At 37.4% G+C, this 134,247-nt stretch overlaps 7 protein-coding genes across 14 annotated transcripts in view; 3 read left to right on the top strand and 4 right to left on the bottom strand.

The window, feature by feature from the left end:
- The first annotated feature begins 16,091 nt into the window (after positions 1 to 16,091).
- Positions 16,092 to 20,797, top strand: LOC306988838 (SLAM family member 5-like). Its single transcript, XM_079593997.1, has 6 exons — positions 16,092 to 16,161; positions 16,513 to 16,830; positions 17,009 to 17,308; positions 17,405 to 17,518; positions 17,957 to 18,030; positions 19,105 to 20,797. Exons 1-6 carry the CDS (start codon positions 16,113 to 16,115, stop codon positions 19,150 to 19,152), a joined length of 903 nt encoding a protein of 300 aa, XP_079450123.1. The 5' UTR covers positions 16,092 to 16,112; the 3' UTR covers positions 19,153 to 20,797.
- Positions 20,798 to 24,716: 3,919 nt separating this feature from the next.
- Positions 24,717 to 39,513, bottom strand: LOC306987871 (uncharacterized protein). The gene is made up of 7 exons (XM_079592475.1): positions 39,341 to 39,513; positions 30,677 to 31,009; positions 28,286 to 28,618; positions 27,326 to 27,664; positions 26,532 to 26,669; positions 26,388 to 26,419; positions 24,717 to 25,755 (listed from the first exon to the last, which is right to left on the bottom strand). Exons 1-7 carry the CDS (start codon positions 39,390 to 39,392, stop codon positions 25,675 to 25,677), a joined length of 1,308 nt encoding a protein of 435 aa, XP_079448601.1. The 5' UTR covers positions 39,393 to 39,513; the 3' UTR covers positions 24,717 to 25,674.
- Positions 39,514 to 48,330: 8,817 nt separating this feature from the next.
- On the bottom strand, positions 48,331 to 59,699 carry LOC306987870 (uncharacterized protein). Of its 2 annotated transcripts, none has more exons than XM_079592474.1 (7): positions 59,315 to 59,699; positions 55,895 to 56,215; positions 52,729 to 53,049; positions 51,753 to 52,097; positions 51,085 to 51,217; positions 50,925 to 50,956; positions 48,331 to 49,484 (listed from the first exon to the last, which is right to left on the bottom strand). In XM_079592474.1, exons 1-6 carry the CDS (start codon positions 59,364 to 59,366, stop codon positions 50,935 to 50,937), a joined length of 1,194 nt encoding a protein of 397 aa, XP_079448600.1. In that variant the 5' UTR covers positions 59,367 to 59,699; the 3' UTR covers positions 48,331 to 49,484; positions 50,925 to 50,934. The 2 variants fall into 2 exon arrangements, with proteins under 2 accessions (XP_079448600.1, XP_079448599.1); XM_079592473.1 differs by having other exon boundaries at positions 51,089 to 51,217.
- An 8,115-nt stretch (positions 59,700 to 67,814) lies between these two features.
- Positions 67,815 to 76,993, bottom strand: LOC306987869 (protein sidekick homolog). 2 transcript variants are annotated; one of them, XM_079592472.1, is made up of 7 exons: positions 76,797 to 76,993; positions 75,233 to 75,553; positions 72,986 to 73,306; positions 71,989 to 72,333; positions 71,324 to 71,456; positions 71,169 to 71,200; positions 67,815 to 69,828 (listed from the first exon to the last, which is right to left on the bottom strand). In XM_079592472.1, exons 1-6 carry the CDS (start codon positions 76,846 to 76,848, stop codon positions 71,179 to 71,181), a joined length of 1,194 nt encoding a protein of 397 aa, XP_079448598.1. In that variant the 5' UTR covers positions 76,849 to 76,993; the 3' UTR covers positions 67,815 to 69,828; positions 71,169 to 71,178. The 2 variants fall into 2 exon arrangements, with proteins under 2 accessions (XP_079448598.1, XP_079448597.1); XM_079592471.1 differs by having other exon boundaries at positions 71,328 to 71,456.
- A 5,954-nt stretch (positions 76,994 to 82,947) lies between these two features.
- On the top strand, positions 82,948 to 93,389 carry LOC306987916 (CD48 antigen-like). The gene is made up of 6 exons (XM_079592557.1): positions 82,948 to 83,012; positions 86,130 to 86,450; positions 86,777 to 87,067; positions 87,194 to 87,301; positions 87,413 to 87,474; positions 92,576 to 93,389. Exons 1-6 carry the CDS (start codon positions 82,964 to 82,966, stop codon positions 92,612 to 92,614), a joined length of 870 nt encoding a protein of 289 aa, XP_079448683.1. The 5' UTR covers positions 82,948 to 82,963; the 3' UTR covers positions 92,615 to 93,389.
- A 3,423-nt stretch (positions 93,390 to 96,812) lies between these two features.
- LOC306987872 (cell adhesion molecule CEACAM3-like) lies at positions 96,813 to 123,057 on the bottom strand. Of its 5 annotated transcripts, none has more exons than XM_079592479.1 (10): positions 122,914 to 123,057; positions 108,866 to 109,201; positions 105,738 to 106,073; positions 104,220 to 104,522; positions 103,827 to 103,946; positions 103,659 to 103,690; positions 98,323 to 101,144; positions 98,089 to 98,162; positions 97,226 to 97,305; positions 96,813 to 97,137 (listed from the first exon to the last, which is right to left on the bottom strand). In XM_079592479.1, exons 1-7 carry the CDS (start codon positions 122,978 to 122,980, stop codon positions 101,034 to 101,036), a joined length of 1,305 nt encoding a protein of 434 aa, XP_079448605.1. In that variant the 5' UTR covers positions 122,981 to 123,057; the 3' UTR covers positions 96,813 to 97,137; positions 97,226 to 97,305; positions 98,089 to 98,162; positions 98,323 to 101,033. The 5 variants fall into 5 exon arrangements, with proteins under 5 accessions (XP_079448605.1, XP_079448606.1, XP_079448604.1 ...); XM_079592480.1 differs by having other exon boundaries at positions 98,115 to 98,162; XM_079592478.1 differs by having other exon boundaries at positions 98,089 to 101,144.
- A 3,642-nt stretch (positions 123,058 to 126,699) lies between these two features.
- Positions 126,700 to 134,247, top strand: part of LOC306987915 (uncharacterized protein) — an 8,032-nt gene continuing 484 nt past the window's right edge. Inside the window, exons 1-6 of one of the 2 annotated variants that reach the window (XM_079592556.1) lie at positions 126,700 to 126,788; positions 126,897 to 127,226; positions 128,021 to 128,308; positions 131,792 to 131,899; positions 132,010 to 132,071; positions 133,209 to 134,247. The exon at positions 133,209 to 134,247 is cut by the window's right edge and continues 484 nt beyond it. In XM_079592556.1, coding sequence (XP_079448682.1) covers positions 126,740 to 126,788; positions 126,897 to 127,226; positions 128,021 to 128,308; positions 131,792 to 131,899; positions 132,010 to 132,071; positions 133,209 to 133,256 — 885 coding nt within the window. In that variant the 5' untranslated portion in view covers positions 126,700 to 126,739 and the 3' untranslated portion in view covers positions 133,257 to 134,247. Of the gene's footprint in view, positions 126,789 to 126,896; positions 127,227 to 128,020; positions 128,309 to 131,791; positions 131,900 to 132,006; positions 132,072 to 133,208 lie in introns of both variants that reach the window. The other variant, XM_079592555.1, reaches the window with a different exon arrangement.

Here is a 134,247-nt window from a genome sequence, read left to right as displayed (position 1 = left end):
CCAAACATGCAGAAAAACACCTTTTGCATTTTTCTTTAAAGTAAAATCTTTCAAATGCAATGATCTAATCATCTAATACGATTATCAAGTGTCTATAAATAATTGTATCAAAGGGTTAGTTTTGTTTGTTTTATGAATGGCTCAGTTAAAAAGGCCAAAGAAACTATTAACTACCATTATTCATTTTAATTATACTAATGTCTAATTAAAGCATCTACAAATGTATAAAACTGATCAGAGATCAGGTAAAACCCCCAGTTCATTGGTTCTTAGTGACTCCTCGTGATTCATGGGTTGACAGAGATCATCGCGTAATGAAGCCTCGTTTACTGAAATCACGTGACTCTGGCAGTTTGATACACGCTCCGAACCATTGATTCGGAACAAAAGAAAGTACAAAGAAAAACATTCACTTTTGCATGTCAGCAATAAGGACATTCAGTAGCCTGTACAGACTCTGTTGCTGCGAGATTTTAGAAAAATAAATAAATAAATACTTTTAATATTGTGACGTCGTGCACTTTCCCAGAGAATCAGACAGCAGACGAGGATCCGGTTTATAAGCACCAAACGGCTGAGGTTTATTTCCTGAACGTGTACAACCTAAAACACGGGTATCAGGAGGTGTCCTAACTGTTCCCAAAAACAGAGATGTCTCTCCTCTCCCTTTTCTCTCCCCCCTGTCAGATTCATCTCAAAAACCGCCCGCCTCTCCCTAAGCCCCTCCCCCTTAACCATTTCCCTCCCGGACACCTTCCCCCAACAATAAGTGAATCAAGTAAGCATATTTATAACAGAGAATAAACAGCGTCAGCGCCACAATATGAACTGCACTTTACTATAATATGAATATTGATCAAAGTTAGCAGAAATATGAAGTAAATGGAAATAAACCACTAACAAATCTATAAAAAATAATCAAGAATTAAACAACAAATCAACACAAAAGTGCAATAAACTAGTCTCTTTATCATCCCTATTTTTGACCAACCCTGGAAAATGACATGTAAACGTAAATTATTGCAATTCATGACTACAGTCCTAGTCATGTTTTTTTTATTTTTTTGGTCAAGCATAAAAAAACTGAATTCTATATATATTTGAAATAAAATACACTGCACTTAACTTGCAGTTTAAAACAAGCAGAATGGCCCACAGTGTTAGCATCAACAGTAAAGAGATTTTAAAACAGATGTTTCAGAATACACACAAACATCTGCCATGAACAGTAGGTAACTTGTGATTTCACTAATTTATTTTCCAAAGGATTGTTCAAGTGGCAAAAACTTATAATACTAATACATATGGTAACTGTAAAATCATGCATAACTAACAGGTAATGATAATGTGTCATATATTTTATAATGTAAAAATGCATTATAATTGTGTCATGATGGAGGAAGTGTTGAAATTAGTCCAACATATTGTTCCAATCCAAATCACCCATCTGTGAAGTCACTGAGAGTCTTTTTAGTGTCACCCGTCGGTGAAGACTTATTCTGACCACTGGGATCCGTTTCAGTGTCACCCGTCGGTGAAGGCTTTTTCTGACCACTGGGATCCGTTTCAGTGTCACCCGTCGGTGAAGGCTTTTTCTGACCACTGGGATCCGTTTCAGTGTCACCCGTCGGTGAAGGCTTTTTCTGGCCACTGGGATCCGTTTCAGTGTCACCCGTCGGTGAAGGCTTTTTCTGACCACTGGGATCCGTTTCAGTGTCACCCGTCGGTAAAGGCTTTTTCTGGCCACTGGGATCCGTTTCAGTGTCACCCGTCGGTGAAGGCTTTTTCTGACCACTGGGATAAGTTTCAGTGTCACCCGTTGGTGAAGACTTTTTCTGACCACTGGGATCCGTTTCAGTGTCACCCGTCGGTGAAGGCTTTTTCTGACCACTGGGATCCGTTTCAGTGTCACCCGTCGGTGAAGGCTTTTTCTGACCACTGGGATCCGTTTCAGTGTCACCCGTCGGTGAAGGCTTTTTCTGACCACTGGGATAAGTTTCAGTGTCACCCGTCGGTGAAGGCTTTTTCTGACCACTGGGATCCGTTTCAGTGTCACCCGTCGGTGAAGGCTTTTTCTGACCACTGGGATCCGTTTCAGTGTCAAGCGCCGGTGAAGACTTATTCTGACCACTGGGATCCGTTTCAGTGTCACCCGTCGGTGAAGGCTTTTTCTGACCACTGGGATCCATTTCAGTGTCACGCGTCGGTGAAGACTTATTCTGACCACTGGGATCCGTTTCAGTGTCACCCGTCGGTGAAGGCTTTTTCTGACCACTGCGATCCGTTTCAGTGTCACCCGTCGGTAAAGACTTATTCTGACCACTGGGATCCGTTTCAGTGTCACCCGTCGGTGAAGGCTTTTTCTGACCACTGGGATCCGTTTCAGTGTCACCCGTCGGTGAAGGCTTTTTCTGACCACTGGGATCCGTTTCAGTGTCACCCGTCGGTGAAGGCTTTTTCTGACCACTGGGATCCGTTTCAGTGTCACCCGTCGGTGAAGGTTTTTTCTGACCACTGGGATCCGTTTCAGTGTCACCCGTCGGTGAAGGCTTTGTCTGACCACTGGGATCCGTTTCAGTGTCACGCGTCGGTGAAGACTTATTCTGACCACTGGGATCCGTTTCAGTGTCACCCGTCGGTGAAGGCTTTTTCTGACCACTGGGATCCGTTTCAGTGTCACCCGTCGGTGAAGACTTATTCTGACCACTGGGATCCGTTTCAGTGTCACCCGTCGGTGAAAGCTTTTTCTGACCACTGGGATCCGTTTCAGTGTCAACCGTCGGTGAAGGTTTTTTCTGACCACTGGGATCCGTTTCAGTGTCACCCGTCGGTGAAGGCTTTTTCTGACCACTGGGATCCGTTTCAGTGTCACGCGTCGGTGAAGGCTTTTTCTGACCACTGGGATCCGTTTCAGTGTCACCCGTCGGTGAAGGCTTTGTCTGACCACTGGGATAAGTTTCAGTGTCACCCGTCGGTGAAGGCTTTTTCTGACCACTGGGATCCGTTTCAGTGTCACCCGTCGGTGAAGGCTTTTTCTGACCACTAGGATCCGTTTCAGTGTCACCCGTCGGTGAAGACTTTTTCTGACCACTGGGATAAGTTTCAGTGTCACCCGTCGGTGAAGGCTTTTTCTGACCACTGGGATAAGTTTCAGTGTCACCCGTCGGTGAAGGCTTTTTCTGACCACTGGGATCCGTTTCAGTGTCACCCGTAGGTGAAGGCTTTTTCTGACCACTGGGATCCGTTTCAGTGTCACCCGTCGGTGAAGGCTTTGTCTGACCACTGGGATCCGTTTCAGTGTCACCCGTCGGTGAAGGCTTTGTCTGACCACTGGGATCCGTTTCAGGGTCACCCGTCGGTGAAGGCTTTTTCTGAGCACTGGGATCCGTTTCAGTGTCACCAGTCGGTGAAGGCTTTGTCTGACCACTGGGATCCGTTTCAGGGTCACCCGTCGGTGAAGGCTTTTTCTGAGCACTGGGATCCGTTTCAGTGTCACCCGTCGGTGAAGGCTTTGTCTGACCACTGGGATCCGTTTCAGGGTCACCCGTCGGTGAAGGCTTTTTCTGACCACTGGGATCCGTTTCAGTGTCACCCGTCGGTGAAGGCTTTTTCTGACCACTGGGATCCGTTTCAGTGTCACCCGTCGGTGAAGGCTTTGTCTGACCACTGGGATCCGTTTCAGTGTCACGCGTCGGTGAAGACTTTGTCTGACCACTGGGATCCGTTTCAGTGTCACCCGTCGGTGAAGGCTTTGTCTGACCACTGGGATAAGTTTCAGTGTCACACGTCGGTGAAGGCTTTTTCTGACCACTGGGATAAGTTTCAGTGTCACCCGTCGGTGAAGACTTATTCTGACCACTGGGATAAGTTTCAGTGTCACCCGTCGGTGAAGGCTTTTTCTGACCACTGGGATAAGTTTCAGTGTCACCCGTTGGTGAAGACTTTTTCTGACCACTGGGATCCCTTTCAGTGTCACCCGTCGGTGAAGACTTATTCTGAGCACTGGGATAAGTTTCAGTGTCACCCGTTGGTGAAGGCTTTTTCTGACCACTGGGATCCGTTTCAGTGTCACCCGTCGGTGAAGACTTTTTCTGAGCACTGGGATCCGTTTCAGTGTCACCCGTCGGTGAAGACTTTTTCTGACCACTGGGATCCGTTTCAGTGTCACCCGTCGGTGAAGGCTTTTTCTGACCACTGAGAGTCCTGTCAGCATCACGTGTCTGCGAAGGCTTGATCAGACAATTTGGCGTCCCGTCAGTGTCACCCATGTCATTAGTGACGACCTTCCTTGAATTGACTGTAAGGGACGTTTGTTCTGAGTCACAAATCTTCTGAAAGAAAGAAAACAAATGTACAGTTGTTAAAACAAATGTACAGGTTTCAGTTGATTCAGTTGCATAAGCACAAAATGTGTTGGTTACACTTTACAATAAGGTTCAGTTAACATTAGCTAATGTATTAACTAACATAAACTAACAATGAGCAATACATTTGTTACTACCGGTATATGAGTTAATCTTGGTAAATGTTAGTTAATAAAAATCCAGCAGTTCATTGTTTGTTCATGTTCACAGTGCATGACCTAATGCTAACAAATATAATCTTTGATTTTAATATTAGTAAATGTTGAAATTAATATGAACTAATATTAATAAATGCTGTGAAAAGTATTGTTCATTCTTAGTTCATGTTAACTAAGATAGTTAACTAATGTTAACCTTATTGTAAAGTGTTACCAATGTGTTTTTCCCTCTAATGTTTGCTGAATGTAAAGAATCCTGTTTTTCATTTGATCAGCACTTTCCTGAATACATCAGATTAGAAATGGTGTATCTCTGATGATATTGTCATGAAGTTCATTTTCCTTCTTCACTTCAGGAGTATAAAGAAGTTTGAAATACAGTATGTGACGAGTTATATACTGTATGCAAACATTCAGACGCCTCCTGCACTGCTGAGAGTGGAGTTTAGAGGAATATGTAAATATCTGCTGCACACTTTCCTCTCAATAACAAAAGAAACAGCAGTGAGAAACACTCACACCTGTAACATAATCACCACAAACCAGTGGGATTTCAAAGCAAGCCGTTTCAAACTCCCGAAACAATCTCCAAACAAACTTTGTTTTGGCCTGATTTTGTTTGAAATTATGATTTTCAATTTTGCCGACTTTAACAGTTGTCACAGTTGTCAGTCTGTCTGTTTTAAATTCAGTGTTTTGCAGATAGATTCAGTGTTTACAGTATCTCACCTGATAAGAATTGCGTGGTGGCTTGATTTCTGTTTGAAAAACACAAACTGTTTAATTAGAAAATAAATACATACTTTAACATATTTCTAAAGATAATTTTTGCACAATAAATCTCATTTTTACATGTTGTATAATCAGCTGTACGTTAAACTTGCCATCTTTTCTTGCTTGTGTAGATTTCCTGAGACGATAGTAAATCACAGCAGCGACTGCTACAGTCACAAACAGCAGAACAACAGCAGCACTTATTCCTGCTACAGCAGCTGAAGACAAACTTGAATCTGGAACAGATGAAGACACACAGTCATTATTTATAATGATTTTACCAATACGGTTGACTGATAATTACATCTTTCTATTTACAGTAGAAAGTTGCATGATATTGATTTAACTTGTAAATCTGGTGTGTTTTTGAGCAACAGCAGTTAAAACAGCATCAGCATTGTGAGTTAAACAGGTAACATCATACACAGGAAAACTGACTGATATTATTCACTTTTCTTGTTATTAACAATATACTTCAAAACTGTAAGTCTGTTTTGAAGATGATATTCACAATCTCAATTATAAAGTTGAGTCAAAGCTCACTTTTTCAAACAGGCCACCCTGAAAACATTTATTGGGTCAATTTAAATATAGTGAAGTGTTTTCTAAAACTGCTCAAAGGAAAATGTACTCAATGACTAAATGATACTCACCAGTGACAGAAACACTGAATCTTTTAATGATGCTGCGGCGATGACGACGGCTGCTGCTGTTGATCAGTAGTTTATATTCTCCAGAGTCTGTGTTTCTGGTGTGTGTGATGGTCAGAGATCCAGTCTGATGATCCAGCTTCAGTCTGTCTCTGAATCTCTCTTCACACTGAATATCTGTACAGAACTGACTCTGATCTCCAGTGATTTCAGCGATGAGAGTGTTATTAAAATACCACGTCATCACATCATTTGTGTTTTTTATTACACCAGGATCTAAAGTGACAGATTCTCCCTCCTTTCTCTTCACTTCTTCTCGTTCAGCAGCAGAAACTCCTGAAACACAAACTAACAGATGCTGAAAGGATCTTGTTTTGAGGGACAGACACACAACATGATGAGAACCGATTATATGAAAGAGATAAAACACGCTCTCTTGACTTTCAGTCTGAAAAGCAACATTTATTCACGTTTTGTACTTGTAAACATATTTTACATCTAATACTCAACACTTTTGATTCCTGGTGAACTAATAACACTGAGTATGAAGTAATAGATGCAGATGATTTGAATAGATAAACAGAGATGATATGATGAGAAACTGTCAATCATGTGTACCAGAACAAAACCAACTGTCAAAAGTAACAACCAATGGAAAAACTAAACGTTGTAAAGCATTATGATTAAAATGTATATTTAAATCTACAAATTTCACTTTATCAGTAAATGTGTTTTAATTCAACTATCTTTAGACTGCATGTGAATTCATATACTGGTAAAGAGTGGAAAAAACACTTCTGAATCTCACTGTAAACATATCACTGAACACATTAATGATGTGATTTAAATGCACAAGATTTGCTGTGAAACATAATGACTCACCATGAACAGAAACACTGAAGATCTTTTCTCTGTCGCTGCTGCTGGTGATCCATAGTTTATAAAGTCCAGCATGTGTGTCTGTGATGTTCATGATGGTCAGAGATCCAGTCTGATGATCCAGCTTCAGTCGGTCTCTGAATCTCTCAGTACCTTCATTACACTGAAAATCTGTACAGATCTTACTGAGATCTCTATTGATCTGAGCGATGCGAATGTCATTATAATACCATCTAATTCTGTCTTGTTGTTTTGTTTGAACACCAGTGTATAGAGTGACTGAGTCTCCCTCCATCACGGACATTCTGACTGTCTCAACACCAGAAGCTCCTGTAGAAGAAATTTCCGTTCATTATGAGCTAAACAACATTATACTACAGGAAAGTACTGTGACAATGTTTTTATATCTAGATTCATAATGTAACATGCAAACAAACAGCAGAAAAACAGATGTACAGCCCCTGTTCCTGGAGATCGACCTTCTGCAGAGTTCAGATCAAAAACTTCTGTCTGTAATTATCAAGAGCTCCTAAAGATCTGAATTTTCTGCTTCAGCTGTTTTTAATCATGGTTGGAGATGAACTTTACAACAAGATCTCCAGGAACAGAATTGACAATCTGAAGGATTTCAAAAACACATTGGCCCTCATTTATGAAAAGTGCGTACACCAAATTTCCAGCGTACACCAAAAACCACGGTGACTTTGCGATTTATCAATATGGACGTTGGCGTACGGCACGCTTAAATCCTACGCCAGCTCAGGAGGTGTACATGTACGCACGTTTTGAGTTAGTGCTGAAATGCGCAGAAAAACAATTCCTAACACCACAAAACGCACGGACAAACTAAAGATATGATATATTATGACCCACTGTAAAAAAACAACAACATAGAAATTATAAACTTCAGTGTTTATTTTTGTGAGTTAAGCCCGGCAGGTGCGCACGGACTGGGTTCAATAACCTAATGAAAGGCTTTCCATTGTCAAAAAATTTTTCAGACTGACAAAATAATTAAAATGACATTCTTCTTCTTTTAAATAATAATAAAATAATAATAATAACAAAGACATTCTTCTTCTAAATAACAATAAGCGTCATTAATAATCAAAATCATAATACTATTAAGAAGAATATTACAAATTGTCATGCAATTATTCACATCATCAGCACTATTGTACACCCCATTACATGTGACGTCATGCGAAATTCAACGCTAATAGTTTCAAAACACGTGCTGTAAAATAATGCATTGTGATGATAGGTAATTTGCTCAACCAACCAGCGATTTAAACTGGATTTCCACCAGAGAAGTTTCTCCTCTTTGCCGTCTTCCGTGTGTCCATGGCGTAAAATGAGGGCGTGGGGGAGGCGGAGACGTGGATATATAGGGCCGTGTTAATCTAATGACGATCGTTTTCAGCCGCGGCATTTATCAAGAGGCAGGTATTGCGTACACCTGAATTTCAAAGGTACGCACAGCTTCATAAATCAGGCGGTGAGAGGAGTGTAAGCATAATCTTACGCCAACATATACGCCCGTTTCGACGCAAGATTGATAAATGAGGGCAATTGTGCACAGAAAGTTCACTTCACAAGAATATAATTTAGACACACACAAACATCACAAATCAGCGTATGAATCTCAACAATGGTGATAATCCACAAAATATTCAGATAAACAGATCAACTCTGAACATCACAAAACAAGCAACTAATGTTACAACATTACAACAGCTAAATAAAACCAATCAGTAAAAATGGGTGCTTATCAATACTCTAATTGATGCTTCCTCGTTTCCTCGCTCCTCCGTCCTCCAGCCTGAAACCGATCAAAGAAAGCTCTTTAAGGACATCTCAACTCTCTAACTTGACTGTGAGGATCGAGGAGTGAGGAAGCTTCAGGTGAGTGAAGGATACACGGGTGTTTCCTATGTGGAAGTCTTCCTTGTTCAGAAACCTGATGCACACAAATTCTCCTACCCTGCACAGCTGTCACAACAATTTTAACTTATGATTTACCTTTGCCGTTTTAATAAACCACACATCTCACATACTTCAACATGGCATCTTGCTTTATTTTTTAATTATAATAAATTACTTTAATGTGACCCTGGACAACAAAACCAGTCACATGGGTCATTTTTTTTAATTTTGAGATTTATACATCATCTGAAAGCTGAATAGTCAAGTTTTCCATTTATGGTTTGTTAGGATAGGACGATATTTGGCTGAGATCCAAATTTGAAAATCTGGAATCTGAGGGTGCAAAAAAATCGAAACATTGAGAAAATCTTCTTTAAAGTTGTCCATTTATGTTCGCGATTGTGCTGCATTCACTCACAAAAATAAATTTCTTATATATTTACTGTAGGAAATTTACAAAATATCTTCATGGAGCATGATCTTTACTTAATATCCTAATGATTTTTGGCAGGCATAAAAGAAAAATCGATTATTTTGACCCATACAATGTAGCTATAGTTTGGCTATTGCCACAAATATACCTGTGCGACATGTGACTGGTTTTGTGATCCATGCTCACAAATAACCAAAATTCAACAACAAAGTAAGGGCCTCATTTATAACCGTTGCATACGCACAAAACAGGCCCTGAAAGAGTACGTCACTTCCGACGCATGAGTTGTGACTTATAAAAACAAACTTGACCGGAAAATGTGCGCACCACGCAAACTCTGACCCATGCGTACGAATGTTTTGGAGATGGAGCAGTTTGTTGACACCGATGGTGAGCTGGAGTTATATGTCTTTTTTTGTTCACTTTTGGACAGAAAATCTAAAGAAAATTATACATATACAGAAAGATAATACAAATATATTTTCACTCACCAAGCCTATCACTTGAAGCAAATATCCACCCCTTCTTGTGGGTGTCCGCGCCAGCGAGCGCGTTTGGCCGTTTAGTGAAACTGACGCATGGCCTATCTAACGGCAGAGGAAGTAAAACTGTAAATCTTCATTATGAGTCCTAATCATAAATACAGTGCATGTTCACAATAACAGTTTAAATAAATAAAATAATGATTTAAACTGTTTTACTTATATAAACATTTAGATTAAATATGCCATTCTCATTAATGGAGTTAAAAACTTAAATTGCTGAAATCATTACTGAGAAGTTACCAAAAAAAATTATATTCAGTAAATATAAATATTTGTTGCGGATGCAATGCTTTTGAACACTTTTCCTCTGGCATGCTGTGTTTTAATGTTTTAAAGATAATTGCTTATCATGATAAGCAGATTGTCTGAGAAAATAGTTTAGTGAAAATAATGCACAATAAGGTATCTGTTTCCATTAAAAATATAAATCAATTAAAAATACTATTTGGCCAGTGAAAAAGATTGAGAAAAACTTTCTCTGAAATGTTTCTCTCAAAAACAAGGCAAGGATAGACCAAATTATTTGTATTAATGTAATGTGACGGCACATCCGTATTTCATATATTTTCATAATGACTTGTACCGTTAAACATGTTATCACGTGGATGAATAATCATATGCAAATTATATGCAGATGAGGATATGCATAGTAAAAATAGGCGTTGTAAGCTCCATATATGGTTTATTTCGGGGAGGAGATCGCATGTGCGCACAATATTCCGCTGACTGGGATTTATAAAGTGAATCCTGCGCAGGTTCTGGCGTACGAACCGGTTTATAAGTCTTTTTAAAAAAAAAAAAAAAAGTTTTATCCTTATATTGTTTTGCGTAGGCTACGCCATTTTTTACTTTCGGGCGCACGTACACTTTTAGGAACGTCCGCACAGTTTTATAAATGAGACCCCAGATCCTTTGAGCGCTTGCGCAGCTGATGAAGCTTGAGTGATCAATAATATTCCAACGTACAAATAAGATGTTCCTCTGTCTTTATTTTCTCTCCTTGCATCCTTCCCTCACATCCTAAACAGGGTGAGCTGAGACGTGAGGAAAGGAAACGAGGACACACAAATAAGAAATGAGAAGCACCAATGAGTTCTGCTGTGCTGGTACCCAGCTTGCACTGCAGCATGAAGCTTTTCATTTCATGTCATCATTGTTGACATTCATAGGCTGATACTTGATCTGTGTGTCTGAATGCCACTCCCTGAAATGAGTTGGTGTGGGATGTCTGCAAACCTAAATGTCTTACGATGGTCAAGTAAAAACACACACAGTATTTTGTGTAGCTACACATCGTACACATACACAGTACACAAAATACAGATGATACATTTCTGTCGAATATAAATAGATTAGATAAAAGTGTCAATAACATAAGCGTAATGTCTTACCATGATTGATTAAACACACGAGAAATAAAGGCAACATAAACAGGAGCTTAATTTCCCCCACTTTTCTTAAAACAATCATTGCATCTTTTGATAGCCTACACAATAGCGCTCATCTGGTCCTCCTCTGCATCACGTCGACGCCAAAGAGAAAGTAATATTGTGTGATGCTTACTACGCACTGTAGCGCGATGACGTAGTGACGATGTTCTTAACCATTTGACGCGTACGATCACATAATTGATGAAATATGATTTTGTTGGGTTTACGGTGTTTTATATTAGGCTGTTTGTGGGGGAAAACGCCCTCAAACGTGTCTAAAACCATAAAAAGAAGTCCACATTGTTCTATAACAAACACATTTCACTTCCATTTAGCAATAATAAGGATTAGATGACCGGAAGAGAGATAAACAATGTAGGTCGTGTTAAAGATCATTGCGAGTAAATTAAAGAGAAGCTTTATTTTCACCACCTTTTTTCCTCAGACAAATAGGCTAATATAAGTGTCGTTCTTCTGCCCTTCATAGGATACGCAGTTCTTTGTGAAAGTAAACTGGGAACCTCCATATAGCGTGATGTTCACAACAAACGTGATCTGTTTGTAAAATATATTATGTAGGCTAGGCAAATTTATATGGCCATGTCCTATTTTACTGTACATGTAGGCTAACACAAGAAAGATTTTAAGAACTTTTGTTCAGATTTTAAGTAAACTGTTGAAATTAAATTGTCAGTGTATAAGCTTTAAAACACAATTTTCTTGAAAAAAGAGGTGAACTTTGTATCCTCATCTGACAAATGCTATTAAAATATCAGATTTTCTCATAACGAATCAAATGTGAGTTTGCTTGCCACTAAATTATTTGTTAGTTTTTAATATAACTGACACTAAACTTTCACTTTTATTCTCGGAATGGTGAATTCCTAGTTATGACTCTAGATGGCGCTCTACAAAACAGCTCGTTGTGCAGCATGATACTGCAAACTGGCGTTTCAGACGATTTATCATATACACAAACTATGCATTGTTTTGAAAATGTGAACAGATGTAGTTTATGCTTAACATTGAAATGTAGGTCTATACCTTTTCAAAATAATCCAGAGAGATGTGGGCCGGATCTGAGACGATATGTTGCTGTCTGGTTAAAGCTAAAAACCTCTCCAACTCTAAACCTACCCTAACCCTACCCTTACCATAAAATTACAATTTACTGTAGAATTTAAAATAATTAAAATACTGATGAAAACAAACAGGCTGAATTACGGCGTCTGGTGATCTATGACAGTCTCACAACACAATAAGCTCTGCTGATCATCGATCACAGTGTCTGAAGCAGAAAACACATCTCTCTAAGAATAGCGTGACTTTTTCCGATAGAGTGCGCTAAATAGATAAATGGACTGCATTTATATAGCGCTTTCACAGACCCAATGGCCACCAAAGCGCTTTACATGTTGCCTCACATTCACCCATTCATACACCGACGGCGGTGTCAGCCATAGATATTATATAGAGACTAGATGCCCTATTGGCTGCTGGGCACTGAGAAATACGGCCGCCATCTTAAACCGGTCGTACTCCTAGTTTCGTTGCTTAGCAGCAGTTAGATTCCAGAGCACTGTGGAGTATTTTCCTGTTCTAATCGGAGGACCATCGCAAATAGGGCCCAGGATTACTTTTCACAAGTACATTTTAACATTACCGTACTTTTGGTTGTATTTGGTGAATAGAATATTACCAGATAATTGAGAAGGAGCAAGATCTTTGATATTACTGGACTGAAATCGTAGCCAGCTAACGTTAGGGCTATGTTTACTGCATCACTCGGCATGGAGAGGTTGGGTAAAGTAATAATGGACTAGTATATAGTAATAATTACAAGAGCTTCACGGTTATCAGATACTGTAAGCATTCAACGGCCCTGTAGTATAAACATATAAATATAGGTTATTTGGGTTTGCGCACGTGATATCAGGAAGCAATGTAATAACGTTACCTGTGTAATACACACATGACGGCGATGCGCAAATCGAGAGTGTGTGTGTGTGAGTGAGTGTGACTGTGTGTGTGTGTGTGTGTCACAAATCATTATTGTTTCTTACTGCAACTATCTGTATCTGTTTCTTTATCATATTTATAGTGTGTGATTTATAAAATACCTTATATCCTACATCACATATTTTGATTTTGGACGTCTGGTCACTTTATATCTTATATCAGAATATTATATTACTGTTAAGCCTACTATGAATATTAAAATATGCCGAACCATGTGTCCTGTATCATAGCTAGCCTACATGAATGACATTTGCAGAAAAAAAAACCCGCGTGAAAATCAGTTCGGTATTCAGTGAGATATGATTAATTAAATGCGCTGACAGCTCATTGCTCCTGACATACAGATTACACTGAGTGGAGCGGGTGACCGGTTTAAGATGGCGGCCCCACGGCTCGACCGCGCTAGTAGGCAGTAGCGGTCGATAGGGCGTCTATCTATATGATGTCTATGGTGTCAGCCATACAAGGCGCCATCCAGCTCGTCAGGAGCAGCTGGGGTTAAGTGTCTTGCTCATGGACACCTCGACACTTGGTCAGGTGGAACCGGGGATTGAACCACCAACCTTCCGGTTTGTAGACAATCTACATGAACCACTGAGCCACTGCCGCCCCATAATAGATACTGCATGCTGTTCTAAAGAACCGATATTAAAAGCAAAGCCTCCAATTGCCTGTTTGAGCAATACTAAACTCAGTTAGACGGCTTACTTTGGTTAATTCGAATAAATGTACATATTTTAAACATATTTATATATTTAAATATAAGACTACAGCTTTTTCGCAAACTAAATCTTATTAAATTAGCAGTATTTTATTTATTTTTGTCATGTTGTCATGTTGTTGGAGTTTATTAATAATTGCTGATGGTGATGATCTTGAGCTGTTAGAAGTATTTGGTTAATTTATGATTCCACATCTGTAAGAGCAATGAAAATACCTGAAAAATGAATGAACATTTAATTATAAATCCCTTTTTGGAAGAAATAAAGGCAACATGCAGGGAAGTACTGTGGATTTTTTCTTCTTCTTCTTATAGATAATAAAGATAACAGAGAAATATGTCTAGATTCATAATGTAGCAGAACATCACTGATTTATATATTCACTCATCAGAAAAACATGAATGACCTAAGTCAATGAACAACACACCACATCCTGATTCATTGCCCCCTCCTTTTACATAGCCTATATTATCAATAATGATCATCACTATATTTTCATACAGTAGGCTAGATCCCTGATCAAATGGGTGAGAAATGATTTGATGATTTATGCGTTTGCGTTTATTTTTAACTTTGCAGTTTTATTCTCCCAGGATAAAGTGAAAAATATCAGTGTCTTCCCTACCCAACAAACACAGAACGTATATATTTGGTTCCTGTTTGGTAATTTTTTTGGGAACCAACTAACGAACGTTTGCAAGAAACCAAACCGTTTGTAAATCCGTCAAGATTTCAGCGAGATAAGAGTATTTGTGTTCATGCAGATCACTCACCTTACATCAGGAACCACAGAGCCCGGCTTAAAGCTTGCCTGTGACAAGATGGCCACCGGGTGATGACGTTCGAGACTCCGCCGTAAGACATCTAACCTTTATTATGTATATCTATGCTCACGACGGCCCAGACACTAATATTTTAACGATTTAATAAAAATGTATCGCTGTAGTATTGCATCACATTGTGGGTGTATATCAGACACCGTTTGTTGTTTTCTTGGGGCAAAGCGATTGGACCTGGACTTAACAAGCGGATAGGCCCATAGTGTTTCTTTACACAGTGAAAAGTCAGCAAAAGTCTTTACAAAGTCTTTACTGGCAGCAGAATACAGCGTTTTGGCCTTTTTTTGTGGATTCGTGTGAATGAGGATCGTTTTGAGGCAAAAAAAACCACAAAGAAAAACCTTTTCTGTTTTTAGTACGTCGTTGACATGTAAACGTACCCTAAAGGTCCTTGAAAATAAAACAGAAAACAACACAAAATATAACTACACCCTTGCTTCATCTCAGAGTCAGACAGCTGTCTTCTAAATATCGGCATCCTTAGAAACGCTTTAAACATATAAGTCAATGGAGAAAGGCATATAGTTAAACATCATAATATACATATACATCATTCACCCACTATATTTTTCCTTTTCCTTCTTAAAGGTATATGTGCTCACTGTGTTGAAAAGCCCACAGAGCATGATAGGAAAATCCCTGACCACCCACGTTGACAGGACTGGTCACATGTCTGTGACGTAGAAAAATGTAATGGTGCTGACCTATGAATTTGCACATGGTTTGTCTTAAAGCATGTTAAAAACACCATGTAAACGACATTAAAAATTTGATATTCACCACAGGGGGCCTTTCAAAAGCTGTTCATAGTAGAAGGAAGGAAGGACCCTGACCTACAAACTAAACACACATGCACTGAATGCCCACACACAAGACGTTTGTAGACCCACCAGATCAAACCACATCTCTGAAGAACACCGGCCGCAGCAGTTTCACTTTCACTCAGAAGATGAACGTCAGTAAAACTAGTAATGTGAGGCCATACATGGTTTTAACTTTTTACTTTGGTTTTTCCGTTCACTAAAATTGAGAACTGAATAAATATACACAACCATCAACCATTTTAAAATCACTAGAGAAACACTATTTTAACATAACATGCGGTTTATACACAATTCACACATTCTTATTTAGCCATTTAACAAAGTCAGGCAACAATCTTACAAAAAGTTTGTTAATCGATAAAAATAAAGAATATTTTCACTCATTAAGAACAGATAAAGTCTTAATAAAGGCCAGGTAAACTATAACATTTTATATGCAAATACGATGTGTGAAACTAGGAGGGTCAAACTGTGTCGTGGGAGGATTCACACATATAGACTGAGTGTTTTTAGTGGATAGTTTCATCACACACTGAACTACTGGAGAAAATGTTTCACATGTGTGTTTTGCTCTGTTTGAGCTGTTGGAGTCTGACTGGTGAGTTATAAACACATTTTAATTTCTTTCTGGAGTAACAAAGCTGCGTATTCGACTATTTTGATCTTTGCTGTATCAAACGAATCTTGAATATTGTGAGATCTACTAACTTTGAATTCAGGATTTTGCACTGAAATTTCCAGGTCTGAAATAGTCTTGAAAAATAATGGATATGTGACTTTACACACTGATTTTAGATCAAATGTTCACTTATATCTCACCTTTCATTTTGTGTTTCTGCTTCTGTTGTGAATGTCCTTCAGTTCACATAAATTATAAAAACTGCAGCTGATTTCAGGATTCAGGAAACCAACAGAAACATGAATCTGTGTAAAACTGTGTGTTCTCCAGGTGTGTTTGGTGAATCAGTGTCAGTGATGGAGGGAGATTCTGTCACTCTAAACACTGATCTCACTGAAATACATGAAGAAGACGATATAATGTGGAAATATGGAGCTGAAAACTCTCTGATAGCTCACATCAGCATTGATAGACAAATCTCCTCCACATATAACGGCACTGATGGGAGATTCAGAGACAGACTGAAGCTGGACGATCAAACTGGATCTCTGACCATCACACACACCACAACTGAACACACTGGAGATTATAAACTAGAGATAAAGGGAGTGAAACGATCATCAAAATCATTCAGTGTTTCTGTCTATGGTGAGTAGAGATCATTCATCCTGTCCTACAAATATTTGTTTATTTTTACATATTGAATTGGATAATTTTATAGTTTGAAATGACGGACCGTATAAACACCCATTTAACACACTTACCTGAAAATAATATTGTTGAGTAGATTTATCCATATCTCTCTTTATTCTCTCATGTTTTCCAGCTCGTCTGCCTGTTCCTGTCATCATCAGTAATTCTTCACAGTGTTCTTCGTCTTCATCTTCATCATCAAATTGTTCACTGGTGTGTTCATCAGTGTTGAATGTGTGTGATGCGACTCTCTCCTGGTACGCAGGAATCAGTGTGTTGTCCAGCATCAGTGTGTGTGATCTCAGCATCAGTCTCTCTCTACCTCTGGAGGTGGAATATCAGGATAAAAACACCTACAGCTGTGTGCTGAACAATCCCATCAGCAACCAGACCACACATCTGGACATCCACACACTCTGCCACACATGTGCAGGTACCACAGCACTGATCATATATGTGTGTGTTTACTGACCTGATCTCTGATTTTGTTATCGAGCAGACACATTCACGTCCATTTTGCCCTTTGCAGATCAAGGCCTGCCCTTATTTTACATCATCTTGATCTCCGCTGGATCTCTGATGATAGTCGCTGCAGTCGGGATCTTCTGGATCTGCAAGAAATGTAGAACAACTGATCAAGAAGGCAAGTGTTACTAGTGAGAAATGACATGCAGGGCTTTCAGTTGAAAAATATATTATCGAAAAGTAAATTGCGAGGCAACGGTGGAAAGTTTGTATGCGTGTGTGTGTGTATGTTTCAGTACAGTGTGTGTCAGAGAGAGATTTACATAAAAGGTAATTTAGTTGGGGAAAACATGGAAATACTTTTGACATTTTTATCCTATTGTTTATTATATGTATCGGCTTGGTCAATGCGTTGGTGGGTTTTGGTTCTTTTGTTGTTGTAGGCTTTTAGGACCTTATATAATAATATTATTGGCGATCAAGTGATATGGAACTGTAATGCAGTCAAAACCTGCCTGGAAGTACTTTAGCCGACAGTAATAATATTGTTTCAGAGAATCAGATATAGCTAAGTCTGTGTTTTGTGGTTTTAACGCATCTATTATTGTTGTTGTAGAAACAGTTCAGACTCTTAACAGAAAGATCACTTACACTCATCCGACATTCCACAAAAGAAACGCACGTACATTGGTAAGATTATGTGTTTCATTTATGTCATCAGTCTATCATTTAAGTATCTGTATCATTTTTGTAATGCACCCAAATATTACTGAAAGCTATTTTTGTGAGATATCAACTGCAAATTTGGAACATAACTTCCAAATTGTTTAGATGTATGGCTTTGATTTTCTCACACTTTTACAGTAAAATGTGTTTTGGAAAATATATATTTAATTTTATATTTAAAATTAAAAAATCTTTATTTTTCCTTAACACTTAAACTTCTAAAACTTTTTTTAGATTCACTTTTTTAAGTTGTTTCACTTTAGAAATATTCTCCCAAGTGACCAAACTTATGTCTGTGGTCTAAAGCATTCAAGATTTACAACAGTTTAAATTGGAAATATCATTTTCACGTATGCTCAAAAAGTGATTAACAGGTAATAAATTATCATAACTATTCCGTAAATATAATTTCGTACCTTAAAAATTTTAATACTAAAAACAATTATCAAACTAATTTCTGCCTCCTCGTTGCAGAAAAGACTTGTGCGGTCACGCAGAATTAGAACTTCAATGCAATTAAATAAAAATGGAAATCTTGCAAAAAGAGCACTTGTTTAGTCAGAAGCCAAAGTGGCATAGGGGTCTTGTGCATGTGCCAGGATTTAACATTCTTTGAAGTGAGCAGTGAACAGTGTTTGTTTGTTTTACCAGAAACTCACAATGTTAAACCGTCTGACAGGAAACTGAAGCATTCAGGAAATGAGAGTCATAAGAATGCATCTTTTTTTGATGGTTTGCACAACAGTCAACAAGAAAATGTGCTTTTTACATCATACGATGGTTGTCAAATCTGCTTTATAACACAACGGCTGCATTTTTTTTTTTGCAGACATCTGTATTAAATCTTGTAAACAGCAAAATCAGGTTTTAGTGTCCAATTTGGCATTACTTAAAAGCATTGTATATTCATATGAAGTCAGAAAATCACACGCTAACAGCAAGGAATCTGTCTGACTATGAGGTCTTTCTAAGAGGGACACACTTCTTTGATTTTCATTATTATCATCTCATGTGTGTTTTTTTTTTTTTTTTTGACAGAATGTTGAAGAGGAGGATCATGTGGAGTATGCAGCTGTTGCCGTATAATCATCAATCTTAGATCAGCTGCCGTGTCATCGCTTTCACTGTGAATCTCCTGCAACGACTTTAGACTCCGAGTCAATGCTTGAGTTTTGGGAATGTGAGAATCATCACATGTTTCGTCAGGAAATAACAGCAGACATGCAGCAGGATCATCCTGAGGGGTTTGAAGTGCGATATGTTAAGACTAAAGATTGATTATGCTCTCCTATAAAAGAATATGCCTTGTAATGCAAATGAAAATCATATTGACCATTGAAGCCTTTTCATGTTTAACTCTTAAATGCTTAAGAGACCATGTGTGTACGTGCAAAGTGTAGATGCACATATGCAAAAGTTGTAAAAGGAGTGAACCTTGCCGTTATAGGTAAATGTGGTTGTGTAGCCGAACAGCTTGTGCATGAGCACGTACTGCCGGACGCTGGTGTCTGATGTCTGCGAGTCTCTGAGGTTTGAACAGTGTGTCTGAAGGAACAGAATGTGGTTGAAGGGCTTTTTTTCCATTGCTGCTCACATGAAAACAATTGGCGTCTGCTTAGACAAAAGTTTACAACTAAATACTGAATCTGGCAGATAAAAGATCCCCTCAAATCAAACAGTGATATTACTGTGCAGTCTTATTATGTATCTGTGAAATTTTAAGATTGATAATAAAGGTCAGGGTATATATCTCCATGACCTCATACACTCATGCTGTGATCCTGCAGATAAGCTGTGCTAGTTTCCGTGCTTATTTCTGGTAGTAAGAGGATGTTTTTGTTTAGAAGAGCTATCCTTGATCTCACACACCCTTTTTTAATAAATATAAACATGGCTGTAGATTAACATTTGGGACCAGTGGCACCAGCACCTGATTTGGCACCAAAAATAATTAATAGTTTTGTTTATTGGAAATACACATTGAACATTTATATGTTTGTTTCTTCGAAATGCACATTAGCAGTATAGCTTGAGCTTGAAATGCAGATGTAATTTTTGTCATGTACAATAACAGTAAGCCCACATTTGTCCTGAATGGGATGTCCTCAAATAGAGAAAGATTTGGTGAAACTGAACAAATATTTAATTAATGCAATCGAAATTTATCACTAGAAATTACATCAGAAGTGGAAAACATTGGTCTAAATCGTACATTTACACACAAACTGACCACTAACTGCAACTTTGAGACACAATCTTTATTTTTTTGCTCAATGGAAAGCACAGGATTGGCAGCGAAGGATATATATGCTGCCTTTAAAAATCATTCAGATGAAGGAATCTCAGTCAGGAGACATGAAGTTAACATTGGTTTCGGATGTGTCTTGATACCTTCCTAGCTTGAAATGAGTCCTTCGAAGGCAGCATTTTTAAGCTTTTGGACGCAGCCACAGTATAAGTAAGATTATAGTAGATAAAGCTGAAAATAGGCTTTCCATATTCACTAAAAGTTATCATTTTTTACATAATTTAAATGACTTAAAACATGCAGGCTGGTTGTAAAGCTAAGTGACGTGAAAATATCCTGCACATCCATTTCAATGATATACGCCTTCCCCCGTCGTAGTGAATTTTGTGAATTTGGGACATCCCATTTTGGTACTGATTTGATCGATAATGTCTGTTAACTGCTACATTTTTTTAAATAAAATAATATTTGCTGTTTTAAGTCACTTCTGTGTTGACAAAAAATCTTATTGACTTTTTGTACAGAGTCTATTTTAATAATAATATGGCCACGTTTTGAATAAAATGTAAACTTGAATTGATGATGAAGTTAATATTATTGTTAGTATTTTTTATTTTTTTTAAGGATCATGATAAGTTCCAGGGCATAAATATAGTTACTTAATTTTGCTATCAACTAAACCAATAAAAAAAAGTTTAGGTAATTTTAACAAAGCCCCGTTTCAGGCACGTGTTCTAGTTATTTCTGTGAATTGCAGCTATCCAGTTTGCTCATATTTTCTGTAGTTTTTGGCACTCTGTAAAAAGATAGCTCTGATTACTTGTTTTTCATGTTTGCACAGTCACTCACACCACCAGAACCCCAACTCTTGTGCAGTCAGCTTGAGACTCATGCAATTGAGACTTCTCACGCCACAAGTCCATTTTCTCACACATTAAAAAAACCTCGCGGAGCAGAGAGGAAACTGGCGACGTGCAGACAGATAACACACCAGGCAGCAGACACATGCACATATAGACCCCAAGACCCTTCTCCGACCTACTTTATCACAGTCACCACAACACTCTGCAGAGCAGCATCCACGTCTCGCGGACCTGCCTTCATTGCAGACAGACATTGAACTAAAAACCAATTGACTTCAGGACGATAGAACCAGAAGTGCGAAAATGCTAACTCGCTTCTGGGTTTTGGCCTACAAAAATGTGTCATCCCTGTACCACTCTATCCACACTGAGGCGTTGCAAATGGCCGCCGAGTACACAGATTTTCCTTGAAAGGGAACTTGGTTTAGGTTAGTAACTAATATGCTGTGTAGCCTGTGTAGTTAGTTAAGTTAGTTAACATTAGCAAATTTATTTGTTTTGCTCCATTGGTTGCAGCAGTTATTTCAAATAATATTATGATAAAAACCAGGGCTGCCAACTTATGAGTTCAGAACGGAGTGAGAATTCACACAGTCGATATGGCATTTGCATCTATCTGCCGCAAATGTACTGCAAATGTCCTAAAGATCGTGGGAGTCCATTTTCACGGAACCCAAGCAGAAATGAGACACATTCTCTCTGCCAGATGATTTTGTAAGATTGAGGTCATATCAGCAGCGAGCTGTACTGGATCATGAACTGATCACTTCACAGGAACTGTACCTTTTTTTATGCTGACTCGGGTTCGGTTCGCGGGTGTGCAGCCAAGTTCAGAAAAACAGTTTTCACATCATCTAAACGAACCAAACTGGACATCAAATCTGCAAGCGTGAAAGAACCTCAATCTGCACCTAAATTTACTTTCATATATTCTACCCAGTAGGGCCACTCCCGCCCCGACCCCAGTTTTCGTGGCTGTTTATTCAACGCCATTTTCAACTAAAAACGGCGTTTTGGGTGCCTGGAAAACTCAACTTTTTGAAAAATTTCAGAGTGCACGTTTTTGGAAACGGTCTCCGTGTAAACAACAATAACGCGAATCTGAAGACAACGACGTCATGCACATGCATATTACGTGTTCAGTCTATAGTGTTTCATCGCCATCTAATGGCCTGACAGCAGAATACAGCGTTTTTACTCTTTTTCGCAGATGCGTGTGAATGGGGATCGTTTTGACAATGGTGTCGTCTGTACGCGGAAAACTCAAAGGAAAAACATCTCCGTTTTAAGCATATCGTTGTCATGTAAACTCACCCTTAGAGTGACTTTAATTAGTCTACATATGAAAGACTCTAAAGTACACAACAACAACAAAAATCATAAAAAGTAATTAAACGTATCGAACATGATTGCAATAGATGACGACTTTCAAGAGAACAAGAACTGCAGAAACAAAGTGGCTCTTTTTTTTATTCTTCACCTCTGGAAAGTCAAGATGACATTGTAGACATTAGCGACCATGCTAATGACAGTGAAGTTATGAACATTACTAGTAAAGTACTGGAGGGAGACAGTCGTAAAGTCTGACGAGGGACATGAACAGCAGGGAGTAATTTTACCAGTGAGGACATTTTTCATGATTCCAGAAAATGGCCACCAATAAAACCTGGACTTAACCCTTTAAGGGCGTTTTCACACCTGAAAGTCCACACCAAGGTCCGAACCAAAATTCATGTTTTGATACATTTTATAAATTCGGTAAGTTTTGGTTTGGTTTCACACTGCAATTATGCGAGCGCACTAAAGAACTTTACATGACATACTTGCGTGCTGTCGTCATCATCTATGTGCGCTGCATCTCGACATTGATTGGTTTGTAAACGGACGTGCGTCTGACGTCAGCGTGTTGTCAAATCGGCGGGTAACTTTGACAACAATGAATGAACAGACGCATATTGTTGAAACTATATTGTTATTATTATGGTATTACTACCTGCAGCACCAACTGTACGCGAGGCTAGTTCAAATTCGCCAAATGAACGTCCTCGCTGTGCGAACATTTGATCGTCGCCGGCAGGAAAGGAGGAGAAGACTGCAAGTGTTTTTCCAGTTGACTTCTTATGTCGTCAGACCATATTTCAAATAAAAAACCTTTCCTCCTCTCCCCATGTGCTACCACGGTTCATTTTTCCTGCTATCTTTGTCTTCTACGCGGGAACCACCGGAACTTCCTGTAAATGGTCCGAAAGTCCGAACCTTACAGAAAATGCTTTCACACTATAACGAACCAAACCTTTGTTCAGTTTGATCCGGACCGAGACCTCTTTTCATCGGACCAAATTTCGTCTGTTTGGTCCGGACCGTGTTGCGGGGGAGGTTTCACACCTGCAATTTTGATTCGGACCAAACTGAAAAGTCCGAAAGTCCGGACCAAACAAGGTAGGTGAGAAAGGGCCCTTAGTGTCACTCCAGCAATAAAACCTGGACTTAAAGACACTTTGCGGGGCAGATCAAACCAAAGGCATCCTTTTTCCACAACACAGAGTGAACGGGAGATTTTCAGAGGGTCATTACAGTCGCACATTAGCTAACGGGGACAAACTGGACAGACCATGGCTCGTTTATTTGATTAGCAAGGAAGTTAGTTACATCTCTCCAGCATACTGAACTCATTCGAGAAGTCAAGTAACATGGGTAGAACGAAACAGACAATAATTGTGTGCTTTGTGACAGCACTGGAAAGTAGTGCGTTAAGGAGCATTTCTTAGAATTTGAGGCATTTAACAGATTGTATGGGTGATGGGATGAAACTGGGCGAGCTGGGATATCAAGGATATGACAACGGGTTCAATAAGCGGGAGAAACACGCAGAGAAATATGCAGAGTGCAGGAGGGCCTTGGGGTGTTCAATATCCCATGCAGTGCTCACTCGCTTCACTTAGTACTATCTATATCTATCTATATAGATCCAGTCTGATTATCCAGCTTCAGTCTGTCCTTAGTGAATTATACAGCATTGTACGTAATTCTTTACAGTCCAAGAGGTCTACAACGTTTCCTCTGCTTCTACTCCTCGCTGGCAGGTGTAGACATTTTTGTACAGCCTTTTGTATTTTGAGTCTACTTTATTTTTGGTTACACTTAATCTCAGTGGTCCACTTTAGACATTTTACTATGTCAAAATGTCAACTAACTAACTCTTAGTATAGTAGACGACTTTCTAATATCTGCTATGACTAAGTAACTTTGCAAGTATGTCAACTTATTCTACGAATACCATAATGAAAGTTGACATCTGGATCTTCTTCAAAGAGTAGACGGTATATTTTAGAAGAGCGCCATCTAGTGTCCATTTCTGTAACAGCCTTTACCATCTAATAGGAGTACAAAATATTTGTAGTTTAGTATGTTCATATTGCTAAGGACTGAGTTAAACAGTTAGTAAGGTTAAAACCTAAAATGTTAAAGGTGAAAGTTTTCACAATTCACGATCTACAAATGATTCCTTGTTAGCTTAATTACTTCTGATCAACTCAAATCATTTCACAAAAACCACGTTTTAATAGCATTCATCACATCAAAAATAACTTGCGCGTGTATTTACATTGTAAGAACATAGTGTTTATATAGGGTCAGCTTTGAGAGAGAAAAAAAACGTACAATGACCTCTTTGAACAGAAATCTAAAACACAAAAATTCATATCACACATTTATGAAATGAGCTTAAAACACCATTAAGATGGTTAATTCCATTAAAAGGCTACACAGCAGCAAAAGAGTTATGAAATGTATACAAATTTAGTTTCATAAAAATATTTGTCCTTTTGGAACTGCTTCAATCAATTGAATCTTAGGATTTTACTTGTAAAAGAAAAACTGCACTGACAGATACTGAGTTTGATCAAGCACACAATGCTTATATTTCATGGATCAACACTTGCAGGATTTGAACCTTAACCTTTCTTTAACCACAAATAAATAAACCAAAAACTCAAAGCATTAGTTTTGACAGTGAACGTTTCTAAAAAAAACGTTTAGAGGTTACCAAGCAGCTTAATACGGTCACAGAGTAAAGGCACCAGCATCTGAAAAGTCATCATTCATGTTTTCATCATGGATGTTCCTCTGTGTTGTCAAGATGCAAATGCTACAAACATTAACAGTCATTCTTACAGTGTAAAGATATTCCTGCACTGCCTGGATCCTTTAGCAGCGGTAATAATCCCTCCAGTTGCACACTGGAAATCCTCAAGCTTTCTGCTGGTGATGGGCTGCTTTGTTTCGACTAGAAATTTCAAGTCACCATTATTGGTACCGACTACTGATATTTTAGTATCATGACACTATTTCTCCATGATCGTAAAATAATGCAACGGTGAAATCCAATTAGTCTCAAGTCTCACTAGAAAACAACTCATCTGTGGAATCTCAGTCTCATTATCAACATCCATCAATCTCAGTCTCATTATGGGATGTCCCATTATCAGTAGCAATCAGTTAAGTCTCAGTCTCAACATCATCATCCATCTGTGGAGTCTCAGTCTGATTAAGGGACGCTAGTTCTGCGACATCGTCCTCCTGAAAGACAGAAGCAGATTCACAGAAGGTAAAAAAAATGTTCATGATTGATGATTCAGTCACACAAACACAGAAAAGTGTTTTTCTCTCTGATGTTTGCTGAATGTAAAGACCCCTGTTCTTCATTCTGACGTAAAACACCACAAGAGAAGCGCTCTCTTAAATAAGTCAGTTATTATTAGTGTTTATATGTGATAAATTCTGAATAAAACCACACACACAGACATACACCACCTAAGGCCCGGATATACTCTCAGAGGGGCAAAAACAACTTTGAAATACATGACCAGCGATATACTGTTAGTGGACATCCTGGAGACTTTCACACTGCTGAGCATGACGTTAAGATGAATATGAAAATACGTTCCTCAAAAATAACAAATAAAACAAAAATGATAGCAGTTACATTGAAAAACGGCAGTTAAGAAAGATCCGATCATAGTGAAGTGGAAATGTTTGCACCAGATCTGCACTCCAGTAAACTCACGTCACGTTTATTATATAGCACTTTGTACAAATGTATTGCTTTTTAAAAATCATGTCATTAAGGCCTTAATAGTCCTCACAGATCTGAACCTGAAGTAAATTCAGTTTTTTGGAGACAGAAATATTCAGTGCTCATAGTATCTCACCTGATGATGATCATCTCGCGGTCTCCTGTCTCCTGTTTGAACAACAACAAACTCTTACTTTGGTCAAGTAGAATAAAAATACATACTTTAATTTTTTTTTAAAGATTCCTTTTGTACAATACAACTTTTAAATGTAATACTTGCCTTTTTGTCCTGCTTTCCTTTTCCTAGATTTCCAGTGGTGCCAGTAAATCCCAGCAGCAATCCCTGCAGAAACCAGCAGAACAACAGCAGCACATATTCCTCCTACAGCAGCTGAAGACAAACCTGAATCTGGAACAGCTAAAGACAGACACACGTGATTACTTGAGATCAACTCATAATTTCAGTAGAAAGACGTATGATATTGATTTATTTGAAAAATAGCTGGTCGATTTAATAAATCTAATGGCGTTTTATAACAACATCAACTAAAACTGCATCAGCTCTGTGAGCTCATCAGGAAACAATGTTCATAGGAAAACTGACTGATATTATGCATTGTTCTTATTCTTATATAATAGACTTCAGAAATGTAAAATTAATAATGCAACATTAAACTCAATGTGGCATTTGTCAGTCTCCTTTAGAGGTCTAAGGATTGATAAGTTTTGCAGAATAATCGGCACTGATAACCGATTGGTGAAAAACTTGGTTATCAACAAAACTCCATACCGATAGTTATTCTGGGTTGCATCCATTGCTGGAGCGGCTGAGAAGGACCCGCTGTCATACATTACTAGAGCGGCCTCTAGAGGCGAAATAAAAATGATCACTGATGCCTTGTAGTGGTTGTTTTGACACGCGAGGCTGAGAGCTGCACAGGATTTAAATCGGATTTAAAACGTAGACAACCATATGGTATGTAAATATTACACTACAGTGCATGTTTTCATATAACTATAAAGTAATTAATATTTTCACTAGATGCTGCATTAGAAGAGAAAAATGAGACTCACCAGTGACAGAAACACTGAAGCTCTTAATGATGCTGAATCTGCTGTTGTTGATCTGTAGTGTATAAACTCCAGAGTGTGTGTTTCTGGTGTGTGTGATGGTCAGAGATCCAGTCTGATTATCCAGCTTCAGTCTGTCTCTGAATCTCTCATTACCTTCATTACACTGAACATCTGTACAGGTTCTTCTGGGTTCATCACAGATTTCAGCGATGAGAATCTCATTCATATACCATGTTACTGAATCATTCAGTTTTCTTACTACACCAGTGTATAAAATAACAGGTTCTCCTTCCTTCACTGACTTTCTCTTAATTTTATCTCGTTCAGTAACAGAAACTCCTGAAACACAAACCAAAAGATGATTAGAGGATACAGGGGGGGTACAGTATACTACAGTACAGTATATATTTACTTATATATTACTATTTAGTACAATTACTATCACTTTACAATGAATTACTATATTAAGAGTAAAAAAGTATCCAAAGAAAAAGCTACAAATAGCGATACCAATTACTCCAGATCTAATTCAGAACAAGCAAGATGATGATGATAATTAAATCAGTGAAGCTTGTATTACAATAGGGATTTCTTCCGATTATGTCCACACATGACAGATGGCGTGTCATCTGCAGTACCTTTTTAAAATAACAAATTTCATCATGACATTATTATTTTGATAGAAATAATAAAACTATATAATATTAATGTAGTACTATTTTAATAAAATTATTATACTACATGGGATATCGTTGCAACCTGCACATAGTAATCAATATTTAAATCGAAAAACTCCACTTTAACATTAAACGTGTTTTTGAAGAAATCTATATTATCTGTACTACATATGAATTAATATAAAAGGTAGAGGACAACACCACTGAATGTCAGCAAAAATATCCCTAAAAACGATGATGTAATTTAAATGTATATGATTTGCTTTTAAACATAATGACTCACCATATAAAATAACATTGAAGGTGTTTTCACTGTCGCTGCTGCCGCTGCTGATCTGTAGTTGATAAACTCCAGCATCTGTGTCTGTGATGTTCATGATGGTCAGAGATCCAGTCTGATGATCCAGCTTCAGTCTGTCTCTGAATCTCTCATCACTATCTTTACACTGAACATCTGTACAGATCTTACTCAGATCTCTATTGATCTGAGCGATGCGAATGTCATTATAATACCATCTAATTCTGTCTTGTTGGTTTGTTAAAACACCAGTGTTTAGAGTGACTGAATCTCCCTCCATCACTGATACTGCGACTCCAACTGTAACACCAGGCACACCTGAAGAAGAAATAAACAATACTTCATTATAAGCCAAACAAAATAATACAACAGTAAAGTGCTGTGAATTTTATTTAATTTTTTATGTTTGTGGGTACAGAAATGCAGTGCATCTGCAAAATCCACATTTTGTTATGTTACAGCCTTATTCCAAAATGGATTAAATTCATTATTTCCAATACCCCATAATGACAACATGAATGAAGTTTGTTTTAAATATTTGCACATTTATTAAAAATAAAGAAGAAATCACATGTACATGAGTATTCACAGCCTTTGCCATGACAAGCTCAGGTGCATCCTGTTTCCACTGATCATCCTTGAGATGTTTCTACCATAGATATTATATAGAGACTAGATGCCCTATTGGCCGCTGGGCACCGAGAAATACGGCCGCCATCTTAAACCGGTCGAACTCCTAGTTTCGTTGCTTAGCAGCAGTGAGATTCCAGAGCACTGTGGAGCATTTTCCTGTTCTAATCGGCGGACCAGCGCAAATAGGGCCCGGGATTACTTTTAACAAGTCAATTTTAACATTACCGTACTTTTGGTTGTATTTTGTGAAATCTTTGATATTACTGTACTGAAATCGTAGCCAGCTAACGTTAGCTAGGCTATGTTTACTGCATCACTCGGCATGGAGAGGTTGGGTAAAGTAATAATTACAAGAGCTTCTGGGTTATCAGATACAAATTCAACGGCCCTGCAGTATAAATTATTATTTGTGTTTGCGCACGTGAAATCAGGAAGCAATGTAATAACGTTAACGTTAGTTACCTGTGTAATACACACATGACGGCGTCGGCGATGCGCAAATCGAGTGTGTGTGTGAGAGAGAGAGAGAGAGAGAGAGAGAGAGAGAGAGAGAGAGAGAGAGAGAGAGAGAGAGAGAGAGAGAGAGAGAGAGAGAGAGAGAGAGAGAGAGAGAGAGAGAGAGAGAGAGAGAGAGAGAGAGAGAGAGAGAGAGAGAGAGAGAGAGAGAGAGAGAGAGAGAGAGAGTGTGTGTGTGTCACAAATCAGTATTGTTTCTTCAACTTATTAAAATATCTTACTTTACTGCAACTCTGTTTCTGCTTCTTTATCATATTTATAGTGTGTGATTTATAAAATACCTTATATCCTACATCACATATTTTGATTTTGGACGTCTGGTCACTTTATATCTTATATCAGAATATTATATTACTGTTAAGCCTACTATGAATATTAAAATATGCCGAACCATGTGTCCTGTATCATAGCTACATGAATGACATTTGCAGAAAAAAACCCCGCATGAAAATCAGTTCGGTCTTCAGTGAGTTATGATTAATTAAATGCGCTGACAGCTCATTGCTCCTGCCATACAGATTACACTGAGTGGAGCGGGTGACCGGTTTAAGATGGCGGCTCCACGGCTCGACCGCGCTAGTAGGCAGTAGCGGTCGATAGGGCGTCTATCTATATGATGTCTATGGTTTCTACAACTTGATTTGGAGTCCACCTGTGGTAAATTCAGTTGATTGGCAGTCCACTCTGCTTAGTTTTTCAAGAATGTTGCACTTCTGTTCGTCATCATGCACGAAAACTTCACGCCAATAAATCATCAGAAATATTGCTGACTTAATTGTCCTAATGCGTTAGTTGTCCGTGGATTTGCCTATAGCCTATCCTTGCCTATTTAGACATGGAAAATAGATTTAACAATCGATTCAATGAACACTTGTGTCTCAAAAATCTAACAGGATTTTTTTTACAAAAGTGACAGCCCTACTCTGTATAGCTTTACAGAACGAGCTGATGACATGTGATGTCTGCGCGAGCAGCTGTGCGGAGGTATGGAAATACATATGTTGACAGAAAGGTCGGACCGAATGCAATGACTGGAAGAACATTTTTTGTTCCCGAGACTTCCACAGAACATATGTAAATATTTTAATATTAGACTACTGATATTATTGATTGCTATCAGGATGTGAAGAGAGATTCCAACCAGAAAAACAAAAACTGTTGATGAAAACAATTGCCTACCCTATTTTTTTAAATGTACAAAACTTGCTTTTAAACATATTGACTCACCATGAATAGTAACAATGAAGATCTTTTTAATGATGCTGCTTCTGCTGATGATCTCTAGTTGATAAACTCCAGAGTCTTCAGTTGTGGTGTGTGTGATGGTCAGAGATCCAGTCTGATGATCCAGCTTCAGTCTGTCTCTGAATCTCTCATCAGCATCTTCACACTGAACATCTGTACGGATATTACTCTGATCTCTGCTGTTCTGAGCAATGCAAATATCATTAAAATACCATTTTAATTCTTCTTGTTTTATTTCAACACCAGTGTGTAGAGTGACTGCATCTCCCTCCATCGCTGATACCGACACTCCATTTGAAACAACACAGAGAAATTCTGAAAAAGAAATGAACAGTTCATTATACGGCAAACAAAAACATTTACATGTAGTCCACAAGTATAAATAACTTAAATAACAGAACCAGTTCAAAAAGGTTTGAATACCCCTGACGTGCCGTTATCCGGATGATAAATACATTTTCCAGCATCTCTTGCATATTTAAAACCTTTCCAGCAGTGACTCTATAATTTTGAGATCCAGATTTTCACACTGAGGACGACTGAAGGACTCGCAGCTATTACAAAATCTGGAACCATTCTTTGATGCTCAAGAAAGAAACGATGCATTAAAGGTAAAAAAAATATCCAAAATTCACTTGCACAGTGTGATATATTTCCTGCAGTTGTGTACTTACAATATCCCAAAAGTTCCCAAAGATTTTTAATTTCAGGGAAATTCCAATTTTAAATAATTGGCCATCCTGGAAAAACTGTTCACTTGTCGCCTGTCACTGACGTAATATCCGCGTTATCTCTGGTTTCCGCTCAAGTTCTGCCATAGTAACCATGGCGACAGACGTGGACAACTGCGTGTAATGAGTGTAGTGCGTAACGTCTAGCTGCAAGCTGTTGTCGTTTCGTTCAAACATTATGGACCATGGCAAGCAGATTTTGGGAAAAAATATCAGCGTGGCGTTTTCAAGATGCCGAGAGCTTCGCGTCCGTGACAAACTTGGATTTGACAGAGCTTCACGAGTCACGACTTCACAGAGACGCAGCTCTTGCATGTACTTTATTAGACAGGTGAGCAAATGTACATAAAGCTAATCAATGTTATATAGTTCAACATGATGACTAGTTAGAATATGATCTGCATGTTATTCTAATGTTGATATAGTTTACTGCTAGTCTCATATAGCCAACAAACTAACACATAGAATAATATTACTTTCAACACACTCAAATGCTGTTTAGTGTGATAGTGTAGAGCGAGTGAAACAGCGCTGCGTTCCCACACAAGTTTCATTTGTCTAATACACTGACCTGTGTGAGCACTAATACAGGACCTGCGTTCGGTAGAATGACATCTCTAGGGCTGGGTATTTTTCAAAATCTTTCGATCCGGTGCCAATTTCGATACCTCAGTTTCGATACCGGTTCCTAACGATACTTTTTTCGATACCAATTTTATGAAATCCATTTTAACAAGATTACATAACACATTACCTCAGATTGACTCATGCTCCTTAGCCAGTGCACAAAGGAACAAAAAATGTTTTATAAAGAGCTGTATTTAAATAAAAAATACAGTAAAACTTAAGTAATATTGAGAAATAGTATTACAATACAAAACCTTATTTGAATAAATTTCAAAATGTAATTTATTCCTGTGATGTCAAAGCTGAATTTTCAAAATCATTACTTTAGAGTCACATGACCCTTCAGAAATATGAAAAGTTTGCTGCTTAATATTTTGGAAACTATGATACATTTTTTCATGATTCTTTGATGAATAAAAAATTAAAAAGAAAAGCATTTATTTAAAAACGAAATATTTTGTAACATTACACGTTTTAATGTCACCTTTGATAACTTTAATGCATCCTTACTGAAAAGAAAGTCTGACTAACCAACACATTTTTGAACGGCAGTGTGCATTCAGTAGGTTATTTGTTTATTGCAATATAAACACTGTCAGAGTGATCAACAAGGTATCTCTTCATTTACCAGTCGAAGACGGAGCAACTTTCTGCTCTTATGTTTACTCCGTGCACTGTCAAGGTCTTCATCATATTCGTCGTGGTAAGTTACCGGTCTTTGCAGCAATTCTGCATTGCGCGCTGTTGGCATCGAGCCTGGAGAAATGTACCCACACTTTTGATCGACTTTTCCACATATGTAAGGTATTATGTGTGTGTGCTCGCGTCTCATATGAATATGTGCGCGGAGAGTTTGTGTGCGTGCGCGCGCGTCTCTAGTCATACGAGTATGTGCGCGGAGAGTTTGTGTGCGTGCGCGCGCGTCTCTAGTCATATGAGTATGTGCGCGGAGAGTTTGTGTGCGGAGAGTTTGTGTGCGGAGAGTTTGTGTGCGTGTTCGCGTCTCATATAAGTATGTGCGCGGAGAGTTTGTGTGCGTGTTCGCGTCTCATATAAGTATGTGCGCGGAGAGTTTGTGTGCGTGTTCGCGTCTCATATAAGTATGCGCGTGGAGAGTTTGTGCACGCGCGCGTCTCATATGAGTATGTTCCGCGCGTCTCGTGTGTGTAGAGTTTGCGTGTATGTGCGTGAGCGACTTTATGTGTGTCGTTGTGCATTTCATATGTATGTGTTTGAGCACTGACGTTGACGAGTTAACTCCTTAGGTTTCGAAATCTGGAACCGAACAACATGTCATTTTTCGATACTCGATAGTATCGAGGAAATTCGGTCGGTACCTAAAAAGTATCGAGACTCGGTACCCAGCCCTAGACATCTCCTCATTCCTTTATATCCACAGGACTCACGTGTGGCGCTGATATCTGTCTCTTATTAGCAATCGCTCTGCTTCAAACCACAGTCATGATAAAAAAAATCAATGTATTCATTCATCCATAAACATTATTAGATCCATCGGCTTGACAACAAGATCCATAATTCCGCAGGAAATTTTGCGTCATCAACGTACGCCTTTGTTATTGTAAGAGGTTCGCAACCCCTAGCGGCCAAAAAAACGACATATTGTAGCTTTAAGATCCCTTTTGAATTGGGTGATCGGGGAAAATTGACCATTTTTGTTCTATCGCCCAATAAACATACGTGGCGTGAGAGTCACATACCACGCGAAATCCGAACGTTCAGCCTGAAGCTGATGTCCTGATATGTGATTTGAATAGGATGTAGCTTGAAACGGATTTCATGTGCTTTTTTGGACTGACAATCTGAACGTAGCCTATGTCGGGATAATAAATAGAAGGAAGGATTGCAGTAAGGGCTGGAGAAGCTAACGTTAGCTCGTTCGGATCTTTACCACATATTAACTTTAGTTTGTTAAAATTGTGCGTGCGCTCGCTCCTGCTTACTAAGTCCTTCTTTATATGATTTCGCACCTACCACGTGTTTTTTCCGTGGTTTATTAGTGTAAAAATGTGTTCAGTAGTACATAATAAACAGTGCAATCCATGCTGTTGTTTACATCCGAGTGCCTCCATAATGGCCGCGCATCCGGGTTACCGCCCAGAATGTGACGTTGGTGAAAACCCTCTATTGTGTTTCCTTCTTGAGCATTAATGCATTTTTTTCACCTTTTTTAATAGTTTGAGTCCCTCAGTTGTCCTCAATGTGTACCATGCTGGTTCATGTGTATAAAGAAAACAAAAGCATATTCAGTACAATAAACAACAGCAGCACAATAAACCTGCTGGACTAACAGGGACTTTACTGGTCACAGCACTTACGTAGTGTTGCTTTAACTGCTTCTATTGTTCTCCTGGTTTTGAACATGCGTCATATACGTAAGTCCTAAGAGGCCATGGGTGGATTATAATAATTTTCCATGTTTCCACGTGATGGATTAATTTGCTGCGTGACCTCGAGAAGATAACACATGCGGTTTTCTCGTGATCACGACTAATGTGATCTCAAAATACCAAAACCGATTTCTCACAACGTAATCTAATTGTATAGGGAGAAACTGCAAATGTAAAAAAAAAATATATATATAGAAGAACATTAGCCATTAAATATTTATAATTTGAACTTTACCTAAAATTGTGCTTTGTTTTCATTTATTTAGCGTTTAGCATTTAAAAGCGACTCGCACTACATTAAGGCATAGGCTATTTGATTCATTTAGCCTAGGCAACATTTACACACTACAAGATGTCATGGGTTACTTGTAGCCTACCAAATCACGTCTTAACCCGTTTAATCCCAAATGTTTTCTTGCAATTTGAATACATGCATTTTACTCCTTAGACCTCCCTAACACACAAACTGTATGCCCTTTTTGATTTTATGTTGGTTAAGTTAGTGAAATATTAGGTTTTATACTCGGTCACAATAGTGACCGGTGGGAAACACCATAGTCAGAATTCATACAAATTCTTCAATTAGGCCTATTTACGCAACACATTCCAAGACATCCATAACCTCGCTTTGTCATTTCATGAAGGAGGTTTAGTGAGATGAAAAGGTTGTCATGGACAAAGTTACACCCTGGATGAACTTCCGCTTGTTCGGCTAGACCTCTATGGGCTAGAGTAGACCAAAGACTACACTTGGGCCCTGCCTATAGGCCAGTTTCAGGGAGATGTGTGTGCACTCTCCCGTCACGTACGTCTAGAAGGTCCAACACCAGGGGCGGATCTACTGGGGTGGCACGGGGTGGCAGCTGCCACCCATAGTAAAGGTCTTGCCACCCCAGCTGCCACCCCATTGATGTCAGCCAGGCCGGCTACTACTCAGTTAAATTCACGCATGAATTTTCCTGGATTTAACTTGTTTTAGCGCCCGCCAAAGTGTAATTTTGTCCCGCCAAAGTCTTCTTTGATCGGTGAGTAATGTAGACGAACTGCCGCGCTTGTGGCGCATGTTTAACTGAAAGAACGAGTAGAGAGAGAGAGGCGGTCGCGCGCGCGCACTCTCTCTCTTCGGAGCCAGGCGAAAGTGTAGGCTAAACAAGACTTCACCGTCTCCTAAGTGCTGTCTTGCTTTCTCTCCCTCACACATATTAATCAAAATAAATCGACACGGTGGTAAAAGGTCGGAAGACCAAAGTTTCATGTGGAGCATTCGGAGATTTTTTTTTTCCTGAAAAGCGTTCTGGACATTCAGCTGACATAAAACAACACTTTAATTAAACGGGAAAAAAAAATATCCAGTGATGAAATGTTTTCTGTGTTGACAGAAATATTGGATGTCCAAGTCCTTCTGCTGGGATAATCACACAACGCGCATGACACGTCCAATTCGCGAACTAATGACTCTTTTGAACTGATTCATTTTAATGAATGGTTAAAACAACTGATCTTTCCAACAGTGAACTCAGGAGACGTCTGAATCGGTGTAACTAATCAGTAACACTTTACAATAATGTTCTATTTATTACATAAATTAGCCTACATAAAAAGTAGCCTACAGTTTGCTTACTCAAACTTTAAAATATACGGAAGAGGATTAGGGCCAGGCAATAATAAAATAATAAAACCATCTCGAGATTAAAGTCATTATAATGCGAGATTAAACTCGTTAAATTTCGAGAAAAAAAGTCAAAATACAATCTTGAGAATAAACTCATTAAATATCGAGAATAAAGTCGTTGTGTTGTGAGAAAAAACTTGTTAAATTTTGAGAAAAAAGTCGAAATACAATCTTGACAATAAACTCATTAAATATCGAGAATAAAGTCGTTGTGTTTCAAGAAAAAAACTCGTAAAATTTCGAGAAAAAAGTCGAAATACAATCTCGAGAATAAACTCATTAAATATTGAGAATAAAGTCGTTGTGTTTCTAGAAAAAAACTCGTTAAATTTCGAGAAAAAAAGTCGAAGTAATTGTGAGAATAAACTCCCTACTGATAGAGGACATGGCAGAGTTAGATCACTTAGTTAATCTATATTTTTGACTTTCTTGCAGTAAAGAATAGAACATGGTCTAGGTCGGCTAGGTGTTTTTAGAAGAAAAAATCAGTCCAATTTGCGCGATGTACTCGCTTTTGTCCAACATGAAATTCATCGAGGTTTCCCAGGATACCATAAGACGCATTATTTGTTGATGCTCAAGGTGTGGAATTACGACGAAGGAGACGCTTGAGAAGACGCCACTTGCGCTGGCCCAAATGCACTCTGGCATATGGACAGCTATGATAAATTAAAACCGTACAGCATTGCTATTAGCTGTATATGGTTACAGTCGTTACATTCTGTGGATGGAGGCGTACACAACCAACAACGATTAATAATGCGTCTTATGGTATCCTGAAACCGAAACCTCGATGAGGTTGATATCAGTATGCAATGAACACTGATTGAATGCGTTATTCTCTACATTTCATTTCGACTTCTCGAAATTTAATGAGTTTATTCTCAAGATTGTATTTCGACTTTTTTTCTCGTAATTTAACGAGTTTAATCTCGCATTATAATGACTTTAATCTCGAGATGGTTTTATTTTTTTATTATTGCCTGGCCCTAATCCTCTTCCGTAAAAATAAATAAAACCACAAGGTTTTTTTTTGAAAAGCATAGGACTAATTTTTTTTTAGTCCCAGATTAGACCTAGTGGTGCATTCCATGTTTAGTCCTGGTTTGGAAAAGTCTTCCAGGTTTTGTCCTTGTCTGGAACTGTATAAATTCTAGTGTAGTCATCAACCTGGCACTTTATAAATGCATTGTTTCAAGGACTAGGCTAGTTGCAATCCAGATCTTCAAAGCCTGATTAATTTAATTGTTCTTTTGGTCTGTATAACAAATGTGATGTCTCATATCTGCTCTAGAAGACTTGGGTGCTTACAGAGGCTCACTCTAGTACTTTTTTACAGGACAAAGAATTATAATAACTTTATAGCTAAATAAGGAGCCAGGTGCCAACTCCTGTGGCTCCCAAGATGATGATTTTTTTTATTTATTTTTTTTTACAAAAGTTACAATTGTATCTGAAAAACTACTTATAATATGGACAATTCTACTATTTCTATATAAGTTTGGGAGGCTCAGCCTTCACCTAAACGGAAAAATTGCCTTGCGATCAAGCAAAACTTGCGTACCCCCACTATAAATATTTGCCACCCCAGAAATTATCCCTGACTCTGCTTGCCACCCCGTGATTTTTTTTCTAGATCCGCCCCTGTCCAACACATCTGATAGTTTTAAACTGTGTAATAATAAACAATTGATAACTAGGATTAACAGCCAAAACCTGTGTTTTCAACTGAAACATTTACATTTACATTTACATTTACATTTAGTCATTTAGCAGACGCTTTTATCCAAAGCGACTTACAACTGAGGACTACAGCAAGCGAGTCATCGTGAAGAGGCAAAAATAACGCAAGAAGTGCTCAAAATACAAAGTTCAGGCATTGCTCAGAGTAGCATAAGCCAAACAAGGGAGGATAAAAGTTTTTTTTTATTTTTTATTTTTTTTTTTTTTTATGTCAAGTGCTCACGGAAGAGATGAGTTTTCAGTTGTCTTTTGAATGTAGTCAGGGATTCTGCATTCCGGACGAGGGTAGGGAGACCATTCCACCAGCATGGAACCGTGAATGAGAATGTTCTGGAGAGTGATTTTGTGGCTCTCTGTGATGGTACCACGAGCCGTCGCTCATTGACCGATCGCAGGCTTCTGGTAGGGATGTAGACTCGTAGGAGCGAGTGAAAGTACGAGGGAGCTGAGCCTGTGGTCGTTCTGTAAGCAAGTGTCAATGCCTTGAACTTGATGCGAGCAGCGAGTGGTAGCCAGTGCAGAGAGATGAACAGAGGAGTGACGTGGGCCCTTTTGGGCTCGTTGAAGACAAGACGGGCTGCAGCATTCTGGATCATTTGTAGAGGTTTAGTTGCACATGATGGAAGACCGGCCAGAAGAGCATTGCAGTAATCAAGTCTAGAGATCACCAAGGCCTGGGCGAGAAGTTGTGTTGCCTGCTCAGTTAGGAAGGGCCTGAAACACTGTGTTATACTACCGGTCACAATTGTGACCGTTAACAAATTTACATGTCTTACGAGCAAAATATATATGCAGGAGTATAATTCTCAAAATATATCAGTAGTAGACCCTTTAAAGAATATATGTACCAAATTTCATAGTTCTATCTGTTAATTAAGGTGTTTTATATACTACTTTTTGTAGTAGTGTGAGGAAGACATCTTCTAGATGTGCAAGCAGGAAATAAACTGATCTAGTCATGTGACCTTTCACACCAGTCACATGACATTTATAAATTTTAATCAAAACAATCTATTTTTTCTTTTAAAAGTTGAATTTCTTGCCCAAAGCCGATAACAACACTTTTAGAGCTTCCAGAAATAAGAAAAAATATGCGGTCACAATTGTGACCGGTGGGATTAAACGGGTTAAACACGGACTTTAATATTTTTCGACAAGACTTATCCTTTCTTTCTGTCTTTTGTTCAGTCACGCAGCGCTTCACCAAACTATCTGGGCCTTTGCCTTCAACCAGCAAACGTCACTATACTCGTACTTCGTTATTTATCGCTGCTGACATTAAGTGAGATTTTAACAAAAAAATGTCTTGCCATGGTCGAGCAAAAAGACGGACAGCGAAATACAAACAATAAACAGGCTTTTCTGTATAATATAAGTTATTATATAACGCGATTAGAGTTCAAATAATAGTCACTTTCGGTTTCTTCGTTTGTCGGAAGAGAAATAATAAGCCTAAATGTCTTACCGTGGTCGAGTAAACACCAGAGCAATAAGAACCAACTAAAGAGAAGCTTCATTTTCACCGCGTGTCCGAAAACAAAACAAAGTATGGGCAGTTTTGCACTAGCCTATAGCGTGATGACGTTGTAGTGTAGACTTGGCGGCTGTTTCAACATTCAATGGTGCATTACCGCCATCTACTGGAGTGTGGACCAGAGCTTATATCTATACAAGTAAAATAAAATAATAATAATAATAAATAAATAAATAATCCCAGATCTATAATTATATCCTATCTGCATAACTGCCCTTGAGGTGTGAGACCTACCATGCACTTGTAAGTTTGCCCATGTTGGCTGTCAGCTGTTCCGATCTTAACTGCAGAGGCATCCCAGCATCTCTACCTGCAACGCCACAGCAGGTGACATTCGAAAAGCCCCACTGCATATTCGATGTGCCTGGGTTTGTAACTTCCAACTTGGCCAGTGTTGTGACTGTAATTCTATATGCAAAACAACCATAATGCAGATTCTATCAGTGCAACATGTATCAGATTTCCTGCTCGACCCGTCAATTCCCGCCAAACACCTCATCACATTTAATACCTTTTTACACGTTACACATTTTACACAACAATTCCACAAACCTAAAGGACTCTACTTTCTCCAGTATCTTTTAAGATTAATCTCTTCCCCCACCCTTTTCCGTGTAAAGAAAACCACAAGTGTGCTAAGGTCACCCATTCATTGGACAGAATCTCGAACCATACCACACAACAAACAGCGTGTTGTTGTTTGGAACCGGAAAGAGATCATCAATTCAGCTGAAATCGTAAAAAAAAAAAAAAAAAACTATTAAAAAAAAAAAACTAAAAGCTTTACATCTGAAAATACATAATTTATCATGATTATGAAGAGCAAATAACTAATAACACTATTTTCTACAAAAAAGATACCAGATATTTCTTCCCCAATTCTCACCCATAGAGTGCCCATATAAAATCCCTCAAACAGTTAAAAGGCCATACCTCCTAAAAGATCTAGTTTAATCAACAAAATATTCTCCAAATCATAGCATACGCCTGCTTAAAATCTAAGAAGACTGCCACCACTGTTTCCCTATTATCCTGGGATTTAGGAATTCCCTTTTTTCCAAAAAATAGACCAGTCTGTCCGTTATCGATGACATAGTGACGTTTTCCATCAGTTCTTTAATCTATTTTAAAATGACCGGTTTCAGTTTGTGCAGTGCTGTGAAATGTTGTTTCATATCACTTCAAATCGCAGTGTGGTTCTGAGCAGAACAGTTAAAGGTTGTAGTTTACTTTTAATCTAAATGTAGCAATAGTATAACTTAGCATTGTATTATTTTTTGTTCATTAACTATCTGGATGAATTTAAACATCAAGCTGTCACAGACACAAATGAGTAAGAGATCACTGCATAACTCCATTAGTTATTAATATTGACTCCAAAGTTAGATATTCACCATAACATGCGTAATTCATTAAACCATGTTGTCCAGGAAAAAGCAGAGAAAGAGGAGCATCCCAAAGTGCAACAGTCTCTTCTGCTAGCACCTGCTGGAAGATGTTGTAACTACATGCTGCAATCTTTTATCATTGAAATCGGGGCTTTAGAAATATTATTCTGGGGGGGGGGGGGAGAAATACATGCATTTTTGTGTTGATAAAAAAAAAAAAAAGTAAAAAAAAAAAAAGTGTAACCTTCCCAGCAATATACTAGCCAGGAAAATGTTTAGTGTCTGGTATACACTAGTTATCGACAGCTAAACCCAAGCACAAAAACTCTTCTAAATCGCCAACATAAAATGAAACACTAAAAAGTATTTACCTTTACTAAAAAGTGCGTAAAATAACAATTGCTTTTAAGCTTTACTCTCCTAATGATTCTGAAAAGTTCAGGCTTTGCTTAATACTGCTTGTCAAGCCATGCTGGGAACTATATTCACTGTCCTGTTGTGCCAACAAAAACGATTCATGTGGTCACATTTCACAAATTTAATGAACATAACAAAATTATTTTGTGACAAAATGTTCGCGTTTTAATGTGATGCTCATTGATCAAGTAGCAAAAGTTCTTATTTTCAGTGTATTATTCAGCTGTTAATCTTAAGTTTATAAATGCATGATGGGTAAAAATTCAGATTGGCCAGATGAATGCCGAACTGTTTCTCTTCTTTCACTGCTTTTAGTTTTGATGGATTGATTCAGTACTTTATTTCTCTGTAAAGCAGGTGTATCTATAGAGAGGAAATCTGTGAGGTTCAGCAGGACAGGAAGAAGCTCTTCACCTACAAACTGAACACAGATCAAACAAATGGCCACTGTCGTGCAAAAGATTCAAAACCCTGTTTCTGAAGAAAACTGACCGCAGCAGTTTCAGTTTGACTCAATAGATGAGCTGCAAGAGTCAGACCTCAATGAGACTGGCAATGAAAGAAGTAGGGATGGCCCGATACCGATACCAGTATCGGGTATCGGCCCGATACTGAGCTCATGTACTCGTACTCGTACTCGTAAAAGCGCCCCGATACCAACAACCGATACCAGGCAGCGTGTGTACAGTGTTTGTGTCCAGACAAAGAAGCACTGACAACAGAAAGTATAATGGGGATAAAAAAGAAGGCTGTCTATGAAGTAAATGTATCATATTAGTGAAATATTAAACAAAATATAGTAACGCCTATATAGCTGTGGTGCGCGAGCTGATAAGAGAAAAACGCGCAGTGGATTGAGCGCGCCGCGGCACCGAAGCGCGAGCTGGTCGAGCGCATCAGACGTCAGTGGAAAGTTTGTAGTTCAGTCGGATGTCAATGGCAAAGAAAGTAAAACGAGGCATGTAGCTTATTATTAACATTAACTGACCAGAGAGAGAGAGAGAGAGAGAGAGAGAGAGAGAGAGAGAGAGAGAGAGAGAGAGATTCTGTTGAATGCTCTGGATTGCTGATCGTTCACTCGGCACGTATATTTGGATTAAAACTAAATTGTATATGTAAGTAAAACATGAACTGTTACCTTATTTATGTTTAACGACATTATTACAGGACATTTGCAGGTCAATAAGTTAAATGAACTTAAAACATCCAAAGCGCGCGCCCCGAAAACCATCGCCTCAGACAGCGCGCGAACACTGAGTGGAATTCTTTCACTATTGCGCTGGTACGGATGAATTCACACAAAACTATGTAAAAACGCCCGTCTTGGCGAGTATCCTAGTAAACAAAGTATATTATATGTCAAGTGAACGTAGACAGTATAATTCAAATGGGGTCCGTGCGTTCGGTCTTAAAGGGGCAGCAGTTGAATTAATCTGCTGCTGTTTTAATGTTAACCAGACAAAGGATTAACTCTTGACTAAATAGGCTACCTTTTTTTGTAACTTCACAAAAAGATCCATCTATATTTAATTTATACAGTAATGAATATGCAGTGCATTAAATATATTTGATGAACAAATTAAGTTTACATTTAATAAACAAATATGATTTGACATTCTTTTGGTTTCTCTACCAATACATTTAAAAATGACAAATGCATGAATTAAATTAATTGAAAATAAAAATACAGGTATCGGTTACGGTATCGTATCGGCGAGTACCAAAAATGAAAGTATCGGTATCGGACTCGGCCTGGAAAAAGTGGTATCGGGCCATCCCTAGAAAGAAGGCCACAAGGTTATAACTGTTTTTTTCTTCTTCTTCATATACACAATAATTGATTATTCAATTTAACTATAAAACCATTTGGAATTCTTAATCCAAGGAGATTCGCACAACGTTCTCCTTTTATGTAGTCTATTTAAAATATCCAACTATTATCAGTATTAAATGAGAAAAAAATACTAAAAACCAAAGAATTAAAATAAAACAGTTAGACCTGGTTTTACAGACAGGGTTTAGATTAACCCAGGATTAGACATTAGTTCAATTCATAGGACATTTAGCTTTTATAAACGTGCCTAGTAAAAAACATTAGTGTGTGTCTTGAGACAAAACAATATTTTAAGATATGCCAGTGCAAGTTGCTTTCAGTTAAAACCGCTCGAACATATATTTTAGTCTGGAACTAGACTTAAGCCTTGTCTGTGAAACCAGATTTTAAAGCCATAATAAGAGCGAGAAATAAACTTTTTCTTAATGTAACTAAGGCTGTATGACAAGCGTTCAGGTTTTGTGTGAACTAGGAGGGTCAGACTCTGTCGTGGGTTGATTCAGCGGAAAGTTATATTAGATCAGACAGACACTGAACGGGTGAAGAAAATGTTCCACATGTGTGTTTTGTTCAGTTTGTGCTGGTGCCGTCTGACTGGTAAGTTATAAAGCATTTTTATAGCTTAATATTTCAGAACAGCGCATACCGAACATTCATCGTTGCCTCTGTTTGCCCAATAATTTTAAAATTGTGATTTACAGGCCAATGTATTAAACTGTTAAACGTCAGGGAGAGTTAATGCAGTATAGAAATTTCTATACTGCGTTAACTCAGAAAGCGCTTTTCTAAACTCAGGGCTGTTTTGTACTTTTCAAAGATTGTTACTGAACATACATAGCCATCTCTATTAAATATATAAATAAAAATTAGTAGGGCCTAGTAATAATGAACAACAACAGAAGTAAAATGTATTATTGGTCAAAAAGCAGTTCAATTAATAATTTCAAAATTCATGAGCCGTACCAGTTGGACGTAGAGTAAAATGACTGTTTGTAAGATCTTTCAATAAAAATGTATACCTGTTGCGCCAACTAAAACTACGACCATGTGCAAATACACCCAGCGCAGATGATTCACGATGTTTAAAAACTTTGCTATTAATAAATAACTGAAATGCTCATGTCATGAAGCCACAGCACCATCTGATTTCAATAAACGTTACAGAACAAGGTTTTTTATTTCCAAACTCTTTGTATATTCTTACAAGGCAAACGTCTAAAGAATGGAAATGGTTGTTTATTTAAATTTGGGAATTGTCCCCGTTTATTGAAAGTAAACGAGCTACATATAAGCCTTCTGCAAAGGTCAAAGTGCTCTTTATAAAAGGTATGTGCATACAGCTTAATTCACTTTGAAGCCTAGGGTTATGTAATAACTGTGTCAGATAATATTGCTTTTTTTACAGTTAATTTCAATCATTCCCAGGCTAAATATCGCTTGCTGTGAATGGACTCAAAGACGTGAAAAATGATTTCCAATCATACTATCCCTTTAGAGGATGCATACAGTTTCTGCTAATAATCCCAGAAAAAATAATATGTCATTATACAGAAATGTTGTTTTACATCTGTCGGCAGTGTACATCCGGCACACATCTCACTTATCCTGCGCAAATTATCCTGCACAGATTATAAACCATAATCTGCAGTATCAATTAATTCACTGACATGAAAGTAATCTTGTCATGCCTTTTAACTTTACACCTTTGAATGTGAGATTTACTCTCAGATGTGCGATACTCCTAGATGGTGCAACGGGTATTAATCCTACACAAGTTTTAAGGTGTATTTTACATCCAGTCTAGTCTTACAACTGAGTGTCCAGCTGGTGCAACCGATGCCTGGTTTATAAACCATCAGAAGAAGCCTTAATCTGATTCTGTTCATGTTCTCCAGGTGTGTTTGGTGAATCAGTGTCAGTGATGGAGGGAGATTCTGTTACTCTAAACTCTGGTCTCACTGAAATGATGGATGATGATCTGATTCTGTGGAGGTTTGGAGATGAAAACACTTTAATAGCAGAAATCAATGTAATGGCCGACAGCATGACTGTATATGATGATGTTCCTGATGGGAGATTCAGAGACAGACTGAAGCTGGACGATCAAACTGGATCTCTGACCATCACAAACATCACTACTGAACATACTGGAGATTATAGACTATCTGGAGCGAAACTGTCAATAAAATCATTCAGTGTTTCTGTCTATGGTGAGTAGAGATTATTTGTCTCGTCCTCCACAACTGAAACACTGAGTTTTTAATGTTTACAGATCGGCCCATTCAGCGCTTCACTGTAACAGATTTTTTGCTTTTCTGGTAGACAAGTGGAAATAATTTTTTGGGGCAATCAATATTATGCCAAAAATGCATTGGATTGAGCTTAACTTGTAGTGAACTCTGGATATTTCTTAGAAAAATTTGTAATAATTTTATAGTTACAGCGAGTCACAGAAAGAATTGCTTATTGTAAACACACTACACCGAAAATAAGATTGTTTGGATTTACATATTTCTCTTTATCCTCTCATATTTTCCAGTTCGTCTGCTTGTTCCTGTCATCATCAGTAACTCTTCACAATGCTCTTCATCATCATGTTCACTGGTGTGTTCATCAGTGTTGAGTGTGTGTGATGCGACTCTCTCCTGGTACGCAGGAATCAGTGTATTGTCCAGCATCAGTGTGTGTGATCTCAGCATCAGTCTCTCTCTACCTCTGGAGGTGGAATATCAGGATAAAAACACCTACAGCTGTGTGCTGAACAATCCCATCAGCAACCAGACCACACATCTGGACATCCACACACTCTGCCACACATGTGCAGGTACCACAGCACTGATCATATATGTGTGTGTTTACTGACCTGATCTCTGTCTTCCGTTGTAGATCTCACTGATGCGTTCACTTCTTTCTATTACAGAGCTGGATGAACAGTCTTCTTCCCTCTCTCCAGTGTCTCTGATAGTGTTGATCTCTGTTGCTGCTGCTGGATCTCTGATGATTGTTGCTATAATCGTGATCTTCTGCGTCTGCAAGAAATGTAGAAAAACAGGTCAGGAGAGCAAGCAATTCATCTGTACACACCTTTATCTTTTTAAAACATAAATTTCTATATAATAATAATGTCTGCTGTACATGTCTGTCATAACTGTACATGCAGTTCAGACACAGGAGGAAGACAGAACTGGTTCAGCATTGTGTAAACCAACAACACGACAAAAGGTAAGAAGCTGCAGGAAGTAGTTGCAGTCAGTTAGTGTGATTGAAGTTTGCAGCATCAGACGGTCAGCGAACAGATGTTTGTGGTTTAACTCATACCTTAACATTTGTTTTTTATTAGTATTCTATTCTATTTTTTATCATTATGTGATATGTGGCCTAAATTATCTTTTGTTTAAAATCATATGTACTGTGGTTTGTTATTTTTAAATAGCCTAACCCATACAAAATCAGCTTTTACCATTAGATTGTCTTTGGACAGAAAGTAGGACACATAGTTATTAACTGTCCTCGAGCTGCAGCTCCTCTGCGGTTTATTATTATCTGAGGTGAGATGCAGCTTTAGCAGACGTAGGTTTCTTTGTAGATATTCTGCAACAAGTGTCTTTGCTGTTGTGTGAAAGACAGTCATTCTCAGCACAGAGAAGCAATCCTGCAGAACTGAATCTGTTTGAGGATTTGACTGTTTGAAAAGTCATGAATGATGTCATTTCCTCTCGCTGCTCCACGTTAGCATCTGATCTGAAGTAGTTTTTGAAAACAAAACAAAAGATTAAGCTTTGCACAGTGAACCCTCAGTTGGTCTGCTATTAATTTTCTATTGTATCAGCAATGTTCCTGATTGAGTATATATTTTTTTCTTGCAGAAATCAAAGACTGATGCTGTGTATGAAAATATTCCCAAAAAACGATGATCAAATACACACAGCACATGTTGTTATATTGTTTGAAATGTTGTTTCTCTGTATTCATTTAATATAGTGGTGCTCTAATAGCATCCAGAAAAAAAAAAGATATATAAAAAATAAAAAATAAAAAAAAATTTGTCTTGGAAATGAACCTTCTTATTTTAACATTGATCCCCCACGCTTCACTGTTTGCTTTGTAAATCAAATTATTATTTTTTAATTACAATATTACACATATGGTATATGTTGGATATTTTTACAAATGTTGTTGCACAAGCACATCACTGCTTTCTAGTATCCAAAGCAAAAATCACATCTCTTTAATAATAGTTAAGACACCTGATCATTGCGTGCGCTGCCCCCTTTTTAACAATAACGCAAGACTGCAGCAACTCAACTATATGTCGATCTTTTTGATTTACAAACATGTGGTTTGATCTGATGGGTGAACAAAAAGATTCTGCATGCACATGTGGTATTACTGTGTGTTAAGAACTGAAACTGACAAAATGGAGAAAAATAAAAGTATAATGTCAGTAGTCTTTACGCCCCACATCTCAATCATCCTCACATCAAATACAAGATCTTCACTGTAAAAAACTAATCCGCAATGCTTACAAAAGGCAGAATGATACACTTTACAATTTTTTTTATTCACTTTTACACATTTCAACATGTATGAATAAATTAAATCCAAAATAACAATATTGTTTTACCGTGAACATCATTCAAAAGCTTAACACCATTAAAATGTAATAGTTATGGAATATATAACAATACAATACACAATACATAAACACATATTGGTCATTTTTGTTGCTGCAATAATTCAAGTATTTCAGTGTAGTTTTTACAGGTTCAGTTCCTGAGACTCTGGTCTGGACTTTGGTCAATGGACACAATGCTAATATTTCACGGAAAGTGTACAAAGTTTTTAGTATTTTATTTTAAATGTTTTAATTATTATCAATGTACATTAAAGGTCAATGTAGTCAATCTTATATACCCACACCCATATTAACATTCAACATTCATACATTCAATGAATATATTAAATATAATATTTGACTGCTACACTGAATTATATGCTACACTATAATAATATGATAGAAAAAAAGGTCTATACAATATGAAAGATATTCTAATATGATAGAATATAAGGTATATAGAATAAAAAAAATATTCTATGTATAAAAGATCCATGTCATCTCTGTTTCTGCTAGATATGCTGTAAAGAGATGCTTTCTGCCCCCTAGTTGCGCGCATCTCTGTGATGACGTTGCATAGAAATCCGTCTATAGGAACTGCCAGTCACGTTAGTTTACGCTGATTGGCCGAACGCAAGCGAAACACCAGCACCCACCATTTAAAAAAAAAAAGCCAGTGTAAACTCACAGATTATAGCCTATATACAGTATTTACTCCAGAAACTAACTCTACGAACATGGAAAACAGTGATAGATGGGACTCTTAACAACCACACAGCATACGCCAATAACTTTTCATTATTGTCTACTGTAACAGTTCTATATAATAACCTATTAGACTGGGCTTTTAAACAGATTGTAAACTAAAAACGGAGAATGCGAGTGGAGACGCACCGTAATAAGGGAACCATTAGTTTTGAAATTTCGGATTCAGACGAGGACAAGGACGGTAGTGTTGTAAATCGTCGTAGTTTCGCACAGTATATGTAGACAGCGGCGCGGGCGCGAGCATATGGCGGTGTTCTGGATTAGTGGGAGTGGCTTGCGGAGCTGTGCAATGTGGTGCATTGTGGGAGTGGTTGTCTTTCATAAAAATGCACACTAAAGTTACTTTCTGTGTTTCCTCGGTCCAGAAGGCACCAAATTCGACTTTGTTACATTTCGACTATATATGACCCACTTTCAATAAAGATTAATGTTCCCACAGGTGAAATGCTCCTTTAATAAACGTAAACAAAGAAAACGTTTGTACAGTAGGGCAGGCTATATACTGGATCCATGCATTCGGTCTTAAAGGGACAGCAGCCTAATAAACCTACTGTTTTTTTTTTTTTTTTTACTGTTTATCAAAATACAAAAGACTAAGTAATCGCTCACTGCTATCGAATTAATTACTTATGTAACTTTATAAAGATTCATTTAAATTGAATTTGTACTGCACAGAATCCGGTCCCAAATCAGGACAAATTAAGACTTTGGAGGCTTCACTATGGATGAAACTCAATATTTAGTAAATTTCTATTTTAAATTTGTTATCAAGCAAGTAATTATATATTACACTTGAGGTAGCTTAGGTGATTCTTATGGCGACTTTTTCCTGTTCGAAGTGCACGTGCAAAAGTTTTGTTTTCCGTTTCCTTTTTCTTAACTTTCACATCTCTCCCAATGTTCCTTTTCAGTGACATAAAAATATTAATGTTACTGTGGAATCTCATTATCAGCAACAATCAGTGGCTCATCAGTCTGACCAGAGGACGTCCCGTTAGCAGCACCCTCCTGTAGATTGGCAGTCGGTTCAAGGGACACTCTGACATCATTCTCCTGAAAGAAAGAAAACGATTTACAGAAGGTAAAGCAGATGTTCAGTATTGATGATTCAGGTAAAAACAATGATTCAAACGAAACAGCATCTCGGCAGTAAGATTCCAAATTGTCCTTAAAGATGGTTTATTCATCCTTGCAAGAAGTTCCCAGTCCAACCCTACAGGCCAGCTGCAGGCTGGACAGAAAGTAGGGATTGAGACCCCCCAAAGGTGTTCTGCTGGTAGTTTTATAATGCTATTTTATCAACAAAAGGAACTAAGGACCCCCATTAGTTGCCTTAACCCCTCCCCGGCCCGGGAATCTTCTCACCCCTGTCTCACACACACCCTCCAGCTGTATCAATATCATAATACAGCTCAAAATACAGACATTCATTTGTTAAATCATTAGGAACAGAGTAAGAAATAAAAGATAAAAATCTGCCACCACAACAAAAAGAGTTTTTTTTTTCTTTCTGATGTTTGCTGAATGTAAAGAGCCCTGTTCTTCATTCTGAAGTCAAACAGCACAAGATAAATGCTCTCTTAAAGTGACACTTCTCCAATTTCCAACCTGCTTTGTATGGTATAATGACGGTAGTATGTGTAAATGATCAAAGTTTACCCATTCTCCAAGTCGACTAGCCTAGAAATCTAGACGCACCCTAGCGGCAGCAAATTTTATTTTGCAGCCAGTGACGTCTATCAAACTCTCCGTTGGCTTTTAAGCTGAAAAAAAAAAAAAAATTTCAGCCAATCACATCGTGTATAAAGGCGGTGGGCAAGCTTAACATAATGACACCAGAATTGCGACGGTTCCGCTTGAATTTCCTGCTACTTGAAAACAAGGAATGGCTGCAGCTGGCGAACAACAGTCTTTCGAATTGGCTTTGGCCATGACTCTGTAAGACTTTGAGCTAAGCTTTTCTTAAAAAAAAAAAAAAAAGAGCGGCACTGAAGTAATTCTTACAAAAGGAAGATGTCTTCGGACTACGTCACCTTCGTTGCTCCGGTTGGTTGTAGCGCTATCCTATTCCGTGCAGAGGGAATTTGAAAGACCTGCCAATGGTGTGTTCCCACTTGATGTGGGTTTTTGGGGGTTGCCATAAAGTGTCTTTGTTCCTTCTTGTGTAAACAGTGGCGGTAAAAGATTCCCTTGCATTATAAAGCAGCGGGCCAACCTCTCTTCTGGGTCTCTCTCACTCTGGCCTTTGCGGTCAGGGAACCATTTCTTGCAAGAATAAATCACTTTTCTTTTTAAATACAATTTGAATCTTGACGTCTCTTTTACCGTGATGCTATTTTTGTTTAAGTATTGACATTTGCCACAACAAGACGGTAAGGTTTTATTGAAAGCCCATTTCGCCAGCAGTCAGAAAACTTCTCTGAACACACAGATTTATTTCTGTTATAAATTCAGTTTTTGCAGACAGAAGGTTCAGTGCTCAGAGTATCTCACCTGATGATGATCATCTCGTGGGATCCCGTTTTCTGTTTAAACAACAACAAACTCTTACTTTGGTCAATTAAAATACATACTTTTACATATTTAAAAAAAAAAACCTTTATGCACAATAAATCTTATATTTGTACAGCTTTATATCAGCTGTGTGTAATACTTGCTTTTTTGCTTTGATCTGTGGCAATGGTAAATACCAGCAGCAGCAGCCACCAGCAGAACAACAGCAGCACTCATTCCTATTATAGCAGCAGCACTTACTCCTCCTCTAACAGCTGAAGATACACCTGAATCTGGAGCAGATAAAGACAAACACACAATATTCCATATCATTATTACTAGAGATCAACTGATAATCAACTCTACCAATCCACCTTATTTTTCAACGCAGAAGTAATGCGTTTTCTCTGAATGTGTGAGGCTTCTGATTTATCATCTGCTATAGGGAATCAACAAGAAGAATATCAAAGTTCAGTAAACTGTAAAACGGTTTGCGCTACAAACCAGTGTGTTTATAATTAAGACGGTATATTAATATAATATGGTAAGAAACATCAAGCGGCAGAATGAACTGTTTTATACAGCTAAAAATAACTGGAAGAGAATGACACTGGAAGCCAGACACATTAAAATGACAAATGGCCGTGCTCATTCCCTGACAAATAAGGTGGATACTTTTGTCTGACATTTACACCTGTACATATGGAGTCCAAACTCACTTTTTAAACAGGCCACAATGAAAACATTTACTGTTTGGATTTAAATACAGTCAACTTTATTTTGAAATTGCTCAAGGTAAAATACACTGAATGAATAAACGAAACTCACCGGTGGTGGTGACAGAAACACTGAAGCTGTTAGTGATGTTGAATCTGCTGCTGATGATCTGTAGTGTATATTCTCCAGCGTCTGTGTCTGTGATGTGTGTGATGATCAGAGATCCAGTCTTATGATCCAGCTTCAGTCTGTCTCTGAATCTCTCAGTATCTTCATTACACTGAACATCTGTACAGGTTTTTCTGGGTTCATCACAGATTTCAGCGATGAGAATCTCATTAATATACCATGTTATTGAATCATTCAGTTTTCTTACTACACCAGTGTATAAAATAACAGATTCTCCCTCTTTCACTGTCTTTCTCTTCATTTTATCTCGTTCAAAAACAGAAACACCTGAAACAAAAACCAAAAGATGATTAGAGGATCTTTTTCGGGGGGAAAAAAACAGGCTCTCTTGACCGAAAAGTCTGAAAAGCAACATTTATCCACATTTTGTGCCAAAATCTATACTCAAGTAAAGTACAAGTTCTAATAGAAGTAATTACTCAAGTAGAAGAAATGATTATAAACAATAATAAAAAGTATCCAATGAAAAGACTACGTGTAGTGAGATACTAATTACTCCAGATCTAATTCATAACAAGCAAGATGGTGATGAAGTCATGAAGCATGTATTTTGCATTAGGGATTTCTTCCGATTATGTCCACACATGACAGATTGCATTTCATCTTGCAGTACCTTTTTAAAATAAATTAAAATGTCATGACATTATTATTTTGATATAAATAATACTAATATTGATCTATTTTATTACTATTTTAATTAAATAAATTACATACACATAGTAATTTATATATAATTAAATAAATTCCACTTTAACATTAAATGTGTTTTTGAAGAAATGATCTTTATACTGTATCAAAATTAATATACAGGTAAAGAGAAAAAACACCTCTACCTCTGCAAAACATATCACTAAACACATTAATGATGTACAAGATTTGCATTTAAACAATGACTTACCATATAACATAACATTGAAGATCTTTTCAGTCTCGCTGCTGCCGCTGCTGATCTGTAGTTTATATTCTCCAGAGTGTGTGTCTGTGATGGGTGTGATGGTCAGAGATCCAGTCTGATGATCCAGCTTCAGTCTGTCTCTGAATCTCTCAGTGTCATTATTACACTGAACATCTGTACAGATCTTACTCTGATCTCTATTGATTTGAGCGATGCGAATGTAATAATAAGACCATGTAATTCTGTCTTGTTGGTTTGTTTGAACACCAGTGTGTAGAGTGACTGAATCTCCCTCCATCACTGACACTCGGTCTTCATCAGCACCTGAAGAAGAAATCAACAGTTAATTATAAGCCAAACAAAATAATACAATTAATATATATATATATATATATATATATATATATTTTTTTTTTTACAGTTTGTGGGTACTATAAAATAGTATCAAATATTGTTTTTATTTTTCCAGGTAAAGAGAAAAGACATCTGAATCTCATTGGAAAAATATCAGTAGAACAACAATGATGTGATTTAAAGGTAGGCTAGGCAATTTCAGAGAGTTTAGCAATAGTGAATAGCTAGTTTTCACTAGCTTTGAAAAATTAATCTTGATTTTTCACAAATTGTGTTTTTTTTTTCGGCGAGTCGGAGTGAACTGTGGTGCTGTCTCATGAACGGGCAGTCGAGCAGAGACCATTAGGCAAGGTCAGGATTTTCAATAAATAAATAATACATAAAATCTCATATCGTATACCAGAACACTTAGAATATAGCCTACCGTTTAGCATATAGCTACCGTCTAGCGGTGAAATTGTATTTTGCATTCAAACGAATAGTGCTCTCTAGCATTTTTCAAATGCGTGTTACAACTACGGTAGCCGTTATGTTCCAAGAAGCGATGACAACATGTCTTCCAATAGCACTTCATCGAGTTCTCTTTTGGGTAATGAGGTTTATTTCAAACAAACTGCAACTTGACACACAACAAACAAACGAATGTTACAGTATGAGTCACAAACTGTAAAAAGCATGAACTATGCTAATTAGTAGTGATACCTTCTTTATTAGTTTATTTTTTGATGTACGTGCATCATTAGATATCCTGGCACTGAACGAAAACGCGTTGTGGAAAAGCGTTCAGGTAGGCTAGTGCTTTTTGCCCGTCTGCTATTATAGTTTTTCAAGATGGCGGAACGACATGGAAGCCTCCATGGACTTACCCGTCCCGTGTAAATAAAGAAAAGAAATTCTTCACTTTGTGTAAAAAAAACTCTCGCGAGCTCAAGGCGGACGTGTCGGAATCTGCAGAAGATATATTAAAACCATATAACTATATAAAACTAACAAACCCAGGTGTCGAGAGTGTGTGCATCTTTCCATTAAGTACATTTCTCGTGTGTCAGCCCAAGGATTGAGATTGGTAAGTGATGTCACCTTCCGGAGCATAAGGTGCTGGTAATGCACCAAAAAGCTGGTTTAGCTGGTATGAAATCAGTTAAATTTTTTCCCAAATTCAGTTTTTAAATTTTTTTTTTTAGTATTTTGTGTTTTTCCGTTTTTATTTTTTTAGACTCCCATTTTAATGGTAAGATTAAATTTACATAATCAAAGAGCATGTCTAATTAATTGAAATAATGAAACGTATACATTAACAATCATTTATCATTTTTCTTTAATTATATTATTAGTGCACTATGATTTTTATTTTTACTGTTTTCTTTATTCCATTTTAATGGTTTAAATTAATTGTAATAAATAATTACATTTTAAATAATTGGTTAAGCAAAACCTTTCTTCAAAGGTTAAACCAAACTTTTTTGACGGGTTGCCGTGTAGACCTTGAGTCTGTGTTTTTATGATATGACGATAGTTTTTCCTCAAATCAAGCTAAAATGCAGCTGAAGTGACTATGTGTAGATTAAATTCATGCATTCGTGTTCTCATATTAGGCTTGTTTGAGAAGCCAAATCTGCGCAGAACCGATCACCGGTGATCAGCGCGAGATGCATGTCGGTTAGAAAAGTGTCCGAGTGCGGTCCGCCTGGCTCTGATGCCATGCTGTCGTATGTAAAAAGAACTTGCGAGCGCAAACCGAACGTGTCGGATTCTGCAGTTGCGCGCGGTTGCTCTCCATCGACTCCACTGATCAAAAGCACGATGGGAAACGACTTGCTGACGACACAGCTTAATGCTCATTGGTTTAAACAACCATGATGTATTGTTCTCTTTTAAAATGTTTGAATTTAAAACTCTTGATTTCGTGTTTTTATGTGTATAAATTATGTGTGAGTATTCCCAAACTCTCTGACAGTGCGATCTCAATGGATTATGTGATTATGTAATTTATTATAAAAAATATATTAAAAAAACATGTCTGTAGCCTATTAAAGAAAAGAATTATTGATAAACACATATTTGGAATGGGATTAAATAACAAGTGCTTTGGGTGTCTTGTTCATTATATTTATTTTCATATAAAAGCAACAGAACTTAAATTACATCCAGTTTATTAGCAACACTGCACGAGCGTGTATCCCGTGAATCCCGCGATATCCATCTTTGATCTCACAGGTGTCAGATCCGTGCCTCCACGCCATTCATTCACAGAGACACTCAGAACATGCATGATTCCTATTTAAATAGTCTTTATGTGGTTTAACATTCACAGATACTAGTCTATATCGCGATTTTATTTAAGTTTAGTGACCTACTTTTAATCCATGATCTGACAAATTCCGTGAAATTCCGCGTTATAGCCTAAATTCAGTTTTTATGCCTGGATTCGTTCTGTGTTTTCCACAGCTCAGGAATGAAATCATATGGCCCTACGGTTGCCAACCGCCATAAAACACAAAGAGAAGAAGTTGTATTTTCCAATTTGAATTTGAGCTTTAGTTGCTTGGGAAAATGTAGCTTGTGTGGACGCTATACCGATCACTACTTGATCAAAAAAGGAGCTTCGCTACTGAAAAGCTATTTGATTTAGAAAACAGCGATGCTACCACCACGCTACTGAGAAAGGTAGTTAAACTAGTACTGCCCAACACTGTTTATTGCTATGATTATGTGAAGTGTTTTAATTAGTATAACAAAGTGTTGATGAAAAAAAAAATTTTGCCTACCCTACTTTTAAATGTTCAAGACTTTGCTTTTAAACATAATGACTCACCATGAACAGTTACAATGAAGATCTTTTCATGGATGCTGATGATCTCTAGTTGATAAACTCCAGAGTCTGTGTTTGTGGTGTTCGTGATGGTCAGAGATCCAGTCTGATGATCCAGCTTCAGTCTGCCTCTGAATCTCATATCACCATCTTCACACTGAACATCTGTACAGATCTTACTCTGATCTCCGCTTTTTTTAGCAATGCAAATGTAATTAAAATACCATTTAATATCTTGTTGCTGTTTTACTTCAAAATCAGTGTTTAAAGTGACTGAATCTCCCTCCATCACTGACACTTCATCTGAAACAGTCCAGGGAAAACCTGAAAAATAAATGAACAGTACTATTAACATTAGACATTAACATACAAAAAAAAAAAAAAAAAAAAAAAAAAAAAAAAAAAAAACACAGTCCACAATCTTGCATATTCTGCAAGCTTATGTATTGACAGTTTGCAAACACCCTTTCCCTGTGCCTTTCACGCAACTAAGAATTTTCATATTCCCATAACTTATTTCATAATTAATGTTAGCCTACCCATTATGAATATGAAATACTCATAACTGAACTAGAGCAGGGGCCTGTTTCAATAAGGAGGTTCAACCAACTCTGAGTTAAAACTTGAACTCTGAGTTGACTTACCCTGAGATAGGAAACTCTGAGTTTTCAGTTTCAGATCAGCTGAAATTAGTTAGTTCAATCAACTCTAAGTTGACTGACTCTGAGTTAAGCGCGTGCACCACAACTATAAAAAGCCATTATCAATGGAGCGCAGATATTATGAGTCACCATGGCAACAGCGCCAGACAAAAAGAGGAATTACTGTTATACAGTGTTGGGTGTAATTAATTACCAAGTAATCTAAATATTGTAATTTAATTAAAGGGATTACTCTTAATTCTTCTGTAATTTAAAATAAAATCTGATGTATTATAATTACATTAAATAGGCTACTGCATAGACTATAGAACAATTCTGTATAAAACAATAGTGGATTTAACATACATTTTTAAAAGGTATATTTTGAATGTAACCTTCTCCCTCTACACACTTTGGTCAATTCAAGAATAATTCATGCAATTGTATATATTGTTCATTTTGAAAGCATTAAAAGTGCAGTTTCTTGTCTCTCCTCATTGTATTGTTCAAGTGGTTGAGGTTGATATGGGACTTAGTAATTAATAATAAGTAGACCAATACTTTCTAAAGATAGTAATTATTACATTAATCTAATTACACTGTTGAAGATGTCATTTGTAGCTAGTAATTAATAACTATTTTAGAGTAACTGTTATAATATCAGGTGAAACTGGAAGAACAGTTATTCAACCTAATTTTAATTTGTATGTAGGCTATGTGCAATCCTGCAGGCATTAAAAGAATGTGGCAGCAGCTGAAAATAAAAAAATATAAAACCATAATACAATCAGGTAAGGCTTGAGCATATCATGGGTGTAGGCTATCTGACTTTACAAACATTTGACATGTTATTTTTTAGGGTATTTTTGATATTTTACTTTGGGTTGGGTTTTTCGTTGGTCCCAAAAGATTCTGATGGTAATATTTGTCTTTTGGAGCCTCCTGTCCCAACAGAACCCCAGGCAGTTGTAAGTAGCCGACTCAATACACCAGACAAATAAATATTAGGCCTATTATAAAGTGTTCTCAACCAAATGCTCATCTTCACAGGATGATGGGGATGAAGAAACAGTTTCTGCTGCCACAGAGAGGCCAGAGGTAATGTTAAATATGAATATAATATTATTAATATAATGTTTATTAATATAACATTATTAATAATAACATTATTAATATAATATATTTATAATATATAATATATACCCCCCAGGGTCCATCAACTTCTGGTGCACAGATGAACACACTGCAGTGATTTTCAGTAAATTCCACAGTTTAATTCTGTAGAATTTGTTTAGAACTACATGATGTAACTCTAATGTACTGTATTTTCAGTTGCCAGTTAAGGAGTTATATTCATCTTATAAAAAATGTGTGCAAAAACAACAGTAAAAACAGCAATGAATAAATGTACAGAAAGAATGAATGAAGTGTTTAAACACCGCTTCCTCTTTAAAAAAGGGGAGGAGACCGCAAGAAACTCTGGGTTTACTGAAGAAAACCTGCTCCCGACCAGGTTAGGTTCACAGAGTAAGTTGCCATGGTAACTGACTCTGAGTATAAGATACCTCTCTTTCAGAAACGGGCTTGACTTACTCTGCTTTCTCGGGTTTGATATACCTCCCATTCTGAAACGGAAAACCCAGAGTTTCCCTCATTTCAGGGTTAACATACTCAGAGTTTTCACTTTACCTCCTTTCTGAAACAGGCCCCAGCTGTGTCTGAGCCATTTTCAAGAAACGGCCTAAAAATGCATCTTTTTCGTCAACACTTGACAATTAATACTAAGGTCACTGTGATTTTGCCAAGTAAGTCATAAAATTGTTGATCCTGAAACATTTCTGTCTGAAAATGTTGTCCTAACCCTATCCCTACCCCTAAACCTAAACATAAACATAACTTATCACTAAAATCAGAGGGAAATGATGGTGCATAACTGATGTTGAAGCAACTAATCAAGCCTAAACTTGACATAAACCTAAATGTCCCTTTAATCTGATTGGTTGAGTCTTGAAATGTTGATTCAGGAATGGCGTGTTAACACAGAGTTACCCTCAACACTAACTCTAATTTGTTTCTTTCAATAAAAAAGAAAAGAAAAAAAAATTACTACGTGGACTAACTTTTTTTAACAATATCAATTTACAAACTCAAGTATAACATGAATAAATAACATGTACTTAAATCTCCAGTCATTTCTATAATTTTGGGCATATGCTTAAACTGGTTCATGTGTATGCTAATATATATATAAGCATATTCAGTTAAAACTCAACATATTCAGGTCTAACTGTTTCTATTGTTCTCGCTTTGGACAAAGTCGTATGTTAGCAGTGATTAGTTAAAGAAAAGAAAAAAAGGTAGGCTAATGCCCTCTCAAGTGAAAGGGTTAGGTAGCCTAATATGGACTTCAGGAGAGGGAAGTAAGAACTCCACGTGAAGGCAGCATTACGCTATGATGCCAGGTTATATGTAGACATACCAAATCACATGATTTGATCATTTACACGTTTTTTTTTTTTTACATTTTTTTGGATTTGATTAGTCACGTCTAACACTTGGATCTAGTTCCAAACATCATTCGTTTTTTATTCGCTGGCAGTAAGTGAGATTTTAACAATTAAATGTATTGCCATGGTTGAGCAAAAACACCGAACGCGAAATTCCTACAATGAAAGCCTGTCGAATATAACGCGATTGGAATAACAAAACAGAACAACTTTCGGTTTCATCGTTGGCTGGAAGAGCTCTAACGTTAGACAATATATAAGCCTAAATATCTTACCATGGTCGAATAAACACCAGAGCAATAGAAGCAAACTATAGAGAAGCCTCATTTTCACCACTTTTCCTGTAACATAGCTGCACTGTCGGGTCAAGGGTGTGATTGTGGCATCCAGCTGCAGCCCCGCAGACTCACTTCTTGCTACTAGACACCAGTGGCTGGACACCAGGGGATGGATGGACAGCAGACGTCATTTCCTTTTCAAATTGACGTCATTTCCGTATCGTCAGTAGGCTTGTTTGATATGCGCCTTCCCTCGCCTGAAATGTCTGCGAGAGTAGGCGGCTGCAGTGTGGGGAGGAGTGAAAAAAGCGCAGGCAGCCGGACAGTTCTCTCTTCTCACAGTGGATCAGACACCTGTGAGATCAAAGATGGATATCGCGGGATTCACGCTCGTGCATAGTGTTGCTAATAAACTGGATGTAATTTAAGTTCTGTTTCTTTTATTAGAAAATAAATATAATGAACAAGACACTCAACGTTATTGTTACATACCAAAGACGTGTTTATCAATAATTTTTACTTTAATTACATATGTTTTATAAACATTTTTTAATAAATATGACAACAATCATATAGAGATCACTATCTGGTCAGAGAGTTTGGGAATACTCACACATAATTTATACATTTAAAAACACGAAATCAGAGTTTTAAATTCAAACATTTTAAAAGAGAACAATACATCACGGTTGTTTAAACCAATGAGCATTAAGCTGTGTCGTCAGCAAGTCGTTTCCCATCGTGCTTTTGATCAGTGCAGTCAGTGTTCCCAACTTAGCAATTTTGTTGCTAGATTTAGCAACTTTTCAGACTACACTAGCAACTTTTTTTTCAAAAAGCACCTAGCAACAAATTTAGCAATTTTTAACATTTATTTGGCAACTTTTAGCAACTTATGGAAAGTGGCTCTAATCAAAACAGCACACTTACAAGCTAGCTAAATAGACTGATGGGATGATTCATAATTCCTTAAGATCGCTGTGGAAATTGCTGTAAAAACCGGAAGACAAAAGACAACGAGTGGGGGCGGGGCTACACAAGGTCTATAGCTTAGCCAGGCACGAGGCTGCAGGCGGCAGTAGCAAAAATTGTTTGTTGAGTGCACCAGCAGTAGCACGCAGACATTTCACATTTTTGGCAAAATAATTCACATTTTTGGCAAAACAATTTAAATGCATTAAGTTCAGAGTACAATTGTTTGGTTAGCAAGTCACAATTTAAAAACAAAAAAGGACAAATTTATAATTTCCTACACAAGTACCTTTAAAACTTCAAAAAGGGCTAATGCATGCTATTTCACTCACTGCTCACAAAACTTTAGTGAATTAAGTATTTTTTGTTTTTTAAAACTTACTTAATACATTTAAATAGTTCAACAACCAGTTCAAATCCAGTGAATATTACAAACAAATCTAAATTAGCATTTCAAATAATATCTTATATTTCAATAATTGCGTCGCGATTACGTAATGACGTCACGGCGCAATTACGTCACAACGTCATTTAGCAACTTTTAGCAACAAAACGATCTGCCTTTAGCAACTTCCCCTGAAAATTAGTTGGCAACACTGAGTGCAGTCGGTGGAGAGCAACTGCGCGCAACTGCAGAATCCGACAGGTGCGCCTTGCGCTCGAGAGAGTTTTTTGACATACGTCAGCATGACATCAGAGCCAGGCGGACGGCTCTCGGACACTTTTCTAACCGGCATGCATCTCGGGCTGATCACCGGTGATCGGTTCTGCGCAGATTTTGCTCATCTCAAACAAGCCTACTCACTTTTCAAATTTGACGCGCCATACAGATGTCAGCGGTAAGAAAAAATAATAAACTGTCAATGATTTATAGGTCATGTCAGAATTCAAATGCACAAACTAGCTATTTAAAAAAAATCGTCTTGTTTTCAAGGTACTATGTCGTGTTTTTTAAAGTTCAAATTTTGAACTGTTCAGGTTTTATTTTCTCTTGAAATAGGGACTTTCCCCACAACCTTACGGGCCTGACTGTGGCATCTTCATTCTGATGGTCAGATTGTGTAATTTCCAATAAATATTGCAAAACCATGAAGTGTTCATTTGATCTGGATTGTTTGGTAAATTGTCTGATGTATATGAAATGAATCTATGTATATTTAAAAAAACAGAAGTGGTTACATTTATAAAAAAAAATAAGAATTGAATATCCAAATGGGCAAGGCAAAAAACTGTGGTCAATTAACATGTGCAAGTCTGTTGTATTGACAAAACGTTATAGTCCATTGATCTAGGCTGAATTTAAGTCACAAAGAATAGTGATATGATCTGAACAATATATATTTTCGAGGTGGTTCTTGTGTAGGCTATGCAGTTTGCATTAATTATTGATGTTATAATATTAAGTATATTATTGAGAATTGTTTTATGTAAAGACATATGATAGAGATCATATTTCAATTTGCACACAGCTTTTATATTATATATTTTAAGTCATAAAAGTAAAATGACAATATGGAAAAGACGTGTGCAAAAGTCTGCAAAGAATGCTGTCTACCCACTGGTGAAAACAGAAAATAAATATGCTCTCTATCCATAGGTAAAAATATAAAATGAATATATGTCAATCCAGAGGTGAAAATAGGAAATAAAATTGTGAAAACAGAAATTAGCGGCGAAACGGAAATGACGGAGAAAATAGAAATGACGTTGCCTGTCTATCCACTGGTGTCCAGCCACTGGTGTCTAGCCGGAGGTGAGTCTGCGGGGCTGCAGCTGGATGCTATTGGTTTATGCACTATAGCGTGATGACGTAGTAGTGTAGACTTGGCGGCTGTTTCAATGGTGCATTACCGCCATCTACTGCAGTGGAGTGTGGACCAGAGCTAGATAACTATATCTATACAAGTAAAATAAAATAATAAATACAAAATCCCAGATCTATAATTATATCCTATCTGCATAACTGCCCTTGAGGTGTGAGACCTACCATGCCCTTGTAAGTTTGCCCATGTTGGCTGTCAGCTGTTCCGATCTTAACTGCAGAGGCTCAGCATCTCTACCTGCAACGCCACAGCAGGTGACATTCGAAAAGCCCCACTGCATATTCGATGTGCCTGGGTTTGTAACTTCCAACTTGGCCAGTGTTGTGACTGTAATTCTATATGCAAAACAACCATAATGCAGATTCTATCAGTGCAACATATATCAGATTTACTGCTCGACCCGTCAATTCCCGCCAAACACCTCATCACATTTAATACCTTTTTACACGTTACACATTTTACACAACAATTCCACAAACCTAAAGGACTACTTTCTCCAGTATCTTTTAAGATTAATCTCTTCCCCCACCTTTTTCCGTGTAAAGAAAACCACAAGTGTGCTAAGGTCACCCATTCATTGGACAGAGTCTCGAACCATACCACACAAGCGTGTTATTGTTTGGAACCGGAAAGAGATCATCAATTCAGCTGAAATCGTAAAAAAAAAAAAAATCTGGGGGATAAGTTGAATAGGCTAAAGTCCCAAAAAGTCGGAGTGTTCCTTTAATACTGCTTGTCAAGCCATGCTGGGAACTATATTCACGGTCCTGTTATGCCAACAAAAACGATTCATGTGGTCACATTTCACAAATTTAAGTGGATGAACATAACAAAATGATTTTGTGACAAAATGTTCGCGTTTTAATGTGATGCTCATTGATCAAGTAGCAAAAGTTCTTATTTTCAGTGTATTATTCAGCTGTTAATCTTAAGTTTATAAATGCATGATGGGTAAAAATTCAGATTGGCCAGATGAATGCCGAACTGTTTCTCTTCTTTCACTGCTTTTAGTTTTGATGGATTGATTCAGTACTTTATTTCTCTGTAAAGCAGGTGTATCTATAGAGAGGAAATCTGTGAGGTTCAGCAGGACAGGAAGAAGCTCTTCACCTACAAACTGAACACAGATCAAACAAATGGCCACTGTCGTGCAAAAGATTCGAAACCCTGTTTCTGAAGAAAACTGACCGCAGCAGTTTCAGTTTGACTCAATAGATGAGCTGCAAGAGTCAGACCTCAATGAGACTGGCAATGAAAGAAGGCCACACGGTTATAACTGTTTTTTTCTTCTTCTTCATATACACAATAATTGATTATTCAATTTAACTATAAAACCATTTGGAATTCTTAATCCAAGGAGATTCGCACAACGTTCTCCTTTTATGTAGTCTATTTAAAATATTCAACTATTATCAGAATTAAATGAGAAAAAAATACTAAAAACCAAAAAATTTAAATAAAACAGTTAGACCTGGTTTTACAGACAGGGTTTAGATTAACCCAGGATTAGACATTAGTTCAATTCATAGGACATTTAGCTTTTATAAACGTGCCTTGTAAAAAACATTAGTGTGTGTCTTGAGACAAAACAATATTTTAAGATATGCCAGTGCAAGTTGCTTTCAGTTAAAACAGCTCGAACATATATTTTAGTCTGGAACTAGACTTTAGCCTTGTCTGTGAAACCAGATTTTAAAGCCATAATAAGAGCTAGAAATAAACTTTTTCTTAATGTAACTAAGGCTGTATAACATGCGTTCAGGTTTTGTGTGAACTAGGAGGGTCAGACTCTGTCGTGGGTTGATTCAACGGAAAGTTATATTAGATCACAGACACTGAACGGGTGAAGAAAATGTTCCACATGTGTGTTTTGCTCAGTTTGTGCTGGTGCCGCCTGACTGGTAAGTTATAAAGCATTTTTTATGGCTTAATATTTCAGAACAGCGCATACCGAACATTCATCGTTACCTCTGTTTGCCCAATAATTTTAAAATTGTGATTTACAGGCCAATGTATTAAACTGTTAAAAGTCAGGGAGAGTTAATGCAGTATAAAAATTTCTATACTGCATTAACTCAGAAAGCGCTTTTCAAAACTCAGGGCTGTTTTGTACTTTTCAAAGATTGTTACTGAACATACATAGCCATCTCTATTAAATATATAAATAAAAGTTAGGGCCTAGTAATAATGAACAACAACAGAAGTAAAATGTATTATTGTTCAAAAAGCAGTTCAATTAATAATTTCAAACATCATGAGCCGTACCAGTTGGACGTAGAGTAAAATGACTGTTTGTAAGATCTTTCAATAAAAATGTATACCTGATGCGCCAACTAAAACTACGACCATGTGCAAATACACCCAGCGCAGATGATTCACGATGTTTAAAAACTTTGCTATTAATAAATAACTGAAATGCTCATGTCATGAAGCCACAGCACTATCTGATTTCAATAAACGTTACAGAACAAGGTTTTTTATTTCCAAACTCTTTGTATATTCTTACAAGGCAAACGTCTAAAGAATGTAAATGGTTGTTTATTTAAATCTGGGAATTGTCCCCGTTTATTGAAAGTAAACGAGCTACATATAAGCCTTCTGCAAAGGTCAAAGTGCTCTTTATAAAAGGTATGTGCATACAGCTTAATTCACTTTGAAGCCTATAGGGTTATGTAATAACTGTGTCAGATAATACAGTTTTTTTTACAGTTAATTTCAATCATTCCCAGGCTAAATATCGCTTGCTGTGAATGGACTCAAAGACGTGATAAATTATTTCCAATCATACTATCCCTCAGATGATGCATACAGTTTCTGCTAATAATCCCAGAAAAAATAATATGTCATTATACAGAAGTGTTGTTAGGTCAGTTACATCTGTCGGCAGTGTACATCCGGCACACATCTCACTTATCCTGCGCAAATTAACCATAAACCATAATCTGCAGTATCAATTAATTCACTGACATGAAAGTAATCTTGTCATGCCTTTTAACTTTACACCTTTGACTGTAAGATTTACTGTCAGATGTGTGATACTCCTATGGTGCTACAGGTATTAATCCTCCAAGTTTTAAGGTATATTTTACATCCAGTCTAGTCTTACAACTGAGTGTCCAGCTGGTGCAACCGACCTCTGGTTTATAAACCATCAGAAGAAGCCTTAATCTGATCCTGTTCATGTTCTCCAGGTGTGTTTGGTGAGTCAGTGTCAGTGACGGAGGGAGATTCTGTTACTCTAAACTCTGGTCTCACTGAAATGATGGATGATGATCTGATTCTGTGGAGGTTTGGAGATGAAAACACTTTAATAGCAGAAATCAATGTAATGGCCGACAGCATGACTGTATATGATGATGTTCCTGATGGGAGATTCAGAGACAGACTGAAGCTGGACGATCAAACTGGATCTCTGACCATCACACACACCACAACTGAACATGCTGGAGATTATAGACTATCTGGAGCGAAACTGTCAATAAAATCATTCAGTGTTTCTGTCTATGGTGAGTAGAGATTATTTGTCTCGTCCTCCACAACTGAAACACTGAGTTTTTAATGTTTACAGATCGGCCCATTCAGTGCCTCACTGTAACAGATTTTTTTTCTTTTCTGGTGGACAAGTGGAAATCATTTTTTGGGGCAATCAATATTTATGCCAAAAATGCATTGGATTGAGCTTAACTTGTAGTGAACTCTGGATATTTCTTAGAAAAATTTGTAATAATTTTATAGTTACAGCGAGTCACAGAAAGACTCACTTATTGTAAACACACTACACCGAAAATAAGATTGTTTAGATTTACATATCTCTCTTTATTCTCTCATGTTTTCCAGCTCGTCTGCCTGTTCCTGTCATCATCCGTAACTCTTCACACTGTTCTTCATCATCATGTTCACTGGTGTGTTCATCAGTGTTGAATGTGTGTGATGCGACTCTCTCCTGGTACGCAGGAATCAGTGTATTGTCCAGCATCAGTGTGTGTGATCTCAGCATCAGTCTCTCTCTACCTCTGGAGGTGGAATATCAGGATAAAAACACCTACAGCTGTGTGCTGAACAATCCCATCAGCAACCAGACCACACATCTGGACATCCACACACTCTGCCACACATGTCCAGGTACCACAGCACTGATCATATATGTGTGTGTTTACTGACCTGATCTATGTCTTCTGTTGTAGATCACACTGATGCGTTCACTTCTTTCTATTACAGAGCTGGGTGAACAGTCTTCTTCACTCTCTCCAGTGTCTCTGATAGTGTTGATCTCTGCTGGATCTCTGATGATTGTTGCTATAATCGTGATCTTCTGCGTCTGCAAGAAATGTAGAAAAACAGGTCAGATGAGCAAGCAATTCATCTATACACACCTTTATCTTTTTAAAACATAAATTTCTATATAATAATAAAAACTGTCCTAACATGTCTGTCATAACTGTACATGCAGTTCAGACCCAGGAGGAAGACAGAACTGGTTGTAAACCAACAACACGACAAAAGGTAAGAAGCTGCAGGAAGTAGTTGCAGTCAGTTAGTGTGATTGAAGTTTGCAGCATCAGACGGTCAGCGAACAGACGTTTGTGGTTTAACTCATACCTTAAAATTTTTTTTATTAGTATTCTATTCTATTTTTTATCATTATGTGCTTTGTGGCCTAAATTATCTTTTGTTTAAAATCATATGTAATGTGGTTTGTTATTTTTAAATAGCCTAACCCATACAAAATCAGCTTTTACCATTAGATTGTCTTTGGACAGAAAGTAGGACACATAGTTATTAACTGTCCTCGAGCTGCAGCTCCTCTGCGGTTTATGATTATCTGAGCTGAGATGCAGCTTTAGCAGACGTTGCTTTCTTTGTAGACGTTCTGCAACAAGTGTCTTTGCTGTTGTGTGAAAGACAGTCATTCTCAGCACAGAGAAGCAATCCTGCAGAACTGAATCTGTTTGAGGATTTGACTGTTTGAAAAGTCATGAATGATGTCATTTCCTCTTGCTGCTCCACGTTAGCATCTGATCTGAAGTAGTTTTTGAAAACAAAACAAAAGATTAAGCTTTGCACAGTGAAACCTCAGTTGGTCTGCTATTAATTTTCTATTGTATCAGTAATGTTCCTGATTAAGTATATATTTTTTTCTTGCAGAAATCAAAGACTGATGCTGTGTATGAAAATATTCCCAAAAAACGATGATCAAATACACACAGCACATGTTGTTATATTGTTTAAAATGTTGTTTATCTGTATTCATTTAATATAGTGGTGCTCTAATAGCATCCAGAAAAAAAAAAAATATATAAAAAAAAAAAAAAATTTGTCTTGGAAATGAACCTTCTTATTTTTACATTGATCCCCCACGCTTCACTGTTTGCTTTGTAAATCAAACTATTATTTTTTAATTACAATATTACACATATGGTATATGTTGGATATTTTTACAAATGTTGTTGCACAAGCACATCACTGCTTTCTAGTATCCAAAGCAAAAATGACATCTCTTATAATAGTTAGTTATATAATAATAGTTAAGACACCTGATCATTGCGCTGCCCCCTTTTTAACAATAACGCAAGACTGCAGCAACTCAACTATACGTCTATCTTTTTTTATGTACAAACATGTGGTTTGATCTGATGGGTGAACAAAAAGATTCTGCATGAACATGTGGTATTACTGTGTGTTAAGAACTGAAACAGACAAAATGGAGAAAAATAAAAGTATAATGTCAGTAGTCTTTACGCCCCACATCTCAATCATCCTCACATCAAATACAAGATCTTCACTGTAAAAAACTAATCTGCAATGCTTACAAAAGGCAGAATGATACACTTTACAATTTTTTTATTCACTTTTACACATTTCAACATGTATGAATAAATTAAATCCAAAATAACAATATTGTTTTACCGTGAACATCATTCAAAAGCTTAACACCATTAAAATGTAATAGTTATGGGATATATAACAATACAATACACAATACATAAACACATATTGGTCATTTTTGTTGCTGCAATAATTCAAGTCTTTCAGTGTAGCTTTTACAGGTTCAGTTCCTGAGACTCTGGTCTGGACTTTGGTCAATGGACACAATGCTAATATTTCACGGAAAGTGTACAAAGTTTTTAGTATTTTATTTTAAATGTTTTAATTATTATCAATGTACATTAAAGGTCAATGTAGTCAATCTTATATACCCACACCCATATTAACATTCAACATTCATACATTCAATTAATATATTAAATATAATATTTGACTGCTACACTGAATTATATGCTACACTATAATAATATGATAGAAAAAAAGGTCTATACAATATGATAGATATTCTAATATGATAGAATATAAGGTATATAGAATAAAAAAAATATTCTATGTATAAAAGATCCATGTCATCTCTGTTTCTGCTAGATATGCTGTAAAGAGCTGCTTTCTGCCCCCTAGTTGCGCGCATCTCTGTGATGACGTTGCATAGAAATCCGTCTATAGGAACTACCAGTCACGTTAGTATACGCTGATTGGCCGAACGCAAGCGAAACACCAGCACCCACCATTTAAAAAAAAAAGCCAGTGTAAACTCAGATTATAGCCTATATACAGCATTTACTCCAGAAACTAACTCTACGAACATGGAAAACAGTGATAGATGGGAATCTTAACAACCACACAGCATAAGCCAATAACTTTTCATTATTGTCTACTGTAACAGTTCTATATAATAACCTATTAGACTGGGCTTTTAAACAGATTGTAAACTAAAAACGGAGAATGCGAGTGGAGACGCACCGTAATAAGGGAACCATTAGTTTTGAAATTTCGGATTCAGACGAGGACAAGGACGGTAGTGTTGTGAATCGTCGTAGTTTCGCACCGCATATGTAGACAGCGGCGCGGGCGCGAGCATATGGCGGTGTTCTGGATTAGTGGGAGTGGCTTGCGGAGCTGTGCAATGTGGTGCATTGTGGGAGTGGTTGTCTTTCATAAAAATGCACACTAAAGTTACTTTCTGTGTTTCCTCGGTCCAGAAGGCACCGAATTCGACTTTGTTACATTTCGACTATATATGACCCACTTTCAATAAAGATTAATGTTCCCACAGGTGAAATGCTCCTTTAATAAACGTAAACAAAGAAAACGTTTGTACAGTAGGGCAGGCTATATACTGAATCCATGCATTCGGTCTTAAAGGGACAGCAGCCTAATAAACCTACTGCTTTATTTTTTTTTTTTACTGTTTATCAAAATACAAAAGACTAAGTAATCGCTCACTGCTATCGAATATATTACTTATGTAACTTTACAAAGATTCATTTAAATTGAATTTCTACTGCACAGAATCAGGTCCCAAATCAGGACAAATTAAGACTTTGGAGGCTTCACTGGATGAAACTCAATATTTAGTCAATTTCTATTTAAAACATTTTATCAAGCAAGTAATTATATATTACACTTGAGGTAGCTTAGGTGATTCTTATGGCAACTTTTTCCTGTTCGAAGTGCACATGTGCAAAAGTTTTGTTTTCCGTTTCCTTTTTCTTAACTTTCACATCTCTCCCAATGTTCCTTTTCAGTGACATTAAAATATTAATGTTACTGTGGAATCTCATTATCAGCAACAATCAGTGGCTCATCAGTCTGACCAGTGGACGTCCCGTTAGCAGCACCTTCCTGTAGATTGGCAGTCGGTTCAAGGGACACTCTGACAGCATTCTCCTGAAAGAAAGAAAACGATTCACAGAAGGTAAAGCAGATGTTCAGTATTGATGATTCAGGTAAAAACAATGATTCAAACGAAAACAGCATCTCGGCAGTAAGATTCCAAATTGTCCTTAAAGATGGTTTATTCATCCTTGCAAGAAGTTCCCAGTCCAACCCTACAGGCCAGCTGCAGGCTGGACAGAAAGTAGGGATTGAGACCCCCCAAAGGTGTTCTGCTGGTAGTTTTATAATGCTATTTTATTCAAAGGAACTAAGGACCCCCATTGGTTGCCTTAACCCCTCCCCGGCCTGGGAATATTCTCACCCGTCTCACACACACCCTCCAGCTGTATCAATATCATAATACAGCTCAAAATACAGTCATTCATTTGTTAAATCATTAGGAACAGAGTAAGAAATAAAAGATAAAAATCTGCCACCACAACAAAGAGTTTTTTTTTTTCTTTCTGATGTTTGCTGAATGTAAAGACCCCTGTTCTTCATTCTGAAGTCAAACAGCACAAGATAAATGCTCTCTTAAAGTGACACTTCTCCAATTTCCAACCTGCTTTGTATGGTATAATGACGGTAGTATATGTAAATTATCAAAGTTTACCCATTCTCCAAGTCGACTAGCCTAGAAATCTAGACGCACCCTAGCGGCAGCAAATTTTATTTTGCAGCCAGTGTCGTCTATCAAACTCTCCGTTGGCTTTTAAGCTGAAAAGAACAAACTCTAGTCAGGCCAATCACATCGTGTATAAAGGCGGTGGGCAAGCTTAACATAATGACAGCAGAGTTGCGACGGTTCCGCTTGAATTTCCTGCTACTTGAAAACAAGGAATGACTTCTGCTGGCGAACAACGGTCATTCGAATTGGCTTTGGCCACGACTCTGTAAGACTTGGAGCTAAGCTTTTCTTAAAAAAAAAAAAATCCTGTCTGTCAAGAGCAGCACTGAAGTAATTCTTAAAAAAGGAAGATGTCTTCGGATTTGGGGGTTGCCATAAAGTGTCTTTGTTTCTTCTTGTGTAAACAGTGGGGGTAAAAGATTCCCTTGCATTATAAAGCAGCTGGCCAACCTCTCTTCTGGGTCTCTCTCACTAGGCTGGGATCAGGGAACCATTTCTTGCCAGAATAAATAACTTTTCTTTTTAAATACAATTTGAATCTTGACATCTCTTTTACCGTGATGCTATTTTTGTTTGAGTATTGACATTTGCCACAACAAGACGGTAAGGTTTTATTGAAAGCCTATTTTGCCAGCAGTCAGAAAACTTCTCTGAACACATGGATTTATTTCTGTTATAAATTCAGTTTTTGCAGACAGAAGGTTCAGTGCTCAGAGTATCTCACCTGATGATCATCATGGCGTGGTATCCCGTTTTCTGTTTAAACAACAACAAACTCTTACAATTAAAATACATACTTTTACATATTTAAAAAAAATCTTAATGCCAATAAATCTTATATTTATATTTGTACAGCTTTATATCAGCTGGGTGTAATACTTGCTTTTTTGTTTTGATCTGTGGCAATAGTAAATCCCAGCAGCAGCAGCCGCCAGCAGAATAACAGCAGCACTCATTCCTATTATAGCAGCAGCACTTACTCCTCCTCTAACAGCTGAAGATACACCTGAATCTGGAGCAGATAAAGACAAACACACAATATTCCATATCATTATTACTAGAGATAAACTGATAATCAACTCTACCAATCCACCTTATTTTTCAACGCAGAAGTAATGCGTTTTCTCTGAATGTGTGAGGCTTCTGATTTATCACCCGCTATAGGGAATCAACAAGAATAATATCAAAGTTCAGTAAACTGTAAAACGGTTTGCGCTACAAGCCAGCGTGTTTATAATTAAGATGGTATATTAATATAATATGGTAAGAAACATCAAGCAGCAGAATGAGCTGTTTTATACAGCTAAAAATAACTGGAAGAGAATGACACTGGAAGCCAGACACATTAAAATTACAAATGGCCATGCTCATTCCCTGACAAATGAGGTGGATACTTTTGTCTGACATTTACACCTGTACATATGTCCGAGCTCACTTTTTAAACAGGCCACAATGAAAACATTTACTGTTTGGATTTAAATACAGTAAACTTTATTTTGAAATTGCTCAAGGTAAAATACACTGAATGATTAAACGACACTCACCGGTGGTGGTGACAGAAACACTGAAGCTGTTAGTGATGTTGAATCTGCTGCTGATGATCTTCAGTGTATATTCTCCAGCGTCTGTGTCTGTGATGTGTGTGATGATCAGAGATCCAGTCTGATGATCCAGCTTCAGTCTGTCTCTGAATCTCTCATTACCTTCATTACACTGAACATCTGTACAGGTTTTTCTGGGTTCATCACAGATTTCAGCGATGAGAATCTCATTAATATACCATGTTATTGAATCATTCAGTTTTCTTACTACACCAGTGTATAAAATAACAGATTCTCCCTCTTTCACGGCCTTTCTCTTCATTTTATCTCGTTCAAAAACAGAAACACCTGAAACACAAACCAAAAGATGATTGGAGGATCTTTTTCGGGGGGAAAAAAACAGGCTCTCTTGACCGAAAAGTCTGAAAAGCAAAATTTATCCACATTTTGTGCCAAAATTTATACTATACTACTAAAAATCTATACTATACTAAGTACAAGTTCTAATAGAAGTAATTACTCAAGTAGAAGAAATGATTATAAACAATAATAAAAAGTATCCAATGAAAAGACTACGTGTAGTGAGATACTAATTACTCCAGATCTAATTCATAACAAGCAAGATGATGATGAAGTCATGAAGCATGTATTTTGCATTAGGGATTTCTTCCGATTATGTCCACACATCACAGATTGCATTTCATCTTGCAGTACCTTTTTAAAATAAATTAAAATGTCATGACATTATTATTTAGATATAAATAATACTAATATTGATCTATTTTATTACTATTTTAATTAAATAAATTACATACACATAGTAATTTATATATAATTAAACAAATTCCACTTTAACATTAAATGTGTTTTTTGAAGAAATTATCTTTATACTGTATCAAAATTAATATACAGGTAAAGAGAAAAAACACCTCTACCTCTGCAAAACATATCACTAAACACATTAATGATGTACAAGATTTGCATTTAAACAATGACTTACCATATAATATAACATTGAAGATCTTTTCAGTCTCGCTGCTGCCGCTGCTGATCTGTAGTTTATATTCTCCGGAGTGTGTGTCTGTGATGGGTGTGATGGTCAGAGATCCAGTCTGAGGATCCAGCTTCAGTCTGTCTCTGAATCTCTCAGTGCCATTATTACACTGAACATCTGTACAGATCTTACTCTGATCTCTATTGATTTGAGCGATGCGAATGTAATAATAAGACCATGTAATTCTGTCTTGTTGGTTTGTTTGAACACCAGTGTGTAGAGTGACTGAATCTCCCTCCATCACTGACACTCGGTCTTCATCAGCACCTGAAGAAGAAATCAACAGTTAATTATAAGCCAAATAAAATTATATAATTAATATCTATATATATTTATTTTTTTACAGTTTGTGGGTACTATAAAATAGTATCAAATATTGTTTTTATTTTTCCAGGTAAAGAGAAAAGACATCTGAATCTCATTGGAAAAATATCAGTAGAACAACAATGATGTGATTTAAAGGTAGGCTAGGCAATTTCAGAGAGTTTAGCAATAGTGAACTAGCTTTGAAAAATTCATCTTGATTTTTCACAAATTGTGTGTTTTTTTTCGGCGAGTCGGAGTGAACTGTGGTGCTGTCTCATGAACGGGCAGTCGAGCATAAACCATTAGGCAAGGTCAGGATTTTCGTTAAATAATACATAAAATCTCATATCGTATACCAGAACACTTAGAATATAGTATATTCCAATATTCCTTTGGATTTTGTTTCAGAGTTCCAGATGATTCTAGCATGATTAACAGTTTGAAAGAGTCTTGACTTCCTCTGTTTCAACATTGCGCGATTTATTGCAGGTGTTTTGTCCCTACTTTATCCCCCTTTTCCGACAGGCCGACATCCGGGGACAGTGCACACAGCTCCACCGGTAGAAACGCCGCCCAGCACTGGAGCCAAGGCGAGTAAGATGTTTTAGATGTTATAACCGGCTCGAGTATCACTGCAGCTGATGCTGACTGCATCTGAATGTTTTTATGCGCTGTTGAGTTAGGCTCTGAATGGAAAAGTGGTCCAGGATTCAAATGAACATCTCCTGATAGTAGCAGCAGTAGCAACAGTACTTTGGCTGAAGATAAGCTATTCGTGCGCCGCTTTGTAATTGTGAATGCTGGCTTGAAGACCTGCGCTCTGCCATCATTCAGAATCCGTGTAAAGACTGCGTCGTAACCAAATCCAAAAAGATATAGTTGTGATTTTCTGATAAAATGCCCAGTGGATCAATGATAAAGGGATGAGTCTTTGGTGGATTATCCGTGAGTAAAACAGGCATCAATACCATGACGCCACAGGTGATGAGATACATGCCGGCATTACTTTGCGCATGTTTGCTTTTACTCCCACAGCTCTGCTTCATAATTCCATGTTGCAAATTGTTTAAAGGCCAGAAAATTACCTTAAGAAGTAGTCTGAGAAAGCTTAAAATGGCCATTTTAAAATGTTTATAAAATCCTAGCACATGAGTGGAGCCTTCCAAACCACCCAGGGCAGGATCTGTGGTTAAATAGGTGGTTTAACATTCACAGACACTAGTCTATATCGCAATTTTATTTAAGTTTAGTGACCTACTTTTCATCCAAGATCTGACAAATTCTGTGAAATTCCGCATTATAGCCTAAGTTCCGTTTTTATGCCTGGATTCGGTCCGTGTTTTCCACAGCGCAGGAATGAAATCATATGGCCCTACGGTTGCCAACCGCCATAAAACACAAAGAGAAGAAGTTGTATTTTCCAATTTGAATTTGAGCTTTAGTTGCTTGGGAAAATGTAGCTTGTGTGGACGCTATACCGCACTACTTGATCAAAAAAGGAGACAGACCCGGGAGAGAATACAATGCTGAATAAAGTCTTATTTTGTGTTATTTTTGGACCAAAAAGTATTTTCGATGCTTCAAAAACTTCTAACTAACCCACCGATGTCACATGGACTACTTTGATGATGTTTTTATTACCTTTATGGACACGTATACTGTATATACAGCTTCAATGGACGGACAGAAAGCTCTCGGACTAAATCTAAAATATCTTAAACTGTGTTCCGAAGATGAACGGAGGTCTTACGGGCTTAGAACGACATGAGGGTGAGTCATTAATGACATTATTTTCATTTTTGGGTGAACTAACCCTTTAATGAAACATTTTTTTGCATACCCTACTTTTAAATGTTCAAGACTTTGCTTTTAAACATAATGACTCACCATGAACAGTTACAATGAAGATCTTTTCATGGATGCTGATGATCTCTAGTTGATAAACTCCAGAGTCTGTGTTTGTGGTGTTCGTGATGGTCAGAGATCCAGTCTGATGATCCAGCTTCAGTCTGCCTCTGAATCTCATATCACCATCTTCACACTGAACATCTGTACAGATCTTACTTTGATCTCCGCTTTTTTGAGCAATGCAAATGTAATTAAAATACCATTTAATATCTTGTTGTTGTTTTACTTCAAAATCAGTGTTTAAAGTGACTGAATCTCCCTCCATCACTGACACTTCATCTGAAACAATCCAGGGAAAACCTGAAAAATAAATGAACAGTACTATTAACATTAGAAAATTAGAAATTAACATACACGAAACAACAAAAAATCATACAGTCCAAAATCTTGCATATTCTGCAAGCTTATGTATTGACAGTTTGCAACCACCCTTTCCCTGTGCCTTTCACGCAACTAAGAATTTTCATATTCCCATAACTCATTTCATAATTAATGTTAGCCTAGCCATTATGACTATGAAATACTCATTACTGAATCCGAGCAGCTGTGTCTGAGCCATTTTCAAGAAACGGCCTAAAAATGCATCTTTTTCGGCAACACTTTGACAATTAATACTAAGGTCACTGTGATTTTGCCAAGTAAGTCATAAAATTGTTGATCCTGAAACATTTCTGTCTGAAAATGTTGTCCTAACCCTACCCCTAAACATAACTTATCACTAAAAGGAAAATGATGGTGCATAACTGATGACGAAGCAACTAATCAAGCCTAAACTTGACATAAACCGTAAACATGTCCCTTTAATCTGATTGGTTGATTGAATTGTTTTCTTAGGAATGGCGTGTTAACACCTAGTGTTCATCTTAACACTATAACTCTATATTTTTTCTTTCATATATAAATATATATTTTTTTTAAGTACTACGTGGACTAACTTTTAACAATATCAATTTACAAATTCAAGTATAACATGAATAAATAACATGTAGCCTACTTAAAATCTCCAGTCATTTCTATAATTTTGGGCATATGCTTAAACTGGTTTATGTGTAGGAATTGGCACAGCGCTTACTGTTGCTCTTTTGTTTGGTCTAACTCTTTAGACGGTTGGCTAATGCCCTCTCAAGTGAAAACTTGAATGCGATGAGGTAGCCTAATATGGACTTCATGAGAAGGAAACAAGAACTCCACGTGAAGGCAGCATTAGGCCATTTACGCTATGATGCCAGGTTATATGTAGACATACCAAATCACATGATTTGATCATTTACATGGACTTTTTCAATATTTGATTTGATTAGTCACGTCTAACACTTGGATCTAGTTCCAGACATCATTCGTTTTTTATTCGCTGGCAGTAAGTGAGATTTTAACAAATAAATGTATTGCCATATGGTTGAGCAAAAACACCGAACGCGAAATTCCTACGATGAAAGCCTGTCGAACATAACGCGACTGGAATAACAAAACAGAACAACTTTCGGTTTCATCGTTGGCCGGAAGAGCTCTAACGTTAGACAATATATAAGCCTAAATATCTTACCATGGTCGAATAAACACCAGAGCAATAGAAGCAAACTATAGAGAAGCCTCATTTTCACCACTTTTCCTGTAACATAGCTGCACTGTCGGGTCAAGGGTGTGATTGCTAGAGATGTCCGGATCGTGAGTGAATCGTTCTTCTTCTCTTGATTAAAGGCGGATTGCAACGAACTTTTAGGTGCATATACCGCCACCCAGAGGTGTAAAAAGTACTCAAAAAATGTACTGAAGTGAAAGTACAAGTAGGCCTACTACTGAGGGAAAATTGTACTCAATTAAAGGCAAGGCAAGTTTATTTATATAGCACATTTCATACATAGTGGTAATTCAAAGTGCTTTACATAGAAGAAATTAAAATAATTATATAAATAATAAAAGAAATAAGAATAATTAAAACAGTTTAGAAAATAAAATACAGTGCAAACAGTCGGACGAACAGTGGCACAGTGCTCATTCAGTAAATGCAAAGCTAAACAGTGGTAATTCAAAGTGCTTTACATAGAAGAAATTAAAAGAATAATAAAAAAAAAAAGAATAATTAAGACCCTATCTGAGATGGAAGTGATTGAGCAGGTTTGCAGTGCCACTGGACCTACAATCCAGAGACGTCCTCTCCTGGGGTGGTGTCTTAAACCAGTATTGCCCAATGGGGCCCCACAGAGCACGTTTCACTTTTGCTGTTTTAAATAAACAGCGAACCTTTATACTCTCCGTAGTATAGCTAATCTTCACTCGCCTCGTCGGAGTGAAGCTCTCCCGTTCCCCTTCAAAATCTCTTCCAATCAGACAGATAATTAATAAAAAATCTTCCTGAATCACAGTTTGGAAAATAAAATAATAAAATACAGTGCAAACAGTCGGACGTATTTTACATCAACCGGTAGCTATTATAGATCTTTCTCTTAAAAGGATCTTCTTACGACTTCCATCTATCAACTTTCTTTTCTCTTTCATTTACTTACACATTCTTTTCACTTTCCTTAGCCCTGCATTCACATTCTTAGTTCTTTCTCAGACGAAAACTTTAATATCGTCATTCAAATACTGTTCTACGAACAGTGGCACAATGCTCATTCAGTAAATGCAAAGCTAAGTTATCATGTCATCATCCTCCTGTAAGAAAACACAGATTCACAGAAGGCTAAAGTAATGAGAATGATTGATGTTGCAGTCACACAAACATGAAAACACTACAGACTTGGGATTGTTGTTTTTTTTCATACAGAGGTTTTCAGTTCCTAAATATTTAACACCGTCTTAAACTGCATCACATCTTTTGTACCACATATAAACTTATAGTGATTGCAATATCACATCTAAATGACTTAAACTGTAGTATTGGTGTTTTCTAATAAAACACTTCCCATCTAAAAAAAATGACACTTTATGTTATCTAGGAGTTATTAATGTTTTTGATTGTTTAGACTGCCTCACCGGTGAATATCTGCTTCTGTAGTGTTAATATAAAGGATAATAAGTAAATCTCTTATATCTTGTTAAATCAGCTGATCATGGAATACTTACACTCTGTGGTTCTGCTGTATGGCTCCTGTGCTGACGGTAAATCACACCAGCAGTCACAACTGCAGAAACCAGCAGAACAACAACACATATTCCTGCTACAGCTCCTGAAGACAAACCTGAACCTGGAACAGACGAAGACAGACAGACATTATTACTGGAGAGTGAATGAGTATCCATCAGTATTTAACAATATCTTTGATCAGTTATTTAACTGATAAATGGCTTCATCTGTTGTCTTCAGCAACAGCAGTTAAAACAGCATCAGCACTGAGAGATCAACAGGAAACACTGTTCATAGGAAAACTGCATTGTTCATTAACTGTAACTTTATTGTAACATGTTTGTAACATTAGTTAAAATGCCATTGAGACAAAGCCAACTTATTGGGTTGATTTAAAATATTGAACTGTTATTTAAATTCCTCAGAGGTTGTTTGAATGGCTGAATTATACACTCACCAATGACAGTAAGATTGAATCTCTTCACTCTAGTGATGCTGAAGCTGCTGTTGATGATGATCTGTAGTTTATATTCTCCAGAGTCTGTGTTTCTGGTGTGTGTGATGGTCAGAGATCCAGTCTGATGATCCAGCTTCAGTCTGTCTCTGAATCTCTCTTCACACTGAACATCTGCACAGATCTTACTCTGATCTCCAGTGATTTCAGCGATGAGAATGTCTTTAAAATACCAAGTCAATAAATTATTTGTTTTTTTTTAATACACCGGGATCAAAAGTGACAGATTCTCCCTCCTTTATCTTCACTTCTTCTCGTTCAGCAGCAGAAACTCCTGAAACACACACCAACAGATGCTGGAGGATCTTTTGCTGAAAACAAACAACAACTACACAACATGAGAGAACTGTGAACATGACCTCTCTTGACTTTCGATCTGAAAGGATACATTTATGCATGGATTGTGCATATAAACGACATATATATTTTACAAAAACACATTAACAATGTGATTTACACATATATAAACTGCATTTAAAGATTCACTAATGTAATGACTCACCATGAACCATAAAATTGAAGACCTTTCCACTGCTGCTGTTGCTGATGATCTTCAGATGATATTCTCCAGAGTGTGTGTGTGTGATGTTTGTGATGGTCAGAGATCCAGTCTGATGATCCAGCTTCAGTCTGTCTCTGAATCTCTCAGTGCCATTATTACACTGAACATCTGTACAGATCTTACTCCTATCTCTATTGATCTGAGCGATGCTAAGGTCATTATAATACCATCTAATTCTGTCTTGTTGGTTTGTTTGAACACCAGTGTTTAGAGTGACTGAATCTCTCTCCATCACTGACACTCGGTCTGTCTCAACACCAGACACACCTGGAGAAGAAATCAACAGTTAATTATGAGCCAAACAAAAATACTGGGTACCAACTACTCATCCATGATGCTGCATGTGTCATCATTTTTGAGATTCATACGCTGATTCTTAATGTCTGTCTGTGTGTCTGAATGATGTCACACCCTTGAAAAATAGTTTGTGTTTGATGCCTGCAACCCTAAATGTCTTACAATGGTCACCAACCACACACAGCAAAATAATGATACATGCATTTATGTCGAATGTATTCGAAGAAACACCACAAACTGTGTCACTTTCGATTTTACAAATACGCCTAAATGTCTTACCATGGTCGAGTAAACACCAGAGCAATAAGATCCAGCTAAGCTCCATTTTCACCACAAATTATTGTAGGTCTTCATAGTACACAACAATAGTGCTCCGCGTCATTGTTTGAGATGCGCCTTGCCTCGCCTCGCCTGTAATGTATGCGAGAGTAGCGGCTGAAGTGAGGGGAGGAGTGAAAAAAGCGCAGGCAAGCCGGACAGTTCTCTCTTCTCGCAGTGGGACATTCTAAAGCCCTATTCGCACGGGATTAGTATTATCTAGGGACCTCGTGTGATTTAGAAATTACCCCGCGACATCTGAATTTCGTGTGGCGCATTCGCACGGGATAAGCGAAGCCTGTGATTTTACTCGAATTTACTGACTTTTCTCCCGGAACCTGGATATAAAAATAATAAAAATGTATAAAAATATTTTTTTTTAGTTTATACCCATATTATATTTATTTTAGCCCAGTGGAAATCTGTTTGCAGTGGGCGACTAGATGTTTTTTTGCGTATGAGGGTCTGGTTAGATGGATAAAAAAACATTTCACCAGGTTAAAATCTAAGAGCTCAAGGTTTAGACCTACATTTGATTTATTTGTAACATTAAACTCGAATTATGTTGTCGAAGTTCATTTGACAAAAGATAAAAAGTTGTGATAACAAATCATGAAATATTTTTTTACACTTTACTTTTTAATTTACAAAATATATTTCCAACTTTGTTTAACCCCTAAGCAAAAAACTAAAAGATCTTTGCAGTGAATGTATCGTGGCCTTCAGCCCGTTTCGTCCACTGCATTCATGTCTGATGCCTTTTTGTCTGAGTCCATGCTGTCTAATTGTACGAGACCTGACGTCTGAGGCCCTGTCCCAAATGGCACACTCCAGACTTGTGGACTTCCTCAGAGTCCACACTTTGGTGACGTCATGTAGTGCAGACCTATAGGGCCCTTGGCACGAGTCCACGAGGGCACATTGAGAGGTATTTTTGGGACAGACTCGATCACCACGCCGGAAATAGGAAGACGGTTGTTGTATAAATATTATATTTCTACATTTACATATGACTCAGTAAAGCCCTGACATTCGGTTATATTTATTTAATGAATCATAATGCTATCGTAGCCTATTATTCAGTGCGCTATTTATGTTTATATTTATGTTTGAGACATCAACCACTGGTTGATGATCATAATGTTTGTATAAACTGTAGGTAATAACTGGTAAAATGTACACATAGGTCATAAAAACCATAATGATATTTACACTTAATGGGAATCCTCCCATTCGTTGTCTGATTGGCCTTTCGCAAATTCGCAAGGATTCCTGGGTAGTTAAAGTGCGTGAAGCCTGCATCTATGCGGGCTTCGCGGAAGACCGCTTCAAGGGTACAAAGGGGGCGCTGCTGAGCACACTTCAGAGCGTTAAAATTATGAATGGGACGGTCTACGGACTCATAGACTCAGCGAGCACACGCAATTTAAGTCCACGAGACCGAAAGTCCACATGAAGTGCGCCATTTGGGACAGGGCCTGACATGTTTTTCCTGCCTGACCCCTAAAGCCTTTCAGTCTGAGGTGCAATGCCGTTTTGTCCAATGATTGAAGCCCTTCAGAGGCATGACGCCTTTTCGTCATATGAGTGAGCCATTTGCCAGCATGACCCCTACATTTGCCAGCATTGGCCACTGAAAGAAGCCCACTTCGAGCACTTTACAACTTACTGGTAAATTACCAGAAGGTTCAGTTCACATGCATGATCTCCTTCCAGTAATTGACCAGTGTGAAAGGGGCTATTTTGTTTTTAGTAAAACCGACCGCAGCAGGTTTCAGTTTGAGTAAGATGTGTCAAGTGTCACACCTCAACTGAACTGTAGCCCCTTTCACACATTCAGTCTTTACTGGTAAATGAACGTCAGAGATCATGTGCGAACAGGACCTTTTAAAAAATACCGGTTAATTGGTTCTGGCAATTAACCAGTAAGGTAAGTTGTAACATTATTGGTAATGTGCTCTGTGTGAGTGCGGAATGAAGATTACCTGTATTATCACGTACGAGGTCAGATCGAGCTGGCGTAAAAAGTCTGCTTTGGTTCAGTCATAAAGTTCTTATGGAGATGACGTGGCACGGGTATAGCCTACTTCAATTTCTTCATCCGGACGTGTCTCGTGAAGTATACTTGAGCCTTAAGCTTGTTTAATATTTTTTATATTTAAAGTCCCCCTGTTGTCAATCATTTTATCCCTTAAAACTCATCTTTGATCACCAAAATTACATATTTAAATGTTTTTTCCTTGAATTTGTTTCATGCCTAAAATAGCTTAAATATAACTATACCCTTGCCTCATGTAGTATACGCAGTTCTATGAATATTCAAATTAGCCCCGCCTCCACTCACTCACAGAAGCTCAGAGATCCACTCCTTGACGATCACACGTTGATCTGATTGGCTAATAGCTACACAATTATTGATTATTCAATTGAATTATAAAACCATTTGGTGTTTTTAATTCATGGAGATTGACACAATGTTCTTCTTTAATGTAGCCTATTTAACATTCAAATACATTGTCAATGTTAAATGAGGAAAAAAATAGTTTTTTTCCCCTCTGTTAAAGCCTGGTTTCACAGACATGGTTTAGATTGAGTCAGGATTAGACCTTATTTCAATTAGGACATTTAAGTAGCTTTTATAAACCTGCCTTAGAAAAACACTACTGCTGTGCATCTTGAGACAAAGCAACTGCACTGACATATTTTATACTTTCAGTTAAAACAGCTCAAACATGCATTTTAGTGTGGGACTTAAGCCTTGACCGTGAAACCGGGGATTAAATTCGTAATAAGAGCTAGAAATAAACTTGTTCTTAATGTAACTAGAGGCTGTATAACATGCGTTCAGGTTTTGTTTGAACTAGGAGGTTGACTCCGTTGTGGGAGGATACACACAGATGAGTGTTTTCAGCGGAAAGTTTTATTACATCAGACACTGAACGGGTGAAGAAAATGTTTGACATGTTTGTTTTGTTCTGTTTGTGCTGGTGCCGTCTGACTGGTAAGTTATTTTTTATGGCTTAATATTTCAGAACAGCATTTGTCTCTGTTTGCCTGAGATTTAAAAATTGTGATTTACAGGCCTTAATTTATTAAACTGTTAAAAGTCTGGGGAAATAATGGATATTATAATACTGAATAAACTCAGTGGGCCTCAGAAAGCACTTTTCTAAACTTTTTCTGGTTTAAAATATTAATTTCAAGGATTGTTACTGAACATATAAAATACAAATAGCTATTTCTAAAAATTATTTTTTATATTTTAGTAATAATGAACAACAACAGAAGTAAAATTTATTATTCGTCAAAAAGCAAATACATTGATAATTTCAAACATCAGGAGCCGTTGCACCATGATCTAAGCTGGCTCAGCTTCGCCCAGCCTTTTAATAAATATTTACACCTGTTGCACAAAATAAAACTACAACCATGTGCAACTACATCCAGCATTGATCATTCAAAATGGTTAAAATCTTTGCTATTAATAATTAATTGAAATTATCATGTCATCATAACAAGTGAAGCCACAGCATCTGATTTCAATGCATAAACGTTACTGAACAAAGTTTTTATATCTGAACTCCTCGTACATTCTTTCAACGCAAACGTCCACAACCTGTAAATGGTTATTTATTTAAAGTCAGGAATTGTTCTAGCTTATTAAAAGGAAAATGTATTAAAAGTCAGGGAAAATAATGGAAACTTCTATACTGAATAAACTCGATGGGGCTCAGGAAGCGCTTTTCAAAAGGGCATTTTTGTGTGTTTTTTTTCTTTCTAGATTAAATATATTAATTTGAAGGTTTGTTACTAAACGTACAAATACAAACAGCCATCTCTAAAAAATATTTAAAAAATACTTTGGTAGTAATAATGAACAAATATATAAATTAGTCAAAAATCAATTAACATATCATTTCAAACATCAGGGGCCGCTGCACCAGTTGGACGTACAGTAAAATAATTGGGTGTAAGATTACACTAACTAAAACTACAACCAGGCACAATTACACCCAGCGTAGATAATTCACAATGGTTAAAAACTTTGCTATTAATAAAGAACTCAATTGTTCATGTCATCGGGGACATGGAGACACTGTACCATCATAAATTATGTTCAATGCATAAATGTTACCTAACAATGTTTTTTATATCTAAACTCCCCATACATTTTTACAACGCAACACGTCCGAAACATGTAAATGGTTATTTATTTAGTCAGGATTTTTTTTCAGCTTATTAAGTGTGAGCGAGCTATAAAATGTCAAAGTGTTCTTTCTGAAAGTTATGTGCATACAACTTAACCTTGTAGCCTAATGGTTATGCAATTATGTTATGTGTTAAATAATATAGCTTTTTTTACAGTTTTATTCACAAGCTAAATATCGCTGCTGTGAATGGACTTAAAGGCGTGAAATATTATTTCCAATCATACTGTCCCTCCGAGCAAGAGGGAGAATATATATATTTATATGCATGATTTCCTACATTATTACATACAAAAATGTTGTTAATAATGATAGTAATAATAATACGTTTATTTTTTAAAGCGCCTTTCAATAACCCAAAGTCGCTAATAATATGCTTATTATAACAATCAAACAAGCATAAAAGCAGATGGAGACAACAGATAACTACAAATAATTAACAGGAGAAGTTATAGAATCAGAGAAAACATCAATTTCGATAAAGTAAACATGTAACATAAATACTGAAAAAGTGGAAGACAGAGAAGAGAGGAAAATAATTATGTACTGAGCATGGTGAATAAATGAGTTTTAAGACGAGATTTAAAGGTCTGGACGTTAGGGGTGGCACGAAGATTAGGAGGCAGTTTATTCCATAGCTTAGAGCCATAACACTAAAAGCCCTTCCACCCACAGTAGAGAGTTTATACTTGGGTATGACACGCCAATTGTCATTACTAGATCTAAGGCTCCGGGCAGGAACATGTTGTACTAACTCAGCAAGTTATTGGGGTGCGGGACCATGACAGGCTTTATAAACTTAAGACTAAAAGTTAAAACTGGATGCGATTGACCACAGGAAGCCAGTGAAGTTGGTAAAGGATGGGAGTGATATGTGCAGATGTTTTATTGTATGTAAGGGCTCGGGCAGCAGAGTTTTGCACCATTTGAAGGCGATGTATAGCTTTGTTGGGTAGGCCGTTATATAAGAAGTTACAGTTGTCCAATCTGGAGGTTATAAAAGCGTGGATAACAGTTTAATCTCCAAAGTTAAGAGAGGGGCGTATACGAACAATATTCCGCAAGTGGAAGAAGCACGATTTAGCAGTCTGACCAATGTGTGAGTGAAAACATAATGAGTCGTCGAACAAAACTCCCAGATTCCGCACAGTTTTCGAAGGCCTAATCTGGACACCATCAATATCAATGAAAATTTCATGCTGGGGTAAACTGTGAATAAGGACCAATAAACAGGATTACAGTTTTGGCAGCATTAAGCTGTGAGAAGTTATCAGACATCCATGTTTTAAGTTCCTGAAGGCAATAAACCACAGGGTGGACAAACTGAGTTGGGTTTAACCGTGAAATACACTTTAATATCATCAGCGTAACTATGAAAGTTAAGACCATGCCGTCTGATGATCTGTCCTAGCACATAAATGAGAAATAAAAGAGGACCAAGTACAAAACCTTGAGGTACACCATGAGAAAGAGTGACGATACGAGATCGACTCTCCTAACAAATATCTGTAAATCGGATAGACATGAAGTTCAGCACTGAAGAGCAGGACCAGTGATACCTAATGTAGACAGTCGAGAAAGTTAGGTCAGTTACATCTGTCGGCAGTGTGTATTCAGCACACACATCTCACTTATCCTGCGCAAATTAACCATAAACATTACAGTTGATGTCTGCAGTAACAATTTATTCACCGATATGAAAGTAATCTTGTCCGAACAAGTCATGACTTTTAACTTTACACCTTTGACTGTGAGATTTAGTCTCAGATGTGCGATACTCCTAGATGGTGCAACAGGTATTAATCCTACACAGGACTTTAGGTGTATTTTATATCCAGTCTAGTCTTACAACTGAGTGTACATCCAGCTGGTGCAACCAGCCTTAATCTGATCCTGTTCATGTTCTCCAGGTGTGTTTGGTGAATCAGTGTCAGTGATGGAGGGAGATTCTGTTACTCTAAACACTGATGTTACTGAAATACATGAAGATGAAGACTTTTTGTGGAAATATGGAGCTGAAAACTCTCTGATAGCTAAAATCAGCATTGAGACCCGAATCTTCTCCACATACGATGATGTTCTTGATGGGAGATTCAGAGACAGACTGAAGCTGGACAAACAAACTGGATCTCTGACCATCACAAACATCACTACTGAAGATACTGGAGTTTATAAACTAGATATAAGGGGAGCTAAACGATCATCAAAAACATTCAATATCTTTGTCTATGGTGAGTAGAGATCATTTGTCTCGTCCTTCACAACTGAAACACTGAGTTATTAATGTTTACAGATCGACCCCAGTGTCTCACTGTAACAGATTTTTGCTTTTCTTGGTGGACAATTTTTTGTGGTAATCACCATTATGCTAAAAATGCATTGGATTGAGCTTAACTTGTAGTGAACTCTGATTATTTCTTAAAATATGTACGTACTGAAATGTTTAATCATTTGGTTACAGCGAGTCACAAAAAGACTCGATTATTGTCAACACACTACACCAAAAATAAGATTGTTTAGATTTACATATCTCTCTTTATTCTCTCATGTTTTCCAGCTCGTCTGCCTGTTCCTGTCATCATCAGTAACTCTTCACAATGTTCTTCATCATCATCATCATGTTCACTGGTGTGTTCATCAGTGTTGAATGTGTGTGATGCGACTCTCTCCTGGTACGCAGGAATCAGTGTATTGTCCAGCATCAGTGTGTGTGATCTCAGCATCAGTCTCTCTCTACCTCTGGAGGTGGAATATCAGGATAAAAACACCTACAGCTGTGTGCTGAACAATCCCATCAGCAACCAGACCACACATCTGGACATCCACACACTCTGCCACACATGTGCAGGTACCACAGCACTGATGATATATGTGTGTATTTACTGACCTGATGCTGTCTGATATTTCATATAGTATTAGCCGTATAAAGATGGACAGATTGACTCACACTAATGGCTCATTATGTCTGTTACAGATCAAGGCCTACCGTTATTGTACATAGTGTTGATCTCTGCCGCTGGATTTTTGATGATTGTTGCTGTAGTCGTGATCTTCTGTGTCTGCAAGAAATGTAGAAAAACAGGTCAGAAGAGCACTTTATCTGTGCACATCTTTAACTTTTAAAGACACAAATAAAAATAAACTACTATTAAAAACTGTCTTTGTAACATATCTGTGATTATTGTTAATGCAGTCCAGACCCGGGAGGAAGACAGAACTGGTTCAGCATTGTGTAAACCAACAACACGACAAAAGGTAAGAAGTTATCACAGTCAGTTAGTGTGTTTGAAGTTTGCAGACGTTTGTGGCGTATAGACTCAACTGTCATTATTACCTTCAGGGAGCAGATCAAAAGCTTATGAAGGTTAAACGGTTTGCAGCTCAGTGTAAGTTTTTCCATTTAGCAGGGCTATTTCAATTATGCATAAATATAAAAAAATATTGTTTTATTTTCCAACAACAGCCATTGATTAATTATGATATATTAAAGTGTAGTTCATCATTGCCTACACACACATTAAAACATACAGCAGCGATCGTTAAAGTTATTAGTTCACCCCCCCAAAAAAAAAAATCTGTCAGTAATTACTCACCCTCATGTCGTTCCAAACCCATAAGACCTTCATTCATCTACAGAACACAAATTAAGATATTTGTATTGAAATCTGAGAGATTTCTGTCCCTCCATTGACAGTCTACAACTATACAGTACCACTTTCAACCCCCCGAAAGGTAGTAAATACATCATTAATGTAATCAATGGGACTCCATTGGTTTAACCTCATTTTTATGAAGCGATACAAGTTTTTTGTTAGCGCAAAAAAACAACAACTTGAACTGAACTGTCCCTCCTTATAATCAATGGAGTTAGTCTTTAGGTCTTTAGTTTACGGACAAACCATTCCTATTTCTGTTTTTGCGCATCATGTGATCTCTGGCCTAAATGAACTTTTGTTTAAAATCATGTTGTAGGCTATGTGGTTTGCTATATTTAAATAGCCTAACCCATACAAAAGCAGCTTTTATACATTAGAATAGTAGAGAAAGTAGGACACAGAGTTGTTACTCATGTTGTGCTGAAGTGTGTCCTCGAGCTGCAGCGTCTCTGCGGTTTATCATTATCTGAGGTGAGATGCAGCTTTAGCAGACGTTGCTTTCTTTGTAGACGTTTTGCAACAAGTGTCTTTGCTGTTGTGTGAAAGACAGTCATTCTCGGTCTGCAATCCTGCAGAACTGAATCTGTTTGAGGATTTGACTTTTTGAAAAGATGATGTAATTTCCTCTCGCTGCTCCACGTTAGCATCTGATCTGAAGTAGTTTTTGAAAACAAAACAAAAGATTAAGTTTTGCACAGAGAAACCTCAGTTGGTCTGCTATTCATTTTCTATTGTATCAGCAATGTTCCTGATTGAGCATATTTTTCCTTGCAGAAATCAAAGGCTGATGCTGTGTATGAAAATTTCTCCAAAAAACGATGATCAAATACGCTTTATGCAAGTGTTTTATGTATTGTTTAGTTTCATTATTAATTTCATGCTCTATTAGCATCAACTGAACTACATTTTTCTAGTTTTATCTTACTATATGTATCTTTCATTATTAAACATTGATCACTCACTCTGTTTGGTTTGTCTATTAATAGTTTTGTTTTGTTTTTTACAACATCACACAGACACTATATCACTCTAAAGAATCCTGGCTTGTTTCAACCCAATTTTGGGTAAAATATGGACAAACCCAGCCGTTGGGTTAAATATTTACATTACATTTTTAACCCAACATTTGGGTTTGTCCACATTTTACCCAAAATTGGGTTGAAACAAGCCAGCATTTTTTAGAGATTAGGCCTACTGGATATTATGATAAATGTAACACAAGCACAGAGTCCAAAGCAGAAAATCACATCTCTAATAATATTTGCATGATATCTGAGACACCACTCACTTATTGTCTGTTTAAACAATAACAAATTCAATGTAACATAGATTACATAAAACATGTCATATTATCATTGTATTGTACTGTATGTTGTGCCAGTACACCTAATGATAGCCATTTCGTCATGATAGTAGTAAACCACACCAGTTCCCACCAGTTGAATATTCCTGACCTGAAGACAGACCTGAATCTGTCATGATAAAGACAGACCGTTACAGTAGTGATCACCTCAAAATAATTTTGATGATATTTTTGACTGATACACCGTTTTACTTTGCTCATCACATTTATATTGTTGTTATATAATTAAAACTTATAGATGGTGCCATCTGTTGGTCTTTAAGAGAAGCTGCTGCTAAAACAGCATCGTAGCTCTCTGGATTTAAGACATCATGAACAAATGGGGTTTTCTTCTCCGCTGTACATTAATAGTCGGCCCGTTGCTACGTGATATTAAAAAAATCAATGCTAGTAAATGTATACATTTAAGCTATCTTTTTGCTCCCAGTCCTCCTCCCTTCAGAGTCTCCAAAGCCACGGCTCTTTCAAAACACATGAACACACACACAGCTAGAGCAATGCATCACATTATCATGTTACCTCATGTCTCAAAGCTTCATTAAAATACAAACACAACTCACAGAGCTCTAGTTGTACCACATGACAAATATACTGTCTCTCATCAATTGCAGCATAATGAAAAGAAAAACATTTCTGAAAAAAAATCGCCTACCCAGCTTTTAAATAATAAATTAGCAGACTCCATACTGTTTGTGGACTATAGCGTAGTAGACGTAGTAAAAGTTCTTTTTTTTGCCGTGATATTTTTGTATAATATTATGTAAAAAATATTTATATCACCATGCCCTATTTTTACTAATGACAGAAATAAGCGGTTAAGATAGCATAGATGTGAGAGAGCATTATTAGGGGCCAAGCACCGAAGGTGCGGAGGCACCTATTGTATCTGTTCCGGTTCTTATTAGGGGCCAAGCCCCGAAGGGGCTGAGGCACCTATTGTATCCGTTAGTTTTATTAGGGGCCAAGCACCGAAGGTGCGGGCACCTATTGTATCTGTTCCGGTTCTTATTCTTCTTTTTCTTTTTCTTCCGACTGGGCGTCTATGGCAGACTATAGAACCGTTTGCGGGAAACGTATGAAAATTGGCACAGTGATAGAGCACAGCCTGAACTATCACCATAGCGAATTTGGAGTCTCCAACTCCTTCCCTCTAGCGCCACCAGCTGTCAAAAGTTTCACTCATGTTTATGCTAATAACTTTTGAACCACAAGGGCTAGAAACAAAATTATTTTTTCCTCTGATTTCTGAGCTCACGACGATTCGACTGCACCATATGACGTCATTCTCATTTTGAATTAAAAAAAAAACTTTTTCAAACTCCTCCTAGGCCGTTGCTCCGAATTTCACGAAAATTGGACCAGATCATCTCCAGACCATGACGACAAAAAGTTATGGAACTCAAGTTGATTCGAATAACCGTTCTTGAATACCGCGAAAATAAATTTTACGTAGAGCTTGCAAAGACTCAAGGCTGTATCTCCACAACGCTTTATCAGATTCAGACCAAATTTGGTACATGTAATCACAAGCATGACCTGAGGCTACATGCTGCGTTTCGGCGCAGCGCCACCTACTGGTCCGGAGATATGAAGAATTTATGTTTTTGCTTATAACTTCTGAACGGTTTGTCCAAAAATCATAAAAGTGGTCTTGTTACTCAGGGCGTCATGCTGAGTTGACTGACATTCAATTTTCCCATATCGGCCATTTTGGCTGTCGACCATTTTGAATTATGTGCTAAAATGCTGTATATTTTGAACGCATGAACAAATTTTTACGAAACTCGGTATGAGTCATCAGTACAATGCCCTGAAAGAGCCTGAGAAGTTTGGAAACAGCGCCACCTAGTGGATCATTTTTTTCCCAAATGCTTATAACTTTGGGTGTGGTCGACTTATTCTCACGGGAGTCATCTCCTTAGACTCCTGAATCGTTGCCGAGTCCAACGATACCAGACTTGCAAGGTTTCGGCATATGGTTTGTTCAGCGTCGTAATTTAGCGCTTAAAAAACATTTGCCGATATCTTCGAAACCGCTAGTCCGATCGAGACGAAACGACCGTCAGAAGTTTGAAAACATAGGTCGATAGCTATTTGCTAATACCCAACTGCAAAAATATTGATAGTAAGGGGTAGTAAAATTCAATCAAAGTCACGTGTCAGTCATTTTTGACGTGTTTTTTCACATAAATGTCTATAACTCCGAAGCGGATTGAGATATTTTTACCAAAATTGACACACATATGTACGGGCTTACTGTGAGGACACATAAAAAAATGGTGGGATTGAGCCTCTTGGTGGCGCTATAATAGAACAAAACATGAAATTCCCATTGACTTTAATACAGTTTTGTGATGTAAAATGCTATACTTAATGAATACATTGCTGTAACATTACAAAACTCAGTATGGGTCATCAACATAATGCCCTAAAGGTACTCAAAAGATTATGAGACAGCGCCACCTTTTGGTAAAAAGTTATAATGAAATTTCCAAAAATGCTAATAACTTTTGAATAAATTTGCCTATAGCAATGACACTGATCTCAATAGATTCTTTGGGTTATGCTGAAACATAGATACCAATTTTGCCATTGTCAGTCAAACTTCCTGTCCGCCATCTTTATTTTCTTTTAAAACCTACTTTTTCGAACTCTTCCTAGACGAAACCGTTTTCGTATACCGCAGTGGCAAAGTTGAGGCATGATGCCAAAATGACTATTCAGGCTTTATATCTGCAATGCCTTGACATATTGACACCAAACTTTGTATGTGTCATTGTCACTTCACTTTGACCACATCACATCAGTTTCGTAACTGCGCCACCTATTGGTCGAAAGTGATAATCATATTTTTAGTTAATGTATGTGATTTTTCAACCATTTTGCCAAACTTCATCTTTAAATGTCTTCAATTGCTCCTTGCTGCAGTTTGTCTGACACTTTCAGCCATGTAGGGATATCTTGTCGTCTGCTTTTGCGCTTGGCCCCGTAATGGCTGCTTGCAGCTATATTTGTTACTATATTGCTTTTTTAAATGGTTGCAAATAAATGTTTCCAATAAATGAAAACCACTTTGCATGTAATCGAAGGGGTTTAATAACAATACTGACTGCTTGTTACAGCTGAAATGGTTATTAATAATATACAAAGCATGTGCACTAAGATGCTCATATTACAGTTTTGTTGTGTTTATTTAAATCCCTTTTCCCTAAGGTTTTGTTTAGGCAAAAGTTGCTACTAAATCACTTTTCACTGAAATATTGTTGAAAATGTTTCCCGTTTATTTTGTTCTGTTTATTATATATGTTGTGTGATGTGTTTTCTTTTTCTTTTACAGAGAGTTAAAGAGGAAGATTATGTGGACTACATGGAATAACCAGAACATTGGTCATTGAATTCACTATAGAAACCTCCTGCAACAACCTCACAGTCTGACATGGAGACAAGCAGGACATAAAACAATGTTATTTTCAGCCGGTTTCAATGTTCTAGTAAAAGTGGAGATACAGCAGGGTCATTATGGGGATGTTCAATTGTCATATTCAGTGATGGGCTGATGAAATGGTCCCTAAAAATCTTCAAAAGAATTTGCTTTTTAATAGTTTTTAAAATTATCTGTAAATATCTAGTGCAAAACTGCTGCAATTACTCATCTATATGTTTTTTTATTATTATTATTTCTGTGCACAAATTTGGTTTGATCGGTTAGGTGGACAAACAGATTCTGCATGAACGTGTCACATACACACATACAGGTACACACGTACACACATACACATACACACGTACGGCTGGATCGTGTGGAGACTGAAGCTGCGTTTGTTGATGAGCTAATTGACCAAGTTAACCTTTCATCCAATATAAAATACATGATATAAAAAAGCTTTTATAACTAAACTTGATTAGACATTGTGTTTATTTAGCTGAGGATAGATTTGAACAGCTTGTTAGCTTGAGTAAAGGTTAAAGGTTGACAGTGTTAAAAGTATAAATTGTTATATATATCTTAAATATTTTATTTTGGATGTGTTTTCATTGTGATTATATTGGCTGGGTTTATAAAAGTTGATACAATGTAAAGGACATAATTTGCTAGGTGCATTTGGAAACGAAGCTTGTCTATTTCTAAATATAATCACATGCATCTCTGATGATTATTGTCGGTGTGTTTAACACATTTTCACATTTCCACAGTTCTCAGAAGCCGAGTAAACGTCTATAGTGGTGAACAGAAACTACATCAACAACAAAAAACCTGGCTTAAAATTACACTTGAAAAGGTAATGCCAATTCATCAATGCCAGTTAACCGAGGCCTATAACATCCCTATAAAATTCCACAGTGAAATATTTATATCTTTCTAACGATATAATTGAAGCTGAAAATATGAATCTGTGGAATGTAGCTGATGAATGCAATCTAAACTTAATTTATGGTTATTAAGAGATATTAGTTTATTGGGAAGAATTTGTTTTAACCAAAATGGATAGTTTATCAAGATGTATCTACCCTTCATACTCATTATCGATACCAAATTAAGTGAAACAGGTTAACTTTGATTATATCTGGAGAAAGAAAGATCATTACATTAAAAAAAGCAGAGTTGACTAAAGATTTCAAAGATGGAGGTTACAAGCCATTGATTTTGATTTCAGAAATGGAACACTTAAAATGAACTGGTTAAAATCCTTTCTTAATAATAATAACTTTTGGTTTCATATCCCCATATCCATCCAGTGAATTTGTACAACGAAGATTTGGATTTGAAACTAGTACCGTAATTGTGTTTTTTTTGTGATAATATTGAAACTACTGATAATTTATTTTTTCATTGTAGGCTATGTAGAGTATGGCTTGATATTCATGACTGGCTTTACCCCAAAGGTCCCATATCTCCAAGTCTTCTCTCACTAGGACATTATGATGGTTATGGAAAGCAACAAAGATGATGTTTTGGTTAATACCATCCTTATTCTAGTTACATTTTATATACACAAATCTACATTTCTGAAGGTGAAACTTAAGTTCCCTTATGTTGTCACTTCAAGTTACGTCGAATGACGACGAAGGGGGTTCGCTTAGAAGCCTATCATCTTCGAATAGTAATAAAACGAGCCAATGGCAAGCAAATGCCATGGGTCTGCTGAATTTGCATAGTGTAACTCCGCCCCACCTCGTGGGTATAAAGGAAGTGCGCCGGCAACATGCAGATATGTTTTCGCTTTCGGAGCCAAGTGTATTCTTCACTCCACAAGCCATCCTGAGTTCAACTCTACTTATTCTCTTCGAGACTAGCTTCTCTCCAGGTGTTGGTGTGACGGCGAGTTCCAGCGAGTGCACATTCCCTGCGATCTGAGCAGTGATCTGCCAGTGTGTGTGTTCTCTCCCTGGTCGCTTCAGCATCTGCAGAGATTTTCTTCCTCTCTAAAAGAGCAGCGCATGGCAAGTCTTTTTCAAGATGCATCGCCCGTGCCCTTCTGGTTGTGGTCGACTATTATCTGACTTAGATGGGCACAATCGCTGCTTTGTGTGTTTGGGCTTAGAGCACGCCAGAGCAGCGCTTGTGGATGACTCATGTTTTCATTGCGGAAACATGGCCATCGTGACACTATGGTCGAGACTCAGTGATCTCGAAAGAGTGAGAGTCCCCTCATCCACACCCCGATCTACAAGCTCCATGAGAGCTGGTACTTTGGTTGGTGGCCAGGGTGACCTGAGGGTGACGGTGTGGCAACAACAACCGATGATTCTTCCTCGTCCTGCTATGTCGGTCACAGCATCACAAGGTGGGCAGGAGTCCTCGGGAGATGTCCAGATCCCAAGCTGACGGCCATGCTTTTCCGGGCGTCCGCGAGGGGAGGACTGACCCAGGGCTCTTCAATTAGCTGCGTGCCGCCACTGACCTCGCTCTCCGGGCGACGAAAGTGACCGCACGCTCCCTGGGCCAGGTGATGTCCACTAGTGTGGCTCAACCTGGCCGATATGAGCGACGCCGAGCGAACTCGTTTGCTCGACGCCCCCATATCCCAGGCTGGCCTCTTCGGTGGTGCGGTTGAGGACTTCGCCAAACAGTTCTCAACCGCCCAGAAGCAGACTGAGGCCATCAAACGTATTCTGCCCCGAAGGCCAGATGCTGCCTCCAGCCTGCCGTCGGCACAGACGCCTTAGCCTGCTCGCCGCCGAGGGCGCCCTGTGAAGAATCAGTTCTTCACAAGAGATGTTAGCAGGACCACTCCTTCCCCCGGTGGAGGGCTGAGGGAGAATATTTTGTTCCGCACCTTAACATGGTTAAAGAAAGAACTGACTCTCCCATCTCTGAGTCCCCAGACGGGGATGACAGTGCGCGCCGCCCACGGGCCCCGCCACTCTCGTCCCCCTCTGTCGCCAGACCCCTGCCAGAGCACGCTCCCCTGGAACGCTGGTCCTTCCCTGGCCTCCTCTGGCATAACGCGGCAAATGACCGTGCCCCCACACCGGGCCGCTATGCCATCCTCGTCCGGGCCAGTTATTCCGCTTCGCTGCATCCCCGGGGGGACATCTGTCATTCGCATGACCCCGCTGGCACAGTTCTTGGTAGCCTGGCTAGAGCTTCCCAACCTGTCCCGCTGGCTCGCGCGAACCATCAGGCTCGGCTATGCAATTATAGCATCAGACATGTCACTTTGCTCACAGCTGATTGGTCCACGTTCGGTTTGCAACCTGTTACTGGAACACAACCTGCCCCGTACCAGGTTAGCCGTGGAGCGTAAGTTACTATGGCGATGAACACTGCTAAAAGCCAAACCACTTTCACGGTGCTTAAAACCCAGAGTTGGCGCAAACTAAACTGAATATCGGGCCAGCCACCTAAACCGGCTTCATGGTACGGGCCCCAGGACTTTCAACTAAACTGATGTAAACCGTTTATAAACGTTGACTGGCCAAAATAAACAAATAAATATCTCAACTTCTTTGACAAGAATGACCTCTAATTTGGTTTAAAAAAAATAAATTTTTACCAGAGAAATTCAGTTTCCCCAAGTACAATTTCCACAGGCTCATCATATAATATAATCTTCAAAAGAAGTAATCTTTGAAATACAATGACTTTTAACAATTGTCTGTATCGTATCGTATGGGCCAGCATTTGTTTGACTGCTAAAGTCTCAAAACTAATGCAGACTGTGTGTTTATGTACATCTCAAAGTGCAAAACAGATGCAACATACTCATCTATACATCTCATATGAACGTGGTTTGATCAGTTGTGTGGTCAAACATGTACAGAAGTGTGTGGTTGTTTTCCGTTTGTGAGCGTGTTTAAGGTATCAGTATCTGCATGTGTGAAGGGCTTTCAAAATGATTCAGTATTAACTTAGCTCATTTATTTCTAATAACAAACTCTAAAATCATAACAAGTTAGTTAATACTTGAGAGAGAAGCAGTTTTGTGTAAATACATATACACATTTTATTTAAAGAGCTGTACACAGTACGATGCAAAAATATGTACATAATCTTCTGTTTCAGATGTATACAACAATTATTCTTATTGTTTATTCTATTATTTTTTACCAAGAGCTCCTGTAAAAAAATAAAAAATACTTGTGTTTGCGCACACTTGGCCAATAAAGCTCATTCTGATTAATCAGATCAGTTTAATGGCATCTAGTACATGATCACAGTTCTTTCAAGTTCCTTTTCATTGCAAGAAAATAGCGTTTGCATAGGCTCAACTTTTTCCTCTCCTGTTCAGGGGCGGATTTAGTCATTTTGGGGCACAAGGCAAACACAGACATGGGGCCCTCTACATCTCTTGTTTCCCCCCTTTTGTCGATCCTTTTTTGCTAAGAAAGCCCAACTTATAACTTCTCTTCAGCAGTCTTCACACAGCAATTATGTCTAGGCATCTGGAGTTGCATCTGTAAGAAAAACTTACATACAATTTTCTCTGTACAATAATATGTATTGTCTATTTACAGGGAAGAGCTGCCATTGGTTGTCATTTACCTCTGTTGGCTCTCTGATAGCATCTCCTATATGGATCTGCTTGCTGCTACATGTTGTTTGTGGACTTCTGTCTTGTGTTCCTAAAGTGAGAAGAAACACACAAAACAATAAGTGATCAACTTACTGTGTGTGAGTAAGTGTGTCTGTGTGAAAGTGAGTGTCTGTGTGTGAGTGAGTGTATCTGTGTGAGTGTGTGTGTGTCTATGTGAGTGTCTGTGTTTGAATGAGTGTGTGAGTGTCTGTGAGCGAGTGAGTGTGTGTCTGTGAGAGTCTGTGTGAGTGTCTGTGAGAGAGTGTCTGAGTGAGTGAGTGTGTGTGTGTGTGTGTGAGAGAGTGAGTGAGTCTGTGTGTGTGAGTCTGTGTGTGTGTGAGTGAGTCAGTCTGTGTGAGAGTGAGTGTCTGTGTGAGAGTGAGTGTCTGTGTGTGTGTGTGATTGTGTGTGTGTGTGTGTGTGTGTGAGTGAGTCTGTGTGTGAGTGAGTGTGTGTGTGAGTGTGTCTGTGAGTGAGTGTGTGTGTGTGAGTGAGTCTGTGTGTTGGTGTGTTTGAGTGAGTGAGTGAGTGTGTCTGAGTGAGAGTGTCTGTGAGAGAGAGTGTGTGTGTGAGAGTGTGTCTGTGAGTGAGTCTGTGTGTGTGTGTGAGTGAGTGAGTGAGTGTGTCTGTGTGAGTGAGTGTGTCTGTGAGTGAGTGTGTGTGTGAGTGAGTGAGTGAGTGTGTGAGTCTGTGAGTGAGTGTGTGTGAGTGTCTGTGAGTGAGTGACTGTGTGTGAGTCTGTGATTGAGTGAGTATGTGTGTGAGTGAAAACTCTCTTTTGAAGAGCTCTTCAGCAGATGACTGAATGTGCTCTGTTCCCTCATACACAAACTGTTTGGTTTTTCTTCTCTGACGCACCTCAGGCCAGCTCATCTCCACCTCAAGCTTCTCTGCTATCTCTGTCATCTGTTTTCGGAGAATGAAATCCATGACTGCGAAATTCCTGAAGGAATTCTTTCACTGCCCCGATTTCTTCCCTCACTGTCTTGACTGAAACTTTGGGGCTCTGAAGGATCTTACTCACTTTGTTTATCTGGAACACATTGTACCACGCTATGGTACTTACCACAAAAGGCCATCTCTGCAGCTCCTTGCAGATGCTTTCAGCTGTTGAGACATCTGCATCTCATTTATCTGCGGCATACTCCTTTAGAGCAGTTAATGCCTTTAAGCTTTCAGGCAGCTGGTAGCGAACAGCTTTCACAGCTTCAACTCCGCACTCCCACCTGGTTGTTGACAATGTTTTAAGTGCAAAATTCTTGACGTGTTCTTTGAGAATGGTCCAACGTTGAACTGAGGAGCTGAAAATAGTTGTAAGTTGTAGTTGTAGATACTCTCTCGCATCACTGGGTCAAACGGAGCCATTAATTGTACTTGTTGAAGGATCCTCCTCATCCTGTAAAGTTGCCCTTGATGCCTTTGTTAGCAGCAATATCGCTTGAGCAGCCTGGGCTGGCACTGTCGGCAGCAATGGGTAACGTTAGCTCCTCCCCGCTAGCAGCGCTAATGGTCGTGATGGTGGTTGTATCGTTAGCGTTGTTGTCATTGTCAGCGGGCATCACAAAAAGTTTGTCACCTTCGGCAATTTTGCAAAACAAATTTTGCTTTCCTCCCACTTCCTCCTTTTTTCAGCACCGCTTGGGTAGCTTCGCTTCATTTTTACTCTGTCTACTACTCTGTACACTCACTGTCTGTCAATCGCTTCTTTTTCTCAGTCAGTTTTTTTGGCGCATTACAGCCTTGTCACTTTTGCAGATGCGCAGTAAGTGAGATAATGGAATAGTATAATGTAGTGAGGTGGGGGGCCCCCTCACACACACTCACGACACTAATGATTAGATGCCATTTTTCGCAAATGGTGTTTTAGAAATATATAATTTGCAAAAAAAAAAAAAAAAAAAACTTAAAGGCCGTGTTGCAGGTTTAATTTTTCAACGAATTTGTGCAATTTGCTTGTTGGTAATGAACATTTAAACTTATCCATTGTATTTTATGTTGTTGGGTATCACAAAACAGAATATAATACGAAAAAGTAGGTACTATCTTACAGCGGCAACGATTCTCCTTTCCGCCACAATGCTTTGCATGACGTTACCTTGGGGAGAGAGTTTACCAAAGCCCGCGTTGAGAGTGACTAGAGAGACTAGTAGTAGACGAGAGTATTCAGAGTATTCAGCGCAGATTATAGAACATGATTATTGTCTATACAACACATCTATAGTCACCTATAACTGTTTAAGTTGGTTCATAAGACTTCGTGAAAAAAGTAAACAAACAACATACTCGTGCGTGCTGGCTTGAAGGGGACCATGATCCTGCCTGAGATGTGTGTATGCTATCTTCAGCACAAACGGGTTCAGGCAGCATGCATTCAGCATTCAGTCACATCTGGTCGCGGGGTGAGCTCCTCGACCAGCGACCCAAACGCACTCACTGCCCTACAGCACAAGCTTTCCAACGCAGTGTCCACGGGACGGCACCGCCCGCACAAGCACCTGCCAAACACCGCGACAGACGCGCGGCGGCTACGTTTGCAACAACATTTTCACCGGAGGAAGAGAAACGCTTAGAAACGCCCTTATAGCTAGCACGATGCCTTCTATTTATAGATGACAAAGACAAAGTTTACCAGTACTATGACAAAGGCTACTGGTACTTTCTGAACTAACGTCATGATCACCGCCACTATAAAGAAAACGTTGATATTTCACTCGGTGCTATTCAATGACAGTAAAAAAAAATATGTGTCGTTATCTCATTGCTGCGTTGCTAAATGATAGCAACTCACCAGGACACTTTACCAACTCTCCACTCATTCTCCTCGGACCATGCACTTCATTAACTTTGACGGCCATCAGGCTAGCTTTCCTTCACTTCTCCCCAACGTGACGTCATCACTGAATTGCGTAAAAAAAAACGTTAATACCAAAAACTTAAAAAAACTGGTATTTAAAACCATTTTTGAGACATTTTAAAAATGATATACATATCTTGAGTTATTTATGTACCAATTAATCGACAGTAGTGGTTAACCTGCAACATGGCCTTTAAGCATAAGTAAATGGGGCATTTTGGGGGCCCCTAGGTAGTTAGTTCAACCCTGCTTCTAATGCAAAGTTAAAGAAAACAGAAAGAGTCTGAAGATATTCCGCTTGAGCAGAAGCCACACAATCATTGTCTCTTAGAATAGAATGACCAGACTCAGCCTTGCTTAGCTTCACTGGGCAACCAGTCTTGGACTGCAGGGTGATATGGCTGCTGGCTGCTCTTACTGAGGTTGCGTAACAGGATCTTGAGGAGTTTGGCACGGTACATTACTACAGCTCTGGGATGGAAATGTATTCATATAAAAATAAAAAAATAGGCACCTCAATGACATTTATAAATCCTGTTGTTCTTCAAAGCAGTAATCGTTCATTTGGCAGGTGATGAGCTTGAGAAACAGATCTGATCAGAATCAGAACCCATGGAAGAAAACCTTGAACAGGTCTCCATCTTCCTCCTCACATGAAATGCACAAACATTGAACTTAAATAAACACTTATTTGGTATTTTGTAGCTGGTTCAATCCACAGTGTCTTTCAGTGCAGTTGCAGTTCCTGAGATTCAGAGTTTGATCAAGGACACAATGGTGATATTGTTTTGTTAATGTTTCCATTAAGTTATGAAAATGTTGCTTCTGAATGCTCTCTGAATGTTCATAAGGTCCAGTTTTTAAATTCTTAAATGTCTTCATGTCAATGTTAAAATAATAAATAATTTTACTATCATGTCCTATTATCCATCAGTGGTGTCCATTGGCTTCCCTTCCTTCATCAGTGGAGTCCTGTTCGCATCATGATCAGCTGCTTTACTCCCATTTACTCTTTCTCTCATCTCTTCATGATTCTAGGTAAAAACAAATTTTCAGGATTAATGATTCATTTACACAAACAAAAAAGTGTGTGTTTTCCTTCTAAAGTTTTCTGAAATGTAAAGAGCCCTGTTCTTCATTCTGAAGTAAAACAGAACAAGGTCAGCACTCTCTTAAACAGGTCAGTTATTAGTGTTTCTATGTGATGATTTCTTAATGAAACACACAGAACACTCAAGCCCTTAAGTGAAGGAAAACCTTAATTATAAGGTTATGGGTACCCTTAGTGAAATATGGGTTGCAAGAAAAAAAACCTTGCTTAAGTGTTACCTTAAGTTCTGTGAACATTTCACCCTCAAAAAATGAAGGGACCAAAACGGCTCCCTCAAATCATCCGCTGAACTCCCATGCAATGGCAGATTTTATGTTAATTAAGGAGGATGGATTACCGAGGTGCATTTTAGTGATATAAATACGTTTTATAAGTATTAAAGGTATGATATGCTTTGAAACAATGTGTATTGTGAAAAGCGCTTTAAAAATAAAATAGAATATATTGCAGCTTGAGTTTCATATTTTTTCCACACTGTGTTTGACAGAAACATTTGTGAATTATTATTATTATTATTATCATCATCATCATCATCTTGCATGCTCAAGTTCAAGGCGGCAGGCAGCAGTCCAAAAACTGAATCTATGAGTTTGAATTTTGGTATATGAAAAATGGTGCAACAGCACAATGCATGGATTTTGTGCAGTTTCCTTAAATTTGGCATAATTTTAGCCTAGGGTGAGGTCTGGTTTAAGAGACACACACACACAGTTATTCAGTGAAGTTCAAAAGAGACTCCCTTAAAGAGAAGCAGTTTTGCCTAATGAAAATTAAAACCAAGCGGTCGGTTGTGTTCTGTTTATGGAAGATGTCAAAACTATAGCAACTGCTTCCCTATTGCCATGTTCTGCCAGAAACTATCGTGAAATGCTTAGTATTAACACTTATGCCTGGAGTTTACTGGCCGACACTACAGGAGTTTTAGGCTGATTTATGCTCGATTTACCCCTCTCGAGAAATTGAGAAGAAATATTGATGAGGACCTCGATTGGTTCCGATGTTTCGCCGCAGATTATCTGCTAATGTGAGGCGTACACAGATTGAATCTTGCACCTCCCGACCAGCTCACACAAATTGGGCTCGGCCCGATCATATCAAACATGTCTGATATTTATTGGGATAAGCAAGATTGTGATTACATCGGTACTGTCACAATAGCCAATAAGAAGTGCTGTCATGGTGAAGGAATTTCCCTTGAGGTCATTGAGTGACTCAACAGCACAATATGTGGTATTATGACCATTTATTTATTTATTGCTAAATAAATAAGTGTTAGGTTGTGGTCAGCAGGCACGAAGACGAGTACATGTTCAGTAAACCGAAAACTAAACAGCGTTGAACAAAGTAGAGTAAAGAGGAGAAACAAAGTGGAGTAAACAGATGTCGTCAAAATAAGGGTTCACATAATATAATAACAGATATTAACCTGACAATAAGCTTGTTAGGCCATTGTTAGTTCCGATCCTCGAATCTCACTTTATGAGAGGCTTTCTGCTGAGATTTCACCAGTATCGGCATTGCTTGTCTCTGTGTGTTACACTGTTAAGCCACTAGGTGGCGGCAAGGGACTGTCTTTGAGTGAGTCATTAAAATGTTAATTCAACGAAAAAGTAACAAATGCGGATTCATTCAAAGATAGAAGATGTCACGAAACAAGCTGTTAATCATTTTAATATTTAATTTTAACTTAAATGTCCACTTTACAAGGCTCATCTGAGCATCAATGCATGGGCAAGCTGAAGCTGATGCGACACTTCAAAGAGATCAATGGCATTGATTCATTGTATTGACCAGCAATGACACCATTCATTAGTAATATCCTTAAATGTTAAAAGTAAGTTTTTTTTAAAGATTTTGCTTTTCTTGGTCACAGCAACCTTTACACGAATATAACTTGATCTGAAGGACATATATTTTGTTTACATCCGGTTTTCCGCTTCTGATCTGCTGCGTGAGATTACGCGAGGGGCTTCCTCTGGCACAATTTTTTATTTTATTTTTTAACCAAAAAACAAACAAACAAAAACAACAATTATTGTAATTGTCATAGCATGACACAACAATACTCCAGAGTTCTTCAGTCCAGATTAAGTTCCCTCTGGCACGATAATCTTAACAACATTTTGTAGTGTGTGATGCGCCACAATTTTCAAATATTGTAGTGTGAGAATGTTTGAGACTTGAGGGAAGAAAATCTGCAATTATTCTCATTAAGTGTGTGCTGCAACCAGATTTCACAATCAGGGATTTTAAAACTCCTGTAGTGTGACCCAGGCATTACAGTAGGTGAATAAATTACTTGCCTCAGGGAATTTTTCCCCTTATGGATACACTCAAAGGGTTTTCATGCAACCTGATACACACTACTATAACAAATGCCAATTTGTAGTAAAGTCAGTGTTTTGCAGACAGAGATTCAGAGCTCACAGTATCTCACCTGATCATGATCATCTCGCGGTTTCCCGTTTCCTGTTTGAACAACAACAACAAACTCTTACTTTGGTCAATTAGAATAAAAGTACATACTTTACATGTTTTTAAAGATTATTTTGCAAATGAAATATCTTATTTATATTTTGTACAATCAGCTGTATGTAATACTTGCCTTTTTGTTTTTTGTAGAGATAGTAAATCACAGCAGCAGCAGCAGCAGCAACAGCAACAGCAACAGCAGCAACACATATTCCTCCAACAGCAGCTGAAGATAAACCTGAATCTGGAAGAGCTAAAGACACACACACACGCACTATTACTGAAGATCAACTGATAACCAATCTCTGACTAATATTGTGCATTTATCATTAACCAAAGATTTTAAAATTGTAAAATTCGTAATGTGTAACTCAATGTGACAATTGTCAGTTACTTTGATGTGCATAACGTCAAGGAGATTATCCAAAATTAAAACATTTACTGGGAGGATTTAAATGGGACTTTTTCAAGCTGTATTTTAAAACAGCTCAAGGGAAAATACACTGAATGACTAAATGAAACTCACCAGTGACAGAAACCATGAAGCTCCTAGTGATGCTGAATCTGCTGCTGATGATCAGTAGTTTATATTCTCCAGAGTCTGTGTTTCTGGTGTGTGTGATGATCAGAGATCCAGTCTGATGATCCAGCTTCAGTCTGTCTCTGAATCTCTCTTCACACTGAACATCTGTACAGATCTTACTCTGATCTCCAGTGAGTTCAGTAATGAGAATGTCATTAAAATTTAGTTTTCCTCCTACACCAGTATATAAAGTGACAGATTCTCCTTCCATGACTGATTTTCTCTTCACTTCATCAGCAGCAACTCCTGAAACACAATTTACAGATGATCTATACCAGTGTCAATGTTTCTGAACACTTGTAGTCTTGAGTTTTCTTCCAGGAACAAACACGTCACAATATTCCTTATTTAAATCATTCCTTTCCACGGAATACACTACATAAAGGGACGTGGTTGAGTTAGTAAGTAGTGTTTTTTAGCCATGTCCAAGAGAAACCAAAGTTTTTTCTACCCCAAAACTTAACCTCTTCTTTGACATTTCTAAGGCCGATGAACTTCAAAATGTATTTTAAACCGTACTCCTCAGCCGTACAACCACAACCTATTTTTGCGTTCTCAAAGTTTTTATAATGAATGTTTTTTGAACCAATGCAGGTCAGATGTTATAAATGACAGTTATAACATCACATCTGAAATGAAAGAGGTATAAAATAGAGGATTACCACTGTGAAAAGTCGTACTTGCAAAGGCAGTTCGGCTTGAAGCTTTTATTCTGTATATTGTTTACACACATTGTTTAACGTTTTCAACTAAAAGAAAATCTCAAGATATAATGTAAGCATGTTGTGTATATTTGCTAAACTTGTTCGGAAATTGTGACAAAAACATATTGATAAAAAAAAACTCCTTTATAGTTAAACTTTGTTTAAATAAATTAACAAATATTAGGATATTCCTTTTTTACGAGCCCAAATATTCGAATGCAATATTTCTGAAAATAATTATAATCCCTAGTTTATACGAATAAAAGCAAAAATTAAATCTGATCATCAAATGAAGTGATCCGACTCTCTTCTGAAAATTTGGAATAAACTGCTCAATTCATATCTCTTTATGAACTTTTTGAAGCATCAGCTGTGTAGACTGTCAATGGAGAGACAGAAATAGCTACAATTTCATTAAAAATATCTTAATTTGTGTTCTGAAGATTGGAACAAAATGAGGGAGAGTAAATTACAGAATTTTCATTTTTGGAACTAACACTTTAACTGTCATTATTGGACTCGGGTTTAAACTGATAAGCAAAACTGACACCAGAGTAGCTACACTAGTGTTTACAGCGCACGGTTATGGTAACAGACGTTACATTTCTGAATGTAGCTTATACGAAAAACAGATAAAGAAATTTTTATTTAGGTAAAGAGAAAAAACACCTCTAAATGTCAATGCGAAATAGTTCACTAAACACATTAATGATGTGATTTAAATGTACAAGGCTTGCTTTTAAACATAATGACTCACCATGAACAGAAACACTGAAGATATTTTCACTCTCGCTGTTGCCACTGCTAATCTTCAGTGTATATTCTCCAGAGTCTGTGTTTGTGATGTTCATGATGGTCAGAGATCCAGTCAGATGATCCAGCTTCAGTCTGTCTCTGAATCTCTCAGTACCTTCATTACACTGAACATCTGTACAAGTTTTAGTGAGATCTCCATTGATTTGAGCGATGCGAATGTCTTTATAATACCATCTGATTCTGTCTTGTTGGTTTGTTTGAACACCAGTGTTTAGAGTGACTGAATCTCCCTCCTTCACTGACACTGGCACTTGGTCTGTATCAGCACCAGAAGCATCTGTAGAAGAAACAAACAGTTAATTATGAGCTGAACAACATTGTACAACAGGAAAGTGCAGTGACAATGTTCATAAAGATTGTGAGTAGAGAAATCTTTCTGAATTCATAATGTAACATACAAACAAACAACCGAAGAACATCATTGATTTACACTTACTCATCAGGCTCACATCTGATATTTGCCCTGCATCAATCAATTATTCTGTGCATTAACACAACCAAGTATTTTTAAATTCAAAACCACAATGAATATTACTCATACTGCTCATAATATTTTTTACTTTTTCCTTTATTAAAATGTCAAGTTTTATTCTACAAAATCTTATTTATACTCATGCTATTTATGTGTGAGATTTAAACAGCAGGTCATGGACAAAATCAAGCCCCACACTACATTTGTTCTTGTTCCAGAAGCCGATTCACTCTGATATATGTCACAATAGGAAAGAAAAAACTATCGCTTATAAACTTCTGTTTCATGCCAACATTAAGCTATAAATATAAATATAATGGATGCACTGTTTTTGGAATGCTTTTCCAATGACAAGCTACGTTTAAATGTTTTAATGACAACAAGGACTGCTTGGCTATTGAAATTGTGTTCTATATTGCAGATATGACAGTCTGAGCACAAAGATGCTGTTGGTGTCGAGCAGCTACTGTACATTACGCATCCTGTCACCACTGCAATGACTGTTAAATACACTAGTATTCAAAGACCTAGCAGCCTTTGTCTGATGTGCAAAAAAACCTAAATAAACAAACCCCCAGAACACCGCCCACAAAAAAATAAATAAAATATTATCAAATAACTAAGCAGCAATAATACAAATTGGGTATAATTTTTAAGCTTAATTCCATTTTTTAAAGCATCAAACCATTTAACATTTAACAAGTGCCGAGTAGTCCTTCTGCAATGGAGTGCGCCACCTAGCTATAAAAAAAATAAAATAAAAAAACTATTTGGTTCCACTTTATTTCGATAGTCCACTTTAGACATTCTTCTGACTATAAGTCACTTTGCCACTACATGTCAACTAACTGTCATTAGAGTATTAGTAGACAGTAATGGACTGTCAGTTTACTGTTAGGTTAGGGTTCGGGTTAGGAGAATAAGTTGACTTGTAGTTGCCAAGTTACTTATAGTCAGTAGAATATCTATTTTGGGATTAGATATTAAGCAGAGTTTACTAATGCTCTAATGACAGTTAGTTGACATGTAGTTGCAAAGTTACTTATAGTTAGTAGAATGTCTAAAGTAGACTATTGAAATAAAGTGTTCTCATATTTTTCAAAACTACGGTCACAAAATAGGTATCATGTGAAAGCATAGACTCTGAACTTTAACTCCTGAGCAATGCCGAGTTATTTGCTGACAAATATTTTTTTTCCCCATATTTTATGAAATACTTTTTTGTGCCATGTACTGTAATATGTCAATAACATCATACAGTTCAGATATTCATGTGTCATTTGAAAGGTCTCACGGAATAGAATACAAGTATAAATGTTTTAGGCTTTGACTAAACTTGAGTGAGTTTTGTTTGGGTTTCAAACAGAAGTGAAACAGCGCAAATAGACTATATAGTTTTGCAGTCTTATACGATTTGATAAGGGCACACAAAGTCTTACTGCACTTTTGATTTTAGTAAGTTCGACAGATACTTTGCCAAGGCCATGGCACAATAATTATGAGAAGTTTTTTAATATTTTGGTTTATGTTTAAACTGGCAGCACAGAAAAACTATGGCGGGCCACCAAAGTGTAGATAATGTGAAACACTGAATTAATGATTAGCTGAAAAATGTGCAACAGTTATATAAAACAAAAAATATAACAAAAATGCTTCAACTGGACCAAATGAAACGAGTCACTGAGTGAATGACAGAAGACATGGCTATGCAGCACTGCTGTCAGGAGAGAAGAGAACTGGTATCGGTGTATTGATAATGTGGAAAAGCGGTATTTAAACATTTTAAATATTTCAGTTAATATATGTGTCGAACAGTTTATATTTTTGACAGTATTATAAGAAACCTGAAAGAGTCAGGGCTTTTGAAAAAGAAATTGGTGGGCTGGAGCACCAGAAAACACCCTACCCCTGGATTACACTCAAGGAAAAGGAAAACATTTAAAAGCATCATATACAACCCCTTTAATGATGTGATCTAAATGCACAAGACTTGCTTTTAAACATAATGGGCCCCATCTTGCACCCAGCGCAATTGACTTTGTACAGCAACGCATGCATCATTCCTATTTTGCACCCGACGCACAGCGGACTTAGTGGGCAAACTAGTGATAAATCTAAACTAGTGATATGGCTCCTTTGTCTATGGAAAACTACTGGGAGGAAGAAGGCCTTGAAACTGAGATAAAAGCTAGTTGAGTCTGTCCGAGGGTGTGTCACTCTTCTGCACAGGGTAACAACTGTGTATTAGACTGCTCCTAGTCTTGCAAGAATAAATACTTCTCTTTTTATAATTTGACTCTGAGTGTCTCTTACGCATAGATGTTGGTTTAACTAATTTTTGCCACAACACATAATTACAAGAAAAAAATATTACCACACAAGGGAAATAATTGTGGTGAAATTAGACTTATTTCTCAGAGGGGAGAAATCTCAGACCGTTTTTTAAGAGAAGAGTATTTTTCTTGTGAAAAGATGTGAAAAAATAGGCATAAATTCCTTACATGAAATAATAACAAAAGGATTTTAAATACAGAAATGTCGGCCCTTGCATTTGATACTTGCGTTTCAGATTATTAAAATAGGGCCCAATGACTCACCATGAACAGAAACACTGAAGATCTTTTCACTCTCGCTGTTGCCGCTGCTAATCTTCAGTGTATATTCTCCAGAGTCTGTGTTTGTGATGTTCATGATGGTCAGAGATCCAGTCAGATGATCCAGCTTCAGTCTGTCTCTGAATCTCTCAGTACCTTCATTACACTGAACATCTGTACACATTTTAGTGAGATCTATATTGATTTGAGCGATGCGAATGTCTTTATAATACCATCTGATTCTGTCTTGTTGGTTTGTTTGAACACCAGTGTTTAGAGTGACTGAATCTCCCTCCTTCACTGACACTGGCACTTGGTCTGTATCAGCACCAGAGGCACCTGAAGAAGAATGAACAAATCATTATGAGCTGAACAACATTGTACAACAGGAAAGTGCAGTGAAAATGTTCATAAAGATTCTGAGTAGAGAAATCTTTCTGAATTCATAATGTAACATACAAACAAACAACCGAAAAACATCTTTGATACACGTTCACTCATCTTTAGACAAAAATAGACGAGTCTCATGGAGGATCATATGCAACTTGATAACCATTATACAAACAACAACCTGATTGATTCTAGGGATGCACTGAATCCAGGACTGCCGAACCTTAGAATTTTTTTCCACCGAACCCTAAGCTTGCATTATGCGCGCTAGGCTGTTCGACGTCACCCCGCCGTTGATTACGGGAAGATATGTAACTTACGTAGTGTAACACGTTGTGTCAGGAAGAAAAATAGGGATAGCTAAAGTTATTGACGCCAGACAATCTCACTGAGGCGATTGACATCTCACAACTCGCACTTTATTCCCCAAGAACTCGTGCAAATGTCTGTCACACGTTCTACCGTCCACAGCGTTGATAAACAAAATAAGATAATAATGAGCATCAAACAGAACAGTCGTTACAGTCGGTGGACCGTTCGAATGCAGTAGGCTGAGAGAAAGTGAAAATGGAACTTCCGAGCAGAAAAAGTGTTGCTTGGCAGTACTTTCAGTCAAAAGAAGGCAATTCAAGTCGAGCTACATGTTCAATTTGCAATGCCGATTTGTCTCGTGGTGGCAAGGACCCTAAACAATACCGCTGTTAAAATGCTATTGTTGCTTCTTTTTTTACAGTTAAAATAAAATCTAATTCAAAATCCACTGCTGTTGATGTTGTTTAATTCATTAATGTGTTTGTGTTAATGGACTGAGGATGGGAGTAGGATTCGGTATTCGGATTCGGCAGAATCTTAACCAGTGGATTCGGTATTCGGCCGAACCCCAAAAATCTGGATTTGATCCATCCCTAATTGATTCATATACAATTCTGCTCATAAGTTTGCATTACACCTGCAGTGTTAATTTGAACAAAAGTAAATAATGAAAATGTTTTTTTTTATTTGGTCCCCCCCAAATAAGCTTTTTCACTGAACATTAAATATTTGAACCCACGTATTTCAACCGTGACAGTGTGAAAAAAAAGAAGAAGATTAATCTTAAAATCATACAGAGGTTGAATGAGGGACTCATAGGCAAATATTTAATAAAAGGTGAAAACGGCTAAAAAAAATAAAAAATAAAAATAAAAAACATGCGGATGCTCCAGCGAGAAGCATTACAAGCATTTTTAATTGGATGATCGGGGCAAATCATCTTATTTTGTCTTGTAGTAAACATGTCAATATATTACGCAGCTTTTATGAATGCATTTTGTTTTGTTCTTTTTTTTTTTTTTTTTTTTTTAACACCATGCCAGCTTCTGTGGCTATTGACTATTTGACTTTTTCGGGTTGAATGGTGGCCAAATGCAAATGACCAGACGGAGAAGATATGAGGGAGAGGCGCCAACGACTTTTACAACAGTGTTGTCAAATATCTATTCCGAAGCCGTAGGGGGAGCTCTATAGAGAAACCTGCGAGCAAAAAGTGAGAATACAGCGAAAAAATGCCAATAGGCTACTGCATAATAGCACTTTAATACGCCTATTTCACAAAATGGCAACCGAGACCGGAAGTAGGGTAGCGATACCTTCGGTCGCGCCGCCGCCCGCAACGATCACCATTCATTCTCAAAATGGACTGTGAACAGCGCGTTTTCTCTCAGTCATTCATTTATCTGTCAAAAGTAAGAATAGCAAATGGTTGTTGATAGTTTTCAGGGAGCAGCGAAAAAATTATTTTTTCTTGACGTTTGCTTAGGGGAGCGCAGGGCACAACCTAACGCGGGGCTAAATGTAACACGGACCTTTTACGTAGTTACTCAGGGTCACGCGGGTTGTGTTTACGCTCTTTTTCTCTCGCTGCCAGAAGACGGTCTCCCGTGGATTTGTGAAAAGTTTTGGTAATATTTTGTGAAGATACGGGACAAAGAGTGTTTTGACACCATCTAAGTATTTTTTTTCATCATACGTATTTTTCTGTTTCTGAGTTGTGTGTGTATGTCACCAAATCTAACTTTATATTGCCTTATCACTGTCTTGTTGGCTAAAACATGGCACCATTTTGAAACATGTCAGCAACTCCTAGCAACTGTTAGCTAGGTTTAAAATATTTTTTACACAGCGGGGTTAGTTGTAGCACAGTGTTACAACTAAGCCGCCAAGTGTTCACAATATTGTAGGCTATGGGATTTGTTTACTATATTGATCACTTGTTTATTTATTAAAAATATTGCCCGTTTTCATGTAATAAACACTTTAAAATGTGATTTTAAGCTTGTTTTTATTATTATTACTGTTACTATTAATAATAATAATAATTTTGCATGCAAAACTGTGCAGCCCTTTCCTAATTCCTATATCTCTATTCGTGATATTGATCCATAATAGAAGGATGATTGGATGAGGGATGGATGTATGGATATCTATCTATACAGATGTACAAACAATATCAAACTATACAGATAAAATAGTACTGGATTATGTGTATTACACACAAGTATTACAACTAACCCCTCTGTCTGTTACAACTAACCCCGCATATGGGGTAAGTTGTAACATTTGCACTTCTGTCACTTTCAGTGCAACTGTACGAAAATGGAAGGTCCTAGAAAAAAACTTTAAGTGTTCATTTGTAGCAGAGATGTGTATGTTTCTTGTGTAAAAAAAAAGATTAATCTAACCTAATTATTTTTTAAATAATTGAGCCAAAACCAAAATGCGTTAGGTTGTGCCCCGCTCTCCCCTACATAAAAAAAAAAAGTTTCATTCATTTAAATGGCATGACACTTGATGACTAAGCTCACACTTGATTTGTATAAATGAAATATAGCGGCTTTTGTTGAAATGTCATGTTATTAAGTGTTAGTTGTCCAGGAGATTGCAGCAATTTTCCACAAGAATATGACTCATTTTTCATGTTACCACCATTAATGAAACTAAGAATTGTACATCTTTACAGTGCATTTGACCTAACGTTGCTATTAGGTCTAATAATGAAATTAAGGCAAATAAAGAAAAAAATGGTTAGACTAAAACCAATGAAGTGATTGATATTGATACGTTTTAAAAAATCATGACGTTACAAAAATCTAATTTTACTGTCTGGGATCCCCTTATGAAAAGAAAATATATTTCCCTATGTATGATCAATCTATAGTTTAACAGTATATTTGAATAATACATGGTGTATATATTACAATATATTGAATAATATATATGGAATTGCTGTATATTAATATGTGACAATATACTACTATATCATAATGGAATTTTAGATTCAGTAATACACTTCATAATATATGGATGTAGCCTATGTGATCAGATATGGTACTATGTGTAATATATTGCAGATAGGGCTGGGTATCGTTCAAAAAAAAAAACTTCGATACCAATAGGATTACCATTTTATTTGTACAAAACTTATCAGTATTTTTATATTTTTACTTAAATGTGCACAATAATTTAACTTTAAGGTAAACGCACACAAAAAAATTATCTGAAAAGTAATCTGGACCAGCACTTATTCTTATTCCATGGCCACCTGCATAGGCACTCCTTCCTCTTTTGAAAGCAAACTCAAAAGTTGTAATGTTTAAAACAAATAATGTCAGGCTACATTTGTTTTTCTACACTAAAAATTATTATTATTTTTTTTACAATGTTAATCTTTTCCTCATTGTTAATTATTTTAATGACAAATTTTTTATATCAGTCAGGAATTTTTTTGCAGCAACTTCGGTAATTTATTTATAGTAACAGACTAACCCACTATTTGGGATAATGAACAGTTATGTTTTTGATAGACTAAATATAGTCTAATTATGTATTGTAGTAGAAAAATACATTTAATATAAATATAAACAAATTAGCTGCTAGTGGAAGTGAGAAATAAACTACTAAATAAAAAGTCTAGTTAATTTCTTCAACTGTAATCGTGTACTTATTCATATGCTTACAATTGCATACTTATTTTCAATAAATATTGCAACAGTATTTCTGATTGGAAAACCAAAAAAAAAATGAAGTAGGTCTATTATGATAGAGCAGTAAAGATAGGATAAACATCTGCGTTTTAGAAGATATACAGGTACTGTTTTGAAACATAATAAACAATGCTCTAGTAAAGTGTGTTTGCTCTTTGACTGACAAACTTTACTTTTTCTTTAGTATTTTGCCAGTCAGCTCCAATCTAGGGCTGGAAATCAAATTTCAAAAGAATCGATTCCTTGATTCAGAAGCATTAGGAATCAAGATTCGATTCCACAGGTTGTAATCGATACCATCGAGGAGAATCGACTCCTTTGTACGATTCAGTTGAACAGTTAATCATGAATTCGGCTCTATATCTCCAACAGTGACTGGAAGTCCAATTCATTTCCGCGCACGGATTCTTTCCATCGGTTCGTTTAGAACTAGGGATGCAAACGATTAATCGATTATCGATTAATTGTCGATAATACATTAATCGATCAAACTTATCGATCATCGATTAAGCAGGTTCATGCGCGTGCGTGCTGCTCAACCGCGAAACACAAGCGAGCGCGCCGGAGTTATGTTTGGGACTGTTTTACACCTTCATCATGACTATAAGTTTGCGTGTGCATTCGCAGCCTTTTGTTTTGTGCAAATGTAAGTTGTAATAGTTTATTATGTGTATTATGTGTATCTATATCTGATTTATCTCATAGCCTATATTGGATGCATTTGGTTAAGAATTGTTGAAGCGTGATCTTTAGCGCGCGCAGCTCAAACGGCAATGCACGACTAATAATGACTATTGGGACTGTCATATTACATAACATTATAAAGAGAACAATAGTGTAATAAAACATTGTGAAGTATTTGGGTTAAGTTACCGTGTCGCGTTGTTCCAGGAAGAGCGCGTCCACATCATGAGTCATTCTGAATGGCACGTAACTCAAATTCACTTGTGCATTCACGTCATTTTGTGCAGATATAATTTGTAATATAATGTTTATTTTGTATATATCTGACTAATCTCATATAGATTGCGCTTCTTTGAGATAAATAACGCGCTAGCAAAGTGCTCAACGGTTATTCATTCAGCGCGCGCCGCTCAAGCAGCAATGCACGACTAAAAATAACGATGATTAATTTGGGACTGTCATATTACATAACATCAGAACACTATTTTATTAAATCGTTGTGAATTCATTGGGTTTAGTTGCCGTTTTCAGTGCGTTTCAGTGCACGTCTAACGTTACAACACACTGCAAGCACGCATCTGAGGCGGCGTTGGTGACACGTTGTATTATTAGTCGTTATATTTGATTATTAAATAATTAATTTAATTTCATTATCATTCACATCGAAACATTTTACAATCCTACTAGCCCTTCATTTGGATTAAAAAAACATTCTCATTCATTTGGTGAGTAACATAGCGTTTTGAGCAAACCCTGTCATGCTGTTGGCCATATGCACTGCAGCAGACGCATACTTGATCGTTAATTTAAATTACGATCGATCATGGGAATTTGTGAAAATTGACATCCCTTCAGTTCTATATTTGAAGTTTCCAGGTCTAGTAATCTTACTGTTAACTTTCTCAGACCAAGCATCAATAAGTGCTGCTGCTAATGTTTCAAGTTTTTCAAGTAGTTTACCAGATAGATTATTATGTAGACTTAATATAGTTTAGGCTAAGCCTACCCATATAGATTTTTATTTAACATTTATTTTATGTTGCTTAATGTTTGCAACAGGTGAGCCAGTGCACAATTATTTTTTATGCATTTTAATTTTCTGTGCATAATTTATTTTGTTAAACTACATAAATGACATTCTGTACCGTATCCCAACTGTTACAATAAAACATCATTTGAGCAATAACATGCATTTTTGTTCAGTATATAAGCAATATTTTGCTTTTTATGTTAAAGACACTATTGATACCGTGAGAAATGTACATTCTCAGGAAAATAGCCGCTTATCAGTTAATCGTTAATCGATCGATAAGGTCAATCAATTAATGATTAATGAATTAATCGATAATTTGCATCCCTATTTAGAACGCATTTCTATTTTCTAACAAAAGTCTGCATTGTAGGCTACGCTCGGAGTCAAAGTGTCAGAAGCGGATTCAGTCCCACAACGGTGCTCGCGTTCTTTTGATCTCAGAATAACCGTAAAAATGATCTATCCCAAAATTACGCTGATCGTCAAGTTCAGTTTACTTTTTACAATATACATTACAATCACTCCAAAATAGACGATACCTGTATCACGAGCTGTACTTTCTTTACGTGCATGCTTAGATTTTCACTTAGCAGCTGACAGGCCGCTTTTAGTCTCCGCATTTATTCTCTGACTGCTACTGTTAGCTCTTTCACCGGAAAAAGAGTTTACCCTACTTCCGGTCTCGGCGGCCATTTTTTTTAACCAGGCCTATATACGGCATTTCAGAATGTTTGTAAACAATAGGCACCAAGATACTTCCGGGTGGCAGAACGCAAGCGGCTTCTACCGACTTAACTGAAGAGATCCAGCCGGCTACTGGAACAGTTACATAGTTAAAGGGTTAGTTCACCCAAAAATGAAAATAATGTCATTAATGACTCACCCTCATGTCGTTCCAAGCCCGTAAGACCTCCGTTCATCTTCGGGACACAGTTTAAGATATTTTAGATTTAGTCCGAGAGCTTTCTGTCCCTCCATTGAAAAGGTGTGTACGGTATACTGTCCAGGTATAACAAAAAATAACAAAAACTACGACTTGATTCAGCATTGTATTCTCTTGCGGGTCTGTTGTCAATCTGCGTTCACGACTCCGCAGTGACGCTGCTGGCGTAAGACGCTGCGAAAATGTATTTTCGATGCTTCAAAAACTTCTAACTAACCCACTGATGTCACATGGACTACTTTGATGATGTCTTTATTACCTTTCTGGACATGGACAGTATACCGTACACACCTTTTCAATGGAGGGACAGAAAGCTCTCGGACTAAATCTAAAATATCTTAAACTGTGTCCCGAAGATGAACGGAGGTCTTACGGGCTTGGAACGACATGAGGGTGAGTCATTAATGACATTATTTTCATTTTTGGGTGAACTAACCTTTAAAAACATTGTAGATCAAAATTGAAACTATGATGAAAACGTGTTGTGTTTGCACTGCCAGATATACAGCAAAAGGTGCAGGGTTTTATCGATTTCCTGTGGGTGAGGAGGTTATAGCGAGTTGAGAGGTTTTTTTTTTTACTTGTATCATTAAATACAGTTGTTATTATGATAAAAAAACACATTTAATTACATTTTTTTTTATTATTACATTTTTACTGCCGACGGTGGGTCTCCCTTCCAAGCAATTTACTAGCGTTGCCATAGGAACACTTCTGCTTTTGCCATCCGGAAGAACGTCTATTATTGTTGTGACGTCATGGCTAAATCTTTCTTCAGTTCCAACATACTGATTTAGAGGGGGCCAAGATGGCGTTGTGGTTGGTGGACGTGTGAAGTTGAGCTCTGGCGGTTGTGGTATTAATGTGATTGATCAGTCACTTTAATTCTTCATTTATATTTTGTGCTATTCTGTGTACATTTTTGCATTGACATTTGTTAAATGGGCAGAAAGAGACAAGTTTTTCCGAAAGCTATGGATGTCGAGGTTGGCGCCGAAGGCGAGCTAGTCTCTGACGCTTGCCTGAGCAATAGATTCGCTGTGCTTTCTGACCCTCCAATGTCGGGTGATACAAAACAGGATATTAATCTTTGTTTAGCAACACCCTTTCCAGCGTCTCCTGCAAAACGTCCTCCTTCTAAAAAAAATCGGAAAAGAAGTCTGAAACAAGCGGAGATATCGCCGACATTTTGAATGCCATTCAAGCTCTGTCTGCAAAACAAGACGCTACTTTCCAAAAGCTAATCTTCACTGAGAACTCGACTGATGCTATGACGAAATCCGTTGACAACCTGTCTGTGGTAGTGCAGAAGCTTGCTTCTGATGTTCATGAGCACTCGGAGAAGATGTGCAAAATGGCCAGAGATATTACAGAGCGACGTGTAGTTACATTTTTGAGGAGGTGCGCGACAGGGTACAGCGAAGGATACGGCGTATGGTACACGTCTATGCGTATGCTACGCCGTACCTACTGTGCGCACCTGACGCAGAAGTATAAATTGGCCTTAAGAAGGCATCCTTTTCGGGACCCTTGGCATTCATTGATGGTCAAAAAATTGTTGCCTAATATAATTCAGACTGATTTTTTGTGTAATCAGAGTCGCCCATTTAAGGAAATCTAACTATCTTTATTTCTTTTCTTATTATTATAAAACAAAACAAAAATCTTTACTTTAATGTTTCTATCTCAATAATGCACTTTAAATGTTCTTTTGGTGTCATGTAGAAGACTAGCCTAGAAATCTAGACGCACCCTAGCGGCAGCAAAGTGTATTTTGCAGCCAGGGCAGTCTAGCAACTTTCCATAGACCTTCTAGCTGCAAAAACCCAAATTGGGACAGGCCAATCACGTACAGAGTATAGAATAGGCAGGGGCGGGCTTAACATATGATGACAGAGTTGCGACGGCTGCCACTTGAAAACAAAGAATGGCGGCTGCGGATGGAGAACAGCGGTCTTTCAAATCGGCTTTGGCCGCGACTCTGGAGGACTTGGAGTTAAGTTTTTCTTTAAGAAAAGAACGGCACTGAAGTCATTCTTAATAAAAGGAAGATGTTTTCCAACTACGTCACCTTCTTCGTTGCTCTGATTGGTTGTAGCGCTATCCTATTGCGTGCAGAGGGATTTTGAGAGACAACCGTTATCCCGCCCCTCGGATTATGCCGCGTCTATGGAGAGTTGCCAGACTAAACATCTTGATGTAACTTAACATCATGTAAGTCTGGCTTGCCAGGCTAGTAGAAGACATTACTGATCAATCACCACCTACCCTGTTCAAGGGAAAGAAGTTAACTTCTTTAGCCAAAGTAGTATCTTGTTGTGTTTACCAGTTGTTTAGCTGGTTTTGTTGCACTGCATTTGTTGTAATCTGTGTTCATGCATTTTTCTTCAGTTTTCTTCGTTTAATTTAGCTTCTCTTAATGTTAGAGGTTTAAGAGATCATTCGAAAAGGAAAACTTTATTTCTGTATTGTAAACGTAGTAATGCAGATTTTATATTTGTTCAAGAAAGTTATTCTTGTGAATCAGACAACAATTTTTGGAAAACTCAGTGGGGCAATTCAATCTTTATGAGTCACGGATCCAATCGTTCTGCTGGTACTCTACTTTTGACGCATAAATTTAGGGGAGACATTTTAGAAACTTTTTATCTGATGAGGGTAGATGGATCATTCTAGTATGCAAGTATGCATTTTGTGTAATGTGTATGGGTACAACTCCCGAAATGCTAATGCTTCCATGTTTAAAGAACTGGGAGCTAAGCTTAAAAGTATCCCAAGTTGTTTTATTAATGCTTATTTGATTATAGCTGGAGATTTTAATGAAACCCCTGACAATGCACACGATAGATTTCCTATAAGAACTACCTCTAATTCACATAATAATTTATGGTTGTGTGAAAATCTTTCAGTGGCAGATGCTTGCCGTTTATTTAACGGTGGTTGTAGAGGCTTTACTTGGTCCAACAAATCTGGATCGCTTAAAGCAAGAATTTATCTTTTTCTCATGCTATTTTGAAAGATGTCCATACTGTTAATCATCAATTTGCCCCGTTTACTGACCACATGTACATTTTTTTTAATCTTGCACAATACAGTAAGTTAAATAGAACAAGGGGTTTCTGGAAATTTAACGGCTGTCTTTTGGAAGATGTTCATTTTAATGAGTGTAACTTAGCTGGCTAATTCTATGTTTAGTAATACTGAAGGCGACCCTGGCTCTAACTGGGAGTTTTTTAATTTAGAGTTAGAGACCTTGCTGTTAATAGAAGTAAGTAAGCTAATTAAAAGAGATAAAAACATTAAAGAATTAGAACTCATTCATAGATTAAGTGTGTTAATGCATAAGGAAAACCCCAGTAAAGAGGATGAGGTAAAATTGAGCACGTCATTTGCAAAATGAAAATATGTTCACAGAGATTGTTAAAGGTGCTTTTATACGCTCTAGAGCAAAATGGATCGAGAAGGGCGAAAAAAACACATTATTTTTTTTATCTTTTTGTTAACTCCTTAAATAATGCGATATTCGATATGCGATACGATAATGCTTAAAGTGTGTAAAATAAACTTAAATTATCTTTAAAATATATTTAAAATGATATAACCTACATGTGTTTCACATTCTTTTTATGACAAGAAAACATCATTATAACTTCTGAAAGTGAACATCAGCGTTTTACTGTAACATAAGAAGTGTTATTTTAACATCAGTGTAAACCACAGGGTTTCAGGTTATCCTACATTAGGTTGATTTAATAAAAGATACTGAATCATAAAATATAAAAATAAAACATTGCTTCGTTTTCACTGTATGAATTAAATATATCCTGATACTTATTAAAGCTATAAAAAAAAACTGTCTTTTGTTCATGACCCCATTTATTGCAAGCTGTTGCGATATGCATATTGCGATAAATACATTTGCGATATTTCGATAAATTCGATATATTGTGCAGCCCAAGAATCTCCTCCATATTTATTATAATGTGGCGATCAAAACCTGATTACTGTGCGTCACAGACTGAGAGGAGCAGTGGAGAGCAGTTTATAATCTTCCCGGTACTTTAGACCGCGGTGTAAACGCAGAAAGCAACCGGTCTGGGGCAAAAAAAGTTCCTGGGACAAATTGTTCCGGGTAATTTCGGTGGAAACCCAGCTTTAGTTTGATTAATGACTGTATTAAAAAAGGGGAGATGACTCCCTCAAAGAAGCAGGGTCTTATTTCCTTGATCCCCACCCCAAATCTGATAAAGACCCACTTTTAATTGAAAACTGGAGACCCACATCACTATTAAATGTTGATTATAAATTACTTGCTTTAATTTTGGCAGTTCGTTTAAAATCTGGCTTTAATAGTATAATTGGTGAAACACAAAATGGATTTATGAAAAATAGGCATATTAGCTCCAACATAAGATTAGTTCTTGATCTTATTGATTATTCAGAGAATATCGATTCAGAAGCTATTATAATGTTTTTGGATTTTTATAAAGCATTTGACTCTTTAGAACACCAATTTTTGCTTAAATCTCTTAGCCCTTGGATGTACTTTTATCAACAGGGTGAGCATGCTTTATAATGACATTAACTCTTCAGTTTTGGTTGGCTTTCAAACTACTAAGCGCTTTAATTGCGCAAAAAATGATGTCTTTATGACACTCAACAATCATTGAAACACCATATACCTGTAAAAGACTGTATCATGTACCTGGGGATTTTCCTTACTAAAGATAGATTGCTCCGCCAACAACTTAATTTTTCACATAAAATAAAGAAAACAAGAACATCTTTAATTGTTGGCTACAACGAGATCTGTCAATCTATAAAAAGTGTACTTATCTCTAAAGCACAGGGTTTGTCTCGTTGTGTTTATCCCTCTTTATCTTTATTTGTTAGTGACAAAATCTTACTAAATTTTATTTGGAAGAACAGATCTCACAAAGTTAGGAAATCTGTTTTGTCTAATAGACGTTCTGAGGGTGGACTGGAAGTTTTAAATTTTAAAGAATTAGCCTAGTCAGCTCTTTTAGAATTACTTGGTTAAAAAAAATGTCTGTAGTAATGGCTCAATTTGGTACTATATCCCCAATGCCATATTTAGTAGGCGGTTTAGAGTTTCTTTTAAAATGCAATTTCACCCCTTCTAAATTACAGATTTCTCTCTCTAAATTTCACCAACAAGTTTTACTTGCTTGGAAATTGTGTTATGTGCAAAATTATTCTCCCCAAAAATAAATTCTGTGGAATAATTTGAACATTTTAATCCGGAACAAATCATTTTTTATGGATAAGTGTAAGTGGTATGATAGAGGTATTGTTTTTGTTTTGGATTTATTTAAAAATGATGGCAGTATACTTGAATATGAAGAATTTATGACTTTGTATAATTTTCCTCTGCCGGCTAAAACTTTAAATTCGGTCATCAAAGCTCCAGGTTATGTGCATTTATTTAAAACAAACCTTTTCTTTAATGAGAGAAAAACATTTATGTCCAAACTTTTATTGGATGGACTTTGCCTTCTTGATACTTTTTTTTTAATCGTAAACATATAAAGCTGTTACATTACACAGTTTACACATCCCCTCGATGTAAATTTTTCTGGAATAATTATTTTGACAGTGTTCACTGGAAGAGGGCGTGGTTAATCCCAGAGAAATATTGTATACTGTCAACAAAATAAGAGAGGTACACTTTAAGATTCTAAATAATGTTCACCCAACCAACTCACAAATTGCCTCTTTTGTTGATATCTCCGACCTGTGTGTTTTTTGCAAAGTTGAGGAAGAAACTTTGCTTCATTTATTCTACCACTGTAATCTGGTTAGGCCTCTTTGGGAGAGATTGGGTTGTTATCTTTCTCATTTTATCAAATGTGATTTAAAAATTTCATTGAAGGATATATTTCTCTATTTTTCTGGGAGTGACTATGATCATGTTGTTAATTTATTTATTCACAAGAAAAAATTTCTCAAGACTTTGCCTAGATTTGATGTCTTTATTGCTGAGATTTCCCTTATTGTAAAATCCCTCAAACTCATTGATAACAGTAAGAACAACAAGTTTCTTAACTATGTAGGCCTACAGATTTTTCCTACTTGTTGAGTCAATTATTTGGATGTAATTATTCTAATAATTTTTTTATGTTTTTGTTTGTTTGTTTGTTTGTGAATGTATTAAATGCAGTGCCGTTTCTCATGTGTATAGGAAAAAAATATATATTAATAATACGGATTTAATGATTTCGCCGCATAGGGCGATCTACATCGTTTTTTTTTTTATCGTGGACAAGAAGCGAGATTATATTTGCAACAAATAAATGCAAGAAAAATAACTGAAATTAAGTTCCGTCGAATATAAGATTAGAGCTACAACATATAGGCCTAATGCGTCATTGTTGCCTTTATGGTTAGCTGAAGAATTGTAACCTCGAAATCGTCATTGTCGAATATAAGACAATGGTCAAGTAAAACGTATGCGGTCAAGTAAAACAGCAAAATACAAACGATAAATGTTTTTCCTGTCGAATAACGTTATAAAGAAATCAGTTTAAAAAAACAACAACATCCACTTTCGATTTCAGGGCTAGGCTATGCTAACGTTACGTTTCATGAAGAATCGAGATTGCAAAACAAACAAATCGTAAAATGTCTTATAAAAACGACGTATGGCCAATAAAACGCACACACTGCAGTAAAATATAAAGGATAAATACATTCCTGTCGACTATAAAATTTGATTAGAGCAAATAGGCTACAACACATAGCCTAAATGTGTAAGGCCTAGCTATAGCTACTTCGCCTTAATCGTTGGAGAGATCGTATCCTTCAAGCCTGTCTAACAATAGTCAGATAAAAGAACACTGCAAAATACAAATGTGAATGCATTTCTGTCAAATAGCCTATAGCGATTAGAGTAGGCTAGATACAACTGCGTCGGCAATAATACTGACTTTAGGCATAACATTACGCCGAAACGTCTTACCATGATCGTGTAGGCATAAAAAACAGAACAATAAGGGCAAAACAACGAGAATCTTCATTTTCACCATTTTCCCGAAAAAGAAAAAAAAACTCCTCTGTTGCTCGTCTGCTTCAAAAGAGAAAGTAAGTTCTTCTTCTTCTTCTTCTGGTTATTGGCGGATCATATCTTTACGATATATACCGCCACCTACTGGACTACTACACAGGAGTGTGTAAAAAGGACGTTGGTAAATGACACCTTAAATCATAAAATCATAAAATAATAGCAAAACTAGCCCCCACCCCTCCTCAAAAAAAACAAAAAAAAATCCTAAATTCTTTTACTTAAACCAGTATCATTAAGATATATAATTAAATATTTGCTTCTTTGTCCCTGCATTCCTTGCTCCTGTAAAATATTATGAATGTCATTTTGTGTATCAGATTCTTTCCATTTCTGTCTGAGTTGGTTACATTTCTTACATCTAAATAAAACATGGGTGACATCCTCCAAGACTTTACATTCAGAGCATAAGCCATTACTTTTACCTATTAAGGATAAGGTGGAATTAAGACCTGTGTGGCCCAACCTCAATCTAGTTATCATACCTTCTTCATGCCTATTAAGACCCAATGAAGTGATTCTTTTCCCTCCAACACAGTTCTGGTTCCTATAATAGTGTCTGGCATTACTTTCTGACTCCCATTCATCTTGCCATCTTAGCATAATCTGTGATTTAATTAAAGCTTTGGCATCTCCTTTACCCAATGGAATGTGGATTTGAACTTGGTCTAATTCCAGAGCTTTTTTAGCTAACTTATCAGCAATTTCATTGCCATCAATTCCATAATGACCTGGAATCCAACAGAACTGTACCGCTAGTCCAAGATTGATAAGATTTAATAGAAGATGCTTTACTTCTAATACCAAATCTTCACGTATTGCATTATCGGTTATAAAACTTTGCAATACTGCCATAGAGTCAGTACATATAACAGATCTCAGAGGTTTAGTCTCTTCGAGAAAGTAAGTTAGACTGCGTTACAGCCCAAAATCATGTCCTTCTTCTTCTTTTTTTTTGGTGTTTGGGGTTTTATTGGTGGGTCGCATACCAACTTTATGGTGCATACCGCCACCACCTGTGCTGGAGTGTGAAGGGATTTCAGTCAGGACGTATGTTAAAATATGTCTATAGACCTATGCTTAATGCATTTTAAAACCGACCTTACAATTTCCCCGGATCCTTGTTTTGTGTTTAATATGTTATTGATTGTAATTTTTTTTGCATCCCATTTCCTGCTAGCTCTCTTATTAACACAATCCTTTCCTATTCATAGGCAGAATAACAACACATGCTCAACTGTTTCCTTTACTTGGCATAATTCACATAATCCTGTACAATGTTTCCCTATAATATGAAGTGAAATTAAGTTTTGTATGTCCCATCCTCTTGTTAAAATAACCTGATCATCTCTACTTAAATTTTGTGTCATAATACTTTGTCATGCCCTTCACTCACTAACTTCCCTCCGTCTCGTTCACTCGGATGTGCATCATTGCCTACGTTGCACGAGTGCCCACTTCTGGTGGAAACCGCAATGGGCTGAACTGGAACGTCCTAAGCCCTTGATCACTTGGAATCAGCTATGGAGTTGATGCATTATTGTTTTTAAATCCCTTTAAGAATTTGTTTAATGCAGCATCCAAATGTATATAACTTAGGTGTTTGGGTTGTTTTAAATAAAAAATATATAATTAATATATCATAGAGTTGTTTGTTACACCCTCACATGCGCTCCACATGACAAACAAACAGTGCTTGTCCATCAAGGCCAGCAAGGCCTTCTCTCACTGACTTGCACTGTAATATATTTTTGTCCATGAATGAGTATTAAATATTCCCAATAGTTCATTCTCTGAATTTCATAGCTGTTCTCTTGGTTGTGCTGCTTCCATTTATTTTAGCGCTTTTATCCAATCGTATTTCAGCCATCATGTGTTGCCATGGCAAAATAAATCTACCTTGAGGCCTTCAGAATCGATACTGCGGGCGCCTGTATCTTAAAATGAATGGCAATGAAAATGTTGCTTTAACCAATAAGATAATCAGTCAGATTTAATCAGCCAATCAGATTTCAATTAGACTGCAGCGGGCCCATCTAGCAGGCGTACAATAACGTCGGCTTTTTCACGTCCTTTGATTGGTTGGTCAGAGCGTGTGTAGCCTACTATTACCATAGAGACTATTACAGAGCTAGCTAACCGCATCTGTAGCGAACTGCGTAAACTAAAATATATTCCTTTAGATTTTTTCAACCCACAAATTAATGTTTCTATCCCTCCTCGACCCCCAGCAGATTCAAACCTAATGAAAAAATCCCTTTGTCATCCTTTTCCAGCTTAACGCAGAGTCACGGTCACAGAAGTCTATCTTGCAGGGTAAAAACAGAACTGACTGTAATGTATGCCATGTCTGATTTTGAAGGCAAAAAAAGACCCACGCTGGGTCAAAATTCACGCTGATCTCATTTATTTCTTTAAACATCTGTGTGAGAGCTGGGGTCAGCTGTACACCTCGACATGTTTTGTGGTGACTGTCCCTGTTTACTGCTTCTGTCAGAAACACGACGGGACAGGCCCGACATCAGCATTAGTGTTACGTTTGAGGATGTATGCTGTTTGTCATTTGCGGTGTGTTATACATTTGTGAATGTGTATCTGTTTGTTCTCTGCCCTTTTTGCTCTGTCTTTTCATTATACGACATGGGTGCTTCTCAACATCCATCCTCGTCTCCTCGCTCCTCCGTCCTCCATCCTATGACCCGGAAACCGATCGAGCTGATTCAAACCGATTGAAGGACATCTCAAATCTCTAATTGCACCATGAGGAGGTGAGGGTCGAGGAGTGAGGAGGCTTCCTGAGGAGTTACGGAAGAGCTTTATTGACTAAACGTGATGCATGTATAAATTCTCCTCCCCCTTCACATCGGTCACAATAATTTTTATTTATACTTTACCTTTGCAGTTTATATTTACAACACATCTGACATATTTGAAGTATATTGCTTTATTATTATTATTATTTATTATTAATTTCTTAAATAAACAAACAAACTTAAACAACGTAAGGGCAGATCCTTTGAGCGCTGCTGATGACGCTATGAAGTGACGCTCGAGTGATCAAGTATATTCTAAGGTATGAAAAAGCTTTCATTCGATTCCTCTGTCCTCATTTCCTTTCCTTGCAGCCTTCCCTCACGTCCTACAGGGGGTGGAGCTGAGACGCGAGGAAAGGAAACGAGGATCCACAAATAAGAATTGAGAAGCACCCAAGGAGTGAGGATCGAGGAGTGAAGAGTGAGAAACCATGTTTCTGTAGAAATCAGACCACAGGTTTCAGTTTGATTCAGATGTTGCACTGCTAGAATCACACCTCAACAATAGTGGCAATGTGAGATGGCAGGCAGTTTTAACTTTTCTGGTTTGCTTTTTCCATAAAAAACAATAATTGATATATGGATAACTTAAATTATGTAACCATTTAAAAATAAGTTGCTATGCGATTCATGGAGATTTATACAATGGTCTTTTAAGCACAGTGTTTATTACGTAACATCATACAACATTGTTGTATCAATGTTAAATTATTTTAAAAATTCACTATTAAAACAGTTAAAGTCTTAAAAGAGGCAGAATATTATTGTGAAGGAACTATAGGCTATATGACATGCATTCAGGTTGTGTGAACTAGGAGGGTCAGACTCATCGTGGGAGGATTCACACCAGCTTGATGATCATCAGCGGATAGTCTATTTAGGTCAGACTTTTCACTGAACTACTGAAGAAAATGTTTCGCATGTGTGTTTTGTTCTGTTTGTGCTGCTGGAGTCTGACTGGTAAGTTATAAAAGCATTTTTATCACTTAATATTTCAGAACAGAGTATTCTGAAAATTAGGCTTTGTAAACCAATAGAAGACTTAATCTGTTCCTGTTTACTCTACAGATGTGTTTGGTGCTGAAACAAATAAAATACAGTCAGTGATAGTGGGAGATTCTATCACTTTACACACTTCAGTTAAAATAAATGAAGATGAAGACATTCTGTGGAAATATGGAGCTGAAAAGTCTCTGATAGCTAAAATCAGCAAAGAGAACCGAATCTTCTCCACATTTGATGATGTTCCTGATGGGAGATTCAGAGACAGACTGAAGCTGGACAAACAAACTGGATCTCTGACCATCACAAACACCACAACTGAACACACTGGAGTTTATAAACTAGAGCTAAATGGAGCAAAACTATCTACAACAACATTCAATGTTTCTGTCTATGGTGAGTAGAGATCATTTGTCTTGTCCTTCGAGTTACACTAAATGCACAAGATGTAGCATTAAGTCGATTACCACAAAAAAAATAGTTTGTACTCATCCCTCATTTGGAGGTTACGGTGAGGCAATTATAATGGATGTGAATGAGACCAATATTTGGAGGATTTAAAGGCAACTTCAGAAACACTTCAGCATTTTTACAGTAATTTTACGGTTTATGGGATATTGTCGTGACAAAAAAAAGTTGTAAAATTGGATATAACTTTACACAGAAAAGGTTAGCAAGTGATTTTTCACACCAAAACCATGTTAACACGCATATTGTTCACATCTTACAATCTAAAATCAAAAAGTTTTTCCTCAGAATTGAGCTTTTTAACTCGCCATTGTGAGAAAAAGGTCAGAATTGCGAGAACAATTTTTGATAAACTATTTTTTTTAATAAAAATTGTGAGATGTAAACGTACAATTGTGAGAAAAAAAGTCAGATTTGTGAAAAATAATAATAATAATTATTCCGTGGCGGAGATAAGCTTCCGTAACATTCAGTGTTTCACTGTAACCCAAATTGTTGCTGGAAAATGGAAATACATTTTTGTGACAATCAAATGTCAAAAATGCATTAGATTGAGCTTAACTTGAAATAAAACCGTCATATTCCATTAAATATTTATATACTGAAATGTTGAATTATTTTATAGTATGCGATACACTTACTGAATGTCAACACACTACACTCAAAATAAAATTGATTTTTAGATGTATCCATGTTTCTGTTTATTCTCTTATGTTTTCCAGCTCCTCTGCCTATTCTTAACATTACCAGAGATAGTTCATCATCATCATCATCATCATCATGTTCATTGGTGTGTTCATCCGTGTTGAATGTGTGTGATGCGACTCTCTCCTGGTACAAAGGAACCAGTGTATTGTCCAGCATCAGTGTGTGTGATCTCAGCATCAGTCTCTCTCTACCTCTGGAGGTGGAATATCAGGATAACAACACCTACAGCTGTGTGCTGAACAATCCCATCAGCAACCAGACCACACATCTGGACATCCACACACTCTGCCACACACGAGAAGGTATGTTGGTGTTGATATTAACATTGATTAATAAGCTGATCTCCACGTTTTCCCTTTTTAAATTCAGTTACACGAGTAGTTACACGACCAAGTATGATGACACAAAATAAAACGCAGCGTTTTTCTAAGCGGGTAAAATGGATAACTATAATGTATGGCGGAATGGCACTTGGGAGCACTTCGACTCTGCGCTGTAATATCATCACTCCTGAAAAAACGGTGGAGTGATCCTTTAAGTATGACAGATAAAACAAGACCTTCTAAAATTAGAGACACATAAAGCAAGTGTCTCTGATGATATGTATGAGACTTGCCACCAGTTATAACACATGTGATCAACACCTCCTCAAGCAGATACTTTACCAACAACATAAAAAGAGGCTATAACACTGTGTCTACACCAGACACGAGCGGCACAACACGGCTAAAGTAAATATAACCCATTATAATAAGTGATGCTGTCTACATTGGATGCAGCACGACACGGCAAATTCCTGACAATAAAATTGATGCCATTTTCTATTTCTAACTCCAAGCGCTTGTGCTACTTCTAAACCTGAAGAGCAAAAGGATTTGCAGCAGCGTCAAGCTTTTGCAGAGCTGCACGGCGCGACAACTGTTGCATCTGATGTAGACACAGTTGAAAAATCTGACTAGAGACCGATTTCCTTATCTTCTTGCATTGGTAAAATACTCCATACATAAGCCTGCGTTTCAGTGATACACTAGCCACGGCTTATGCAGAATCTCACTTGCTATTACGTTAAAAGACATCGACACAAACAACATGATTTTAAATGATTTTTAAATGATTTTAAGTCAAAATTATGATATGCTTTGTAAAATGTCCAACACAACCAGCCCAGCACCATTCAAATTGGGAGGTTCCGGGGTTATTATGGTCAACATTCCTGGGGTTTCATCTTATCAACCAACTAAATGGAAATTATCACCTACTGTAAAAAAAATCATCTTAGATTTTTTTTTCTCTCATTTTATTTACAGAAAATAACTTTTTTTTAACGGTTGTATTATTTTATTTTAAATTGTACTCAAAACTCTGTAAAATTACAAACAATATAAGTAAATCAACTCGTTATTTAGATGCTATTTTAAGTATTATGACATTAATGACAAATTACAGTAATTCACATGTTTTATACAGAAAAATTACTGTATTTTCTTAAATTACATATGTAAAATGACAAAAAATCTGCAATTAAACAGTAACAAAACAGTTAAATGATAAATGATGGAATGACTGGCAGCCCAACAAACCTTTAAAATTAATACTAATATATATATATATATAAAATTATATTTCACAGGTATTTCCTGAATTATTAAGGTCAAACAACTTCGCTGTAAAAAAATTTTATGGTCAAATGACAGGCAGCAGCGGTTAAATGAAAAGTTAAATGAAAATATCTCTAAAAGGTGTTTTGCACTTTATTTAAATTAAGATAATTTACAATTATTTTACGGTTTTTGTTTGGCAGCCGTAGTGACAGTAATTTGACCAAATTGTTATTCTTTTTTTTACAGTGCATGTAAAAATGGTATCTCAGTGTCTTTATTTCTTTAAGGTGTTTTGAAAAACTGAGTTTCTGCTGATGATTTTATCAGCATGTATTTTTCCCTGATTAGACCATGTTTATGCAAATGCACTTTTAGTTGATTGCATAGAAAAGCAAGCAGCACTATTGGAAAGGCACAATGGATTAGTGGTTGAACTAATAGATAATCTACCTGATCTGGAAGCTCGGAGAGAGCTAACCGCCTTCAAATTAATTCAAGAAATGTCTTCATCCTCTTCACAATCTTTTCCACCAACTATAAAACAAAAAAAGAGTTCCCACCAGGTATTAAAACACGTTTTAGTCGATCTGATCACAAGTAGACACATTCCTGTTTACATCTGGTGTCTCTTCACTTTCGACCTTTTCTGTCCTTATTTCTTTGAGGGGGGGGTTTATGAGGTGGGAAAATATGTTTTTTTTTTACTTTTTCTTTCAGATCTTTCAATTAATTGACAAAAAAAGCTCATGCTCACTGTAAAAAATTTTTTCATGATTTGTTATCACAACTTTTTATCTTTTGTCAAATCAACTTCGATAACTAATGTGGTGAAGATAACATACTATTTTGAGTTTCTGTTTATTAAACCATTCCTCTTCATTGAATTAACTCAAATTTTTAACGAACTCAAAATTTTAAGGCAACAAGGTAACTTGCTTTTCAAAGTTAAAAACTTGAATTTGTTTTACAGTGGTGGCCTTTATGGTGATGATACACAGGGCAACTTTTTGAGCAATGTTGCTGGGCAATCTTGTCGAGTGATTGTTGCTTGGGCACTTTCCCATTGGAAATTGGCAATACATTTCTATCTGGATAATTTAGATCGGTCATGGGCCCTGTGGTTCATCTGGTTGTCCGTTGACGGCAACATTTCTCAAAAAGTTGCCCTGTTTATCATCACCTTTAAGAATTTAAAAAAAAAAAAGAAAAAAATTTTAACTTCTAACATAGGGCCCTATTTTAACGATCTGAAACGCAAGTGTCAAAGCGCAAAGCGCAAGTAACTTTGTGGGCGGATCCCGGCGCTGTTGCTATTTTCCCGGCGGGATTTTTGCCTCTTGCGCCCGACTAAAAGGGGTTGTTCTGAAGTAGCTTCATTATTCATAGGTGTGGTTTGGGCGTAACGTGAAATAAACCAATCAGAGCGTCCTCTCACATTCCCTTTAAGAGCCGGCGCGCTTGTTCCATGGCGGATCGCTATTATAACGGCGGATTTGCCGGCGCACGCCAGGAGCAGTTCACATCCGAGGAGGCCGACGTTCTCGTCAGGACCGTAAAACACAGAGAAGTGACAATGGGGATGATGGGAGAAACCCACCCAAATTATCTTCGGTTAAACAGGCGTATAATTTAATCTAGATTTTTTTTTTTTTTTTATCTAGATAGATCTTTTTCACATCTTCACGGACACAACAATGATTTCCCTCGTGTGTTAATATTTTTCCTTGTAATAATGTATGATTTGCAAAAATGAAAACTGCTACGTCTGTTTATATTAGAGAGAGAATCAAAGTGGATGCGCGTTAATATGCTATATTATGGCCAACCACGCGCCCTTAAAATACCACATCACTAACGCACAACGCGCCACTGTCTTTAGACTGTTTTTTTCCTGGTCAATGGCGCAATTGCTTTCTAAAACTGGAAAATAGCACCAGGGGAGTTTTGCGCCGGAACACGCTCCTCTTTGCGCTGAACCGCCCCCGCGAGCGCAAGTTCATTCCCTAATTTACCGATGTGCGTCTGTGGAGGGAAAAGTCCGCTGTGCGCGGGTGCAGAATAGAAATGATACATGCGTCGGTGTACAAAGTCAATTGCGCTGGGTGCAAGATAGGGCCCATAGTGTTTGTTGTAGGTCAGACGGACAGATTCACTCACACTAATGGCTCATTATGTCTGTTACAGATCAAGGCCTACCGTTATTGTACATAGTGTTGATCTCTGCCGCTGGATCTCTGATGATTGTAGTTATAGTCGTGATCTTCTGCATCTGCAAGAAATGTAGAAAAAAAGGTCAGGAGAGCAATCAATACATCTGTATAAATATCCATATTTTTTAAGACAGAAATTTCTATATTTGTGAAACTGTCGTTTTAACATATCTGTGATTATTGTAAAAGCAGTTCAGACCCAGGAGGAAGACAGAACTGATTCAGCATTGTGTAAACCAACAACACGACAAAAGGTAAGAAGCTGCAGGAAGTTGTTGCAGTCAGTTAGTGTGATTGAAGTTTGCAGCATCAGACGGTCAGTGAACAGACGTTTGTGGCCTTTAGACTCAACCGTCATTATTAACTTCAGAAGGGGGCAGATCAAAAGGACAGTTTTATACATAAACACAAAGCCTATGAAGGCCACTATTTGCACTTCTGAGTAAGATTTTCCATTTTGCACTAGCACTCGTGCCACCGGCCTCGCTCCATTCCCTCGGCTCTCGGCTTCGTCTGCTTGCCACAATAAATAATCCATTACAAATGTTATAGTTTTACAGTGCATATCCACTGGCAAGGAGAAGAACGAACATTTTCAATTAAGGTGTGAGTGTGAAGCTCAACGTCCATAGGAATGAACTGAAAATGCTCGCTCTGCTCCACGCACCATAAAACCATAACAATTTGAATGGATTATATGTTGTGGTCTTGCTCTGTCAGTCTCGTATCTACACCACTGTACCGTTTGACTGAACTAGGATCACTCCTCTTATAATCAATGGAGTTGCATCGTTATGTATCTTTAGTTTATGGACAGACCATTTCTATTTCAGTTTTTGCTCGTCATGTGATCTCTGACCTAAATTATCTTTTGTTTAAAATCACATGTTATAGGCTATGTGATTTGTTATTTTATAGCCTAACCTATTCAAAATCATGTTTTATTTATACCATTATATTTTAATTGTCGAGAAAGTAGGACACAGAGTTATTAGCTGTCACCTCTGCTGAAGTGTGTCCTCGAGCTGCAGCGTCTCTGTGGTTTATGTTTATCTGAGGTGAGATGCAACTTTACTTTAGCACACATTGGTTGCTTTGTAGATGGTCTGCAACAAGTGTCTTTGCTGTTGTGTGAAAGACAGTTACTCTCAGCACAGCCTGTCATGACAATCCTGCAGAACTGAATCTGTTTGATGATTTACTGTTTGAAAAGTCATGATTGATGTCATTTCCTCTCGCTGCTCCATGTTAGCATCTATTCCCCAGTAGTAGTTTTTCAAAACAAAATGGTCAGTATTTGCATATCAAGCTTTGCACAGAGAAACACAAGTTTGTGTTCTTATTGCCTGTCGCATCAGCAAGTTCCTGACTGAGTTTGTGTTTCCTTTCAGAAATCGAAGACGGAGTCTGTGTATGAAAATGTCCCAAAAAAGCGATGATCTTGACGACTTAAAAAACGATGACTTGAACTTTTGTTAGAGCTCACACGGGACACTGGCTCACATTTTTGGTTTTATTTACATTTATTCTCTGACAGGATGTCTATATTTGTTTTACAAACAAACACGCATACAATGCTGACAAATGTAACACAAGCACATCACATCATCGCTCTCTTTTTTACCGTTAGGGTGCGCTATAACATGTTGTCATACTGTTCAGTTCTCATAGAAGACACAGAGACACATTACCTGATCATTGCAATACAGTTAAACATAAATTATCAGCAGTTGAATGCTTGCTTCTGATTGGTTTGTAAGATTATTTTACAGCCACTCCACGTGCATTATTTTTCTAATGGCCTAATTCAACGGCCCGTCGTAAATTTTTCCTTGTGTGTAATGCTTTCTATTCTGTCCTTCTCGTGTAGTTTCTACGGTGATTGTAATCAGACCAGTAGACCAGCAGGTTTCCTGATCTTTAACCGATACATTTAATCACATTATGATATTGATGATGCACAATAAAAGGCACTATTATGGAGCCAGATCAGTCTCTTTAATAATTCACGCAAAAAAACTTTATTCACACAAATGTAGACAATTTCACATGCATGAAACCAAATTCACGTGCGTGCATTTATTTATTTTTCACAAAAAACAATTCACATGCGCAAAATAAAATTAGATATTCATAAAATAGCTACATTTCACAAATGCAAATCACAATTCGTAGAAATACAACCTTCAATTTTTTAAAATGTATGAATTTATCCTTGAATGTGAAAATCGTCATTCACGTGTGAATCGCGTTAGATTTGTGTGTGTGTGTTTTTGAGACTTTCAGAGCAGTCGTACTCTTTAGCCAATCACATTTAAGCTTATCAAACGACCAATCAGTATCACGTGAGGGCGGGCCTATCTGCATTTGACGTTGACAACCAGTTCAGGGCTAAGTACGATGCAGGTACTGTAGCCTATATGTGTGCAG

This window comes from Phoxinus phoxinus (assembly GCF_949152265.1).
Source record: "Phoxinus phoxinus genome assembly, chromosome: 20".
NCBI classification, from domain to species: domain Eukaryota; kingdom Metazoa; phylum Chordata; class Actinopteri; order Cypriniformes; family Leuciscidae; genus Phoxinus; species Phoxinus phoxinus.
This window is presented reverse-complemented; position numbering and strand designations above follow the sequence as displayed.

Bases quoted from the DNA above. Each gene is read 5' to 3' on its own strand.
- LOC306987870 (XM_079592473.1), bottom strand. From the start codon at position 59,366: ATGAGGCTTCTCTATAGTTTGCTTCTATTGCTCTGGTGTTTATTCGAC. The intron at 53,050-55,894 runs GTGAGTCATTAT...TTTCTTCTTCAG, and splicing joins CTTCATTGTAACTGTTCATG to GTGCTGATGAAGACCGAGTG. The intron at 52,098-52,728 runs GTAAGTCATTGT...TTTTTGTTTCAG, and splicing joins CTTCAATGTTATGTTATATG to GTGTTTCTGTTTTTGAACGA.
- LOC306987872 (XM_079592478.1), bottom strand. From the start codon at position 122,980: ATGGTGAAAATGAAGATTCTCGTTGTTTTGCCCTTATTGTTCTGTTTT. The intron at 109,202-122,913 runs GTAAGACGTTTC...ATTCTTCTTCAG, and splicing joins TTTATGCCTACACGATCATG to GTGCCTCTGGTGCTGATACA. The intron at 103,947-104,219 runs GTGAGTTTCATT...GTGTGTCTTTAG, and splicing joins CTTCATGGTTTCTGTCACTG to CTCTTCCAGATTCAGGTTTA.
- LOC306987871 (XM_079592475.1), bottom strand. From the start codon at position 39,392: ATGAAGCTTCTCTTTAGTTGGTTCTTATTGCTCTGGTGTTTACTCGAC. The intron at 26,670-27,325 runs GTGAGTCTCATT...GTCTGTCTTTAG, and splicing joins CTTCAGTGTTTCTGTCACTG to CTGTTCCAGATTCAGGTTTG. The intron at 26,420-26,531 runs GCAAGTATTACA...TTGTTCAAACAG, and splicing joins AAGGAAAGCAGGACAAAAAG to GAGACAGGAGACCGCGAGAT.
- LOC306987869 (XM_079592471.1), bottom strand. From the start codon at position 76,848: ATGAGGCTTCTCTATAGTTTGCTTCTATTGCTCTGGTGTTTATTCGAC. The intron at 72,334-72,985 runs GTAAGTCATTGT...TTTGTGTTTCAG, and splicing joins CTTCAATGTTATATTATATG to GTGTTTCTGTTTTTGAACGA. The intron at 69,829-71,168 runs GTGAGATACTCT...TCTTTCTTTCAG, and splicing joins CACGCCATGATGATCATCAG to GAGAATGCTGTCAGAGTGTC.
- LOC306987916 (XM_079592557.1), top strand. From the start codon at position 82,964: ATGTTTGACATGTTTGTTTTGTTCTGTTTGTGCTGGTGCCGTCTGACT. The intron at 83,013-86,129 runs GTAAGTTATTTT...CATGTTCTCCAG, and splicing joins GTGCTGGTGCCGTCTGACTG to GTGTGTTTGGTGAATCAGTG. The intron at 86,451-86,776 runs GTGAGTAGAGAT...CATGTTTTCCAG, and splicing joins ATTCAATATCTTTGTCTATG to CTCGTCTGCCTGTTCCTGTC.
- LOC306988838 (XM_079593997.1), top strand. From the start codon at position 16,113: ATGTTTCACATGTGTGTTTTGCTCTGTTTGAGCTGTTGGAGTCTGACT. The intron at 16,831-17,008 runs GTGAGTAGAGAT...CATGTTTTCCAG, and splicing joins ATTCAGTGTTTCTGTCTATG to CTCGTCTGCCTGTTCCTGTC. The intron at 18,031-19,104 runs GTAAGATTATGT...TTTTTTTGACAG, and splicing joins AAAGAAACGCACGTACATTG to AATGTTGAAGAGGAGGATCA.